Source organism: Nannobrachium achirus, assembly GCF_963921795.1.
Source record: "Nannobrachium achirus genome assembly, chromosome: 1".
In the NCBI taxonomy this organism is placed as follows: domain Eukaryota; kingdom Metazoa; phylum Chordata; class Actinopteri; order Myctophiformes; family Myctophidae; genus Nannobrachium; species Nannobrachium achirus.
This window is the reverse complement of record NC_137810.1, coordinates 15,072,344-15,202,343: the sequence shown is the minus strand read 5'-3', so window position 1 is coordinate 15,202,343 and position 130,000 is coordinate 15,072,344. Positions and strand designations below refer to the sequence as shown.

Below are 130,000 nucleotides of genomic sequence, written 5' to 3'. Positions count from 1 at the left end.
CTACAAGCTCACGTGATGCGACGCGTTGTGAGCTTGTAGATCGGCTATTTCCACTATCAAAGTAATTTTTTAAGTAGTACGTTGTCAAATATGTCAGTAATTTCTTTGTATATTTAGGTTATGTGTCATATCTACCATATACAACTTCAAAGCCTAAAAGCCAAACAGAAATGTAATTATCAACGACAAAAACACAATTAAATCGTTAATCGCCAATTATTTGAGTGACAATTAATCGTCATGCAAAATGTCATATCGTGACATCCCTAAGTGTAATAGATATTGTGTTTGCTTTGGTGTGTAGAACAGCAAAACAACAAATGTGGATTTCTTGAATCCGTCTGTATATTCAAATGATCAATCAATAAATGGATAGATATGTTTTTTAGTGTAGAGGTACAGTATGTACACTAGAACTGCACAATGGTGTGAGATGGGAGAGGTGTGACAGACAGGCCAGACTTGAGCTGGAGAAGTGCAATTTCTGGGTGAGAAATGTATGGTAGAGACACAAACATGCTGTATAACTATAAGGCGTTTGTAAAAGCGAAATGTATACTGGTCTCTATCAATGTTAAATGGATATCACCTAAACAAATCAAACTTCCAGTCAGTGGGTATGGGAATGGCATCTGATTGTTGACTGGAGAAATTGTAGACCTCAGAATGCCATCAAACTCTGTAATTACCAAACTAACTGTGATTGATGGCTTTATCTTCTCAAACTGTTTAATCACAATATAGACTGACAAATTATAAACGCTTTACATTTCTTTGGTATATACAGTATAAACATTTAAAGACACGTTTATCTCAGATGCTCAAATTGAGCAGCTTTACAGCAATTTACAATTTATTTATTTTATTCTACTGGTGATGGGATGACAGGGATTTTAAGAAGCACGTCACCTCTTTTATAATCCACAAAGAGATGTGAGACCATAATACAGTGCACACTAACAAACTAAGCAATTACAGGGGAGGATGAATTCACTGGAGCAGTTCAGACGGTTCAAAGCCTTTTTATTATTGGGTGCAAAGTACAAAGAAGACCAACGTTCTGATGTTCAGTATTGTACATCTTTATCAGAGTCCTGACTCCTGACTGATGAGACAAATGACTGCTGAAGATGTACTGCAAATCAAAACGTTTAATTTTCACCTAATGGAAAATGCATTGAACCGAACTGCATTCTCTCACCTGTTGCTGTGCCCTTCTCCTGTGATGCCCTGTACCAACCTACCTAACATACTGTACCAAGCTAATGTGTGGTGGAACTTATTTAGGATAATATATATTCCATTGACTTGTCACGTCAGTTCCAATTTAGCTTCCCTCAGTACGAGATGATGCATTTCATGAAATTGAAATCACTTCCGCATTTTGCGGAGAAATACAAATAAGACATACTTTAGGGTATTTTAGTTCCCCTTTTATAACCATTACCATCAGAGGCCTGTCTATCACTTTCACAATGATCCCTCACACAACTGAGTTCTTGGTACAAGCTTGCAGAATTTTATCTTTACAAAAACCATAGAAAAGTCCATCCGTCTCCAACTGCTTATCTGGAATCGGGTTGCGGGGGTAACAGCTCCAACAGAGATTTAGAGTCTTCCCTTTCCAGAGCACTGTTAACAACTTCCTCCAGGGGAATCCAGAGGCGTTCCCAGGCCAATGTAACCGTTTATCTGGAATCGGGTCGTGGGGGTAACATCTCCAACAGAGATTTAGAGTCTTCCCTTTCCAGAGCACTGTTAACAACTTCCTCCAGGGGAATCCAGAGGCGTTCCCAGGCCAATGTGGAGATATAAGCCCCCCATCTGGCCCTTGGTTCTGCCAGAAAAGTCTAGTTTCCAAATTCCCTCCTTAACCACTTAAGCCCTATACTATACAATTTAGGAAGATATTGAAATAAACAAACTAAAACTTATTTTACAGACTTGCTTTTTACATGATGCCTTTTATATAATTTAACTGACTGTTCCTACCTTTTATCCCCTGGCCTTGCTTTTACTAGTCTCATTAATTGCATTATCATGATGATTTCATAAAAAAAATAAAAACTTGTAAACCTTGTTAAAAGTATTTTATTTCACGTTCTAATTTGGTTTGGATTCAAATTGGATTTAATGTAACGGTTGTTGCTTTACACTCGTGTCCAGACTTGTTGCAGGAGGTTGTGATAGCAGACATGAGAGAGACATCGGAGCACATCAATCTTCTCAGAACAGCCTGCCTAAAAATAAACTATGACTTGTATTAATAACTGAGCCAACATCATTCTGGCCTGGTCTCACTGTCAGATCATGGCTATCGTTCTGTTCAAACTTGCACACACCAATCAAAGTCAGATGCATGAAGCTAAAATAAAAATGTTTTCACGCGCTGCGCAAACCTTTTGCTCTTGGGTAACCAGTGTAGCCTTGACAAATGCAATGTGTGTATGCCTGAAGAACATTACAAGACATGTACAAAATGCATTTGTCATAAATGTACGCCTGTTCTGGAGACAATTTCAAAATACGTGTGTACACAATGTACATATATGTCAGGAATGTGTGTATGCCTGTTCTGAGAAAATTACAAGATACTAGACGATGGTGGGAGTGCATGCCATATCTGGTTATGTAATGCCTGTTGTGTTTGTTGTCAGAGAATTAGTCGTGCCCGTTGTCAGATATCCAGTGAGGTACCATTATCCTAGTACTCAGAGGCTAGTTTATGATGCCAGCACAGGCATCATATGATCATAATTGGGTCATATAACCGCAATTGGAACAGCAGCAGACATTTGTGGATATTCGGTTCTGGACAATAATAATTAGACCTTCTTGCTCGCGGGGGGGAAATTACATTTTCAGCTTCACCCAGCTCACTCAGGGACACTTGGACACATTGCTGTTCTGGCCAGGAATCATACCTGGGACAACAAGGGTCTCTGGCTCCCCAGGCGGGCTCACTAACCATTCAGAGACTGAATTCCCACTAGGTACAACACATCTCCGGGTCATTGGCGACTCACACACCAAGTTATGCCGGGGGCAGATACACACAGACAGACAGACAGAGATTCTGTGAATGTATATGTAGATGTATCCGTGACGTGTTGCTGAAGACTACCACAGAATGGCTAGGGGAATTCCATATTGGATGCCTCGACGTGTGTCTGCGTGCACGTGTCTGTGTCCTTTTACTATATTTTACTATAGTACTATATGTGAGGACCAAACTTGTGTCCCCAGTCTCCCCACAAGAAGTATAGTATGAAGAATATATTGTGATGAGGCCATGTTTTTAGGGTTACAACTAGGAGATGATTCAGGTTGGGGTTAGAAATACGCATTTAGAGTTTTGGTTTAGACGTTGAGGTGAGTGTTACAGTATGCCTGATGTTTACTTAGTTGCACACCGGAGCAGCACAAAACCAAGTATAAATAAGACGAACCGTCCAACTGATTGACCTCAAACTTGGCATATGTACCCGATGACCGTGAGGGTGTGCAGTGTACATCAGGAATCCCTATAATTATCTCCAATGCATATATATCAATCGTCGTATGTTAGTGGGTACCAAAACAGGTACTCTGACAACAAGTACAATGGGTACCTCATAAACGGGTGGAGCATGCATTCCCAACAAGCATCATTCCCACCTTGCATTGTTCCCGAGTCGGGCGGGTACTGCACTGGGTACTTTGATAACGGGTACAACGAGTAGGGCATGCATTCCCAAATTGAATCGTTCCCTGTCCTCGAATAGTCTAGTAGTTCATAAAAATAAAATCAATGTTTTATGTCCTCACAATTATAGTTGCGACCGTAGGTCGCACTTACTATCAAAACCTGCACAAACTGTCAGTCTGTCTGTCCGTCTGTCTGTCACACCTCACACGTCACACTATTGCCCTGCTCATATCTCCGCAACCGTTGCCCCGAATTGCCCCCGAAAATTTTGCACACACGCTCCTTGGCTGCCAAACTACAACCTCCAAGGACCCCCGGAGCGGACCCCCAGATGTAAAAAATGACCAAATGTGCAAAAATGACCAAATGACCACCCCAACGGGGCTGCTCACGGGGAATTCCCGGGGACCATCGACTCCTGGTGCTCCAGAACGGATGCAAAAGTGGTGGCGCCCCCAGTGGAGGACCCCCTCCACTGCAGCTCACATAAAATGCCGTAACTCGGGCTAGGAGGGTCCGGGAGAGCCGGGGCCGGTACCTATTCGTCCGCCAAGGCAACGCAGACACCCCACCCCTCATTTCTCACATGGCCCTCTTCTAGCGCCACCATGAGGCCGATTTTTAAAACACATTTTTGGACACTGCTCCTACAGTTTTTGCCCTGAAATCACGCAAATCGCTACACAGTATGTCTACACTCATCCCATCACCATGAATCTGTCCCATATAGCGCCACCTTCAGGCCGATTTTTAAAAACACATTTTTGGACACTGCTCCTACAGATTTTGCCCTAAAATCACGAAAATCACTACACAGCATGTCTACACTCATGTCATCAACATGGATCAGGAAGATTTTGGAAAAACACATTTTTGCCCTATTTGTGGAGATAAGCGACCGTAGGTCGCTTATCTCCCGATTAGGGAGTCTTACTGGTAATACAAAGGTGTGTGTGTGTGTGTGTGTGTGTGTGTGTGTGTGTGTGTGTGTGTGTGTGTGTGTGTGTGTGTGTGTGTTAGGCCTGTGACGATTCACTTTTTCCCGATTCGATTCGATTTCGATTCATAGGGTGACGATTCGATTATATCACGATTATTGCGTTTTCCTGCGATTTGCGATTCGAATCACGATTATTGCGATTTTCTCCCAAAAATTACAGCTTTTTTAAATTGAAACATTTTAAAACAATTCTAAACAATATAAAACATTAAAAGTTGAATCATATACTTCAAATCAATGCAGCCAAATAAAGTCAGTCAATCTTTCTGACATTTATTTCAGCCAAAGTGCCAGTGGTACAACATTACAACATGTTCCTGGTCAAGATGCCAGAAAACACAGAACACAACAGTCATAAAAAATAAAAATAAAAATCGCTGTGCTGCAGGCCTACAGCACTGTGCTAGCTTTAGCCATAACATGACATCCTCATGACCTAAAACTGTTCCTTTAGGACCTGTACTTACTCTGACTGAAAGTGGTTAATTCACCTTTAGGTTAATTTCGCCTTTTTTTATTATATATAAATAAATAAAATCAGGAAAATCGATTCTGAACTTTGAAAATCGATTAATTGAATCGCCAGCACTAACATCACGATAATATAGTAAATAGATTTTTTTGCACAGGCCTAGTGTGTGTGTGTGTGTGTGTGTGTGTGTGTGTGTGTGTGTGTGTGTGTCAGGGAGATACTTTTAGAGTTAAGAGAGAGAGTTCTACCTTCATGCAAGACGTCCCGTAGCGTGACTCTCTCCCTGGAGATGGCGATGTCCTTCACCTTGGCTTTGGCTTCCATGAGGGTCACACTTCGCAGGTCGTTCTTCTCTATGCGCAAGGATGGATAGCCTGGGAGGGGACATGCATACAATCACTAACTCTGACATCATCTGTAAGGGAAGGCTGAGGTTGAGAAGGACTGGCCAACTCTGAATCTGAATTAGTGTGAAACCGCTTATTTAATCCTTTGGGTAATTTGTTGGTGGACAAAGTGAGGAAAGCTATTTGTTTTGGTGTAGCTTTTGTGACCTATACCCTTTCAACCCATTCTAAGACAGTAAACATGTTGAACAGACTTCAGATTTAAGTCTGTCTTTGACTTCACCGTCTCATAGAAGTTAGGAAATGCTACCAGGGCTGACACCAAATAATGCAGCCACTCTCTGTAATGGAACACCAGCTTCCACTCCTATTGCACGGACAAACGTGGCATCTTGTAATGTAGCTGATTATACAAACTCAACAAAGTTGCAAGACCCATGGCATGCTCAGGTGCCTGTCACACACCTGTGAGAGATATGCAGCAAAGACCTTTTGGGAATGGGACTCGAACCGGCGATGCGCTGTCAGGCTACGTTAGAGCCTAGGTGCCCAGACCGCTATGCCAGCGGTCCGGGCAGTTGAGGAGTTTATTCATTTGTTTAGTAGGGTTTCTTGAAAACACAGAGGGACATATTTTAAATTGAGAGAATTCTAATTTAAAAGGAAAGCAGTGGGTCAGACGTGGTGCACCGCAGGCATTGCATCAAAGCAGCTGTATTCCATGGTTACAGCAATGCATTTCATAAGCTCTGACAGACACTAGCTGTCATCGTTCTACAGTACAGTGTGGGCAGTTCTTCAAGGTCAAGCTCAAGATCAGTGCAAATGCGTAGTCAGAGGTTTTCCAGCACCCCAGCTACAGAAAATCAAAAGCCACTACCTTCTTAGTTTGTATCAATTTGAAATGTTTTACCGGTAGTTGCCATTGGCAATAATTGCACAATGCAAACAACGCAAGGAAATGCCTGGTACATATATGCAATAAAATATATAATGCAGTGCATGTGCTGATGCAGTCAAATGAAGGCACATACTGTATTACTGTACAAAGCAATAAAATGCATGTGTTCATGTAATGCATTGAAAGCATTTTCTTCTGTTTATTACAAATCTAAGCTCATTCCTGAACAACCCAAAACAACAATCTAATTTAAGCATATTCATTGATTCAAACACCTGTACCAGCCCTGTTCTTAAGGTGCATACCGAAACACCGTTAAGCTTGCTCCATACAGTGTCTTTCCACAGATAAGCGTACGACCTAAACATGACCGCCTTGTATGTAAACACATTTTGTGTGTACCCAACATTCTAACGATGAGCGATAGCACATTCTAACATCATGTCTCTCCCGAGGCCCACGGCTAATAATGTGACAGCACTAAGGTATGTGCAGCTGCTCACACATGGATAAGTGAGGTTCGCCACCGCTAGAGGGTATAGATAGCGTCACCCGAGCGAACCCAAACCAAAGCTGTGAGACACTCTCAGTATCATGACTGATTGTAAGCAGTGGCTGACACCTTGGCCCAGTTTGAGTCAGGCGCCGAAGCAGACAATGTGCCCCTGGGACATCCAGGAAAAAGTCTGACTTGCCTCGAACATTCGTGCCACATTCTTTGTCAGATTTACAGCGCACCGAGTTCTCACCTCCACATGAGTTTAAAGAAGTAGGGGTCGAAGTGAGGGCCTACGGGGAAACTGTCAAAGATTTTCAACCTTATCTCTCTGAAACTCAGCCAACGTTTTGCTGAAACGTTTACTCCAGTGATGTCACTGGGTTAAAATCTGAGTGAAGTGAAAACGACAACCATTACTTTTATTTGCCGCTACCCTCCGTGGCCGTGACATTGCAGTTGTTTGCAGTTTATGGTAAAACAGTGATCCTGACTTCCGAAAATATGAAACATGTTGATGCAACGGTGCATGGACGTACCAGGCCCAGTGCTTGCACAAAATGCATCATCGAACACCAACAATTTACTAAACGGGAGATACAAAGGGACGTCTTGGTCAATATGGGCTATGGGTAAATATTGTTTCTTTATAGACAATGACAATCATCAACAGTGTACTGAAATGCCATCAGCGTGTGTGTGTGTGTGTTTATATTCCATATTACGATAATGGTTTAGGAAAAGGGTTAGGTTGGTTGAATAGATGGTGTGGTGAGTGAGTACTGTGTTGGACAGCTTACTGCTGCCACCTAGCGGTCAAACTAAGCACATTATTCATAGGCAAGCATGTAAAAAAAAAAGAGAGTAGAGGATCAAACAATATAAAAGCATACATTAATTCTACAATATTTTAAGAATCTTAGTAAAAGTTCTTCTTTTTGTCTTATCTGTACCAACACTGTCAAACTGTTTGATGGGCATAACAAAGAAGTGAGTTAGCTATGAATAATACACAAGGCAATAAAGTACACACAATGAAGACAAATTATGAAATGGTTAATAACAGATGAAATGGATGGAATCGACTTTAGACCATCAGTCCAAGGCAGTCCTATTAAAAAGGCCCAATCCGGGATAGTTTTATATAAATTAGGATTATATTCACGTACAGTATATTTGTAGGTAAAAAAAGAAAATGCCATGCTTTCCTACCCCAGCATGAATCAAAATATCGGTGTGTTTTATTCCCTGGTTTAGAGTCATTACCAATGTAAACAGACCCGCTGCAGCCTCAAAATACAGAAAATACAGTTTAAAAAATTATTCATCAGAGTCTATCACTTATAGATCAGTGGTTCTAAAAGTGGATTCAGGGACTCTCTAGGTTCCTTTATTGGGGTCTAAATTGACCCTTACATTTGACAGATGTGTAAGTGTACAAATGGAACCAAATGGACCCGTTAGGGGGAGACCTTCAAATTTCAAAGTTTTAGAACCACTGACCTAGAGAATAAAACATGTTTCAACTACTATTGGTTTGTTTTTGGTGGAAAGGATGCCCATGGTTTACATTTGCATCACTGTTTGTGATTGGGCCATTCACTGAGGTTTTTTTACATCATGTAAAGTAACCAAACATACCATATGGGGCTGAAATACAGTAACAATAGGGCAGATAACAAGGTAAAGCATTTTTACTCGGGTTAGGGTTGCACACCCATCTGACCACTTACCTGTCAGAGCATGTTTATTTCAATGATCAATTGATTGTGTTCCGGCTTGGATCAATGGAACTGACATATCGTCACTGTCGGGCAGAAAACTCCCATCTCTAAGGTTCAAATGTGTATGTTTTTTTTTCGTAAAGTAAGCCCAGCTTCATCATACAAGACCGTCGCACAAAACTAGTGAAAATAGCCGATCTAGAAGCACACAACGCCTCGCGATGAGAGGCGTTGTGTGCTTGTAGATCGGCTGTTTTCACTTGTTTAAAACATTTTTAAAATGAAAAATACAAAACGAACGGTTTTGGACATACAAGGTTTCCACCCAACGGCGACGATATATTGCTATGTATTTTTTAATTTCCCATTTATTGGTATCACAATGAAAACTAGTTTTTCAAGGTTTCAATGAAAAAATAACCAGCTCATTTTTTGTCATCAATTAATTGATGATAATATTACCATTACAATCGTTTGAGTGTTTTGCCAGTTATTTGAGGGGCCACTTGCATTGACCTCCTTGTGGCAACACAGGTGGGGAATGAATGGCTGCTGTACTCTATGAATGGAACTTACTTTTGGTTTCGTGTGAGGGGGCACCGGGGTTTGGGAAGGAGGCGGCAGCAAGCTGGAGTATGGGTGCGGTACCCGGGTGATTGTCTGATGACAAGAAGAGGTAGAAGAAAGGGGAGGGTATGGAGAGGGTGGAGGGGAGAGAGAGACACACACACAGACACACAGACAGCAAGAGATGTGGTTTTAATGGAGAGCTCACTCAAACTGCAGCCTGACCTTATGTGATGGACGTGAGGTACACGGAACATTTCCCAGTGCCAATTCAAGGGTCCAATTTGACATCTTCAGAGTTAAATTAGCACTGGGGATTTTGTTGTAGGGCTGGGGCGATATGACGTCAAATAAATTATTATTAATGATGTATATGAGTATATATATATATTTTTTTTTAAAGAGTACTGCTTGTGAGCTTGCAGATGAGCTATTTTCACTATTTTTGTACTCTGCCGTTGTACTACAAAGTATATTACAGCGTTAAATGGTTAATTAAGACTAAATTAATTTAGTTGATTATAAAACAAAAACAAAACAAATGTTTTCATGTTGATTTGTTATACGAGAAATAAATCTCAATTAATCAATTACCCTACATGAGCAAGATTAAGCCGGTTATTTGTTCTAAATATTGGTTTTGATATTTTCTCTATTAATTGCCCAGCCCTATGTTCCTGTTTGTACAAGACACATCCATCATATAAGGCATTGATGCAAGTTGGGTAAACTTACCCATTGTGGGTTGGGTTGAAAAAACAAAACAAAGGTGAGGCAGGTGGATGGTTGTGCCAATCAAGACGTTCAGCAAAGCAAATGAGACAAAGAGGGATGTGTGGGTGGAACAAAATGCATGGAGTCTGAGGTGGAATGTAGCCACTAGGTGGCAGTGATGTCAAACACACAGAGACGGGACCAGGGGCGTCACAAGGGGTAGGAAAGTGGGACTGAGTTACGAGGGCCCAAGGTGGAGGGGCCCTTGTAACTTTAGCTATTGAAAAATGGCAGATATACAAGCTCACAGCGCGCGCTGCGAGCTTGTAGATCTGCTATTTTTGAAAAGTCGTGAAAAAATAGTTAACATTCATGGGGGGCCCGCAGTGAATCCTTGTACCCAGGGCCCAGAATTTGGTGTGACGCCCCTGGACGGGACACATACAACTCTGTGATAAGCGCTCGGTGTGTGCTATTCAATGTAAAGACAACAGCTAGGCCTCTATGGAATGCAATGAGAAAACACTGAAAGAATGAAGGTATAAGAGGTGCTTAACAAGTACGAGGCTGCTAGCCCGTGCCTACCAGCCTGTGAGCCAAACTGCCGTCGATGACGCACTTTCCCCCACAATGAGAAACAGGCTAAGCTGAGTGTCATGTTCTCTTTACGTTGCACTCCGCAGAATGTTTCGGTCACATACCATGCGGTGCAAAAATCGCCCATAATTAATGGTTGGCTGTGCCAACAGCAGGACGGGCTGCCTGGTACCCTCTATGGCTGTGCCAGCCTCCCAACAATAACAGCAAAGGACCTCTGCTGGAGGATATGCGCCATAGGCAGACTACCATTTACAGTTGGTGAATGAAGCTCTGGCACTGACGTCCTGATGTGGAAGAGACAGTCTTTGATTTCTGACATAACGAAAGGTGCAGTTAAGTGGCAGCCTGGAAGGACAAAGGCTCATTGTAGGAAGTGTTTTTTTTTTTGGGTACTTTACTTTCTTCTTGTGCTTTGGAACTTTATAAATACTGTATATAATATTTAGAAGTAGGACCCATGCACACAGGTACTTCAAAGCACATCAAAGGGTGCTATAATCATTGTAGGTGGTTAGCTAGTACTTTACCGTACTACATGTCATTCTTAAATCCTTTCCTTCTTTTTTTTATTGTTTTTAAGGAACCGAAACCAAATCATTTTACGCTTGTCTACTTGTATAGGAGATGTAATAAATAAATAAATACATCTGGAATAAAAAGCAACCTTCATCCTGTCCAAGTTTCCTCTCATTTTGAGACTTGCCATTATTTACTATTCTCATATAAACTGGGACATACCGTACCGTACTGTACTGTACTGTACTGTACTGTACTGTACTGTACTGTACTGAGACTGTTCAGCCTTCCCTCAACTTACAAACACACTAGCTTGCTGACGGTTCTACAGTTAAATACACATAACTGGACACACCGCCCCCGGTGGAAGCCAAGACGGTGATCGAGTACAGCGATTTAAGTGACAAGAGGAACTGTCTTGTTTATTACAACCTTATGATTCCAGTTAAACTAAGTGGATCATTCGCAGCCCATTATCTAATTTGATAAAGAATGCACATTCGGAGATGAGAGATTGGGGAGGAGCTCGCCATGATTCAAGCACTTCTGAAGCACTTGTCCAAGTCAATTCACATGAATTCTCACTCAGCATCAACAGTTTAGCCTGATTTATACTTTGTTGCGTGCTGTATGACGGGAGTATAAATTAAGTATTTACCTGATAGTGCTGAAAGTAAACTTTGTTTAATATCTTGCATTTACCACATTAGGGCAATAATATTCATCCTGCAATTTGGGCCAGAGAGAGTATTACAAATTCACATAAACAGCATAAAGTAGCCAAATTCAGTTTGCCACATTTAGTATGCAGCCGTTTCCTCAGGTGTTATAGGGACTGATTTGTCTTGTCTTCAAAGCAATATTTTTTAATTTCTACTAAAAGATCCCTGTTTTCTAAGCAGTCAGTAAAATCATGTTCCAACTTCCAACATCAGAGAACGGGACAGGGACAATACCATGAATTTAGGCTTGTGGTGAAAACCTGTTTAGAACAGCATAATCTATCTTTTCTTACGTCTCTGTAACTTTGTAAATAACTGTATACTGCTGTGCTTCTGCTGGACAACTGAATTTCCCCCTTGGGATAATAAAGGTATCTATCTATCTATCTATCTATCTATCTATCTATCTTTAAAACAAACGTATAATGGACTTCGTATAATAAGTCTTTCCCTACCTGTATGCAAATGATTAATGATAGTGCTTAATCATGGGCTGACAGGTTTCTGTCATCTGAAAGTGAGACATCTAAGCAGGTATTTAGACTGGTCCAGCACCAACCGTATGGCTGGTGTTAATGGCTGTAGTGCTGGAAGTCAACTGCTGGTGCTGTGCGAGTTGCTGTGAATGCTTCCCAGCAAATTGCCAAGTCTGGACCAAAATAAACGTTTCACCTACTTTATCTGACCCGCGTATATTTAGAATTTGAAGCAGCAGACTGCACAAATGCACTGAATGGGGCAGTTGATTCAAAGATTCCCCTCTTAAACTTTGTCGTGCCGCGTTACTGCACAAAACAAAAAATCAAACCTCGGTTTGAAGTGGAGCGGTGAATCTGAGCAGCTATACCCTGTGTGTGTGTGTGTGTGTGTGTGTGTGTGTGTGTGTGTGTGTGTGTGTGTGTGTGTGTGTGTGTGTGTGTGTGTGTGTGTGTGTGTGTGTGTGATGCGTGCATGTGTGAGTGAGTGGTAAGTGTGCCTGGCCTGCACAAAACAGCGCCCCTCCTTTAACTAGTGTGTTGTGTGTGGCCACTCAAGGTATTGCCAGGCTACGGACGGACGGACGGACACGGCCAGCCAGCCAGCCACCCACATACCCACGGACATACCTGTCTATTGGGAGCGCTTTCACCGCTCCAAAAAAACAAAAAAACAGGTCTATAAGCTCACAACAGATTGTGATCTTGTAGACCTGTCATTTTTGGAAATTGTTCTATCATTTTTGGCTATAAGGACAAGCCCAAAATAGGGACAACGGGTTTTAATGCACTGACCTCACAATTTGGGCATGTCATTATAGGCGAAGATCCCCAAGAATTGCCGGGGGCCTATATGCTTATAGCCGGGGACCCACAAGCCCAAAAGCTCAAGGAATAGGGTAGGACATGTGATTTTCTGCCGTACTTTTTATTTCTGTTTTATCCATTAGTTTGGTCATTAAGGTACACAGAATGAGAGGCCTGCTCTGCCAGAAACACTGTGAAAACACCATTTGTATTCACTGTCCCATTGACTCCACTAGAAATATTTTAAAAATAAAATAAATGTGGTTTAAGTAGCATGTGAGGGGTCAAACTAGGGGTTCTTCATGATTCTGAATCCATTTCAAGCTTTTGTTTTGCATGAAAAACATTCCTTGGGTTAACTTTCAGCTGCCCAAAACTGTGAAAAGTGGAAAAAAGGTAATGACGCATCACTCACAGGATCATGAAAACCCTCCAGTTTGACCCCTCACATGCTAATTAAAGCATACTTTTTTTCCCTTTTTAAATATTTCTAGTGGAGTCAATGGGACAGTGAATATAAAAATCGCCATAACTTTTTTTCGCGATGTTTCCAGCAGAGCAGGCCTCTCATTCTGTGGACCTTAATGACCAAACTAATAGATAAAACAGAAATAAAAAGTACGGCAGAAAATCACATGTCCCCTCCCATTTTGGTGACTGGGTCCCCGGCTATTAATTTATACACATCGAACGCTGGGAGAATAGCGGATGCACAACGCTCACAACGTGTCAATGCGATGCGTTGCGACCTTGTAGATCGGCCATTTTCGTCATGTGACGGTATTTGGCTTATGTGGTTAAAAACCACAGGACAGACTGCATACAGTACATGTTTTGTTAGCTTTGTCCAAAAAAAGAAAAGATGAAGGAGGTAGGGGAAAAAAAGGCCTATAAAGAATGGATATGCGACGCCGTCACATTACCATTGAGGTGCCTGGGGGACTCGGGGAACCAAGCCAGCATTGAACTGGGAGGCACTACTGACAGATATGCACATGAAAAACTAGGCCTGATCCGTCTACAGCTAAATCTCACTGTGAACTGATCTGACACCGTCACAAAAAGCAGAGACACGTCCACAAAGAACTTCCCACAGGGGGAAGCCAATGACATGTCAGAAATGTAAACCTAACCACCACATGACAGGGACAAGAAGACGTATCTCTACTTTAACAATAAATATACCCATAGTGCATTACAAAAAAAAAAAGCTTTTGGTAATGTAGGACAGGGGTTTTCAAAGTGGGTGACGGGGCACCCTGGGGTGCCGCGACAGCAGTCCAGGGGTGCCGCGAGATAATGTATTTATTTCGAAATGTATTTGGACATTTAAAAATATATTTAGTATCATTTTAAACTTGAAGTCAGTTCCAACCAAAATTGCTATTATCTCAACGTTTTCTTCGCAACATATTCACTAAAATAACGTCACTGTCGGGCAGAAACCTTGTATTTCCAAGTTACAAGACCGTCGCACAAAACTAGTGAAAACAGCCGATCTACAAGCACACAACGCCTCGCGGTGCGAGGCGTTGTGTGCTCGTAGATCTGCTGTTTTCACTAGTTTAGTACATATTTTAGATGATAAATACAAAACGAACGGTTTCCACCCGACAACCTGTCGATATGCAGGGGTGCCTCGGATTAAAACAAATATTCATGGGGTGCCCTGAGACAAAAAAGTTTGAAAACCCCTGATGTAGGACACTACTGGCACAGCTCCTTAGGGATTTCTAGTTAGGAGGGAGGGAGGCGACTGGAAGCTCTTACTGGTGACGGGGGCAGCGTTGTTGGGGGTGTCGGCCCTCAGGTACTGCGTGGTCTGGGTGGACGGCTGGGACAGTCCCTGGGAGCTTCCACTTTCACTCACACTGCAAGACACGAAGGGTGCAACACAGTTTGTTAACATGGTTAGTCTACTGGAGCCACCTGTTCTCCTAGTTAACTCATTTTGTCTTTAAGACCAGCCCTGACTTTCATTATTTCTGCTTTTTTGAGCGGTGGTAAACCGCTCCATAGAGTGGCTGTGCGTGTGTCTGTAGCCTTTTTCCTCAGCGTTTTGCCATAGCAAAACGTGTGTGTGTAGCATAGCCTGTACAATGTACATCCTAGACTCAAATCCTAGTCGGAAGATGTTATGCAACGTAAACCGCTCCATAGAGTGGCTGTGCGTGTGTCTGTAGCCTTTTTACTCAGCGTTTTGCCATAGCAAAACATGTGTGTGTAGCATCGCCTGTACATCCTAGACTCAAATCCTAGTCTGAAGACGTTATGCAAGCACGACCACCGCTCACTTCACATTGGGTGTGATTTTTTTTTTTGACAGGGTGAGTCCCATTGAGATGGTTATCTCAAAAAGGGAGCCCTGGCTTAGATGGCAAAACAAGCAGGTATTAAAAGATAAAATACAATAAAATGCAAAGCAAAAACGCAAATGACACAATGACGCAAGCCCACGCAAAACAGTTTAAAGTCTTTGGAGCTGATTCCAGGACGATGGAGCATAAAAAGGTTAAATGCTGGGGACGGATGAAGGACAGTAAAAAAGTGTTTGATTTCTGCGGTTATATTCATTTGATTTCAAATTAAAAAGACTATTTAAATAGCCAGAGAGTAACCCTATTATGGCTATATGAATTAAAGTGTGCCAAATGCCAATGAAGCCGTAGATCTACAGTGGGATAATGAAGGTCAGACAGGCCCTGTCATAGAGAAGACAGCGAGGTGAAGGGATTTGTCATTTAACACTCAAATACCTGGAACGCGCCCGAGTCGCGTTAGATTTTAACCACTTTAACCACTATTTTATGCCTTAACCATTGAAAAATAGCAGATATACAAGCTCACAGCGCGGCACCGAGTGCCGCGCTGCGAGCTTGTAGATCTGCTATTTTTGAAAAAACGTGAAAATGTGTGCAAGTCTTTGAATATCTTTGACCCGATCCTTGACCCGACTTCTAAATCCTTCCTCTAAATCAGTGGTTCTCAAACCGCTTCTTGTCAAGGACCCCCAAAATTGCAGGTATTTGGCCACGGACTCCCATGTCTAAGTATGTTGTTTCAGGGACCCCCAGAAGCAAATATTTGAGTTACAAATGTTCGCTTTTAAATAGATATATTCAAAGACTTGCAAAAAAAATCTTGATTTTTCAAAAATAGCAGATCTACAAGCTCGCTGCGAGCTTGTATATCTGCTATTTTTCAATAGTTAAAGCATTCAATAATTCTAGGTCTAAATGGGTTAAAATAAAACGTAAGGCAAGAGTGGACTTTGCTCTTAACATGGTTTCTGCAGGACTGGAGGAGAACATCCTGTTACCAGTCCTTGTTTAGTGTAACATGATGTTCTTGCCGAACACGTAGATCGGCCACTGAACTGCATCAGAGCTCGCAGACAATGTGATCAAATCAAGCCAATTCCGTGAAATATCATTAAAGCAACTCGATTTACCTCAAATATTACATTAGTGGCAGGACGAACAACCTTTTCACGCAAAGGAACACTGCTGTTGTCGTCTTTACATGAGGATTGGCCCCGATGAGGGCCTGAATAGACAATGATGGATGACCTGAAATCACCGCGGCATCGCTAAGAGCTTTCAAACAGGCGTCCCTATTTTACCCATTTAGGCCTGAGATTATTGAATGCTTTAACTATTGAAAAATAGCAGATCTACAAGCTCACAGCGCGGCACCGAGTGTCGCGCTGCGAGCTTGTAGATCTGCTATTCTTGAAAAAGTCGTGAAAATGTGTGCAAATCTTTGAATATATGTATTTTTAAATTGAATGTTTGGAACTCAAATTTTGCTCCTGGGGGTCTCTGGAACTAAATATTTTGAGATGGGGGTCCGTGGCCAAATCCATATAATTTTGGGGGTCCTTCACACAGGTTTTAGAAGCACTGACATAGTAGTCTCTCAAGAACAGACTAACTGAGCACCAGTTATCAGGTCAAAATCGTGTCAAAATTCAAATTTTCATGATTTCTCAAAAATAGCAGATCTACAAGCTCGCAGCGAGGCACCAGCTTGTATATCTGCTGTTTTTCATTAGTTAAAGCATAAAATAATACTCAATAATGTGTACCCGGTCTAAATGGGTAAGGCATTTCATATAATGGGATTTCTTTTTAAGAATTTTCCAAAATAGCATCTCTACAAGCTTACAACACAGGTAAAAAATACAAGCTTCAACTTAATTACCATTGTTGCATTACTTATGGTATTGGCCATACTCAGTCTTTTGCCCAGGGGCCGGTCAACAGGGGTCATCGTGACTCCACAACACTCAAAGACACCTGACTTAACACATCTGGTGCCAACCCCGAGTTTCCCGAGTTTGAAAAGGTACCACCCCTGTGCCAACCCTGAGTTTTTTTTTTAATTATTATACATTTTTTTTTTCAAAAAAAATTTTGGACCTCCAGAAATGTATTAGGCATGATCGCGATCGCGAAATTGCATGTTTAACCCCCATACCAACCCATTCTTTCAAACATGGCAGCCATGTTTGTTTACATCTGAAGAAAACATAATGGCTGATAAATCATGAATGCCTGAACGGATTTCCAAGCGGATTTTTTTGTTTGAAAGCTGTGAACAGTGTGCACACACGTGGTGCATCATCTAGGCATGGGTGTGCACGATCCGTGCTCTATAAATTACATGGAAGTCTATGGAGACCATGGCATCGCAGGATATTGAAGAGAAAGAATCACTGCAAGAGACAAAATAAGAGGAAATGTAAAAGGAGTAAAAAGTGTCGCACAAGATAAATACTCAGTGCCGCTTTACAAGTTCATCTGAGGGGAAACACTGATCAGCTGTTTTGGTACTCTCTCTCATACGACTACGTTTATAGGGCTAAGTGGTAAGGACGCGGATCATTCTGAAGATCTACCTCACACACCCGATGACCCTGCTAACACAGCTGTTCCACACAGCCACCTGCAAGGAAGAACATTTAGGGGTAATCTGAATTCACAGTCACAGGTTTCAACTCGTATTGAACCCTGGGGGAGGTGAGGTGATTTTCTGATGCTCTTTGGACATCAATAAGATGTGCATATTAACTGCATATATATATTCATAAATAACTTTCACGGCTGACAGATCGGAGGTTCGCTGGCTGTGTGTGCTGCAGATATTTTGTTTAGTCCCTTTGCCCTTTCCACCAAAACAGCCCTCACTTGGCTTGCTTAAACAGAATCACAGGCCCAAAATAGCCAATACTACCCCCATCCTCTGGGACAGATAAAATGTTATGGGTCTTATCTCATCGCAACTTATTCAATTCTTATTGTCTAAGGTCTTAAACCATATATAATTCACTGACTCCCCAGCGGACTATCCTTGACCAAATACCGTATTTTCCGGACTATAAGGCGCACCGGACTATAAGGCGCACTGTCAATGAATGGTCTATTTTCGAACTGTTTTCATTTATAAGGCGCACCGGACTATAAGGCGCACATAATAGACGCTACCGTTGCGTTATGCATCCAACAGATGGAGCTGTGCTAAAGGGAATGTCAATGAATGATCCATATATAAGGCGCACTGGACTATAAGGCGCACTGTAGTTTTTTGAGAAAATTAAAGACTTTTAAGTGCGCCTTATAGTCCGGAAAATGCGGTAATTGTTTTCCTACCTGTCTCTACACCATCTCTCTTCGCCCAAAGTAGCCAATCTACAAACTGACAACGCCTCGTGACTTGTTGTTTATAGCAATTTTTGCCAAATGTTTGCCCCTAGAATAGGGACGCAAGGGTTCATTTGGTTAAACACAATGACTTGGGTCTTTTTCCCTGATCATTACAACAGGGTTCCCACACATTTTTACCTATTAATTTCCAAAACTTTTCCAGAATATTTAACCTTATTTCCAGGACTATATAACAATAATTCAGCTCAATAACAGGTCGCTTACTCCTATGCGCAATGCCCAAAGACAGGCAGTGTATGCCATTGGTTCTCAACCTTTTCAGGCCGTGACCCCCGAAATAATCATGTTTTAACTGGGGACCCGGCACCCTGAGGAGCACTAAGAGTTAAGGAATTTTGTATAACACGGTTCTATTGTGAAAATAGCAGATCTACATGCTCACAACGCCTCGCGTTGCGAGCCGTTGTGAGCATGTAGATCGGCTATTTTCACAATTTCTGCCTCTAATATTTGACAATTTGTCATTTCAGAGGTATTAACAAAATCAATAACCACAGACAATGCATAGCTATTTTTCCAGGACCTTCCAGGACCCTTGATACATTCCAAAACTTTTCCAGTACTAGAAAAGTATTTTTCTAATTTCAAAATATTTCCAGGAATTTCATGACCGTGGGAACCCTGTTACAAGTTGTGAGCACCCATAGCAGAGACAGACAGACAAAGAGGCAGACCTGTCCTCCATCTCCACTCTCTTCATGCTGTGCAGGTGGAGAATGGCCAGAATGATGGCGACCACAAAGATGACGATGCAGCACACGCTCACGCTGATGTAGAAGACCCGGGTGGAGGTGGTGGGGGCCGCCACGCCGCCGTCAACTGGAGGCACGGCGGGGTCAGGGGTCATAGGCCAGGCAAGAGAAAAGAGAAGAGCATAGGAGACTTTGTCACAACAATGCCATTTCAGAAAGGTTCAATCTAAAAAACACCGTCCAAATCCTAAACTGAGGTTTTCTGGAGAAAAAATTATGTTCCTACATATACAGTACACTGTATACAGTATATACAGCAACACAGATGCTGTCCCGGATTGATGGTTGCAACAATTAATCAAACTCATCAGTTAGATGAATAGATTATAAAAAATAACTACCCTGTAATTTAATCAAATTGACAATTTAGACATTTAGGAGACGCCAAATCCAGATAACAGATTAATAATCAATCCCTAGTATTTTGGGCATGTCTTTATACACGAAAACGTTTAAAAACAATGACACAAAAAAAGTGGAAATAGCCTCACAACACAAATATAAAATATTTAAATATTTTGTAACCCATTTTTCACCCAGTGTCAATTATCAAATGTAATCCTGGCACTACACTCCCTCTGCCAACCTGGGGAGACAACGGACTGAGACCTCATTCTTCCTTCTACGCATGAGGAGTCCAAGTTGCTTCTTTTCACCTGACAGGGGGGAGTTTCCCCGGTTGGACGTAGCACGTGGAAGGAACACGTTATTCCAACCAGTTACTTTCCCCTCCATCAGGCGCCCCGGCTGGCCAGGGGGAGGCAGTATAGAGACAAAGATTACTGCATTTTCTTTTTGTGAGGGTACCTACCCTAGCAGACATGGGGAGAACATGCAAACTCCACACAGAAAGGCCCTTTTGCCAACCCCACTGATGATGCGGAGGAGAGAAACACGCCCCCAGCGCCGACAGCGTCCCACGCGGGAATCGAACCCAGGACCTTCTAGCTGTGGGGCGACACTGACAGCACTACCGACTACTACGCCGCCACCGTGCCCCTGCCACCCAAGATAAGACTAGCAGCCCCTATAGGCCATGCTGCATGAAGGTGCAGAGCAAATTCTATGGGAATCCAGCCTCTAGCTTTCAACATATCTTGGTTGGGACAAACATTTTCGATGGACCGACGGGCGTTGCTATCCTAGGAGCCCCATCGCTAGCGGGGCCAAACATTGTCCCATAAGGTTTAGAAGAGTTAAATTAACCCTGCCGTCTTGCCATTATGTCAGCGATGAGCTACTACAATGCAATGGTAAGGCAGAGTGGGAGAGGGACAGAGAGAAAAGCGTGCAAAGGTGATATGGTGAGTCACTCTAAAGTGCTCTGCTACGGGGTTAATGGAGACCTAAAATACCAGAGACTCTGCCCGGGATCCAGTGTCTGAGTGCTTTGCTCACCATGTTCTCTAAAAGCCTGCGAGGGGGCCAGGGTTCCTCGGGCCCACCCAAGCAGAAGGGAGGCAAGGCCACTAATGGAGCTTTGTTGCTGAGGCAGTGGGCTCACAATGGCTCCGAGCACAGAGCCCAGGCGGAAGAGACCAGTCAGCTCTGGAGGGGGCCGGCTTGACCAGAGCGTGTTCCAGCAGTGGGGAGGGGTCATTCTCCACGCCATTCATCGTTTCTCTACCCCCCCGTCTCTCCCTCTCTAGGCCCTGAATTGTACATCTTACTGCCTCTAAACAATGTGAGCTGCACTATGGAGAGGCTCTGCAGGCTGGCCCAGCCTCCATGTCGTCAGTGGCTGAGGGCATCTTGAATGCTGGTAGAGGAGCTAAGTGGGTGTAGACAGAGACGGTCCTTTAAGCCTGATTTATATACAAGCTGACCTAGTATATATCGTCGTTGTCGGGTGAAAACCTTGTATGTCCAAAACCGTTCGTTTTGCATTCATCATTTTAAAAATGATTTAAACTAGTGAAAACAGCCGACCTACAAGCACACAACGCCTCGCACCGCAAGGCGTTGTGTGCTTGTAGATCTGCGGTTTTCACTACTTTTGTGCGACGGTCTTGTGTGATGAAACAGGGCTTTACTTTGCAAAAGTACATACAAATTTGAAACTTGGAGATACAAGGTTTTCACTCGACAACGACGATATACAATTATACAAGCTGACGTGTTGCATCGTGACACATCGTGAGCTTGCAGATTGGCTATTTTCAGTGTGTTAACTCCCAGGCGTACATACAGTACACCAAGTATAACTCAATCTTTACAGTGCATGACAACAGCCGCTGTGTCCGTCCTGTCAAAGTGTACATGAGTCCGAGACGTGTGACACTCAACTTCTCTCACTCTGCTCAGTCATTGCAAATCACACTGGTTAAGTGTAAGGTGTGTGTGTGTGTGTGTGTGTGTGTGTGTGTGTGTGTGTGTGTGTGTGTGTGTGTGTGTGTGTGTGTGTGTGTTGGTGAGTCATACTTACATTCAGGCCTCAGAACGGTGCCGTTGTTGGACGGCGAGGGGATCTTGGGGTCAGAATCTATTCCTGTCACGGGACGGGACGGGAGGGAGAAGGGGAGGGAATTAGATCAGCGGCTGTATCAACAGCAGGTTTCAGTCAAATAACAGAGACGTCCACGTTAACACACTGTCAAGGCGAAGAGACGGCGACGAGCAACGCCTTCCACTCCCGAGATGGCGGCAGAGATGGCGAGATGGCTTAGCGTACGCCGCGTGACTTAGCGTAGCTGTAAATCACTACGCACGGAGGATGGGAGTTGGGGGACAAGTAGGGGGAAAAAACTGTTACTATGCGGAATCCATTGGTCTTGGCCTGGGTCACCAGACTGTATGACTTGGGTGCGATCCAAGAACTAGGCTATAGCTGTAGTGCTCCCCGACCGTATGCACTTTAGGTTTCATTGTGGCAGAGACACAAACGCCATTCTTCTACGGCTTCTAATTTGACTCATGCGCTCAAAATAAAGCGGAGTATACATTTGTATCCTTGGCCCATACGACAAGGAGCCTCTGGGCAGCGTGTAATTATCTAGTGGGTTTGAAAATAGTAACCGAGCTCAAGACAAATACTGGTACAGTTCACACTGTGGGATCTTCCAACAGCGCCATGCTGCCTAAGGAGGATGGCTCATGCCACGGGTCTGATAAAAACCATGCACATTCACAAAATGACCTGAATGGACAGATGGATTTATTTAACCCATTATGACGCAATATTTTATGCTTTAAATATAAAAAAAATAGCAGATATACAAGCTCACAGCGCGGCACCGAGTGCCGCGCTGCGAGCTTGTAGATCTGCTATTTTTGAAAAATCGTGAAAATTTGAATTTTGACCCGATTCTATAAGTGTCTTTTGAATCCTTCTAAGATTTTTGGAAAAAACCTATGTCAAAGAAAAGGTCCTTTTCACTTACAGGTAACTGGAGCTCAGTTAGTCTGTTCTTGAGAGACTACTATGTCTGTCAGTGGTTCTCAAACCTTTTCATGTGAAGGACCCCCAAAATGATATTTATTTGGCCACGTACCCCCATTTCAAAATATCTAGTTCCAGGGACCACCCACAAGCAAAATTTGAGTTACAACCGTTCGCTTTGAAAATACATATATTCAAAGATTTGCACACATTTTCACGACTTTTTCAAAAATAGCAGATCTACAAGCTCGCAGCGCGGCACTCGGTGCCACGCTGTGAGCTTGTATATCTGCTATTTTTCACTGGTTAAAGCATTCAATAATTCTAGGCCTAAATGGGTTAAAACACTGCAGCAGACAGTGCTGAAGAACATCTAATGGCTCCTTTAGGTTCACAAATGAAAAATATTGAAGATATATGTGAAAAACGTGCGGTATTCGTCCAAAGGAAGAAATTAATCATTTCTCATTTCCAGACCCCTGCCTCCAGCAGTAAGCTTACGTTTGTAGCACATTTTCCTCCTCTTGAAGTTGAGCACTGTGAAGTTGTTGGAGTGGATCGTCAGATTGAGTTGCACCGTCACGACTGCCTCTCCGTCCACCTTACCCGAACAGAACAGGTCCACTCTGAAGACTGCACACAAACGCACACACATTAGGGCTGTCACCATATGACATTTTACATGACGATTAATTGTCACTCAAATAATTGTGATTAATTTGCATGTTCTCCCCGTGTCTCCTAGGGTTGATACCCTCACAAAAACATGCACGTAATCCTGGTCTCAATAATGCCTCCCCCTGGCCAGCCGGGGCGCCTGATGGAGGGGAAAGGAACTGGTTGGAATAACGTGTTCCTTCCACGCGCTACGTCCAAACCAGGGAAATCTCCACTGTCAGGTGAAAAGAAGCAACTTGGACTCCTCATGCATAGAAGGAAGCATGAGGTCAGTCCGTTGCCTCCCCAGGTTGGCAGAGGGAGAGCAGAGCCCAGGATTACATAGGCAATTGGCACTGGGTGAAAAAATGGGTTACAAAATTGTGGGATAAAAATTATAAATAATTGCGATTAACGATTTAATTGTGTTTTTGTCGTTGATAATTACAATTCTGTTTGGCTTTTAGGCTTTGAAGTTGCACAAAGCAGATATGACACATAACCTTAATACACAAATAAATTACTGACATATTTGACAATTTGACACTTAAAAAATAACATTGAGAGTGGAAATAGCCGATCTACAAGCTCACAACGCGTCGCAATGCGACGCGTTGTGAGCTTGTAGATCGGCTATTTCCACTATTTCTGAAAATGTTTGAAAATGTATGAACATTTTTCAACATTCACGATTATGACGATTATGACGAAACAATTGCGATTAGACGATTATGTAATAATTGTGACAGGCCTAGCACAAATTGACCTTGATTAGAGAAAGCAATTAGCAGGCTTCATACACAAACAATATGACCCAGAGGCAAATTCAAACAGAATAGACTAGTTTGCAAATCCCGCCCCATTCTGCCCTGTTACTATGATGGGACATTTTCCCTGGGCAGATTGTTTTTATAGTGGCGGTGAATGGGATTTTTTTATGTTTTCATAGCCTCATTACAGCTATATAAAGTACCAAAGGAAAAACATCTAGGTGATATTAATAAAAAGGGAAGACAAAGGTACAGTAGTTACATTGCAAAACAGGGGGTTTCCCCGAAAATATATGTTTTAATGTGTTTAATCCCAGTGGGACAGAATCACTATTGCAGATTCTTTTATAGTGGAAGTGGATGGGATTTTTTTTTTGTTCATAGCCTCATTACAGCTATATAAAGTACCAAAAAAAACACATCTACGTGATATTAATAAAAAGGGAAGAAAAGGGTACAGTAATTACATAGCAAAACAGTAGCGAGATCGCCCCCTACTGCCGCGGCCGTACCAGGCGATTGCCGTGCTCCGCACTGCGGACAGTTTTTGAAAGGCTGAAGCAACATTCTCCACTGCACAAACTCCACCCCCGATAGCAAAAAGTGAATGTTTTTTCTGGTTGGCCAGTCAGGGAGTCTCAGGGACCAATCAGAAGGCTGACAAAAGGTCTATTGCCTCGATTACAGTTCTGTCCTGAGATATTGTTTCCTGAGAGGGGACATGCTCCTGACTACATGATGCGGCAGACGACAGCCTTCCAACTGTTTCCTGATCGCAAACCACAACAAAACGCCTGCAGTGCTTCTCACACCATTACTAAAACCTGATCCTAAGGTGACTGAAACCCAAACACTCTTGTCATCCCCGAGGCACCACTCTGACGCGTCTTCGTGAAAACACGACCCTTTTTTTTTTAAAGACACTACAGACTACTAGTTCGTACAAGCCCACAGAGGATGTGATCCCTGTTAAGATTTATTTTGGGGGGAGGGGGATATTTGACGAACCGGAGACATCGCGGGGCACCTCCCCCTCGCTGGAGATGTTGCTGGTGGGTGCGTTCATGGCAGCGGGGTTCTCCACCTGGAAGCCCAGCCGATAGTCCACCTGACAGAGAGAGAGAGAGAGAGAGAGATTGGTGTCACAACTGAGATGGTGGTTGGCCTAAGACATGCCGAGATACAGGGTCCAATATAGGGCTGTCACAATTATTACATAATCGTCTAATCGCAATTATTTGACATAATCGTGATTTTTTTTTCATAATCGTTTCCATGATGAAAAATGTTCATACATTAAAAAGAAGTCAAAAAGTAGTGGAAATAGCAGATCTACAAACTCACAACGCGTCGCGTTCTGAGTTTGTAGATCTGCTATTTCCACTATCAAGGTTCTTTTTCAAGTATAAAGTTGTCAAATATGTCAGTAATTTCTTTGTATAGTTAGGTTATGTGTCATATCTACCATGTGCAACTTCAAAGCCTACAAGCCAAACAGAAATGTAATTGTCAACGACAAAAACACAATTAAATCGTTAATCGCAATTATTTGAGTGACAATTAATCGTCATGTAAAATGTCATAATCGTGACAGCCCTAGTCCAATACACTATCAGAATCCCCTTGTCATTGTGTGCAAGCATTCAACAAAATCAGTAGTTGCACTCTGTTGGTGTTATTTAGACACAATAAAGCAAGCATAAGACACAACACGCAGTTAAAACAATAATGTAAAAGTGAGAGCATATGCAGACAAGTGATGATATGATGACATTAGCTACGTTTACATAAGCACCGTATTTGGAATACTCCCCCATATCACCCCAAAAAACATCTAATATCCCAGGCTTAATAGGTATGTATATGTTGTTTAAACCCACCTTTCAGCTTATATCCACACAATGGATAGTTGTGCCAACTATAAACATACTTTTTCCTGCCTGTCTTTGCACCTGTCAGCTAGCAATGGTAGTTATGATAACTGAATTCAAGTGGCAACTGACCTAATCGTATACTCCAATAGAGGGTATGCGCATGCATAAAGTGAATGGCAAATCGAGTGGCATATCGAGTGGCAAAGTGCGTGGCAAAGTGAGTTTAACGTTGTTTAATGTAATCAGATAGGACCTTTCTGTTTGGTGTGTGGTCTGTCAAGTGCAGAAAGTAATTTTTTTGCCACTCAGTAGGCGTTCCCGCATAACTTCCTGGTGTGATGATGATGTCACGCGCATACCCTCTATAGTTGGTGGATGTGTATTTATTATTTCTTATTACAATTTACGAACAATGTATCACTATGGATGACTGACAGTTTCTATGCTTAGTATTCGGAGTAATATTGCAATATTCCAGGAACCTTATACTGGGTTCTCGTCATTGGCATGACAGCTTATTCTGACAGGGTGTTTTACATGCAACAGCACATTAACTTAAAACATTCATTATCTTGAATATTAAAGGAGTAGTTCACCCCCAAAATGACTTTTTTTCTATTGATTACTCATGCCATGGAGAGTAGAGTTCAATAATATTTTTAGTTTTTTGTCACATTCCTAAGATAAATGTGATAACAATAAATTTACCCCCATTCATTTCGGATGGTGACCCGTTTCGAAACGGGTCACCATCCGGAATCAATGGGGGTAAATGTACTCAAATCAAATTTTTGTCTTAGGAATGTGACAAAAACCAAAAAATATTATTGAACTCTACTCTCCATGGCATGAGTATCAATAGAAAAAAAGTCATTTTGGGGGTGAACTACTCCTTTAAGGGCATATTGGTGTGCGTGTAAAAGCGGTAGCCTTTGACTACCTTGTTTGTGGAATGCCATGTGAAGTGCAAGCTGTTGGTTTCACTGGGCACGGGCAGGGTGAAGGACAGAGCATAGGTGTTGACCACGTCGTCACGCACGTAGTACAGCTCTGCATCTAGACCTGTGAGAGGACAGAGGGCGGAGAGAAACACATACAGTACACACAATTAACCAATGCATGGCAGAGAAGGTCTTTCCTACCGCAAAACAGCTCATAAATGGTAAATGGTAAATGGTGCATTTATATAGCGCTTTTATCCAAAGCGCTTTACAGAGATTGTGCATTACATTCACCCATTCACGCACACATTCATACACCGGTGGCAGAGGAAACCATGCAAGGCACCAACCTGCTCACCGGGAGCAATGTGGGGTTCAGAGTCTTGCCCAAGGACCCTTCGACATTAACTCAGGAGGAGCCCGGATTCGAACTGGGAACCCTTCGGGAACCCTTCGTGCTCTAATAATGGTTTCTCTACCCCTGAGCTATGCCGCCCCCTCATGAACTTCTAGAACCGTCTTACCTGGAGAGGGAGAACTAAAAGAAACAACCACAGAGAGAGAGAGAGAGAGAGAGAGAGGGGGGAAAATATTCACCAAAGTGCCAGCTTGGATTTGGGGGTTCCCCTGACAACCCCGGACATAGGCAGACTACATCTGTTAGCACTTGAGAGCTCTTAGTTGGTGCCCGACTGAAACACATCAAAACAATCATGCGAGACAACCCCTAAAATATGAGTACAATTTCCTATCTAAGGGAGAGAGAAAAATGTGGACTATGGATGATTTAGGAGGAAGGCAGCGGAATGCTTTCCATAAAAAAATGAACAAAAAAAAGAGATCAGATCCTTTTGGAATTAACATGGCAACACCCAGCAGTGATCCAAGGGATGGTCCGATCAGGTTTTTTGGAACCGATCACCGATCACAAAAGTTTGTTCACCCGATACCGATCAATCACCGATCCGATCAAGTTATTATTTATATATTATTTATATTTTCTAAATGTTAATGTTTTAACTTTAATTAATTAATTCACTCATGAATTCATTTATATATTTGCCTTATAGTTATTTACCAGCATTACTATGTATTTATTATCATAGCAGTAACTAATTATTCCTTCAGCACTGTGGAAATCAATACCCCAAAATGGCCTCAAGTGGGCATACTGAACGGCTGGTTGATCGGATGCACCGATCGGATCGGATCGGTGAATTTACGAATTTTACGAATTCATAGCATTGGAAATCACAACAACGCACACAACGAGAAAAGGCTCGTCGTCCCCGTGCGAAATTCATAGCATTGGAAACCGCTCTGCACATTGAAGTCGGCAGGCTGGTCAGGTCGGCATGCAGTGTGGTTTTCAGTTAACTACAGTGCTACAGTTAACATAACGGTTATACCAAAAAGTCTGACTTCAAGAAGTCATACATATAGTCTAATAAGACTGTTAATGCATGTTGTGTGAAATCCCCGACCCTGGCCTGGGGGCAGCACTATCAAGTCCTTGAAGCCCCCCCGCCGCCCCCCCGTCCCCCCGTCTGTCTGACTGGAGCCTGTCTATCAGTCTCGGAGGATCGAGTTAACCCATTCAGAACGGGTACACATTATAGTGTATTATTATTTTATGCTTTAACTATTGAAAAATAGTTCTGCTATTTTTGCTATTTTTGAAAAATCTTGACAATTTCAATTTTGACCCGATTCTATAAGTGTCTTTTGGAATCCTTCTAAGATTTTTTTGAAAAACCTATGTTTCTATGTCAGCAATCTGGCCAGCCATCGTCAAAGAAAAGGTCCTTTTCGCTTAACTGGAGCTCAGTTGGTTTGTTCTTGAGACACCACTATGTCAGTGGTTCTCAAACTTTTTCATGTGAAGGACCCCCAAAATGATATGTATTTGGCCACGGACACCCATCTCAAAATATGTAGTTCCAGGGACCACCCAGAAGCAAAATTTGAGTTACAATCGTTCGCTTTGACAATACATATATTCAAAGATTTGCACACATTTTTACAACTTTTTCAAAAATAGCAGATATACAAGCTCGCAGCGCGGCACTCGGTGCCGCGCTGTGAGCTTGTATATCTGCTATTTTTCAATAGTTAAAGCATCCACTAATTTTAGGCCTAAATGGGTTAAAAGAGACGGGGGAAGAAGAATGTGCCCGGACTCCCCCAGGTACCCCAGGGCACAGTCTCACAACTCCACACTCACGGGCCCCGTTTCTCACCTTGACTCAATTAGAAACATTCACAGCCTTTTGCCCACTTGGTGATATTCAAGGAGGGGAGGGGGGGGCTCGTGTCTCAGACGCGTGTTTCCTAAAACCACCAGGCTTGAGTTAAGACCCGCCTCGTGGAAACGCCCCTCTCAATAAGTATTAAGTATGAAAGTTAGACTTAGTGCTCTTAGTGCAAAGCATTACTGTACCTACTACCTACCTACCGATCCATTACAATAATACACGCTGACGCAGCATAATAATTCCAAAGCCATATCCAAACTATAACAACTTAACTGATAATCAGTACGAGTTTTTATTTTGAGCACAGTAGTGACAAATCAATAGCTTTCTCAGTATGTTTTTCTCTTTAGCAAAGTTACAAAGTTTTCCCTTTTTTAAGCACAGTACAAAGTTAGTTTCAAGTTTTTTTTTTTAGCACAGTTTATTTTAATAGCTGTGCATTGTGCAAATGCAGGCTTTTCTCAGTACAAGTTTTAAGTTTAAGATTGTCTTCATGCCTTTACTAGGTCTGACTTTATCCACCATCCATGTGTCCGGCACGGACTGGAAGTTCTCGCGTCTCCGCGAGGCGGGTCTTAACTCAAGCCTGGTGGGTTTAGGAAACACGCGTCTCTGACAGCCCCCGAAACCCACGCCTGCCCGATGCCTGTGCACTCGTACGCCTTGGGACGTTTGACCGTTGACACCTGATGAGGTAAGGGCTCTGAGGAGGAGGGGGGTTGAATTCCTCTAAAGCCCTGGAGCGGGGCTGAGTTGGCCGTGCGCTCTCACTGCGGACTAGGGATGGGACGATAAGTGATATTATCGTTTATCGTGATTAAAAAAAAAAACACTCACAATAATCGTATCGTGGAGATTTAATTTGTCGTGATATCGTCCCCCATCATGCACTGGGATCAATTCACCTTTTATTTGCCGAGGTGCTGATCCGGTCACATTTAAACCCTCTATTGGTAAAACATACTTATAATATACGTACTTGATGTACTTGATTTTCACTCTCTATCAAATGTCTTTGCCAAAAAATAGCTGATCTACAAGCTCAAAACGCGTCGTAGATCTTTTGGCAAATGTTCGCCCCACCCAGGATAATGGATTTTGATTATCGCGATAATATCGTAAATCGCGATTTCGTTTGGTCACAATCATGGTGATATGAAATGTTCGTATCGTCCCATCCCTACGGTGGACTGAACAACAGTGGAAGTTCACACCTCTGTGCACAGGCTCCTCGTGTGCAAAGCCCCCGAGGCAACGCACTGCCGGGCAGACACACACACATGCTGCCTTGGATTAGTGCCGCAATAATTGCCTTCCTCATGCTCAGCTCTGTGTGCCTCTCTGCAGAGCGGCCACGCGCTTTGACAGCAATTAAAAACCGTGCTGCCAGGGTAAGCGGCGTCGGGGGAGAGGGGCTGACAGACCCATTTCCAGGGTCCTTTAGGTCGAATGTTTAGTCCATTGCATTGTGACACGTTTTCTTTTTCACTTGAACGTCAACACAACATCACAATATGGAAGCTTGACTCATAATGCTTAGTGAAAACATCAACTGTGGTCTCAACCAGATAGCAGGTATAATAATGTGTTACCACAAAGAACAAAGACTGCAATGTCACACGTTTAAGACCTGTGTTGCACCTGTCTGTGTCACCCCTGTTCCGTTTCTCCAAATAAACCGTTCTCTAATAAAGCAAAAGAACAGGTGAAAGTTAAGCGCACTGACCCATGTGCGATGCTATTGTTAGATTATTTGCCAATTATTCGTTCAAATGACTAGTTATTTTGGGGGATCAAAATTAACTAAATCACTTCCTATAAAGAGATAGGTTCAAGAATGGTTTGAACTCCGTTGCATTGCGATAATAAATGTAAAATATTTCTATTTGTAATTTGACAGTGCTCCTGATTGCCTCCTCTGGGAGTCTTTTCCACCTTTTTGATGCCTACAGTACCGAATGAACAAATACTGTGGCTTGCCAGTTTAGACTGCACGGCCACAGGATTCCCTTCATCCCCCGCATCTGATATTAGAGCGATGCTCGACGCTGATGCGGGTGCGAAGGGGTCTGTTGGTTTTACCCATGTACCCCAAGCCACAGGGACATTTAACATGATACAGTACACCACAGTTGTGTAACAGGTGATCACACCACAGAACAGGTTTTACACTGTGGGGATGATGTGTGCAGGTCTTATATGTTGACGTAAAGCCACATTGGGCACAGCTACCACACCTGTAGTTCCCATCGGGAATGTCTTTTAAAAGGTATTTTTCTTCTTTTCAGCTGTGTGTGTATACTGTATTTATGATCTAACCAAGTGGAGAAACTGATTGGGAGGGAAATGAGTTTGCCTCTACAGCAGGGTTCCCCAATTAGTTTTCCCCAAGGGCCGAATTACAGTATGTCTAGGGTACCAAGCCGAGGGCCACAACATTGCAGGGGGCGACGGCGGCGTTCGCGTTACTCCAGTGACAGTTCAGATATCGTCGTTGTCGGGTGAAAATCTTGTATGTCCAAAACTGTTCGTTTTGCATTTATCATTTTAAAAATGATTTAAACTAGTGAAAACAGCAGATCTACTGTTTTCACTACTTTTGTGCGACGGCCTTGTATGATTTGGGAAAGAGCGTACAAATTTGGAGATACGAGATTTCCACCCGACAACGACGATATACTAGTGTTGTTGCTGCTCTTATACCACCATTATTACTGGGGTTGGTGTGGGCCAGATAGTAGCCCCCCGCGGGCCGCAAATGGCCCGCGGGCCGCCTATTGGGAAACCCTGCTCTACAGCAACACACGTCAAGTGTAGCAAAGGGTAGCGTACAGAAACAATAAATCACACAGCAACATGCATTTTTGTGTTCAGCTTACTCTTATCTACAAGCCACCACAATATCATAAATAATGCTTTGGGGTGAGCATTCGGCACAAGTGCCAATCAAAGTGACTGTACTGGCCAATTACAGGGCATCTTTTGCATAAAAGCATAACATCTTCTTAAGAGCGTGGTGACTTGTGTGGGACAACGATGACATGGATGTGTTTGTAATGACAAGACAACTAGTACCACATTCATGAAAAATAAAAACACTTTTGACCACAACAAATAGTGTAAAAGTGATAGGATTATTAATAGGCTCCACTATGGTATGAGAGCTGCTAGGTTCTCCTGGGGAAACTGGACAACAGGGGCATTTCTGCCTAACAGACCCCATTGACAGTCTTTTTGGATCAATGTAAGTAGGAAAATGAGCCTAGAAGTGATTTAGGGCGGAGCTGTCCTTTAACCACTAGGCTATCAGCGCCCCCGATGGACTATTCTTACACCGTTAACAAATAGCTGGTTACAAAACTCCTGTGGTCTAACCTCATGGCATAGCATTCATAAGACACTCTACTCTCTAAGTAGCTGCTGCTTGGTACTGGCTTGCTTTACTCCCAGACTATGTTGTGTACAACTGTGCGGGAAGAGAGAGGAGGAGGAGGCAGCACAGGGGGCGGGGGGGGGACTCCTTTTATACTTAATTACTTCATGGTTCAACTAACTGCTTCCACTTCTAAGCATGACAAAGACAGAAAACCATGCACACACTGGAAAGCATGGGAATTTCAGTGCTATAACTTTAGTAGAACTCGCATGATTCTAAACAGATCCTAAGCTCTGACTTTACTAGCTCCTCTAACTTACAGGCAAGTTTGTGCATAAACTGCCAAAATGACACATGTTGTACAACCGTGGCGCTTGACAGAAGAAGAAAAAAAAGATTCTCGATTTAAGAACATGACGGTTATTTTCGTTCACAAACATGTTCATACGACGAAGCATAATTTAAGCCCTACTTTAACCCTAATTTAGCTCTACTTGAAAGGAGACCCACTCAAGACCTAGTTACCTAGCACAGTAAGCACACCGAGTGCAGTCCATTACAGACGATAACTAGAGCATTAAAAAAAATGCCCCAAGCTGTGACTCTCTCTTTTATGCTGTGTGTTATGGCATAGCAAAGGCCAACTCTGGCCCAGTATGGACTGGAGTGGTGGAGAAATTAAAGAGTGAAGCGGAACTACTAAGGGCTAACAGTTAAACTGATGGTGTAAAAAACGAAAAGCTTTGCTTTTACAATTTTACAATGCGCAACTTGAAATGTGACCCAAAATGTAAGTGCGCAGCAGACTGCATTATGGGAAATCTGAGACATCTTTGCTCCTGATAAAAGACAACAGCAACATCTTGTGAGATCTCTGGATATCGCTGGAGAGTCTGCACTTCAATACTGACCAGATCATTTTTCAACTAAACGTGAAGCCCTGCCGTATCATTGATCGTGTACAAGATGTACGACGTGCATTACGATGTCTGTTCGTGTATGCCTGTCAACTGTAAATGGACACATGCGATGCATCTGGGATAATAAATCTAGCCCTCACCGTGGGCCTCAGCAGGTAGAACGTAAACACCGAGTGTTCTCTTGCAGTCCCGCGGATCACGTTGCAGGCAACGAGGCAGCAGAACAAAAGGTTGGCGGTGGCCAGGTGGCACGGCCAGCACAGGTAGAACAAAGACCCTCCTGTGCAACAGAGTCCCACCGTGCCTCCCCAAAGCCTCCATCTCTGAGCGCCCGGGAGATAAACACTCCCCCTGGCCAGTGGCCTCTCGCCGAAGGAGATACTGGCCACATTAATGGGGGGGAGGGGGCCTGTCTCGAAACCCTATCAACTGGAAACTCCAAACAAATCCTTGGGCAAGAGGCAGGGAGTGCGGCTAATGCAGCGGAGGATCCCATGGTCTTGGGTTTCACGGAGACGCCATCCACTGGTTTACACACGGTCGCGCGCCGGTGTCGTGCACTGAAAATAGCAGATCTACAACCTCCAGGGTTCCCACACATTTTTACCAATTCATTTCCAAAACTTTTCCAGAATATTTAACCCAATTTCCAGGACTATATAACAATAATTCAGCTCAAAAACAAGTCGCTTACTCCTATGTGCAATGCCCAAAGACAGGTAGTGTATGCCAGTGGTTCTCAACCTTTTCAGGCTGTGACCCCCGAAATAATCATATTTTAACTGGGGACCCCGGCACCCTGACGAGCACTAAGAGTTGAGGAATTTTGTATAACACGTTTCTATTGTGAAAATAGCAGATCTACATGCTTCACAATTTCTGCCTCTAATATTTGACAATTTGGCCAATGTTTAATTTGTCATTTCAGAGAGGTATCAACAAAATCAATAACCAAAGACAATGCATAGCAATTTTTTCCAGGACCTTCCGGGACCCTTGATCAATTCCAAAACCTTTCCAGTACTGCGTAACGCAGGAGCCTAACCAAATATGAATCACCACTGATTGACGAAGGTGAACGCCGAAGAGAGGCCTGCTTTTTGTCCACAGCTGAATTGCAGATGTGGCGTCTGATTGACCTTCCATGTTAACATGGACGTGGATGGGCTGGTAGTTTTCAAATGGCTCAGGTCACATCCCATGTCCAGTAAACATTTCAAGACAATGATAAGACTCAGAGGAGCGATTTTTCACCACAGCTCTGTAACGCTACAATAAGGTTAATCGTGGCCATCAGATTTTCCACTGGGGAAAGTGTGCTGTCAGCCAGCATGTACAGGAATATTTGAGAAAATATATACCTACAGTCTATAAAACCTACACAGCATCTCTCTCCGTCTCAAGCAAATACTGAAGGCAAAGCAATATATCGTCGTTGTCGGGCGGAAATCTCGTATCTCCGAGTTTCAAATGTGTACGTTCTTTTCGTAAATTAAAGCCCTGCTTCATCATACAAAAGTGTCACACAAAAGTAGTGAAAACAGCAGATCTGTCAAGCACACAGCTTGTAGATTGGCTGTTTTCACTACTTTAACTCGTTAAATAAAATATTCTGATCAATGTTTTTTCAATGAAAAGGGCTTTTGCTCACGTAAACAAAAACCAGCGCTTGTCCTTCTGATTCAGTTGATTTGTGCATGTAGTGTGTCCAGTGGTCGAGTAGTGGGCTAGTGGCCAACCTCTAATAAAACGCCCGTGAACGTGTCATATTTCAGCAAAATAGCTTAAACATCTTCTTTTTCTCCTTTCCAGCAGACATCTGGTTAGAAATGGTTTATCAGTGTGTCAAAGACACAACCGCTGCTTCTCCCACCATTAAAAGTAAAAACCTCAGCAAATGTTCCATCCCTCTGGAGCCAGCAGCGGGGAGACGAGTCATCGTTTGTGAAAAACAAAGGTTTTAACAGGGATGGGGGAAACTTGGGACATCATATCCATGCCAATGCCTTGAAATATAAAAACGACAGACCTGTAGGTCAGGGGTTTTCAAAGTGGGTGACTGACGGGGCACCCTGGGGTGCCGCGACGGCAGTCCAGGGGTGCCGCGAGATAATTTGATAATATTTAGAATTTATTTGGACACTTGAAAAAAAAATTTTTTCCTCGCAACATAATCACTAAAATATCGTCACTGTCGGGCAGAAACCTCGCATCTCCAAGTTTCAAATGTGTACGTTTTTTGGTAAAGCAAAGCCCTGCTTCATCATACAAGACTGTCGCACAAATCTAGTGAAAACAGCCGATCTACAAGCACACAACCGTTGTGTGCTTGTAGATCTGCTGTTTTCACTAGTTTAGTACATTTTGAAGATGATAAATACAAAACGAACGGTTTTGGACACACAAGGTTTCCACCCGACAACGACAATATGCTATAAATATAAGGTGCTGGGAGTGAAAATTATAATGTAGGGGTGCCTCAGATTAAAAAGATATTTATGGGGTGCCCTGAGACAAAAAAGTTTGGGAACCCCTGCTGTAGGTAAACCTGAGGGCCGCAGCACGCGTCAAAATGATAACCCAACGGTGTCATCTCAGCTGCATTCTAATGCCAGGCTGTCTCAATATGAAAGGGAGATGCGTTCTTGTTGTGTTAACAAATAGAGAAGTGAGCCACTAATGGATGTTTTACAGGTCTGTGAAAACATACCTTCGCCTTAGCCTAGATGTTCCACGCCTTAGTATAAGATGTTATTAAAGCTCCTTGCCCTTTATTTGTTGGCAAGATCTTCATATGTTGGATTTTGAGCTCTTGACTGGTAAAATAAAATAAAAAAGCGAAGGAAATTACAAGCCAACGGAAATCCTGATAGCTGGTCACACACACCAGCAATAGTGTATAACTTATCATCAAGTCATCAGCAAATAACACTGTTGCAGCTTTCAGCTGCCTTTGTGGAATGTTAAGTTCACAATTGGTTGAAATTATACAATGGTCGTAATGGTCCAGTGGTAGCCCAACTCTATCTGGGGCCAGATGTATGACATGCATAACAGTGATGCAAATGCTACTTGACATGTCGCCGTTTGGGAGTAATAAATAAACTTGATGTGCTGCTTACCTCCATGCAAACTAAACACGCACCACGACGCACGCTGGAAGTAATCAACATAATTGTGAGAAGAATAATATCAGTGGAAGGAAACTGATTGAGTGAGTAAATCATTCTTGATGACGTGATGCTGTACTAAACTCAATACTTGAAGACTTGTTTCTGCTGCTGTAATGATTTGCCATTAAACCTTTTTTTTGGGTTGTTTTGGAGCAGTAGTTCAGGTGGGAGTTTGTAATAGGGATGGGACGATATGAAGATTTCATATCACGATTATTATGAAGAAATCGCGATATACGATATTATCGCGATAATCAAAAGGCAGAACACTTGCCAAAAAATAGCAGATCTATAAGCTCACAACACATCGCGACGCGTTGTGAGCTTGTAGATCGGCTATTTTCTGGCAAAGACAAAAAAAAAGATTGTATCAAGTACGTATAAGTACCTTTACCAATATAGAAGGTTTAAATGGTACCATATATGCAGCTCGGCAAATAAAAGGAGAATTGATCCCAGTGCATGACGGAGGACGATATCGCGATAAATTAAATCTCCACGATACGATTATCGTGAGTGTTTTTTATCACGATAAACGATAATATCGCGTATCGTCCCATCCCTAGTTTGTAAGGAATGGGATTTATACTCAGTAGCATGTAAAGAATTCCACAGAGGGAACTCTACACTGGCAGCCACACTCCAATCTTTGCAGGTGGCGAGCAGGCGAGAAGCAAAAGAAAAAAGAAAAGATTAGCTCCAACCTGCTGTGGTTGATGTGGGTTGTGCGTATGTAGTAACAGAAAAACACTTTCAGATGTTACTTGACTTCCAGTTCCAGGTCAACATCACAGCACAGAAAAGGATGGGCATGAAGGCCTAGGTCAGCAGGGGTTAAAGGTCAATCATAATGCAGTCCACTCCACGGACAACCATGATGCAGAAAGTTCTCAGTAAAAAATAAAAGGGTTTTAACGGCAGCTTTGGTGCAAAAGACATCAACAATAAACAACAAAAAAAGAAGCAAAGCTTAATGCATTCCACATTGAGGGGAAAAACACCCCAGTAAGTCACCAACCATCTCAGAGCTTTTCCTTCACCAACTTCAAAGAAACCATACATCACAGCTCTCCTCTTTTATTCTGCCGAATGCCTGGAGGGCAGAGGAGGATGCAGGGAGAGAGAGAGATAATCTGAGTGCGACTGTCTGCCGCTGTCTTCCCATTATGAGCGCCTCATTGAGGGCTGCTCGCACCTTGGTTTACTCAACAAATAGCAAACGGTTTACTGAACAAACAGAAATATGATTAGCTGTTTGTGGCAGGATGAATTCACCTTGAGGCCGAATACAGGCGCGTCTAAGTGGCGTTTGGCGCTGCACCCCCTTCTTCTAGTCTAAATTTGGGCCCCGTGTTTTCATGTGGGCAGCTCGTGAATACAGCTATGTGAATATAGCAGCGGCTTGAATGCCTTGGCTCTGTATGAAGGAGGTCAAGGGTTTGTAAGGGATGGCAGAAACTAAAGCAAGATGGTGGCTCGTGACGGATAAAGGCACTTTATTTTGTTCTCCGTTTGGGACGTTTCTAACTGCACGTGCGTTAAAAATAACTTGCGTGCCGTTAATTCCCCTGCTACAGCTAATGTTTTTCATTTCCTCTTTATTATAGAATTAACTCACTTATCAAAAATAAAAAAAACATGGATGTTATTGCAATAAAGCACGTATTTGCTAAAACTGGAGTGTCCATTTAAATTAACATACCAGATTTAGCTGTGCTTGTATCGTGACTGCCCCTTTCTGTACAGTCTACCCTAGAGTGTGGAATGAAGCTTTTTTCCCCTTCTATTTATAAAAATGCCATACGATGCTGAAATAGCCAGCATTGTACCTCGCCACAGTGGGTCCCATGTTTCTTTAAGAGTATCCATCTTGCGGCCTTCCTATTTCGACAAAAGACCAGCAACTGAGGAGGACTTACGGAGAGAACAAAGACTACTGTACACCCCAAAATTGAAAATCACTGACTACAGATTTAATCGGAGAGGGCAACGCACTATAAATGGGTTCTTGTTTGACAGACTCTCCAAGCAGCTTGGACAACAGATTTGTGAGAACCAGGCTCCCCCAATTCAACCACAGAATCCTTGGTGAGTGGCATGAAGGGCATGAATACACCTGTCAATCACCCTGCCACCGCTCACAGGCTCTTTTCAGCTCTTTTTGAGGAAGGGAGGAAGGCTGGTTAGCTGAGAACGCGCCAGGCTCTTCTTGGTGCACCAGGGATTTTTAACATTACACTTTCTTTTCACATTGGGACCTAAGATTTTACATGATGGCAGAGTCAGGCAGACCTTAGAACAAACATTTAAACGGGATAACACGCCTAAAGTATTAGGGCTGTCACAATTATTACATAATCGTCTAATCGCAATTATTTGACATAATCGTGATTATTTTTCATAATCGTCATAATCGTTTCCATGTTGAAAAAATGTTCATATATTTTTTTTAAAAGTCCAAAATAGTGGAAATAGCAGATCTACAAGCTCACAACGCGCCATATCGTGACACATTGTGAGCTTGTAGATCAGCCATTTCCACTAACAATGTTCTTTTTTAAGTATAAAGTTGTCAAATATGTCAGTAATTTCTTTGTATATTTAGGTTATGTGTCATATCTACCATGTGCAACTTCAAAACCAAACAGAAATGTAATTGTAAACGACAAAAACACAATTAAATCGTTAATCGCAATTATTTGAGTGACAATTAATCGTCATATAAAATGTCAAAATCGTGACAGTCCTACTAAAGTAGTGCCATGCCTTCTGCATAAGGAGTCACAATGTTACGGAGAAAACGACCATGTTTACAGGGGAAAAGCCTCGCTAATTCTGCCAAAACAACAGTCAAAGCAATCATGTGCAGCAGCAAGGGCAGCCAGTCAGCATGACTGGAAAAGACATACAGCATGTTTGTGCTGAGCGGCAACACAAGCGACACTGGGTGAGTCGTGTCGTGCGGGGACCAGACCCAAACAGGCTTTTCTCAGTACTCGCTTTCCGCCAACACATTTCCTCGGAGCAAAGTTTGGGGATCTATTGCGCTGATGACTCTTCCGTGGAAAAGCATGCTGAAACAGGACATTATTATAGGCCAACACAGCAAACACACACACACAGCATATACAGAAAGCTTTTTCACGCTATTTTTACACCCACTCCTCATCTTCTCAAGATGTCAATGTGAAGAGGCAATTGAGAGAGTGAGCAAGCCCTTCACTATTTGTAAGACCATATGACACAGCTAAGCCATTGGGTCTTCTGAGCGATTACTGAGGCTCTCCTTAAACTTATGAGAGCAGAGGGGGATCCATGGTTCTGGCAAGCAGAATACATAAAAAGATAAAAAATACTATGTGAAATACTTACCAGGACACTGTCACCAGTCCAGGATAGTATCCTGGTGACAGTATCCTGGTCAGTATTTTAGTTTTTAGTTTTTTTATACTTTTTATCTATTTTCGCCCATCTCTGTAGAATGGTATTAATTTCAATATGATTTCTTCAGTCTCATCTATCTATTATTACATTCCTCCTATTGCCGCATCCCACTTCCAAGCCCGTTCACGCCCCCTTTACATCCACTCCAACTCATAGGTAGGGCGTAGGGAATAAATAAAACCGCCCATAACTATCATTGGCCCCACGTTGCCATGGTGACCGGTGATTGGCTCGTATTCCCAGCTATGGGACCGGCGGATCCAATTTCAACCGAGGGGGGCGTAGCCAGAACACACACACACACACACGCACACACAAATAGCTAATATAGCTAATAGTTAGCTCACAACTTTCCACTTTTCTCTTTCACCTCAATCGCAGTAACATTTACACCACGTCATCGCATCACCAATACGTTTTATTTTTTATTTTTTTCAAAACTTTTTTTTTTCCTAATTTTTTTTTTCTCAAACATTTTTTTTTCTCAAATTTTTTTTTTCTCAAAAATTTTTTTTTTCTCAAAAACTTTTTTTTCTCAAAAAATTTTTTTTTCTCAAAATTTTTTTCTTCTCAAAAACCTTTTTTTCTCAAAATTCTTTTTTTCTTAAACATTTTTTTTTCTCAAACTTTTTTTTCTCAAAAAAAAAATTTTTTCTCAAAAAAAACACCGATAGATGCAACGCGGCGACCTAGAGGGGAGGCCGGCATAGCCGGCCGACCTTCTAGTTTTTTTACACTTTGTTCAACAGAAACGAGACTACCTGCTGAGACGTGATTGATTCGGTCAGAATCAACATTCTTTCCAATAGCCTACCTACATCATACACTGTCTCTGTTCAATGACTATACTGTAATGGCCGACAATCTGTGACAAAATGACGCATGCTACCATTAATAAATTGTATCCACAAAATGTGTAGCCTCTCTTGAACTGTTACCACTGGGCCAAAGAACCATATGAAGAAGATTAAGATTCCTACTATTTGTCACATTACTCACATACATTGCTGTATGCAAGATTTGTTCTCCACATTTGACTCATCTCTTGGAGTGGTGGTGAGCCACAGCCGTGCCACGCTCGGGAAATCGGTAGTGGTGATCTTTTTTTTTATATATAATTTCTATCCCACGATTTTGTAACCCATTTTCACGCAGTGCCAATTGCCTACGTAATCCTGGGCTCTGCTCTCCCTCTGCCGCGATTGGGGAGACAACGGACTGACCTCATGCTTCCTTCTATGCATGAGGAGTCCAAGTTGCTTCTTTTCACCTGACAGTGGGGATTTCCCCAGTTTGGACGTAGGCTAGTGCATGGAAGGAAAGGAAGGAACACGTTATTCCAACCAGTTACTTTCCCCTCCATCAGGCGCCCCAGCTGGCCAGGGGGAGGCATTATAGAGACCAGGATTAATGCGTGTTTTTGTTAGGAGACACAGGGAGAACATGCAAACTCCACATAGAAAGGCCCTATTGCCAACCCCACCTAGGGTGTGGGCACTGATGACGCGGAGGAGGGAACACGCCCCCAGCGTCCCCCGGCAGGAATCGAACCCAGGACCTTCTAGCTGTGAGGCAACAGGTAGTGGTGATCTAACCCCCCAATCCAACACTTGATGCTCAGTGCCAAGCAGGGAGGCATTGGGTCCCATTTTTCTCAGTCTTTGGTATGACCCGACCGGGGATCGAACCCCGACCTCCCAGTCTCAGGGAGGACACTCCAACCACAAGGCCACTGAGCTGGCCTGGGTCTGAGAAGACCCCAGTATGGAACAGATAAACAGCTGCCTTTACTACCAGTACCATGCTACTAGTATACTATTTAATGTTGTCTAAATGTATATGAGACACAAGACAAATTTCCACATTGTGGACAATAAATGAAACTAACTAACTAACTAACTAAACCAGAGCATTCTACAACCTCTTATACATTTAACAAACTATTATATGGTTCCTTGAAAAGGATAACCTATGTAATGTGTAATGTGTAGTGCGATTGCTATACCTAATGATTACCCTTGTCTAGTGTGCAATTCTGGGAGACACAACTCACTCTCCAGAGATGAACTGAACTGAAACAAGAAGGATCAGAGCTGAGCTGATTATAAAACCATAGCACACTGACTGACGCAGAGTTAGAACATTAGCGTAGCTGCAGGACAATTTCAGATCTGGCACCGCACCGCAGACTTGGACCTCTAGTCGAGGAGGAGACGCAGGAGAACAGCGACTAGGGGGGGAAGGGGGACGCAGGTGGCGAGGAAGTAGGGAGGAAGGTTAAGAAAGCAACTCCTGACACAGCAGAAGATTTGTGGGACAGACAGATCACCAGCCATCAGTCCCATGTGCAAAAACAATCATGGATACCGCTTGTACTTCACCAGCCCAGAGACGAACAGACGGTACCAAAACCCCCCCGTCCACTTCAACACTTCATCCATGTCCCTTTCCTCTACCTTTTCCCCTGTTCTCCCACAGGAGCAACGCTGGTTGGTAAAGATATCAAAATGAATGGTGCGTGAGAGGAAAAAGCAGAACAGAAGTAGAGCAGTCCCTCTGCTCACTCTGAACTTCAACAGCCATAATACCCCACTGAGAAGAAAAGAATCAGACAGTGTGTCTCTATTACTAATCATATTCATAATAGAGGCCCACCTTTATATTCAACGCGCAGAGAACACTCACTCGGGACAGACTGTGTTTCTGCAACATCTACATGACATGACCATCTGCTGATTCTCAGCTGGCAATTTTGGCTCAACAACGTAATCTTTCCGCTATCCTCTGAGCACTTTCAGACCCTTTTTTTGCTTCCTACCGGAGCTAACATTGTCACACGTGTCACTCCCTCATATCAAGGCCAATGTCTGATACATTTGACGGATATCCTGAAAGCTTCATATACAGTGCACCATAGTGATTGCAGCTAGTACACTTGTTGAGCCTTGGACGTACTGTCTGTAATGCACACACCACATAGAAGGTACAAACCATTCTCTATGGCCCATGTGATTTAATACTTCTAATACTTTGCAGTGTAAAAGAAAATTATTATCTCATTTCTCACATATAGTATTGCCTAATGCCTATTCATTGAATGGCATACATTTCATATCTAGAAGCAACTTCAGATAGTAAAGTTTACCATAGGTGCTAATGCAAAAACATATAACTCTAATTAGGAACTGGACTTTTAACGTTGATTACTTACGCTTTTTTCCCCCTTCAGTCTGATCTATGAATGCAAAAATAATTCTATCCATTTCCTTCACTCCTGCAAAGAGAGCCTGAGTAATGCAAGCCTAAACTCCTCTGCTGTATGCTTTGGAAAACAATCTTATGAGATTACATTCCTTTTTTGTCAACAGGAGGCAGCATGTGTTGAAGTGTGTGTATGTACAGGACTAGTAGCAGGGCACCCTGCCAATGGCAAATCCACTGCTCTCTTCAAAGGCTCCAATTTGGGATTAACACTCAAAAGAACGACAGCCTTTTAGAGGCTCAAAGAAAAATGCAATTAATAAAAAAAAAAGACCTTCAACAATTTTGCTACACAGCCCATTTATGTTCAACACATCTGACGTTGTAAAGTCTAGTCACATATACAGAACAGACTACTGTTATTAAAAAGATAAGTCTGTAAATGTACCAGAGTAGCAATGCCTGAAGAACAGAAGCCCCCCCCTTGGCCAGGGGGAATTCAGCCCTTTGGCTGAATGATAAATGTTTGGCTTCCTATGGAGGAGACACGGGTTCGACGAACCCAGGTGGGAACATAAACATGGCGTCTATCCAAATACACCGGAGAGAGTCTGAATTAACTGCAATATCAAGAAGCATCTGACTGACACAAGCAAGTAAAAGTTTGAAAATAATGACATGGCAAATCAGATCCCTTCAGCTGGACCTCTGAAGAGACAAGTACCCTGTGAGACTAATTTAATATATTTTAAACATTTGACTTCCAATTGTCACCAAACGCAAAATCCAGAATGATACACTGCTCCGTCTAAGAGACAATAAATTACCCACCTCTCTAGTTGTCTGGGTGTTTCAGTGTATATGTTACTGTAACGTTGCAATTTGACCTGATTCCCTGACTACTAAAAGCTAATCTCTGCACTTGTGTTGGATGAAGGTAAGCAGAGCCACACAAGGCTGCTAAGACCCCTGCTGCTTTTAATATCACTGTTTGTTTTAGTGGCCGGCTGCAACAACTCATGTGAAGGTTGATCTAAGACAAAAGCCTGCCGATTAAAGCAGAAAGGTTGTAATTCCTCCAAGTCATAAGAAACTGCCACCCAAAACGTTCCATACCAGGGCCTATAGGCTATTGAATCAGATTTAAAGAGCTCGCAGGACAGGTGTTGCAGGATTTATATGGTAGGGAGCAGAATAATGCAGACTAGAGTTACTTTAATTTCTAACAGTCTATAATATGCATCTAAAAGACAGCATGAGATTAAAAGGATGGTATATTTCCCCACGTGTTCATTGGGTTCGTAATAATCATGAGCCAGCTTACAATATGTCTGAACTGAAGTTCTATTTTATGTCATTTAACTGATGTCAACGAGACAGGGACCCAACCTGAGCCTGGCAGAAGAGCCCATGCAGCCTTTACAGCAGTGGTTCCCAAACGTTTTAACCTGTGACCCAAAAGAGAATTTGTATGTTTGCCCAGGACCCAAACTAGTGAAAATAGCAGATCTACAAGCTCACAACAACACGTTGAGAGCTTGTAGATCTGGCTATTTTCACAACTTCTTAAAGCCATACTGTGTAAGATGCCCAACTAGTGGTCATTAGCCCTATAGCAAACCGCGGTCGCGTCCGCGTCTTTCGGACGTTTTTCGTACCTTCAGACCGCCGCGTCTGCCTCCACCTCGCTGAGATCTATCTTTTAAGGGGTCCCTTGTTCCTGTGCGTTCAGTAATTCCAGAGATACGGACTCCTTCACCCTGCCTGGTAGGCGAAATTACCTAGAGAAGGGATGGTACAAACGGGCGACAACAAATATGGCTGCCATAGCGACCCCACTTCAAGATGCGCTGTGATTGGCCGGCAGTTGTATAACCCTCGCTGTGATTGGCCGGTAGTGTAATGACGCAATTTTGGCGCGAGATCCGGTCCACGGCAAGGATCTCAGTTTACATACAGAGAAGGCTTTACAGGCTGAAATTCACGGCGCGGATCTTCTAAAACTTTTGTGATTTAATAGTTAGGAGAATTTTAAGATTTGTTTTATAAAAAAAGTTACATAGTACAACTTTAATTTTTATTATATTTTATTTATGGAATGTGTTTCTTTGTTTGGAAATGTTTACAATTCTATTTTTTTTCCTATATTTTTTCTAAAAATTAAAAAGACTATACTTTGGGGAGGGGAGAATTTGTGAAATGTATTTTATTTATTGTATGAAAAGAAAATTAAATTTTTTTCGCGACCCATAAATATTGGTCCGTGAGTTATGTGACCCACTGTTTGGGAAACAGTGCTTTACAGAGTAACAACAGCAGCACTACAGTAGGTCTCTATAGCAGAGACACTCCCCAGCTGCTGTTGGCATCTTGAAGATGAAGCTGGTCTTCCTACCCGTCAACTTGTAGGCGTTTTTCTTTTTTTTGCTGCCGCGCTGCCATTGAATTATAGCAGGGTTTCTGTGTGTGGCATGCATACTTTTATAGCCACTATGTAACAGTCAGTCGGGTACTACTAGGACATTTCTCTACACAGCCTGGGGGGCTCTGAGCAAAACCTCAAGAGAGGCCCTGGCCGCCATACACAGGAGAAGATCAAAAACCATCATCAAAGACCGCTATGGGAGAAGATGATAAAGTGCGTCTCTACTTTTAGGCCTAGAATTATTGAATGCTTTAACCAGTGAAAAATAGCAGCACTCGGTGGCGCGTTGTGAGCTTGTATATCTGCTATTTTTCAATAGTTAAAGCATAAAATAATAATACACAATACTGTGTACCCGTTCTGAATGGGTTAATAATTATTACATTACAGAGACATACAGGGGAAAGGCAGATAAATTTGTTTCTTTTTAATCACTAAACGAAACAAAACAATCTTTATGCTGTAGGTACAATATTACATATCTATTACCGTTTTGTACGATAAAATGTTTTACTTAGATCTTGGAAATCTGTTCACCATCGTTGTTTTCCAGAGGCAGCAACACAAACAAATATGTTTGTAAACAATTTTTGTAATTCATACTAGTAGCCCCCAAAAACAGTGGCCAAAGACAGAGGGCCACATAAAGAATGCATCATCCTGTCACATGCCAGATGATTCATTCTACAACTATGACTGCCCTTATAGGGCAAACCCTACCAGGAAGAGTTGAAGAAAACACTCAACTGTCTGCCACTGTGAATGAACATTTCTCAGTTTCTCGACTTAAGCGTCTTCTGAAAGCCAGTGTTAAATTTGCAAGGACCTTCCAATAGTTTGGACCTGGTAGAATACTTGAACGAGTTGGCAGTCGAGGCCGAGACCACATCTTGTCCGATTCGGCTCGAGACAATCTCAGCCCAAATACAAAATGAACATATAAAAATAAAAAATAAAAAGAACATATGCAAGGTAGTCGCTGTAGTCTGTAAAATTACTCAAACTGCTCCTGAAAAACAAGAAAACGTGGCTGCAGATTAAAATCTGTAAAAAGAATTTAGTGAGCCTTGGGGACCCCAGAGAGAGGAAGAGGAAATGTCTGAGAGGGATAGGATGAACGCATCAAGCCCACCTAAGCCAGGGTTTGATTTTGTTTGAATTAAATTGCTTATTTTTCATATCAAGATGCAACTGTATGCTGTGAGTAATACATGTGCAATGCCTTGGCTGTTACAGGAAGACACTGCTACCTAGGAATTCTTACAAAGCTGATTGAGAAGTGGGGAAAAAGATCTCTTCCAGGTGAAAGACAAGTATTTATCATATATTTACAACTGTACATATCTTCCTGTTTTGATTACAGGGCTTTTAGTCATGAGCCTCTGGCCAGCCACACACAACTCCATCTTCGACAGGCATGGAGTGGCACTCGAGACTGCGCTATCGTATTGCATATTGTCTCCGATGACCCTGTTTCAAAAAGCCCCAGTCCTTAAGACACAGAACAAATAGCTACTGACAAAGAAAGACTGGAACCAAAATGGCCCGCATCCACGTATTTTGTTATGGGGGGAACACATTAGATGCATATTCCAGAGACAGTTGAAGAAGAAAATACACAGCTCTATTAGAAAGTTGCATACAATACATAATATGAACCTCTTGATTGAGTTAGGACATCAAAGGCCTGGACAACAAACAAAACAGCCTTTCTATGCTCTGTTTGACAAGACAGTTGATATACCGTAGTATGGGGATGGGGAGCACAACTTCCTGTATAAACAGAAAAAGTACCTTAGTTGTCACACTGTATAACAACTGTCATACATCAAGGATTTTAAAGCCAGCTGCCGGCGAATGGCGATGTCAGACTGTCACTGTCCACCACTTTGGTCCCAAACAACAAAAACCAAGGGTGGGACTGGCATCACATTTGCTGTGCACCTTCATCTCATGCTCCCCGAAAGATGAACCCTAATGGTTTTGGTAACCCCATGGGCTCTTCTTTAGCACCACCCTTAGGCCAAACTTTCCGCTTGCGCCAAAGATATCTCAAAATCTAATGGGATTGCCATGAAACTTGCCGCGTGCCCTGATGCTCGTCAGAAACCTAACTATCCAAGTGACCCTGTGACCATTCCTTGACCATTAAGCCAATGTCAACTGTGCGCACAAGACATCTAAAGCTCTTAGGGTTCTAAGGATGCAATGTTGGTCACAGTCACACAATTCCTTTTTAATAATATATTAGATTTTTATCCTAAAAACGATTATTTGAATATTCTGACCCATCCCTGGTTTAAATAATTATATGATCGGATACACATTTAACAAACTAATTCTGTGCAAATTATCTTGATGCTTCGAAAGTCTTATAGCGAATTATTACCCCCTGGTCTGCGAGAAGCTGCTCATACTGGAGCTTCTTTTCTCGAGGAAGAAATTGCACGTTAGTGCTTCTTCTAACCGTTTATTAGGCTGTGCAGTGTGCACTGGCACTCACACTGTTAATGACTAGTTCCAAACTGCACCTCCCTCGGTCATGACGCTAAACCCTTTATTAACAACTCATGACCAATCACGGTGCTGCTCTGGCTGTGCCCCAGTAGGAAGGCTATTAGTCTGTTTACAATCACAACACAATCATTAATTCAACCGTTGTGAAAGCACACCTGAACTTACACTACTCCAATCATAACGGAAGTCTGTGCCTTTTGAAAATCTAGAGTGGCCATGCATGCAACGATTATTTTTATGTTCTCAAATTCAGCGTGGGGTTTGAAAATATAATGTACTTTAATCTCTCTTAACTATTTCCTTCTGTGGGCAAGCAGCTACAAACCCAAATTGTACAACAGCCTTGACCTCAATTACAGGCCTATTGCCTATTTGTTTTATACTGTCAGATTGACTATGAAAATAAAGGAAAACCCAGAGAATGTGTGCCGTTCACAGAACACTGAACCTCCAAGGGCTGACAAAACGTCTCAGATGCGATGCGGCTTGGCATAAAAGCATGAAGAAATCTGTTTTAGGGATGCAACACCATTTTCCCACAAGAGATTCCATCATTTAGTGTTTGGTTGATGGTGGAAAACACTGTCTCAGGCGCCACTCTGAATCTCCCATAAGTGTTCAATTAGCCTGAGATCTTGAGAGTTGAGAGCTAAATGAGACATAGTTTAAATCATTGTTATGCTCAAAAAAACCACCCAGAAACCACTCACTCTATTGATGCTAAGGGGAGAGGGGGATATTAGTTTAAAAATACTTTGACTGTTGTATTAGCTCGTGTTTACACAGTTTAGTGGGGGCGTTGGCGGGGGCAAGATAAAGTAGGTTGAGTCCATATTACAAAAAATAATAGCTTTGTTTTGGTAGCTACTACAATGATCTATGGCCACTTTGGCCAGTGAGTATTTCAACATCTGGTTGGCAGAACATTTGAATTCGATTGCCCATTGCCCACAGTAGGTGTGAAATCAACATGGGTCTCGGTCAAAAATATGAAGGCACCATAAAAGCAGTTTCCTTTCTATCAACTCAATACAATATATTCTCACTTCTCATGCTATAGTTATTGGTGCGGGGACAGACAGGCAGGTGTGTGTGAGCAGTGAGCTGTCAGAAATGTAATTCAAACAGAAACATAATGTCCAAGTCCAAGATCATCACAGTAATCCTTCCAATACATCACATTTAAGTAGTTGAGTTGCTCTGCAGCCACCATGACAAGGACCTTTTAATTTCTCCTGACATTTCTTGATTGTCTTGGACTTACTCTTTATGCAGCTCAGAAATTAAGCTGTTGCCAAAAGGATTCGGTTCCAATATGGCTTATTTAAAAGCCAAGTATTCAGAATTCCATCTTGACATGTAGTGGTCTTTCTCAACTTTCTCAAAGTGTCTGATGGTTCAATAATGGTGGTGGGACAATGGAGCATTTCCTGCCACATCAGGACCACAACATCTCTGGGTGATCACCATCATCCCAGGATGCATTTCATTCCTCAGGGCAGGGAAGAATGCACACATGACATGACTACCATGTTATGGGCACATAATTAGTTGCAGCCATATCCCAAGGCTGTCTACACATAACCAGATATATTCATCATATTATACGGTTCTAAAACAGCATCTCAAACAGTGTTTTCCACCTAGATCAGTGTTTCTCAAACTTTCAAATTTCAAGGTCTCCCCTTAACTCTGACAGTGTACAAATGGAATATTTGGTTCCATTTGTACACTGTCAGAGTTATAGACTTGTATCGGTCAATTTAGACTCCCCTAAAGGAACCCACAGTCCCTGGAATCCAATCCACTTGGAGAAACACTGACCTAGATGGATGATGAGCATGAGCCCATATTGCTCACTCAGTCTGCATCGTGATATCACAATGTCTATGTTATCAGTGATAGGAAGATTGAGGCCAGGGAACCAAAACTCCTCACTGCTTAGTGATTATAATTGGAGCTGAGGTCATTTACACTAATTCTTCCTTCATTTTGGCCATAGTCTGTGCTTTTCTGAATACCATGATGGGGTTATGTCGCTTGCTGGTCTGGAAATGTCATTAGGTATGACTTAATTAGATAGAATGTACAAACCTACAAGAGAAAGATTACAAGGCTGGCTCCCACCACAGTAGGCCATATTCTCTCTCTCACAAATGGTCGCAGTCTAAAAAAATCATATGCTTCTTATTACAGCAACAAGTTATGAAAAACCTGGTTTTTAAATGTTTTTCTTAAATCCCCGCAATTACATGATTTCCAAAGACTACAAGTTAATTTCACTGCTATCCGCGTTACCATGGCGACAGGCATCAACACACACCGAACACAAGGAAAACATTAATTGGATGACATGGATTAAGCTCAAGGCATGGAACACATGTAGTCCATATCCTATCAAGACTGGAACTTAAACCTGGCCTGACAATGGTCTACTTGTTTAGACCAGCTGTGGGTCAGGAGTCATGACTGATTGTATCATATCAAGATCCTTCTAATATAATTTTGCAATTGTCTGTGTGTGTGCTGTTCAATGCATTTCAGTGATTGTTTAGGAGTTATTTGAAGCCATTAAGACTTCTTGAATTGCAGATAAAAGGAAAATGCAGACCACAGCGATTGTTTTTTTTGAGGTACTATAGGACCATAGACCTGGCTAAATACATCCACCTCTTCCCCTCCTCCCTCCAACACAGACATGCTGCCTGGTCCACACTGTGACCCATGCGGGCTGACACACTGGGATAAGATAACGCCAACATGACATCACAGGCTTCCTCACTATCAGCGCTTAACAAAATACAAAAACCATTAGTAGAGTTTGGAGAAAGTAGAACCAGTGAGCACATTCTTACCATGGGGGTAAGAAGAACTGAGATAAAAAATAAGCTATTTGATGTTGAAGTAGTTGTGGTAAAAACAGTATAGTAGTGGACACTGCGGGACACGAGAAGAATACACACAGGCTTATGACGATATTTCTTTGCATAGTACAGAGTGTTTTGTCTGTCATTTTATGTATGAATTGAGTACAAAGGGACCAATTTAAACTTCAAATTCAAACTTTAAACAGCTTTATTGTGGCATTTATCCTTTTAGTTGAAGCTTGTATCAACTGGTAATGTCCTGTACCTTATCCTATGCAAACTTCTAATAAAGGTATTCAATCCAGAGCATTAAGGCTTGTCCTGTTGTCCGGCACAACTAATAAATGTTATGGACAAGTTCATTAAAAAAAATGTACTTGACAGTTGGACAAGTGACTATTGGTTTCACATTTTCTGTGACTCCTAGCAGCTTTGTGCTGTATATGCAGACTACGGACTATGGAGTGGAGGGGGCCAATGGGAGTCTTATTTATGTCAAATAAAAATTAAAAACAGAAAAAGAAATGACTGTGAAATGGCACATTTATATCCGGACAAGTGACTTTTGTGCCTGGACAAGTGAATGGGAAATGTAGCTTGTTCAGAGGACAAGTGCCTCGTCAAGCCCTGCAATCAATCAATCAATCAAAACGCTCCTTACCCAAAAGCTTCTTGACTTCCTCCACACTCATGAATATGTTGACCCCGGGGCGGTTGTTGTTGTTATTGTTATTGTTGTTGTTGCTGCTGCTGATCGTAGGGTTGTTGTTGCTGGGGGGGTTGTTGAGGCAGACCACGGCCCCCTGCTCCACGATCAGCAGCAGGAGGACCAGCCAGAGGCAGCACAAGAAGCCCCCCGGTGGTCCGCACAGCGCCACAGAGCGGCGGCCACAACCTGAACCTGGGACTGGGGAGCACCGCCGAACCAACCCCAACATAGCAGTTGTCGTCTGGGCTCCTCGCAGCTCGATGATCGCGGTCTCATCCGTATCTAAAGTCGACCCCCGAAGGCGACATTACTATGTATAGTCACACTTTGTTTTCCTTTGTTTTCTTTTTTTACTCCCGTTTTCAACTTGAAGTGTTTTCTCCTCTCTGTGCTTTTAGCTCGACAGCTAGCCGGGCAGGGCTAACTTTCAGTCGGGCTAATAGAAAGCGTCCACACCGCTCCCTCCCAAAACGTCCAAAACGCCGTGGTTGAACGTGAATGAGGTTGTTTTTAGACTCGATCGGGAGAAACGCGAGGCATCCGCGCGGCTTATCGTGACTCCCGCCGGCGAAAAAAGACGGAAAATGTCCTTAAAAAAATGTGTTCCAAAAGTAGTGCGCTAACACATCCAGCTTTCTCCCTCCATGGTCCTCCTTCCTCCGTGTCTTTCCTTCTTTACTATCCCACTTTTCATTGGAGGGAGGGGGCGGGGCCGGGCTCTGACGACAGCAAGTAGCGGAGCCGACGCTCGCTCGCTTTAAAAAACAGATCTACAAGCTTACAACTCGAAGTACTACTAGACAGTAGATTATGTTTTTGGGGCCCCCACCCCCTTGCGCCAAGAAGGTGTGCATTGGCACTACCCTCCGATTAAATTCGATTTCACCAATCACTAGGTTTCGATTCGATATTCATAGTCACACTTTTCTATATTAGCCTACTGCACAAATATGGCAACCCACCGAGCATTTTTAGGTCTATTAGACGTCTATTAGACGTCTATATGTCACCTAGACGACGCGTCTAGAAATGGTTTAAAAATGGTCTAGAAATGGAAATTTATTAGACGACTATATTTAGACTAGACGTCTAATAGACGTCTAATAGACGTCTAAGTTTATACCTGGGTCTAAATTTAGACGTCTAATAGACGTCTATATTTAGACCTTAACGGCCAGCAAAAGTAGTGAAAAACTGACCTTAACGGCCGTCAAAAGTAGTGAAAAACTGATTGTCTCACTACCTCGGGTGCTTTAGTTCTGTTCTGATGCTCTGCTCCATGGGTATTTGACCATATTAGATTGTGACATTATTATTGACATTGTGAGTGGGATTCGAACTTACTACCTCTGGTGCTTTAGTCCTGTACTCATCCTCTGCGCCACTGGAACCTGTTAGTTAACATGGATGTTTCGTCCTATTTGAATATGACATCATTGACAACATGAGTAGGATTTGAGAGGCCTTCGCTGCTCGACTCGAATCCGACTCCAGGGTCTCGGCCTCGGACCGCCGAGTCCGGGGACCCCCGCTCGGGGACCACCTCCAGGGACCCCCGGTCGGGGACCACCTCCAGGGACCCCTGGCGATATGACCGTGGACCTGGGGATATGGCTATGGAGAACCAGGCGGGCCGCCGCTCCGCTCCTGTCTGACTTTGGGGCCTCGGCCTGGGGCCGCAGAGTGGCTGGGGGCCCCCGGACCCCCCGGACCCCCGGGGACCCCCAGGGACCCCCTGGCGGCACCGCCAAAGAGCTAAAAAATGGCAAAACTCGGGCTAGGAGCGGCCGGGAGAGCCGGGGCCGGTACCCACACGTCCGCCTCGGCGCCCCTTAGCCGGCCGCGTGTAGAGCGCCGCCTATTGGCAGAACCCCACCACTGCAGCACGCATAAAATGGCATAACTCGGGCTAGGAGCAGCCGGGAGAGCCGGGGGTAGTACCCATGCGTTGGCCTCTGTGCCCCAGAGCATGCCGCTCATAGACTGCATGCCCGCCACTGCAGCCAGCTAAAAAGGCCGTAACTCGGCCCCCGTGTGACCGGGAGGAACGGGGCTGGCACCCAGGGGGTCCCCGGGGGCAGGGCCACCGCCGGGGCCCCCGGGGACCCCCGGAGTTCCGGGGACCCCCTGGAAAAAAATATGGAAAAATATCCAAAAGTAGCCGATCTACAAGCCAATGCTCCACTCCACGCGGCGTGGCCCGGCCGGGTAGGGGTCCGCTTCTCAGGGGGGGTTCTCTGGGGGTCCCTGGCAGCCCATGGAGCGCCGGTGCCCCGCCACGCCGTTCGCGGGCCCCAGGAGAAAATGTAAAGCATTCTAAACGTGGGAAAATGAGCCTAAGTGTAGCGGTTGAACACGCTCCGAGCTCCAGGCTTTCTCCGACCGCAGCTCCACTGCCGTGCGGATTCGAACCAGGCGCCCACACGTCCGGCTCGCCGCCCCGGACCCGGCCGGGGGATCCACGCACTCTGGCCGGCTGAAGGCGCACAACTAGGCCGCCGCTCCTCCAGGGGGGCCTTCCAGTGGTCCCTAGCCGACAACCGAGCGCCGGGGCCCGGCCAGGCATTCCAGGGACCCCCCGGGGGAACCAGGCTGGTCCCGAGTACCCACTTTAGCTGTATTGATGAATAGCTATTAAAATGATTTTATTTAATCAATATATATTGAATAGGCACACGAGGAGCACTTTATAGACAAGAGCTGTTTCCGGCTTCATTTATTTTTCTTAAAACAATGAATAAAAAGGTTATTTAAAATAATTCTAACGTGGTATAATTATAGATGTGGATTAAACGTCTAAATGAGGTCTAAAAATATACTGTAAACGGTAAATGGATCAATATTGATCCATAACGGGCCGTTGAAAATAGTGAAAATCAAGGTTGTCGGCAGGGTTCAAACTGGCGATCACTGGCTTACAAGTCCCAAGCACAGTCCACTGAGCCATCAATGCAGACATGTTAGTGTTGTCTTTCTGGCCCTATGTGACAAAGGTGACGTTGCCCACCTGTGCTCATGTTGATAGGCATAAGCCTATATCATTCTATCATTTTTTTTATTTTATTTTATTATTATTATTATTCCCAAAGATCTTTCTTCATATTCACATACAAAAAAGAAAGTAGAGTTCAAAATTAAAATATAAGGAAAGTTAAAAAAGTTAAAGTACCTTTTGTTTAATGAATGCATAGCCAGACCACCTGCTATACCTCTGCGGACCACTAGTGGTCCACGTACCACCGGTTGAAAACAAATGACTTATATAATGGTCTAAACATAGACGTTGAAAAGCAGTATAATAGACGTGTACATCTAGACGTATACCTTATATTGACGAATGACTGTTAAAATAATTTTAAAGCAATATTTGGAGATCATTCTGCAACGTGCAGTTATTTTTTTAATTATATATTTATTGAAATATGGATTAAGTTTAATCGTCTAAATTTGGTCTAGATATAGACGTTGATACGCGGTATTGATTTAGACGTCTAAATCACGGCTAAGTCTAAACTATACTTTAAATTGACCAGCGCATGTTATTATTATTATAGTCCAATACTAGGAGATCAGTTATGCAGCTTACTGTAGTTTTTTTGATAAATAGTTATTGAATTGTGGGGAAAAAAGGCAAAGTCTAATTTCGGTCTAAATATAGACATAAACTAGACGGTTGAAATTGCGTCTAGAAAAAAACTAGACGTCTAATATCCGTCTATTGCTCAGTGGGAACATTTTCATCAGTCAATACAAGCAGATATATACTGAACAACAACATATTTTATTTAGAATTATATCATATTATATAATACCAGTCGCGCACATGGGCGCGTGCAGACTCCTGGGTGATTTCATGGGATCAACTTTGACCAAAAAACAAACCTGGTTGGTTGTTTCTAAGTTGGACACAATGTGGCCAAAATGTGGCCACATTTTCCCAAATATATGGAGATGACTGGCGTCTGACATAGACAGAATTCATTTGCACTGACCCGTTCTGACATTCAGGGCTGCTGAATGGCCAATGAATGGCAAAGACAGAATTAATTTGCACTGACCTGTTCTGACATCATGACACCTCACCTCATCCCAGCATCATCAATATCATCCCAGCTCAGCAGAAGGATATACTGTAGCTATGGGATATAGCATCATATCATTGTGATGTCAGAACAGGTCAACTATATCCTTCTGCTGAGCTGAGATGATATTGATGATATCAGGGGTCTCCATATGGGGCTATATATTATATCCTTCTTCTGAGCTGGGATAATATTGATGACATCAGGGATCTCCACACATACACGCACGCACGCACGCACGCACGCACGCACACACACACACACACCCAGCCAGGACACGCATGCACACACACTGCAGATGAAAGGCAAGGTTTAACTCGAAACATCACAGTAACCTTTCCTGATGAGTCAATATTGTCATCTGGATCATCATCATCCATCCACCTAAGTAATCTTGCAATTAAAGTTTCTCCGACAGTGTGTGTGTGTGTGTGTGTGTGTGTGTGTGTGTGTGTGTGTCATACTATAGGAAGAAAGGACATTTGGAGACATTCCTAATTGATTAGGTCAGATGGGAGGTAGGCTATGGAGCGGTAGGACTGTAGGCCTTTATGTTCAGGGTGGTGAAGGTCACAATAAAAAGTCCTTTATAGTCCTACTCTTTTTCTTTTTTCACAGGCCAGGAAACCGCAGGCTACTTTTCCAAATTTAATTTACTTAAGTCTGCCATTATCATCATGGATGTGGCCATAATTATCCCCAACAACAGTGCCCAACCACTATTGTGCGTCATTACGCGTGAACAAGCCTAAAAAAGCAATGCCTCAAATGTTTGGGTGTACTGTAGTCTACTGTACTTCATTGCAGGAGCCTATAATTGCTTAATAGCTATAATAGTTGTGTTTCTTAATGGTTCAAGGAATGAAAGGTCTTAGAGGAAAGCATGAAATACGGCACTGTATGAAGGACTATCTTATCATACTGTATTCATTCGGGTAGGCTTAAACAGCGACAAAATAAGAATACAAATCCTAGTCCTATCTAACTGAGCTGCATTTAACTATAATCTAACACTTTAATTAAATTGTATTAGATCCATATGTCAACATGCTAGGCCTACAGTATGTGGAAACAAAGTGTTAATGCCCTTAGCCCTGTGTATTTGTCATAATAAAATTCAGTGTTATCGTAGTGTGATCAGTAGGATGATGAGGACCACAAAAGAGAATAGCTCCTCAGTAAAGTTAGTTGTTTTATAGCTGCAGGCTCTTGAGAACCCAAACAGTAGAGGTCAAATAATACGTTCTTATGAAATCAGGAAAAGTCATTAAGAATCAAGCTGATAAAACAATGTTTTTTGTTGTTTGTGTTAAAGAAGTTCTGGAGTTTCCAAGACCCCAAACTTAGACAAGGGCCTTTAATATCCAGGCATTAATCTTGGAACACAGTCGGTTAAAAACAGAATTTGCAGAGAGTGTGCAAAGGTAAAGACCTATTATATCCATCTTGCTGAAAGATGTAGATGTATTTCATTGTTACCTTTATTATCCAAAAGGATAATTTGGAGGACACAAGAAAAACAAAACAAAAAAGGTTTAATTAATTTTAACATTTTTATTATTAAAATATTCACCTACAAAACAGTCTATACACACTATTTACATGAGAGCTAGCGGTGATGTTTGCTTAGAGACAGAGTAATGGTATTTTACACTAAAATGCTGAGAAACTGCTGACTGTTTGCTTGACGTAACGGTTGAATTTGTTCTAAGTGGTGAATGTGTAGTTTCTAATTTTCCTCTGTGATGTAAAACAAGAAAAAACAAAAGAAGAAAAGATTAGAACAATCTTATACAATTTCCCTGAGGGACAAAGCTGCAATCAAATTATAAACAATACTTTCCTAATGTGTCAATATGGACATGAATTTGAGGTATATATTAGGTCTAGGCTGAAGCAATAGGTAAACTGCACTGGACTATTCATTTTGGTCAGAAAATCAGTTGAAAAATGACTTTAACCACTTAACCACGTAGGGATTCAAAAATATTTTGAAAATAGCTGATCTACAAGCTCATAACACGCCACGGTGCACTGGGCTGTGAGCTTGTAGATTGCTTGTTTTCTAAAAAAGTTCAAAAATCTTTTTTGGGAAATGTTTATACATTTTTAATTCTTATTTTGCCTTTAATTACATGCCCAACAATGAGCCTTCAGGGTTTCTTCAGGGTTTAAGTGGTTACATCTGTGGCATTCCATTGATGATTTGATTTCCATTGGTCCTCATGGAGCTTGAAGCTACAGTACAATAAGCTGACCTCAGGCCAGGGTAGAGTCTATATGGATATAGAGCTCGATGGAAAACTACAGTATCTCCAAACAGCCTTTTGGTAACTTTTTGGTCAATTACTTTCAAATGTTTTGCTAAATTATTTTCAGATTGGTGACAGTATATTTATGCAATTATTCATTATGTGCTGAACACGTGTCATCGACACTGGGGTAATGCAACCTGCTCATCTCATAAAATGACCATATCAACTTTTTGATTCAAGTAAATGAAAAACACCAAAAGTGAAGCTCCTAGATTTTCATGCGACAGCAACGATTGTCCTCGCATCTGAATCTGAGTGCTCTGGAGAAAGAGACGAAACATACATTTTAGGACAATTGGTAAAAACCACAACCCTTAAACAATACATTAGTATTACTATTATTATGATCATCTGTGTAACTGTCTTCAGAAAAGAAAAACAAAATGAGAAGAAATGGATCTTTCTGTTAATTTTCTGTTGAACTTCAGTTGCTTTCTGATTATTGTTCTTCTGAATGTTAAATTAACTGGTAAATTCATTAACAGTATACACTAAGATTTGCAACTTATGCCTTTGATTAACACTTTGTTCACAATTCCCACAGAGCTGGGGAAACTTACTGTGATTTTTCTTGGGAAGAAATGCTTCACAAATCTCCCGATAGCAAACATCCTGCTGTACTTTATACGTCCTTTTGTACCTGTGGAGTGTAAAAATATACTTAATGACTTTCAAGAGGTTATACAGTACATCTGTACCTACTCTTTAAATGACATTCAACCACTTAAGCCTTATATACTTCGTCCAACGTTGTGATGCAACGTGTTTACTATGCCACCTTTCATTAGAGGGAGGGGGCGTTGCTCTGATGACAGCAAGCCCAAAGTCTACTATATATATTACAGTGTTTTTGAGGTACCAGTGAGATTGGGACCAGAGCGCTCGTTATGTAGTTCACCTTATGGGCAGTCCCCGGAAGGAGCCGGTGCCATGATGGCATTCGTCCGACGTCTCATTGTTCCAACGTCCCATTAGTCCAACGCTGGTGAATGCTAACCTGGTGAATGCTAACCTGCAGAGAGCTGGTGAGTGCTAACCTGCCGACGTTGGTGAATGCTAACCTGGTGAATGCTAACCTGCCAACGCTGGTTAATGCTAAGCTGTCGACACTGGTGAATGCTAACCTGGTGAATGCCAACCTGCTGATGCTGGTGAATGCTAAACTGGTGAATGATAACCTGGTGAATGCTAACCTGCCGAGTGCAGACGCTGGTGAATGTTAACCTGGTGAATGATAACCATAACCTAAAACTATGCCTAAACCTAACCCTACCCTGTAGGACTAATGAGATGTCGGACTTATGGGCAGTCCCTGGAAGGAGGCACCGCTTGCTCCACCTCGAGCCCAAAAACGAGCACTCCTCGTCTCAATCGCACTGAATCTCAAAAACACTGACATATACAATCTGTGGTATGACTGTGTCACCACCACTCACTTTCCAAAAAAGAACAGATCTACACGCTAACAAATTTCACCTACAATGACAAGATAAAAATAGTAATGCCAGATTAAAATTGATAAAGCCTCAATTTATACTTTGAATGTCACCCAATTCTTACACCTGTAAACCTGTGATGGACAATAAAGCTCGTTCTGATTGTAGATCTATTATATTTGCGAAGTTTGAACATTTTGTGAACATTTTTGTAAAATGTTGCCTATAATGACATGCCCAAAATAGGTGAAAGTGGTCAACATTCGGGAAGCAACATTTAAACAGCACATTGTGTCCTGGAGAGTGTATAAGCAAGTCAAGAAGCAGGAGATCCCTGCCTTATGAAGACTTACAGGTAATGACACACTCCACCCTCCCAGACAGGCACGCTCTTTGTCTCAGAGTAGAGACGGGTGCAGGGGTGTGGTACTCGCTGGCACACTGCAAACAAACGGTCACGAGACAGCAGATAGAGAGAGAGAGATGACAGAAAAATCTCATTTAGTGTGAAGTATGAACACTTTTTTACATACTGCCCTGTCAAGAGAGAAGAATGTGTTGAGCTGTTTATCGGGGCGAGATAAAGTGGGGAGGAAACTTGGCTCTCCACTCCGGTTGATGGATGTTTTACGGAAAGGAATGTTTAAACAATCTGACTTAGGATGTTTAGGTGAGGAGAGGAGAGAGGCTCGGAGTTATGTGACCAGCGTCTTCCACAATGCACTTTCATCAACATTTAATTATAAGTGAAGTCATTTAGCAACAAGCAGGGGGCAGGACATATGAGTGTAGAGGGTGTGTGTCAGTGTGTGAGGGGGACTATGGAACATTGATCTTGTAGATCTGCTATGTTCGCAGAATATTCCCTATGCCTGCTGTATGTTTGCCCATTAAGACATAACCAGAATAGGGACGCTAGGGTTCAAGTGGTTCATTTGATTCCCATCTTGATAGGAGTGGTATTCCAGGTCGACGATGCCCACACCTGCAGGCTATGAGCGGCCAGTGGAGCGTTTGATGAGGGAACCACTCACCACTTTCCCAACTCAAATGAACGCTTGGCGGGAGCTTCTGGAAGTGGACCCGAGGAACAGTGTGGAGGAGGCACAATGTTCCTGGACGACACCGCTGCCGTCAGGATGGAATTACCACACCAACACCACCATTTTCCATACTTGAACTGTTTAACCACGGATTGCTCCCAAGCTGACGTCTCACCAAGTACCAACATGATAAGCAGAGATCGGCGCCACCATTAAGTAAGGGCTGCAAAAGCCAGACCTTGTAGATAGATATGCAACAACAGCCAACTTCCTTAAGGATTATACTTTCCCAGCAGGCTTCTCATCGCTGTTCAGATGCATTTCACTTGTGGTGACACAAGCACTTAGTGCTAATGAGACAACCAGCAAGGCTTTTGTCAACAAATCCACCCTCTCAGCACAGCAAAACACAAAATCCTCAGTGCTAATTTACACTTCAACTTTAAAACCTCTAGATTCAGTCTATCACTCGGCACTTAGATTTATCACAGGCAATAGATATGCATCTCACCACTGCTTGCTGTATGATGAGTTTAGTTTGCTTTCTTTTGAAGAGAAGCGTACCATACATTGGTATTTGTCCGTCTATAAGGCCCTTAAAGCAACAGGATGTGTGACATGTACACACTTATTACGTCAGTGAGGCAGAAGGAGGGGGAAGCCTTTGTTAATCCTGGGGGGGAAATTAAGTTTTAGCTTCACTTCACCCAGCTGATGGTAGCTCAGATGGCCATAATGAGTGCTTGGGGGGAACAGTTGACATGTAGACATGGGCGGGATGCGAACCGGTGACCTTTCTGATTACCAGACGGCTACGGCCGCCCCAAAGGCACAGGAAGGAGATGCAGATACAGATGTCCCATGACTATGTGTTCTTGGATGAGTACTTTAGGGTCCATCCCTAAAGTACTTGTGTTTATTGGCCTTGCAGGCATGCTAGTAAAGACGTCACTGAGCTGGTAGAGGTACTACTGCTGTACTACTAGGGTCCACGCAGGAACACCCCCCCCCATATGATTTGTGAGCAGACTGAAAGGGATGGCTTTTCACGAGGACAGCTGTACAAACGTTACGATGGGTTGGGACTCCTTTTCAACACTGCATTCACGTGCAGGGTAAATAACCCCCAAATTACAGAAATTAGTTCTATTATTCTGTTGTGATGATGATCGCATACTGTAGTATGATTTGCTCAAACATTACAGTCACACAGTGCAGTGTTTTTGCTGAAACAGCCGGGAGAGAATTAGTTGTTCTCTAGAAAGAATCTGCTTTTCCCCCCATTTTTGCACAGTAAAAGCCTCAGTGTTAATTTATCCATTTGCAACTCAGAGAAGTCTCTAAAGTTAAATTAACTATCAGGGCTTTACTGTATAGGCAAGCTGTGTGTGTGTGTGTGTGTGTGTGTGTGTGTGTGTGTGTGTGTGTGTGTGTGTGTGTGTGTGTGTGTGTGTGTGTGTGTGTGTGTGTGTGTGTGTGTGTGTGTGTGTGTGTGTGTGCAGGGGTGACGCATCAAATTCTGGGCCCTGGGTACAAGGATTCACTCACATTTTGTGCTTTAACTATTGAAAAATAGCAGATATACAAGCTCACAGCGCGGCACCGAGTGCCGTGCTGCAAGCTTGTAGATCCGCTATTTTTGAAAGATTGTGAACATTTGTGCAAGTCTTTGAATATTTGAAAAATGTTTCTATGTCAGTGGTGCTCAAACCCTCAAAATGATATGTATTTGGCCACGGACCCCCATCTCAAAATATTTAGTCCCAGGGACACCCCAGAAGCAAAATTTGAGATACAAATGTTCGCTTAAAAAAATACATACATTCAAAGATTTGCACACATTTTCACAACTTTTCAAAAATAGCAGATCTACAAGCTTGCAGCGCGGCACTCGGTGCCGCGCTGTGAGCTTGTATTATCTGCTATTTTTCAATAGCTAAAGTATAAAATAATTCCAGGCCCCTCCAACTTGGGCCCTAGTAACTCAGTCCCACTCCCCCCCCCCTTGTGACGCCCCTGTGTGTGTGTGTGTGTGTGTGTGTGTGTGTGTGTGTGTGTGTGTGTGTGTGTGTGTGTGTGTGTGTGTGTGTGTGTGTGCGAGGCATAAACTTACACAGTTCGCACTGTCGGCCCTTGAAGCCGTTCATGCAGTCACAGATGAAGGAGTCGCTCCCCTTCACACACGTGCCGCCGTTCTGGCAGGGCAGACTGCGGCAGTCGCGGGGCGACTCTGAAAGACAACAGCTGCTGTCAGGGCCAAGAGCAGACGACTACGACTATAACAGCATGGATCTCCAGTTTCACACGTCTCAAACACCACAGAAGGGGTCTTCGACGTTTTCAAGCCAAGGACCCCTTAGCTGAGAGAGAGATGAAGCAGACCTTACCTGCTCTTTTTTAACCTCCATACTTTTTCCCCTCTACACCAAACCTTTTCGCTGAAAATAGCCGATCTACAAGCTCACAACGCCTCGCAGCGCGAGGCGTTGTGAGCTTGTAGATCGGCTATTTTTGGCTAAAGTTCTCAGAATATGGACGTTAGGGTTCAAGTGGTTAATATAAAAAAAATTGATGGGGGCGCCCGCTGGCCTAGTGGTCAAGGCACATACCACATACTAGGCTACGATGCCTGCTGGCGTCGCCGGTTTGATTCCCGATCCGGACGACCTTTGCCACATGTCATTCCCCATCTCTCTCCCCATTTCCTGTCAGTCTACTATCCTATCAAAAAAATAAATAAAAAAAAGAATGTGGTGGAAAAAAAGTTTCTATCACATAAAGATTTGGAGGACCCCCTGTAGTAACTCTGAGGACCCCCTAGGGATCCCGGACCCCCTGTTGAAGACCCCTGCTCTACACTGTGTAAAGTCCAGAGTGTTGATGTAACTCTCAGAGTGAATAAATGGAACCAAATGGACCTGTTTTGACTTATTGGTTCCACAACTCTGGGAAATGGTCACTGATAGTGATAATGATAATTGCTGATGACTGGATGGTTTGTATCTGTCAGCTATGAAAAGGGAAAGTACTTTAGTTTCTGAATCTACTGTACAGTTCCAAGAAATATACAGATGATAATTAAGCACCAGCCAAATGTGTCGTTATGCTGGTTGTCATGTCTTCCCAACAAAGACGACAGAAAGCGAGATAACTGGATCCGAAAAGGAAGGAGATAAATGATTTGTGCCTTGTTACAAGGCGCCTGTTTATCCACTGATTTGGTTCTATTTGTTCACTCTCAGAGTTAGAAAAGTACAAATGAACACTGAGGACTTCATTCTCTCGCACACACGCACACGCACACACACACACACACACACACACACACACACACACACACACACACACACACACACACACACTCTCTCTCCCTCGACATCGCCTTACCTCCAATCTGTACATTCTCACGTCTCTCGCTTTCAGAGTGAACTATTTCTCTTAGACGTTTCGTATCGCAATGTTTCGCCAAACACATTAATGATAATCCATTATGTAGTTTCAACGCGAGGCAAAACCAGTGAGCATGGTGTTTCCATGAAGCGTCCCAAAAGGACACTGACCTCTACTTTCAAATGTGGAAAATCATATTTAGCCTCAAGTGCTGAGAAGTGTGAGAAACGTTTCACTTGCATCTGGGATCAATTACTATATGGGGTGGTTGTTGTCTGGAGGAGCCAAGTGACATTAGTCCACTACCAGACCTTCAAAGAGAGAACACCTACATTACAATACCAGACCTTCATAGAGCAGTGGTTCTCCAACGCATGTCAAGGACCCCCAAATTAATGTGTTTATTCCGCAATGTGAGGCCATATTAACCCATTTAGCTAGGGACAACCTGGCTGGAACCACCTCCCAAGGACCCCTGGGGGTCCCCTGACCCCATCTTGAGAACCGCTGACCCATCTTGAGAACCGCTGCCATAGAGAACACCAACTGTACTAGATGTCCATAGAGAACACCTACCAGGTCTTGTTCTTGAGCCTTCCTCCTGGATCTCCAGTGCCAGGCTGATTTTGTTGGTTGTTTCCTCCATCCTCTCTAACCTGATTGGAGGATCAGGCCCTGTAAGACACGTTATGAAGTGGTGTGTAAACAGGTCATTCATTTACAGTATCAGAGCTGGACCACCACTGAAAAATGTTACATGATACGTGATACAGTAGCTGACCATGTTTTGATCCAATAGAGGATGAGTGGGTGGGCGGTAGAAACTATTTACATACCCTATAGTGTATTTGTCTCTCTGCAAGTTATGAGTACTATAAATACTAGTAAGACGCCTCAGGGCGACAAGCCCTAAAGGGTAAGGTCGCGGCATGTCTTGACCATCTGGCCAGTGATGTATATCGGACCAGTTACCCAAATATGGAGACCCCTGGTACCCATATATGGAGATCCATGTACTGTATATATGAAAGTCCTATGACGTCTATGACATCTGACATCATACATAAAATCCCTTTTATGCCCATACATGGAGATCCCTGTCTGTAGAACCAGCCACACAGATATGGGATGTCTTGGCCATCTGTCTTATATGGATTATGTTAGTGTGGTATGTGGCCGATGTGGCCTCCATACAGTATATGGGCATTGCCCATTAGATATGGGCTTAATATTGATGACATCAGGGAACTCCATATATGGGCATAAAAGTGATTATGTTAGTGTGGTTCCCCTGACATCACAGTGATGTCAGAGCGTGATGTCAGAGCGGCAAACCTATAGACCGTAAAAAAGTGTACACGTCCAGACAGACGGACACATGATGTGTCTGTTTCACATACTAAACTGCGATCCAATTTGGAAAATAAATATTGTGTTTCTGGAGATAGTATTGTATTAGATATTAGATCAATCAGTCCACAACACTCTCTACATAGATAAAAAGATGTACTTATTGTGGAGGTAATAGAAAATATTAACGTTTAAGGAGTGTGTTTTGTTTTGTAATTCTACTGGTTATTGTGAACTATGAATATCCGAGTTCATAATAATGGAATTACAAGACTGGTGTCAGGGGCGTCAAACCAAATTCTGGGCTAGGATTCACTGCGGGCCCCCCATGAATGTTAACTATTGAAAAATAGCAGATATACAAGCTCACAGAGCGGCACCGAGTGCCGCGCTGCGAGCTTGTAGATCTGCTATTTTTGAAAAATCGTGAAAATGTGTGCAAGAAACCTATGTCAAGGACCCCCAAGGTGATATGTATTTGGCCACGGACCCCGATCTCAAAATATTTAGTTCCAGGGACACCCAGAAGCAAGATTTGAGTTAGAAATGTTCGCTTAAAAAAATACATATATTCAAAGATTTTCACACATTTTCACAACTTTTCAAAAATAGCAGATCTACAAGCTCGCAGCGCGGCACTCGGTGCCGCGCTGTGAGCTTGTATATCTGCTATTTTTCAATAGATAAAGTTATTAGGGCCCCTCCACCTTGGGCCCCAGTGGCAGTAACTCAGTCCCACTTTCCTACCCCTTGTGACGCCCCTGACTGGTGTAATGTGCCTTCGGTTACAAGGCCCTCAGTATGCCTGTATAGCGTAACAAACACAACACACCGGAAACAAAAGTGGGGCGAGAACACAAGACACTGCGAGGGACTGTGTTGATTTCTTTCCGTAAGGGACAGGGCTTCTATCATCATCGTTATTGCGCTGTGTTGCAATATAGGGGGAAAGCTGTTGCAGGAGCGAGGTGTTTGGGTAGGCTGAGACCTGTGTAGACCTCCCAGGTTGCTCAAGCTGGAAAACGTGTTGAGTGAGCTCAGAAATGATTTTCTTTGCCCTTTTACTGTGACGAAACTATAAAACATTGTCACTACTATGTTAACAGATATAAAAATCAGAGGTGTGATAAAATCGAAAGAAAAACGTGTTATGGCTGAACATCAAGACTTTTAGGAAGACATTAACGGCGTCCGGAATACGTGCTAACCATCTTTCCAGGCCACTGATTACTGCCTGCCTTCCCTTACAATGTTTTATTACCCGGTAGCGTTTTGGTTTTGTACTTACTGACACGATGCCGGATGCCAGGCTTTCTGGGTTGTAAGTTAGTGAACTGAGCTGTTATCTTTCCTCTTCTGTCAATAAGCTCTGTGTATCTGCAGCACAACACACAATTGTCACGTGGTTAATATAATACCACCCACTGGAAGTTGAATCCACTCCAGATGATACAAAAACACACAGATGACATACAGAATAATGGTCATTGTGAATAAACACCATATCGTCACTGTCGGGCAGAAACCTTGCATCTCCAAGTTTCAAATTTGTTAATTTCTTCGCAAAGTAAAGCCCTGCTTCATCATACAATGCCGTCGCACAAAAGTAGTGAAAACAGCTGATCTACAAGCACACAACGCCTCGCGTGCTTGAAGATCGGCTGTTTTCACTAGTTAAGTTAGTTTTTTAAATGATAAATACAAAACAAACGGTTTTGGACATACAAGGTTTCCACCCGACAACGACGATATACTAGACAGTGACAAAGTACATTTACTCAAGTACAATTTTTAGGTAGGCTATTTGTACTTTACTCCAATTCTCCAGACTTTTACTTCTACTCCACTACATCTCAGAGGAAAATATTTAAATTTTTACTTCAATACAATTATTTGAAAACTTTAGTTACTATAGCTACTTTGTAGATTTATTATTACAAAACTTACATTAACCACTTCAACCCTAAAACATTTTGGCCATTTGAAAATAGCGGATCTACAAGCTCACAATGCATCGCAACACATTGTGCCCTTGTAAATCGGCTATTTTCAAAACATGTCTTTTGAAAACTTGGCACATTCTACATAATGACTAAGTACTTTTACTTTCGGTACTTTACGTACATTTTGATGCAAATACCTTTACTCAAGTCAAATTGAATTCTGGGCTTTTACTTGACATATTATTTCTACATTACAGTATTGATACTTTTACTTAAAGGGGCACTCCACCACTTTTCAACCTATGTTCATATAATTTGTCCTCACTCAAAAATAGCTTTTTTTCCCCTTTTTTTCCTCTCAGAGGAGGGCTGTGGGCAGGTCAGAAACCCATCGTCTTGTGACATCATCGATTGCCAATCCAGCTTACCCCCCGGCTCCACCGGGCGCGTCGAGCGTCGCGTCAACGTCAACGTTGGGAACGCTCCCGTTTTAATCAATGAAGGGTGGCTCCACTGCCGACGTCAACGTCTGCGTCGGACGCTCAAATTCGCCCCGGTTCATTTTTTGACGGCGTCCGACGCCGGCACGACGCCGTCATTTTGGTGGAGCCCTAGCCTTATAGAAACTGCAGGCTTTCTATTCCTGAAAAGTTGCAATTTTAAAGTGGAAGCCATTGTTCTCGCGATAATAAAAATCTAAATATTTTTTTCAAAAATATTGATAATTTCTTTTTTTTTTGAAATGATGATGTCACAAGACGATGGATTCTGAACTTCCCACAGCTCTCCTAGGAGACTTGGACTGAGTAGAAAAAAATTATGATATTTTATCATGAACATTAGTGGGGACCTATTATATGAAGACAGGTTGAAAAGTGGTGAACTACTCCTTTAAGTAAGAAAATGCGGAAAGTACTTTTTCCACCACTGCACCTCCTCAAAATCCTAAGTGTCAATCAGGCAGGTGCACACACATAGCCATCAAAGGGGGCTCGAGCCCCTGCCCTTTTATCCGTCTGTAAAAGAAGTGCCCTCTCCAGACCATGAATGTACCTGGGCAGTTCCTCAGAGTTCTCTGTTTCCGCGGCTCCTCCCAGGTCCTGAGGTTGAGACGGGGGGTGTGTGCGACTGCCTTGGGTCCCCTGGCCCACCGCTGGCGGCCTCTCCCTCCGCCCCCAGCGGGCCTCCATGGGCACTGGGCCAAAGCAAATATGTGCAGAATTCTTCCTTAACAATCATTTAATGATAGGGATTCTTCAAAGTATCACCGGTGAAAGACGAAGACAAGATTCATTACGTGGTTAAAGCTGCAATCCAGCGTTAATAAAACATTCTTTTGAAGCCATTTTATGGTGTAGTATGTTTTGATTGCTTGATTGAATACTTTATTATTCAGAAATGTAAACAGCACGGACACGGACAGACTTTTAGGCTAAAAGGTTGACACCAAAAAGTCCTGGGGACTTGTTTCCAGAGGTGTGATGTGGATTTTTTAAGTAGAGGCACTCTATTTTCTGCTGCCGCTTACTGTATTCAACACGTGGTGGAAAACCTTTGTAATGAAGTCTGATAACGATTATATTTCTTATTTAGTTACATTGTTAATTTGTTGCTTTTACTTTCGTTTTAGTTTTATATAAAATACCTTTACATAGACTATCGCCCACACACTACACTAGCCCTGAAACATGACGGTCGTATGACAGAATACCGTATGACACGACCGCCATGCTTCCACCTCATCCTGGTTTGGAGCAGACTAGCCAATTTGCCACGGCATGCTAAACAAATGTTCAGATTTAAAAAACGAAGTGCTTACTGAAGGCTCACGCTTGCCAGAATACGTGCCGCTCAAGCAGAATTGCCCGTATCTTCTGTATTGTTTAATAAAAAAGCATTATAATCCGGTCGTTTTCTGTTTTTCCTTGTAGTTCCTGGTATTCCCCATGCGCATCAAGCCCCATGCCCCCATCTATCGGTTAAATGTGCTTAGATTTACCTTATTGTCCGAGGTCTTTTAATGCAGCTAAGCACGTTAGCCAGGCAGAGAATATGGGGCTAACGTCCTGCTGTGAGGATGTACGGTAGGTAAAGGCATGCCCGAGTATTATTATGCAAAACAGCCAGGTAGGGGGATTGAAGTGTTGTCTGCGGCGTCAACACATCTTGACGGCGTGCGTGCAGCCGTGCACGCGTGCGTGCAGCTTGTAAAGAAAGGGGACGTCATCCCTCTGCGCTCCTGCAGCATCTCACCCCAGCTTGTTTACATTGTGGTCCTATGTTAATACAATCACTACAGTAGTATATCTGCGGTGGTTGGAGGTTGTCTCCCTGCTACTCTTTCATTGAGAAAATGTAGAGCCTGCAGTCAGGTAGTAGGACACCTACTGGTCAAAGTACTGTACTGTTGGATGTTCATACAGTAAGAGCAATATCTCCCCAGGCCAAGCAGGGATTGCACCTTGGAGGATGAGCAGTGGTGCTTTGGGATTTTCTTTTCCGGGCGGACGGTCATTTATTGACGTCACGTGCACGCGCGTGCACGCGCCTCTAGAAGCTATTTAGATAGAAAGGATGTCAGCAGATCTAATGGTGGGAAAACAATAGTTTTCTAGTCTTAATTACATTTGCATTGTTACTTAAGATTTTATGTTCTATTTTCTTTTAATTCATTTAGAAAATACAGCGCTGCAGTAGGCTAGAGAAACAAAGTTTGCCTTGAACGAATTTCAAACACTAAATACCACAGTAATGGAGCCATGTATGAGGACACACACACATCGACACATGCACATGCAGTCACAGCTGGAAATAAAGTAGGCTATATATCCATATGAATAGAGGGGGCTTGAGGACACTCACAGATTCACCACTAGAAACCTGTTATGCAAAGTAGTAGCCACTGATTAAAGTATTGCTTGTAGTTATCGTGGATTCGCGGGGTGGGGGGTTGTCGCGTGCATATCCGCGGGTTGTCGCGGATATGCACGCGTTTACACGGTCGTGCACCGTTCGGTGCCGTCCGTGCGTCCGTGTGGGAATTTTCCGACCACACGGCGTCCGGTCGCGTCCGGCCTCCAAAGCGCTACAGAGGATGAGTGATAGAAATGTGGATTTGAATCCCAGGTATCTAACATAAAAGTTAGCCATTGCAACATTAATGTCAGAACGTGATCTCAGATTTTGTCCTGCGGGCTGCGGCCAACTTTAAAGTTCTGTATTGTCTTATGCATAATAAAACCGGTAGCGATAATGCAGGCGGTGACATTCTTGGATAACATTGAAGCCTGATTAATCATGAGTTGTTGGTGTCTACGCATTGGAAAATTGCGATCTACAAGCTCACAACACGTCAAACTGCTGGCATGTAGATATTTTCGGTGCGCGACATGGGCGCACAACCAAGGACGAATCAAGCACAACACTGCCAAGACCTTGGGTTCTGAGTCTGACCCACACTGGGAACACCCATCCTAAAAATGTGGCGTGTGTGTGTGTGTGTGTGTGTGTGTGTGTGCACATGCACGTGCATGTGTGTGTGTGTGTGTGCGTGCACTCACGGGTAGTGAAGGCTAAGTGTTGAGGTATGCTGTGGATCTGTTGGAGGCCCGTGTTCCTGACGGCCGTGAGAGCCAGATAGTAGTGCTGCCCCGGCGTCAGCTCGCGCAGCGTGTACGACCCCAGCTTCCCGTTGGGCAGGAAGCGGCTCCTGGTGTTCAGGCCACGGGTCACGTTGACCACGAAGCCGTCGGGGACGTTCCTGGGGTGGCGGTTCCACGTGATGACGGCCGTGCTGGACGTCACGTGCGACAGCGTCAGGTTCTGTGGAGGGAGCGGCCCTGCAGGTAACGCGCGTGAAATGTGGGGTCACAGGTTGTCGCTATAGGCCTGTCACAACTATTACATAATTGTCTAATCGCGATTATTTGACATGATTGCAATTATTTTGTCATAATTGTGTTCCATGTTGAAAACCTTTCATATATGTTCAAACATTTTCAAAAATAGTGGAAATAGCAGATCTACAAACTTGTAGGTCGGCTATTTCCACTATCAATGTTCTTTTTTAAGTATAAAGTTGTCAAATATGTCAGTCAATTCTTTGTATGTTTAGGTTATGTGTCATATCTGTCATGTGCAACTTCAAAGCCTAAAAGCCAAACAGAAATCTAATTGTCAACGACAAAAACATAATTAAATTGTTAATCGCAATTACTTGAGTGATAATTAATTGCCATGTAAAATGTCATAATCATAAAAGGATGTCAGCAGATCTAATGGTGGGAAAACAATAGTTTTCTAGTCTTAATTACATTTGCATTGTTACTTAAGATTTTATGTTCTATTTTCTTTTAATTCATTTAGAAAATACAGCGCTGCAGTAGGCTAGAGAAACAAAGTTTGCCTTGAACGAATTTCAAACACTAAATACCACAGTAATGGAGCCATGTATGAGGACACACACACATCGACACATGCACATGCAGTCACAGCTGGAAATAAAGTAGGCTATATATCCATATGAATAGAGGGGGCTTGAGGACACTCACAGATTCACCACTAGAAACATAATTGTGTTCCATGTTGAAAACCTTTCATATATGTTCAAACATTTTCAAAAATAGTGGAAATAGCAGATCTACAAACTTGTAGGTCGGCTATTTCCACTATCAATGTTCTTTTTTAAGTATAAAGTTGTCAAATATGTCAGTCAATTCTTTGTATGTTTAGGTTATGTGTCATATCTGTCATGTGCAACTTCAAAGCCTAAAAGCCAAACAGAAATCTAATTGTCAACGACAAAAACATAATTAAATTGTTAATCGCAATTACTTGAGTGATAATTAATTGCCATGTAAAATGTCATAATCGCGACAGCCCTAATTGTCACGACGATGAAGAGAGAAGCCCTGTCCCTTGCAGAAAGAAAACTTGATTGAGTTGAGTTGACAAATAGCCGAGGAGCTTGTTAATTGACCATACCACCGTCAATATATTATGTTATTGTCTCTTCACATCTTTGGCCTTATTCTACATAAACATAGATCAGCTTAATTGTTAGATTTTGTTTCCAGAATCACTAAGTCAAATAGTCAGTGTTGGCTAAACATCATTTTGTGGCTAAGTCATGTATGTTTTGTTTGAACATTAATCTTTTCTCTAGGGACAATATTTGGCTTGACTGTTGAAATAAATCTGGTCTTTAAAGCTATACTGTGTAAGTTGCTCAACTAGTGGTCAGTAGCGCTATAGCAAACCGCGGTCGCGTCTGCTTTTTTCGGCAGTTTTTCGCCGCGGACCAGGCCTTCAGACCCCCGCGTCCGCCTCGCCCGCCTCGCCAAGTCGCCACGCATCCGTAGTGTCCCTCTGCGGACCGGCGTTGGGGAGGTTTACAGGCTAGACTTCTAGACCAGTGTAAACAAAGCTGTTGAAGCAAGCTATTTCCTGAAGAGACCTCAAGATGCACTGTCATTGGCCGGTAGTGTATCATGTGTGTATGATCTGCAATGTGATTGGCCAACGTATACACAACGTATACGGATGATGCAAATGACGTCATTTTGCCGCGAAATCCCGCCCCTGTCACGGCTAAGTAGAAAACAAATAAAGAAAAGGCTTTTGGGGCTGAAATTAACGGAGTGGGGGTTCTAAAACTTTAGCGATTTAATAGTTAGGACAATTTTAAGATATGTTTTATAAAAAAAGTTACATAGTATAACTTTAAAATCCAAAGGCTTCCCCAGAAATCTGAGAAATCCATAGAATGTTTTGGAAAATAAAAGAAGTAATTAAAATGCTGAATCAAGCAAGCATCCAGTGTGATAGTTTTGCATTCCTCCCAATTATTTCTGCTTGTGGAGAGCAGAGAGGGGACAACAACATGTGACACGAGTCCCAGTCCAGACTCCATGACTGTAAGCTAACTGATCACCATGGTAGAGATTAATTATCATCCCCTCGCACTATGATTCTGTTATGTTTGTTTTTATAAGCGCTGTGTTAGCCTGCACTCTGAATTAAAAGACTGAACAGGAGAGCAAAGCAAATCATCTGTGTTTTGGTCCAAGCCGTTCACAAAGTTCTTCACTTCTTAAGGTCTTTACACACCGTGTAATGACCTGCTCATTCATTTATTCAGCCTATCAAGTCCTCTGCTAGATTATCTTTAAATTATTATGATGTTACCATGGCAGCCTACATTTTAATATTCTTCAGGTATTTAACTCCTATATAATTAGAGAGAGGGCGAGCTCATGGATAGTTAGTTGCTCTATACAAGGTCCCCTCCTTTTTCCCCTCTACAACGCATCGCGTTGTTGTGAGCTTGCAGATCTATTTTCGCCCACTGTTGGTCTTGAGGGCGCTAGTGTTCATGTAAAAGTACTCATTATGTAGAATGTCCCATTTCAGGGATTTCAAATGTATAAAAATCTTTTGAAAATAGCAGATCTACAAGCTTGCTTGTAGATCGTCTATTTTCAAATGGCTGAAATGTATATAGGGCTGAAGTACTGTATGTTTTATAATAACTAGAAAAAAGCCCCCTGCGGGGGCCTGGTCCCTTTCCTATGTGAAAGTCCCCTGTACCCGGAGATGTCTACAGTCCAGTGGGCAGCTAAGCAATACAAATTTAGGATAGCTCAATATTAAATATGCATTTTCTTTCCAAAATGCAAAATAGTGTGAAATGGGGGGCTTAAAATAAAAAATAAATACATTTCTGTAACTGTAGAGAACAAACAGCATATTTGGTGTAGGCAATTTTATTTCAGTTCTAAAAAGGTGTAATAGTTGTGAGTGACATGGACATGAACAGTGATATAAGTAGCATCAGTAATTAGGCACACACACACACACACACACACACACACACACACACACACACACACACACACACACACACACACACACACACACACACACACACACACACACACACACACACACACACACACACACACACACACTTTTCCTAATAAAATATATATAAAAACTCACCCACCAGGCGGGTGAATAATGTCTGTGTCATTAAAAGTGCAGTGCTATAGGGGCAAAAGTAGATGAATTGAGTTTGTCACATGGTTTATTGCAGCAGTAAGAACAACAGTACAACAAAAGAATGGGGCAAAAGTACACCTGAGGCTGGCTAAATAGTGCAACGTCAAGACATAATAAGGCATATGGTGTTATTGAAATTTTTTAGGTGTTTTGATTAGCAATAAATAATGTTCTGTTATTCCCTCTCCCCCTTAAATGCTTGCTTAAATGATCATGTAATTAAAGGAGTTCGGTATAAACAATGTTGTCAGTTGTTCCGTCGTCATCACTTCCAATGACAGGGTGTGGCTGTTTCCCGGCTGACTGGTCCGATCAGGGTTATCTGAGAATTATATAGCAGGATTTTAGAAAAGAAAGGTAAATTAGAATGTAGAAAAAGAAGTGTTTGGGAAAATATGTCATTTGATTTTCTCTTCCGACTTTCCATACAATGCACAACTGAAAGATTTGTATATTGTAAACAATATACTATATATGTAATATATAGAATTAAGTATTTGTGACAATATAGTTTGTGTATGCATAGTGTCAAGGACATTATGTGTAATATACATGATGTGTTGACACATTTTACTACATGACTAAAACGTGGATGCAAGCAGAGCAGGTCAGACATAATATTAGTGTTTGCATGTGATGGGAGGATGCAATGACTTGCGCTGTACTTGTGACTGTAACTGAACAATCACTGACACACACACTCACTGGGTACACACACACACACACACACACACACACACACACACACACACACACACACACACACATTTATTACAACCCTTTTTTTAATTAAATATAGAATGTAATATTCAGGCCTATTTTATACAGGCTATTTGAAAATAGGCGATATGGGACGTGTTGTGAGCTTTCAAACATTTTAGTACTTTTACTCCCCAAACGGGTTCTGGAGGTCCTCCCCCCAAAAACCTTTTGTAGATCTGTGTTCTGGTGAATGTTTTATTTTTATAATTGTATTATGCTTGCTTTACTCGCATTGGAAAAGGGTGGGTACAATATCAGCAATTAAAATGCAAAAAGTATAGGTGTACAGAATTTGATTTGATAAATTAGGAATATATCTGAATATATCTGTGAGATTCCATGCACTGCCCACACCCCTGCGCACATAGTAGATGTAATGTCCTGTGTTCTGGTGCATTTTTGGAGTTTGATACAAACACTGGGTGTACAGGAGTGTTGGCAAGCCTGTACACAATGCAGGGGCAAAGAGCTGTATTATTCACTTTTGTTCCCTTTTAAGTGTATTTTGATGGTAATACTTTTGTACTTTTACTCAAGTAACACATTCGAACACACACATTTTACTTGTAACAGAGTACTTTTTTACCTAAGTAGAAATATTTCAGTACTTTTCCACTCGCAGCATCAACGGACGTTGCTGTTCGTGTTATACACCGAAGCGTGACCTATAGAAAACGGTGACTGCGCTGTTTTGTTGTTTTAAATACACAGATGTTGTTTGTTTTAGGTAATTTCTACACACGTTGTTGTTCATAGCTTAGGAGGATAGGATCGAGTAGGCCATGGGAGGGAGAGTAGCCTACTTTTACCTAAGTAAAAACATACTTTTTCAACTCTGCATCCACGCATGTTGCTGTTATACTCCGAATCGTGACCTATAGAAAACGGTGCCCACAACGTTTTGTTGTTTCTCGCACACACGTGTGGTCGGCGCGCATGTGTGCGTGCACATACAAATGAGAGTGAATAAAGCAAAAAATAAACAGCACAATATGTCAGCAAGTGTTGAAAGAAAGTAAACAAAATTAAGTAAATAATCACCTGTTGTTGTTGCTGCTGCTTCTGCTGCTGCTGCTTTAACCACGCGTATAGTAGTTGCGTTTCTGACGGCCAAGGGATGTCTTTTTTTTTCGTCCCATGTTTTTACATGGGAGGTGTAAAAGGAAGATCTGTCCCAACGATGTCGTTTCTTGAATTTGACTTGGAAAGATTGCATCGCCGACTACTGAGCAAACATGTGTTTAATTTTAAATGGATTTACAGTCCTGTTTGCTGGTGTTGTGTCTGTGTGACAATAACTCTGCACCAGAGCAGTACGTGCAATGAGTACGTGACGCGAAGAGTACAACAGCTGTTGGCACATGCGCAGTTGGTAATGGGTGGTCCTAGCGGGCAAAATAGCTGGCTAAAAAGCGCCTGAATAATTTCGTTTTATATTAACTGTACGCTAATGTAAGTACATTGATGGTGGCAAATGTGCCTATAACGTTGGCAGAGTACTGATCAGTACATATGCAAAGCGTGGAACCTCTAGGATTAGGGGTTTGCTGGGAATAGGGAGCAAACGCCATTGCCACTCCATGGACGGACTCCATGGACCCCTTCTCCAATTAAAAGATGTAAGATGTAAGATGTAAGATGTAAGATAATCAAAATCTACAAAGTAACTAGTAACTAAAATAATTCAAATAATTGCAGTGGAGTGAAAGTACAATTATTTGCCTCTGGAATGGAATGGAATAGACAGACAGAAAATACCTCAAATGTGTACTTAAAGGAGTAGTTCACCCCCAAAATGACTTTCTTTCTATTGATTAGTCAAGCCATGGAGACTTGAGTTCAATAATATTTTTTTGTATTTATCGCATTCCAAAGACTAAAATTTTATTACAGTAAATTTACCCCCATTGATTCTGGATGGGGACCCCCATGCATGGGCCTGGATGGGGACCCAAATGCATTTGGGTCAGAATAAATGGTGGTAAATCTATGGTCAAGGGTCAAGTAAATTTTACCCCCGGTCATTGATTCTGACTCTGAGCTTGTGTCCCCATCCAGGGCCTTGTATTTGGTTCCCCATCCAGGGCCATACATTTGGGTCCCCATCCAGAATCAATGGGGGTAAATTTACTATAAATCAATTTTTTGTCTTAGGAATGCGACAAATAGAACAAAATATTATTGAACTCAAGTCTCCATGGCGTGAGTAATCAATAGAAAAAAAAGTCATTTTGGGTGTGAACTACCCGTAATTGCCGGACTATAAGCCGCTGCTTTTTTTCCCATGTTTTGAACCCTGCGGCTTATACAACGGTGCGGCTTATATAATGATTTTTTACAGCTAACGGCCAGTTAGTTCGTTTTACAATGGTCTTTAACAAAGATTTATATATAGATTTCTACAGCTAACGGCCACCAGGGGCACTCTAGCGGGAAGCAGGAGGGACACCTGCGGCTTATAGTCAGGTGCGGCTTATATATGTAAGCATTCGTTTTTTTATCCTAAATTTTGCTGGTGCGGCTTATATTCAGGTGCGGCTTATAGTCCCAGCAATTACGGTACTCCTTTAAGTACAGTAGGCTACTACAGTAAATGTACTTAGTTATTTTCCACCAGTGAACAAACGGTGTTGTGGTGAAAGCGCGCTGCGAGGGAAACCTACGGGTCCAGATGTGTAGCGGTCCTGCTGAGTGGCTGGTTGAGGGGAACTCGTCCGGTCTGATTCCACTCTGCGTCAACACGTCCACCGTGTACATCTGGCCAGGAAGCAGTGAACTGAGGAGGAGGCACAATGCAAAGGAAAGTAAATCAGCTTGTTGGACCACCAGATCCTTCATATCGTCGTTGTCGGGTGGAAACCTTGTATAATGTCCAAAACCGTTCGTTTTGCATTATCAGTTTAAAAATGATTTAAACTAGCGAAAACAGCCGATCTACAAGCTTGTAGATCTGCTGTTTTCACTACTTTTGTGCGACGGACTTGTATGATGAGGCAGGGCTTTGCTTTGTATGTGACGTACAAATTTGAAACTTGGAGATACGAGGTTTCCACCCGACAGCGACGATATACATCTTTCATAATTCATTTGTTTTTATGATGAAGACAAAGCTTCAGTGAGACTGTATTCTGGCCTCTAGTGGTTGATACAGGAACTGTAGCATATCATTGCTGTAGGGCAGAATCGTTCCAACATCATATTTCCACTTTTGGTCAATTAATAATACCCTACTTTAGTACTTTGTCATACAAGAGTGTCACGCAAAAGTAGCACAAATGTCAGATCTGAAAGTTCACAACAAGCTTGTAGATCTGCTATCTTCACTACTTTTGAAAAAGTTTGAATGTGAAAGTGGTTAAAGTGGAGTTTATAAACATTGAACCATGAAAAGTATTAACAATCCTAGTTAAATAATAACTACATGTCAGTGGTACACCAGGTTCTCTTTTACATTTCCTAAAAAGTAACGGTTTCGGACATAAAATCACAAGGTTTCCGCCTGACAGGGATGATCCAGCATATTGTATCAAAGCTGTTATGTATACAGCGATCCAACAGCACCATCTAGTGGACAGCGATTGAAACTGTCTGTAAGAAGAGGCAGTTCAGTGGTCTTTCCATGTGGAAAGCATGTAACCTTTCGTTTGCCAACAAGCTGCGTGTATCTATTCTGTATTTAGCTTAAGGCAAGACCCAAATTCAGAGTGAACATTTTTTAACAGAAATATTTGCTTCTGGGGGTCCCTGGAACGAAATATTTTGAGATGGTGGTCCACCACCAAATACATATCAATCTGGGGTGGGGATAGGCTGAGGGGTTGGGGGGGTGCCCTGGGGTTTCCTTTGAGCGTTTTCTGTTTTTGAGTTTTTTTTTTGATAACATGTTACATTGCCCTGACATCATGCCCTATATTTAAATTCAAATCTAATACAAATATTTGAAACATTTTGGGTGCCCTTGACCACTGATATACTGTAGGCCGATTCTACAAAGTCTTCTAAATCCTAACAGTGTTCTGAAGAAAACGTATGTTGCTATGTCAGTGGTTCTCAAACTTTGTCATGTCGAGGACCCCCAAAATGATATGTATTTGGCCGCGGACCCCCCGTCTCAAAATATTGTGTTCCAGGGACCCCCAGAAGTAAAGATTTGAAAATGTTCACCCTAAATTTGGGTCTATTCTGCATCTAGCTTAAAGTTATACCATGTAACTTTTTTTATAAAACAAATCTTAAAATTGTCCTAACTGTTAAATCGCTAAAGTTTTAGAACCCCCACTCCGTTATTTTCAGCTTCTAAAGCCTTCTGTAAATATGTTTTCTATGATCCTGACCGGGGTCCGGTTTTCGCGAAAAAATAGCGTCATCTGCATCATCTGTATACGTTGGCCAATCACATCGCGGATCATACACACATGATACACTACCGGCCAATCACAGCTTATCTGCCATGGTCTTCAGGAAGTAGCCTCGCTCAGCTACAGTGTTTACCATGGGGAAGGATTCTTAACCTCTTAATCCCCAAATCCTGGCCAGAAAATTACGTTCTACCATGCGTTCTACCCCTCCACGGATTTGTATCAGTCGCGGTGGTTTGCGGCGCCGCTCCGGTGGTCCGCGGCGGTGGTCCGCGACGACTCCGGGCGAAAAAACGGCCGGAAAAAGCAATACTGCTACTGACCACTAGTTTAGCAACTTACACAGTATAGCTTTAAGGCTCAAGACCAGTTGGGAAGCCCACACACAGGCAGAAAGCCCAGACCCTGACCTGAAGGAGTACTCCGTGGTGCTGGTGTTGAGCAGGGCAGTGCGAGTCCCGCTGCCGTCCGAGGGCAGCAGAGACACGCGCACCTGGCTGACGGCCGCATGGCGGGCAGCCTGCACCAGCCAGCGGAGCCACACCTGAGACGACGACACGTTCACCACCCTCAAGCTGCTCCACCTGCCGTGGTCCTGTCACACACACACACACACACACGCACGCACGCGCGCGCGCATGCACGCACGCACGCACGCACGCACGCACGCACACACACACACACACACACACACACACACACACACACAGTCACAGACACATATACAGACACACACACAGACACAGACACATATACAGACACACACACAGACACAGACACATATACAGACACAGACACATATACATATACAGACACAGACACATATACAGACACAGACACAGACACAGACACATATACATATAGAGACACAGACACAGACACATATACATATACAGACACAGACACATATACAGACACAGACACAGACACATATACATATAGAGACACAGACACAGACACATATACATATACAGACACAGACACATATACAGACACAGACACAGACACATATACATATAGAGACACAGACACAGACACAGACACATATACATATACAGACACAGACACATATACAGACACAGACACAGTCAGACACACACACACACACACACACACACACACACACACACACACACACACACACATCATCATCATCAGTAACAGCATTTATTTATTTATTTAAAACCTCTGAGAACACATCGAGGCGAGGGTAGTGAACCCTCATTTTCAATGGTGCTGAGGTAAAATACATGCAGTGCAGACAGAAAAATCACATGAATGAATGAATGAATGAATGAATAGTTTATTTTGGTGCCTTATCATTACGTGGAAAACTGCATGCATTTTGTTTGCACTCATATTACAGAAAAAGGCTGAAGCTGAGGCTTATTGTGCCTACCCTTTTTGAAGAATATTACAAAATATAAATAGATTGCTGTATAAAATTAAAACAAGTAAAATATAGCAGCACTAATAAAATGGCCAAGCTTATGATATTTCCACTATTTCTGTGGGACAATGTCGTACAACAAAGTACAAAAAAGTCACACGATCATCACCATCATTAGTGGTGACCATCACTTATTTGATTGAATAAAACATAATTTTAACCAATCTGTATGTCAATACAATATAATAAGCAAGTGGTGCAATCAAACTAATTCATAACATGGTGCAATTACCTCTCTCCGTCAGGAGAGGGAGACAAAGGACATAACATGACCAGATCGTTTAACACACATTCATTTCTACTATTGAATGCATGCACAGAGACCCCTTTAGCAGAGTGTCTGTCACTACTCACTGGTGCGTATGAGCGCCACGGCGGGCTGGCTGATGTCGTTGCTGTTGGTGTTGCGCTTGACGCAGAAGGTGGAGATGTTGTAGAGCAGCCCTGGCACCAGCTCCGTCAGGAGGTGGCTGGACTGCTTCCTGTCCAGGAAGTCCGTCTTGCGGTTCCCGCGGCCCAGCGGGGCGTAGGTGACGGCGAAGCCGTTCACCAGGCTGTGGGCGGGGTCCGGCTCGTCCCAGCGGAGCTCCACCTCGTTCTCCTCCACCCGCAGCACGTGGAGGCCGGACGGAGGCAGCAGGTCTGGAGACGGTGTAGTGAACACATTATAGCAGTGGTTCTCAACCTCTTCAGGCCGAGACACCCACAATAATCATATTTTAACCGGGGACCCCCCCCCCCCCCCCCCCCCCCCCCCCCCGACAAGCACAAGATTTGAGGCATTACATTTTGTATAACACGGTTCTATTTTGAATATTGCCGATCTACATGCTCACAACGCCTCGCGTTGCGAGGACCCATTTATGGTTCGTGGAGATGCGGACACATTTTTATGGGTCACCGGTAAATGTAAAAACATGAAAAAAAAAGTAAATGTAACATTTTTCATGAACAAAAAAAGAATCAATGATTTTTCAAAAGAAAGTCATGAAAAAAAGCCGGTCTACAAGCTCACAACGCTTCGCAAAGTGTCGTGTTTTGAGCTTGTAGATCTGCTATTTTCAAGTGTTTGGGTCCTGGGCAAACGTCTAAGATGTTTGGGAACCACTGCATCATAGTTATCGGAAGACATTTTTAACCACTTAAACTTCATATACGGTACTTAATAATTATCTGGGATCCCCCAGAGCTCTATACTTGGTCCGCTCCTTTTTTGCCTCTACAAAAAAGGAGCCCCAGAAGGGCACACTGAAAATAGTAGATGTACAAGTGCCGCTATTTTCGGTGCACAACAGAGCACACAAGCAAGAATATATCAGGCATTAAACATAATCTACTGAAAGTCCAATTCATTTGGGTGTCAAATCATCAACTCACTCAAAAGAGTGGTTCTTTTGGAAGGATTTGTTTGCAAACGTCACCAAAACTCCTCTCTCTAAATGTCTTCATCCCATACGTTGAAAATGAATGAATGTGTCTTCATGGAGCTGCCGTGTATCAAGATGTCAAAGTGACGATGATAAATGATAAAGGATGAATCCTGAGAGATGTGTTCATTCTGAAAGTCTAACACTTTACAAGTCTGAACCAGGGACGTGCAGAGAATGTTAGAGAGGCAGGTGCTGAAAATTCTAAAAGGGCATTTTGGTGAAAATATCGAAAATAGCAGACCTCCAAGCTCACAACGCGTCACGCGGCGACGCGTTGTGAGCTTTGAGGTCGGCTATTTTCAGTGCTTGATTTCTACACAGAGAGGGCAATTCTTTCAAGATTAGGCGTTGCATTCAAGTTCAGGAGAGTTTGCACAAGGCAATTCTCTTTTATGCTGCCTTCAGGTATGGCATGGAAAGAGGGCATTTGCATTTCTTTCACCATAGTAAAAACTGCATTTAAGATCTGAAAAGGGCACTATTTACAGACAGATAAAAGGGCAGAGGCTCAAGCCCCCTTTGATGTCTATGTGTGCACGTGCCTGGTCTGAACACAATGCTGAGGTAAGTGTGTCCTGAGGGTGCTCAGGGGTAATAACATCTCCCAGAGACTGCTTGTGTCCTTTTATCGGTGCTCCATAGAGAGCATCTTAACATACTGTATATGTGTGTGGTACACCAGCTGCACAGCAGCTCAGAGGTTAAAAGGGTCATAAATACAGCACAGAGAATCGTTGGCTGCCCTCTCCCCTCACTGGAAGAACTACACAGGTCCCGCTGTCACAAAAAAATAGAGAACATTTTAAAGGACACTTCCCACCCCGGTCACTCCCTGTTTGATCTGATGCCATCAGGCAGAAGGTACAGATCGATAAAGTCAGGTACAGCCAGGTTTAGTAACAGCTTCTATCCCGCAGCGGTAGTTACACTGAACGCTGCTAAGAAACGTTGATCTGATTAACATACATGTTTGATGGTGCTGTTTGGGTTTAAGTGCAATATGAGTTTGTGCAATAACAGCGGCTTTTAAGTACATGTTTGTCTATGCTGCGCATGCTAAGTGCAATAGGGGTTGTGCAATGACGGAAAGTATGGTTCTGTGTATGTTTTGTTTTGTTTTTTCTTGTTTTAGATATTTTATTTTTGGTGATGCACTGATCGTTTGGCACTTTTACATTTTGTTGTACTTGTGACAATGACAATAAAGATCTATTCTATTCCTGACCTTTCTCACAGTCCCTTGCCCGTGTGGCCGACCTTGCAGGCACAGTTGTAGTTCCCTCTCCTGTCACTCCTGCAGAGGCCACGGTTTCCACAAGGTTGTAATACACAAGGGTTCTCCACTAGGGGGCGACAAAGACCAACACTTACTATGGTGTACAACAATAACAGAGCAGTCAATAAATATGTCAATGTGTCTTTAAAACCATTTAGGCCTGGAATTGTTTTATACTTTAGTTATTGAAAAATATCTTTGAATTTTTTTAAGCGAACATTTGTAACTCAAATGTTGCTTCTGGAAGTCCCTGGAACTAAATATTTTGAGATGGGGGTCTGTGGCCAAATACATATAATTTTGAGGGTCCTTGACATGAAAAAGTTGGGCACCACTGACATAGAAACATAGGTTTAAGGTTGTTTTTTTTAAAACCTTAGAAGGATTTAAAAGACACTTATAGAATCAGGTCAAAATATTCAAAGACTTGCACAAATCTTCGTGACTTTTCAAAAATAGCAGATCTACAGGCTTGCAGCGTGGCACTTGGTGCCACGCAGTGAGCTTGTATATCTGCTATCTTTTAACAGTTAAAGCATACCATAATGCGTAATAAGGCATTCCCAGTCTAAATGGGTTTTAAAACCACTGCAAGAAGGCCCGGACCCCTGGCCTAGCGGTCTGGGAACCTAGGCTCAAACGTAGCCTGACAGCGCATTGCAGGTTTGAGTCCCAAACCCGACGATCTTTGCTGTCTCTCCCCATCTCTCTCTCCCTGTTTCCTGTCTGTCTCTACTGTAAAAATACAGTATAAATAAAGCCCAAAAAGCCCCCAAAAATATCTAAAAAAAAACAAAAAAAAAACACTGCAAGACATTCATTTGGAAGGCAATGAAAATGCACTTACACATCTGGCATTGGTCCCCGAAGAATCCGTCCTTGCACACGCAGAAGTGATTTCCTCTGAAAGCGCGACACACACCTCCGTTTAGACAGGGGTTGGACTCGCAGCCATCCTGTTCTGAGTTGACAAAAGATATTCAGAGACACAAAACGGCAACATTTGGTTGATAAATGTATAATAAAATAAAAAATGTCATTGTAGACTACCGCTCTCCTTTAGCGTTCTTTAGCTCGTTTATTTTCCTTGCAGTGCTCTCTTGCATGGATTTGTTTCTGATCTCAGACTCCATTGGGGTGTTCTATTGCTTTTAAACCCTAGATACTTTATTGACAGAAGTCTATACTTTTACACAATTCCTTTTTTCCTTCTACACTAAAATAACGTTGCCAAAAATAAATATCCCATTTACAAGCTCACAACGTGTTGCGACACATTGTGAGAATACCTCATTGAACGTTCGCCCCCATTAGAATAGGGGGGCGAGGGTTCATTCGTGTGCTTAAAGGTGATACACCATGAAATTTCACTTTTTTATTTTAAAACCTTTTTTTGGGGTCCCACTAGCACCTTCTATCCTCATAAAGTCCCATTTCTGACCGTTGTGTCTTTCTCTGGTTTTGAGAAGGCGAAGGTTAAAAGTATCCCACAGGTTCTCAAAACAGGCTATCCAGATTTGCTGCCGATGATGACGTCATCATCGGCCGTTTTTGAAGAAAAAAATATATATTTTTTCATTTTTTTTTTCAAAAAGATTTTGAAGGGGGGGGTGGCGCAGTTCAGGCCAAAGTTGGTACTGCAGCTGAAAATGCTCTGAGAGCCATTCAAAAATGAGAGAGGCTCTCTATTCAGGAGTGGTAATTTAGCCTCAAACCTTTTGAAAAACGTTTTTGGGACATAAACAATATGACATAAATACTTTTTAAATGCATGGTGTATCACCTTTAAGGTCCTCATTAGTGGTTGCTTGTGCTGTTTGCGGTCTAGGAACTGTGGCTCACACTGCTGTTTGTTACACAGTTTGTAGTTGTTCACTAGTCACCAGTTGCTCTGGATAAGTGCAGCAGTAATGGCTATCCTACAATGCACCCAGTATATCAACAGTGGCTTTTTCATTAGTCATTTAGTTCCATGACATAGAATACAAGCTATAATGGAACATAACAGACAAGGCTTTATTGTTTGAAGGACTCCTGGCAGTGACATACAGCAGTGGTTCTCAACCTGTGGGTCGGGACCCCCAGAGGGGTCCCCAAATAATTTTGGGGGGTCCTCAGATGTTTAAATGTTAACATAGTTTTCTCACTCAACAGACCAACATACAGTACAAGTGTGTATACACAGGGTGACAATTTAAGGACTTTAAAGACCCTTTTAGTACACCTGGTCAAACATTGGTAAAATTGTCAAATATTAGAAGCAGAAATTGTGAAAATAGCAGATCTACATGCTCACAATGCCTCGCAACGCCACTCAAGCATGGTCCCCAGTACAAATATGATTCTTTTGGGGGTCGCGACCTGAAAAGGTTGAGAACCACTGACATACAGTACAGGCAGTATGACAGGCATGTGTCTGTCTTAAGGACAGTGCACACTATTCCTTTATTAACCTGTTAAACCTGTCATAATACAACCATGAATGTAACACTGCAGTGCCTGTTCGGTGCGTGGTCGTTCAGTGCCCGTTCAGTTCGGAATGCGTGCCCGTTCGGATATTAGCGGTAGGTGGACTCATTATTTCCGCAGAATCTACTTCAGGTTCATACCTGTACATAGAAATGTATCAAACATGTTGTAGATTTCAAGTTTTGATACCATTTCTAAAATATCAAAACACTCATCCTGCATCTATTTATATGTACGTATAGGTAGGGGTGGGCGATATGGTGATAATTATCGTTGAGACGATACAATGTCTACACGATATGCCTTTTCAGAGATATCGTATATATCGTGATACAATTGAGGGATCCTTGCAAAAAATCCTGTTGAATTGTTTAATACAGAGATTCATTACAGAATTCAATTTAAACCTGCATTTTGGTCTAAATCAGTGGTTCTCAAACTTTAAAATGTCAAGGTCTCCCCTTAACTCTGACAGTATATACTGTCAGAGTTACATACTTCTAAAGTTCAATTTAGACCTCCCAAAAGGAACCCAGAGTCTAGTTTTTGTCAAGTAAGTTGAAAAATAACCACAAAAACCAACGTGAAAAAGAATCGTGATAAAATCGTATATTGTGATACAGCTTGGGAAAATATTGTGATATTGTATTTTTCCCTATCGCCCACCCCTACGTATAGGTATAGGTATAGGTATGCATGCAATGTACTGTAAGATCAATTGTGTTACAGATACAGAAACGTTCTTCTTCATGTCATGACTCAAGAGAATGGTTCATTCATCAAGTGATCTCATTCACTGTATTCTACAAGAGTCCACTAGATGTCATACTATTTCTACCTGTGCTGCCACAAATGTATATCTTCAATACATTGCCCTCACAATTCTTGTTGCACACATACACATGTATTTACATTTATATGATATGCATGCATTTACATACAGCTAAAAGTTCATTGGCAGTTAATGAAGGAACAACGTTGTTGTTTATAGCTAGTAAAATCAACATAGCTTTTTAAACAACGTTAAACATTAACGTTTCAGTTTGTTTGGCCCAGTGAGTCGAACTCCGACTCGAGTCGTTCTTTTATCCAGATAGTAGAAGAGCTCGTATTTTGATAATCGAGTTCGGTGTAGCCAAACAGTCAATCAATTAAATGGGACCTCGCTCAAGAAATGGTTGTCCAACTTGCCGTTCCATGGGCGGTGCTCGTTCAGAGCTCGTGGCCGAGCAGGCCAATAGGCTCTGTGCATGACTTGTAGTTCCCTTCTCCAGAAAGTGATTGGCTCAGCAGCATATCGTCGTTGTCGGGTGAAAACCTTGTATCTCCAAAACCGTTCATTTTGTATTTATCATTTGAAAAATGATCTAAACTAGTGAAAATAGCAGATCTACAAGCACACAACGCCTCGCGATGCGAGGCGTTGTGTGCTTGTACATCTGCTATTTTCACTAGTTTTGTGCGACAGTCTTCTATGATGAAGCAGGGCTTTACTTTACGAAATAAATTACACAATTTGAAACTTGGAGATACGAGGTTTCTGCCCGTCGGTGATGATATTTGAACTGGAAACACACATGAAGGTGTCGTGTGTTCCCAGTTTAGTTCGGGCTAATCACATTAAAGACGATACAACGTTGATAGCGTGATAATGACACCTGATAACGTCTGATCGGGCGCAGGAGGCTCGTTCTACCTGTCTGACATCGGTTTCCAGTGAAGCCTTCGTCACATTCACACAGGTAGGACGCTATCCGGTCTCGACACGTACCCCCGTTGAGGCAGGGCTGTGGCAAGCATTCGTTGATCTCTGGAAGGATTCCAAACAGAGAAACAATCTCAATATGTTTTTGATTGATTGATTGAAGAATTTATTAGTAGTTTGCAATAGAAAAAAGTACAGTTTCATGACAGTACAGATAGATCACTGGTACAAGGTCAACTAAAAGGAGATCCTAGAAAGCCAAGGCTTATTTCCACAGGAACCACACTTTAAGTATCTAATATAACATTGAAAGACAGACGGATAGAACATAGTACTTTATCTAGGATAATATCAGTTTCAAAAGCATAACATCAAATACAAAGGCAGAGAAAAAAGAAAAAGGGGGGGGGGGGGGGGGGGGGGGAGCATGGGGGCCTAGTCTATTTACAAGTCACGGGTAGCAGCTGTCTGAAGGTGATTTTTCATACCAATTTTGAAGGAGGCTAGGGATTTGCTCTCCTTTAAGGCTTGTGGAAGGGCGTTCCACATGTTGATGGTATAGCAAGAGAACGAGTTAGAGCCTTGTTTAGTGTTAAATCTACGTTGATGATGATTAGTGGAGCTACCTCTGGTGTTGTGATCGTGAACATCCTTGACCTTTAAGAAGTAGTTTGCCAGGTACATGGGTATCTTGGAGGTGTAGTGAATCTTGTACACCAGGCCCATTGCAAGATGCTGTACTCTGTCAGCTACTTTGAGCCACCCCACGCTTTCGTGGTGATGATCGGTAAGGTGGGTCTGAGGTTGAAGACCAAGCACAACCCTAATTAGTTTGTTCTGGGCTGTTTTACCCCACATCATGTGGGTTTTCCCCACAATAACCCTAGTGATGATGATAACATTACCAGTCACCAGTTGGCAGGTGGCACCACACTAAAATGTAATTCAGAGCTTGGCCACACTAATGTCCAGTTTTATGTTGACAAAAACCCGGTGGAAGAAATAACTTTTAAAAGACCCGAGACTAAAACAAAATTGAAAATTTCTGCCAAAATTATCACCAGTACCAAACGCCGGTCTCTAATAGTCAGGATATTTCAGAGAGGATAAATGACCCTAATTACTGTAATTATGAAGCCATTTTAGTTTTCCAATGTAACATTCAGCCCATTATTATGACCCTCAGGGGATCCACCAAAAAAGTCACTGTTTCTCGTTTGAAACTCTGTTTCTTGTTTCAAACTCTTGCGCTGTATTTTAATTTTTTTGTTTTATGATAGCACTTTGTGTGGTGTGGTGGTGGTGTGGTGGTGTGTGTGTGTGTGTGTGTGTGTGTGTGTGTCTGTGTGTGTGTGTGTGTGTGTGTGTGTGTGTGTGTGTGTGCATGTGTGTGTGTGTGTGTGTGTGTGTGTGTGTGTGTGTGCAGGGGCGTCACACCAAATTCTGGGCCCTGGGTACAAGGATTCACTGCGGGCCCCCCATGAATGTTAACTATTGAAAAATAGCAGATATACAAGCTCACAGCGCGGCACCGAGTGCCGCGCTGCGAGCTTGTAGATCTGCTATTTTTGAAAATAAAATGAAAATGTGTGCAAGAAACCCATGTTTCCATGTCAGTGATGCTCAAATTTACTTTTTCATGTGAAGGACCCCCAAAATGATATGAATTTGGCCACGGACCCCCATCTCAAAATATTTAGTTCCAGGGACCCCCCCCGGAAGCAAAATTTGAGTTACAAATGTTCGCTTAAAAAATACATATTCAAAGATTTGCACACATTTTCAGACTTTTCAAAAATAGCAGATCTACAAGCTCGCAGCGCGGCACTCGGTGCCGCGCTGTGAGCTTGTATATCTGCTATTTTTCAACAGTTAAAGTTACTAGGGCCCCTCCACCTTGGGCCCTGGTAACTCAGTCCCACTTTCCTACCCCTTGTGACGCCCCTGCATGTGTGTGCGTGTGTGTGTGCGTGCGTGCGTGTATTACAGACCCTCACAGATGGGCGGCTGGCTCCAGGCTCCCTGGCTGCTGCAGATGCTCTGGGTGGCTCTGGGCGCGGGCATGTAGCCTGGGTGGCAGTGGTACGCTGCCACGGAGCCTGGCGCCGTGGAGGAGTACTGGACCTCCGCGTGCTTCACCTGGGGCGGTGCTCCGCAGCCCAGCTCTGGAACACAGTGCACACATAGGGGCGTCACAAGGGGTAGGAAAGTGGGACTGAGTTACTGGGGCCCAAGGTGGAGGGGCCCTAATAACTTTATCTATTGAAAAATAGCAGATATACAAGCTCACAGCGTGGCACCGAGTGCCGCGCTGTGAGCTTGTAGATCTGCTATTTTTGAAAAGTTGTGAAAATGTGTGAAAATCTTTGAATATATGTATTTTTTAAGCGAACATTTCTAACTCAAATTTTGCTACTGGGGGTCCCTGGAACTAAATATTTTGAGGTCGAGGTCCGTGGCCAAATACATATCATCTTGGGGGTCCTTGACATAGGTTTCTTGCACACATTTTCAAGATTTTTCAAAAATAGCAGATATACAAGCTCGCAGCGCGGCACTCGGTGCCGCGCTGTGAGCTTGCATATCTGCAATTTTTCAATAGTTAACATTCATGGGGGGCCCGCAGTGAATCCTTGTACCCAGGGCCCAGAATTTGGTGTGACGCCCCTGTGCACACATAGACATGAAAGGGGGCTCGAGCCCCTGCCCTTTTAACCGTCTGTAAAAAAGGTGCCCTCTCCAGACCATGAATGCAGTTTTTACTACGGTGAAAGAAATGCAAATGCCCTCTTTCCATGCCATACCTGAAGGCAGCGTTCAAGAGAATTGCCTTGTCCAAACTCTCCTGAACATGAATGCAGCATCTTATGTTGAAAGAATTGCCCTCACTTGTGTAGAAATCCATGCCGTACGCCACATCTCCAGTATTGCCTTTTTTATGCTTAGTTTAGTGTGTTATCAAGTATTGAAAATAGCCGACCTCCAAGCTCACAACGCGTTGGAGGTCTGCTATTTTCAATAGTTTCACCAAAAGCCCCTGCCTCTCTAACATTCTCTGCACGTCCCTGCAGTGCAGTACTGACCATTTAACCACTTCTTCACCCAGTGTGAAGAAACACTTTCCCTGCCAGGGCACACTTTTCCTTGCCAGAAGATCCCATGGCATACCTAGATATATGGTGTGTGTGGCTATTTTCAAAATGTCTTCCTCTTTCTTATATGTTTTACAATTTGACCAATGTTTTACCAGTTTTTAGATAGTTTGCTGATTACTTTTGATGCACTAATGGTATTTTTTCTTTTCCTTCTTGGGTTTTTAAAAGTCCTTAAATTTCTGACTTCACTGTCAAATTTCAAAGGGCATACCAAAGCATCTCAAAGGCACACTGGTTGAGAAACACTGTCATATCTTTCTTTTGTTAACTCTTTTTGCGCCGATCCCGAACTAGTTCGGCTTTATTTCGGCCTTTTTATCGTCCGGGGTGCGGATCCCGAACTAGTTCGGCTTTTTATATAAAATTATTTAAACACCCAGAGGCCTTACCGAAGCACCGGGCAAAATTTTCGAGCCGGCCGCCGGCCGCTATTTGTTTACATCGGCCCACGAGAGCGTTGCGCCGCCGATATTTGCTGTCCACTCCAATGCAATCCAGGATCTTTGGAGCTAATTATGCCTTTCTATGAGGGGCGGAAATTGGGCTTCTAAAATGAGTGGTAGCCAATAGCTAACTTCAAGCTAACTTCATCCTGTTCCTGTTCATGACACAAAGGAAAGTGAATTATATTGTCCGATTCCGGATCAATGTATTTTGTATATTTTTTACTAAAGAACTGGTTGGAGAGAGCCCTGTTACTGAACAAACACTCCTAGAACAGGGACGCCAGGCTGAAAGTGACATACAGCTTAAATTGTAACTCAGACATACAGCTTAAATTGTAACTCAGACATACAGCTTAAATTGTAACTCAGACATACAGCTTAAATTGTAACTCAGCAACATCATCACATGTTGATCATGTCACTGCACGCCAGCCTGGCAACATAAGTGTGACACCACGTCACAAAATAGGCCTATGACCCGGAATAGACCCTATGGCACAATGCACAGACGCTATGGCAACAGGCGTGTTCCCAGTCCAGATTTTGAACCGTTGTCTTCCTAAAATTAGAGCTTAGCCCTGCTCGCTCCTCAAGAGCGGGCAGACATGCGCCGGCATGTTTTATCGCGTCTTAGTTTACACGGTCGGCGTGGCGGTTCTATATCTGTAAATGATGTAGCGCTCTATTAGAGCAACACGCCCACGTCGAGGATTATCGCCTCCCTCTAGTACTCTAGGAAACCCAGTATCTGCACACTTGGCAGCTCAAGATATCCCCTTTGCCTCAGCGAGTCTATTAAAGCCATTCGGCGTGTTATCATAATGCTAGTAACTTTATCGCCCGAGTGCGGTTGGCGCATTACTGCGCAGTGACAGAGGGTCTGCTCACCTGCCGAGGAATGCGACGCGCTCCTGCTTATCTCGCAGTGTCTGCCACTGAAGGCCTCCGTGCACTCACACTTGTACTTCCCGATGTAGTGGAAACAGGTCCCTCCATTCATGCACGGGCTGGAGGCGCAGGGGTCCGGCTTCCCTGCAAAACAAACCCCAGGGAACAATGAACATTGGACAGCGAGGCTCACATTTCTCATCTGTGTTGTGTGAGAAAGTCGGCGTGTTTGTTCAAACGGTTGCCCAATCCAATAAAGCCCCAAAAAGATGATATCAAGAGAAAATTATTGTGAATCGAGCCAGAGTGCTTTTCCCTCTTTTTTCTTTTATAGAAGGTTACAGTAAAAGCGAAGTTGCTCTCGGCACTCTTGTGCAAGCGGCAGTTGCACAACACTGTTATGGGACCAAGCTCGAAAAAGATGAAAAGCCTTATTGCTTTTGAAACTATGAAGCTATTTTCAGCAGAAGATTGAACCATAATATGATAGTGTGTGTTGGCAGAGAGAGAGAGAGAGAGAGAGAGAGAGAGAGAGAGAGAGAGAGAGAGAGAGAGAGAGAGAGAGCAAAGGCAGTGCGAAAGAAAGTGAGCCAGTGGGAGAGATGGAGGGAGGGAGAGAGAAGATGAGGGAGAGACAGAGAGAGAGAGAGATAGAGAGAAAGAAAGAGAAACAGCAGTGTGAAGGCTCATTCATACTCCAGTTACTCACCGCGGTGTCTTAAGTTTTCTAAAGTCAGAAAACTACAACGTTACGTCACTCGCCGCGACGAGTAGCAACTCACCTCTCACCCTGACACATCTCTCTGCTTTTACTGTCCAACAAAAGGTGAGTAGCTACTACTCACCTCACCTTGGAGCTATTTCTACGCGTCATTATTTCGACTAAGGGTTAGGGATAGGTTCTAGCGTTAGGTTTAGGCACTGTTTTACAACAACAAACGGAACGTCGAACAAATGTTATGTCGAAATATCGACACGCTCCCGTATGAATTAGTCGGGGGATATCTTTAGAAATAGTGTCAAATCCTGGAATAAATTCCTTACCAAAAAGATTCTTCACCAATGTGTTTGTAAAGGTGTCTAGTAACACATCTCACAAAGACTGAAATTCAGTTTCCCTAGGAAAATCTTTGACAGCTAGGGTAATTCTGGGTCTCATTCACTCACTATACAATAGTACTATAGGGGAAAAAATCACAAAAATATGCTTTAAGTGGGATGTGAGGGGTCTAACTAGGTGTTTTTAATTATTCTGAATCCATTGCAAGCATTTGTTTTGCACCAAAAACATTCCTTGGGTTAGAAATGGACCCCCATACCACTGTGAAAAGTGATGACTCATCACTAAACCATCATTTTATGGGCTGTTTTTTAGCCCAATGAATGCTTTTTTGTGCAAAACAAATGCTTGCAATGGATTCAGAATGATTAAAAACACCTAGTTAGACCCCTCACATCCCACTTAAAGCATATTTTTTGGGAGGGATTTTTCCCCCTATAGTATAGTGTATAGTCAGTGAGTGAATGAGACCCAGAATTACCCTAGCTGTCAAAGATTTTCCAAGGGAAACTGAATTTCAGTCTTTGTGAGATGTGTTACTACTAGACACCTTTACAAACACATTGGTGAAGAAATGTTTTGGTAAGGAATTTATTCCAGGACTTTTTAAGATATCCCCAGACTAAATGAGCCTTGGGACAGCAGTGGACACTCACCCACTTCACAGTGCTTTCCTGTGAACCTGTAGGGACACACGCAGCGGTAGCTCCCGGCCTCCTCCTTACAGGAGCCTCCGTTGCGGCAGGGACCAGAGGCACAGGTGTTGAGTCTGACTGGAGAGAGGGAGACGGAGGGAGTCTTTCACATCATAGCTCAATGGTTCTCAACCTGTGGGTCCCCAAATTATTTTGGGGTGTCCCCAGATGATTAACTTAATGTGCAACATTGTTTTCCTTCTCAACGGTAAACAAACCAACACAAAGTTTAAGTGTATAGAGGGTATCTGCACATTTCTAAAGTGACGATTTGAGGACTTTTTAATACCTCTAAAATGACAAATTAAACATTAGCCAAATTGTCAAATATTAGAGACAAAATTGTGAAAATAGCCGATCTACATGCTCACAACGCCTCGCGCTACGAGGCGTTGTGAGCATGTAGATCTGCTATTTTTACAATAGAACCGTGCCATACAAAATGTAATTCCTCAACTCTTAGTGCTCGTCAGGGTGGGGGGTCCCCAGTTCAAATATGATTCTTTTGGGGCTCGCGGCCTGAAAAGGCTGAGAACCACTGAGATAAACACACGTACTGTAAGTAGAGTATGTCTCCGCCGCTGTACATTGGAGCGAAATGCGTCAGCGCGGCTGCCATATTGGTCTACAGGCAAGCTGTGGCTCCAATTTCATGAATGTTTACCGAAGCAGGAGATCTCTCCACAAGTTTAGTGTTAGAACTCACTGAATTTACACTTGATTTTCAAGAGGTATGGTTTGTTGCCAGGCGTGTAGTTAGTTACGTTATGAAAACATAACCCCACATCAAAATGTGGGATTTCACACCAAAATTACAATAGGTAAACCGGTCCGATATACATCACTGGCCAGATAGCCAAGAATTGGCGCGAGGTCGCATATCGCCCTGAGGCGTCTTACTATAGTTACCGGTATATAACTAGAATTATTTTTCAATATCACCTTGCAAGCCGCGGCAGAACCCTCTGAACAGAGGTAGCGCCGAAGAAATAAGCTATTTATTTACAAACATGTTTTAAAAAAACAAAGCCCACATGATAACAACACGTAATGGAGTGCTCGGTACAGCGTGTATATTCATGCTGCAGAGGTCGGCGATCTTACTTTGGCGACGCGGAGGGGAGATCTCTTCCATTCGTTTACGTGCGGCGAAGCAGGGAAAGGAGCGATAGAGAAGCGGCGCCCGAACGTGATTGAGACCGCGATCCACGAACAGAGACAAAGACGCGTGTAATCCAGCCATGTTGTTTGAGCTTCTTGTCGAGTTTCAACAACGTGGAGGGTAGGAGTGGCTCTTGAGCCAACCATCCATCCAGAATGTAAGTCAACGGCGCGGCCTGCTGGATGCTACGAGTATCACACCCACTCCCAGAAAATGATTGAGAGAGGATCTTAACCGTTTCAGATGGCTCCAAAAAGACACAGAGAAGAATGGCCGATCGTTTTTTTTTTTATTATTATCATTTATATCAAAAGTACGGGAATGTACGGGAAAAGACGACCGGCTGATTGGACCAATTAGGAAGTCCGAGCAAGTACGGCCAGGCTGAGAAGGTGTTAAGTCATAAAACAGAAAAAGGTTTTAGTGTCCAGGTACTTATATACCGGTACATGTACGACTCCAGCATATTCCTTGCAGATGAGTTATGGCAAGTTGCCCAGACCAATATGGCAGTGACGTTGACATAATGATCCCAACGTGTGTCATGTCTATGGTTGAAATATAACATATAACATTGCCTCGGCACCATCTTAATTCAATGAGAGATTAATGAGCATGTTCAAAGGGTGTCCAGAGGACGACGTGTACTTCCTGTACCTTTCTCACAGTGTTTGCCCCAGTATCCGTGCTTGCACTCGCAGGTGTATCCGCCGTCCCGCTCGTAGCAGTAGCCCCCATTCAGACACGGAGAGGAGTCGCAGACCGATCGGTGCTGTACTGAAAAACACACACCGAGACTTGACTATGTTCCACTGTGCTGGGGAAAGGGTAAACCGCAGACATGTTTGGGTGTCTTTTGGACTTGAGCACGTGGTACATGGTATCCAGCCTTTTTTTAAATATACAGTATATCGTCGTTGTCGGGTGGAAACCTTGTATGTCCAAAACCGTTCGTTTTGTATTTATCATTTTAAAATGATTCCAACTTTACTTTGCAAAAGAACGCACACATTTGAAACTTGGAGATACGAGGTTTCCACCCGACAACGACGATATATAATTATTTATCCCCGATTTTTGTAACCCAGTGTCACTTATCTAATGTAATCCTGGGCACTACACTTCCTCTGCCAACCTGAGGAGAGCAATGGACTGATCTCACGCTTTCTTCTATGCATGAGGAGTCCAAGCCACTTCTTTTCACCTGACAGGGGGGGGGGGGGGGGGGTTCCCGGCTGGACGTAGCACGTGGAAGGAACACGTTATTCCAACCAGTTCCTTTCCCCTCCCATCAGGCGCCCCGGCTGGCCAGGGGGAGGCAGTATACGGACCAGGATTACTGCATGTTTTTGTGAAGGTACCTACCCTGGGAGACACGGGGAGAACATGCAAACTCCACACAGAAAGGCCTTTTTTAGTGTATGGGCACTGAGGACACGGAGGAGAGCTACCGACTGCGCCACCGTGCCCCTGGGATAAAGCATTTTAAAGGACAACTTTGTTTTTTTAAAACAAGGGTTCATATTTTAGATAGTAATTAAAGAATATAAAAGATGAGAGTTAAAATGTTTTCATTTACTTCTTTCAATTGTTTTAGCGATTTTAATGACTTTGATTTCAGTGGGTGGGGGCATGCGTACAAGTGGCTAAATATGTCTTTTTACAAGCCCATTCCCAAGATGCACCACAATCCTTCATGGGCAGATGTGACTTCTGGGGTTACTGTAAATAGCAATAAAGAAATTACAGGCTTATTGTGTCTAAAAAGACATATTTAGCCACTTGTACACATGCCCCCATGTGTACACATGCCCCCACATTTTAGCACGCTAAACGTGCTAAAACGATAGAACGAAGTAAATGAAAACATTTTAACTCTCACTTTTTCTTTTCTCTAATAACAATCTAAAATATGAACCCTAGTTGTAAAAAAAAACAAAGTTGTCCTTTAACTGCTTAACTCATTCCCCGCCTCCCCCGATAGTCCCGAGAAATTTTAAATGTCGTTCCCCGCCAGGCCCGATAGTCCCGAGAATTTGCTTTTATATAATGTAATGTTTAATTACACTTTTCTCCAGCCCGTGACAAAATTTGAGCCTTCTGTCTCACACATATCACACATCAAAGTAAGTGTGTTTGAAAAAAAGACTGTAATAATGTATAAATTGCAATACAAATGTATAAATCTCCCCAACCACAGTTAATTGGCAAAAGACGCATTTGAGCTCAAAAGGCTGGCTGCCGGAAAAAAAAAGAGAAGAAAAAAAAGTGTGAGAACAGCTGTGTGTGTGTGTGTGTGTGTGTGTGTGTGTGTGTGTGTGTGTGTGTGTGTGTGCTTCCCTCCACTGTATCTCTGTTTCAGTGGTCCCTGTTGGACCCCCTGATGGTGTTCAGTCCCATAAAAAACAGTGCTATAGTGAGATCTGCCTCTGCCTCTCTCTCTCTCTCTCTCTCAAGACACAAAACACACAATTATCGCCAATTTGCCATATAAATGCTTCTAAAACGTACCTGATAATGATGATGGTTGATTTGAATCCACACCCATATATCCAGGCTATAATATTAGTTTTATAATGGTATTTAGTCCACAAACTTCAGTCCACAAACAAGCCATGATCGCCTTTGCAAAGGTGGGGGTCCCTGGTCGCCTTTCTAACAACCAATAAGGGGTCCGCGGGTCCAACGCTTCGCCGACCTCCGCAGAGCAGTGCAGAGTTACATAACATTGTAAAATCAATCAATAAGCCGATCATTTGTTACATAAAGTTCATATGATCCAGTTGCAGGGACAAGTGGTCCCTGTCGATGGGGTCTCACAAAGGGGTCCCTGGTCTCCAGCCAACACTTAGGGAACCAGGTGGGGGACTGGGGGTCCCTGGCCCACGCTCCACCAAAACAAGCGATCAACTACAGCCAACAAGCGATCGATCAACGTCAACAGCCTCGCCTCGTTAGCAAAATGCGTCTGCCCTGCTCTTGCAGGGCAGTGCAGAGGATTTTTTTGGGGCAGGGGGAGACATTTTTCTAACATGTCCCAGAATGTGAAAATAGCAGATCTACAAGCTCTACAAGCTCTCAATGTGTCACAGAGCGATGTGTTGAGCTTGTAGAGCTTGTAGATCTGCTATTTTCACATTCTAGCACATGTTAGAAAAAAGACTCATGCCCCCTTTGATGTCTATTTGTGTGTGTGCACCTGTACAGACCCAAAAACAGCTGAGACCAAAGCAGACATACAGAGACAGAGAGAACGCGCCCCCAAGTGGGGGCTCACACAAATACTCACACAAATACTGCAAAACAGTATGTGAAATTGCTGAGTTTTATGGTCAGACATAGCCAATAAAAATATTTTTCTCTGCATTTTTCTAAACAGAAAATTCTAAAAAAAAATCCTATTACATAATTACATTAGTACACTTATCTGATAATGCCTGAAGCCATAAAGACAAATATCAAGTGAGTTATTCGCTTGAAAATAGATTTTTCACAAAAAGGTCAATAACTCCAGTTTTTTCAATTATAGCTGGATTTTGGTCAAAAATGGCTATTTTGAGATGGCTGCAACTATAGAAAAAAAAGCTTTTTATTTAATTTTTTTATTTTTTGGTGAGACTAGAGGTGGTCTTGTTTCATTTCAGGTACTGTATGACACAAAATACAGAATACAGAATTTAGGAAAAATGTCAATATAAAAAAAATATATAAATTTTTTCATTAAACAAAATGGCAGGGGAGCCAAACAGTCAATGTTAAAATGGCGGCCAATGTGTTAAAGGGGAAGACCACCCATTTTCAATATTGAACTATGTCATTAATATAACTTAGAGAAGTGGTGTGGAAATAGAAAAAAGTTCCCCCCCTTCTGTGTTGCCTAGAACTGGAAGATTGATTTTGGGGTTTGTATTGTAAAGTACAACGGTGTGATGTCATCAAGTTGTGCTTTACAATACAAACCCCAAAATCAATCCTCCAGTTCTAGGCAACACTGAAGAGGGAGAACTTTTTTTCTATTTCCAAACAACTCCTCTAAGGTTTATTAATGACACAGTTCAATATTGAAAATGGGTGGTCTTCCCCTTTAAGCTGCTATATGCGCAGCTTAATTTCTTTTTTGGGGTCTTCAATAGGTTGGCGCCTCATGCTCTTACCATAGGGATAGAAGTCCTTATGGTCCAGCTCGCCTGCTCCGGTCTGGCAGGTGCAGAGGTAGGTGCCTCCGTACTCCAGACAGGGACCTCCGTCGGGACAGGGCCTGTTGTTGCTGCATGGAGTCTGCGTCACCTCTGGGAGAGGGACAGATTGTGGAAACCCCTTCACCTTATCCACCACAAGCCTTATTCATAGCTGCATGTCATTCATTCATTCAGAGACCTTTAACACATTGGATGCCCACGACCAGGGGCGTCACAAGGGGGGGGGGGGGGAGTGGGACTGAGTTACTGGCCCCAAGGTGGAGGTGCCTTAATTATTTTATACTTTAGCTCTTGAAAAATAGCAGATATACAAGCTCACAGCGCGGCACTCTGTGCCGCGTTGCGAGCTTGTAGATCTGCTATTTTTGAAAAGTCATGAAAATGCGTGCAAATCTTTCAATATATGTATTCTTTAAGCGAACATTTGTAACTAAAATTTTTCTCCTACACATGAAAACGTTTGAGCACCACTGACATAGAACCTTAAGAACTTAACGTAGAAGGATTTAGAAGACGCTGTGAGCTTGTATATCTGCTATTTTTCAATGGTTGAAGCACAAAATAATGCATAATATTGCGTTCCCATTCATGGGGGGCCCGCAGTGAATCCTTGTACCCAGGGCCCAGTATTTGGTGCGACACCCCAGCCCACGACGCGCCCCCACACGTCAAACTCTTTGATGTCTCCCGGTGCCGACGACGCGTCTGACGCGTCGGTTATTGTTTTATATCAAACTGTAGCTTACTGTATGAGGCAGCCGCAGCTGAAGAGAAACACTCCAATTCCCAAAATGCAACGGGAGATCACGTGACCAGGAAGCCCGGTTTCTCCATAGAGAGCCAGTGTTATGAGATTCACAAAAGTGGATTTATATGTCAGATAATCTAACTCCAGTTCACGTTCATGTTTAAAACCAGCCCTTCTCTACCGGCTGTTACAAAAGCACTGAATGGCCGCGATTGTCATTTTTCTCTTCTGAGTGAAAGAAAATACTATCGCAAAAAAGAAAAAAAAAAAAAAACAGGAAATACTTGCATTAGATTTACTCAGATTACTTTTACCCCGAACCTCCGAAATAAGGAAAAATCTATAAAATAGCATGGCACTCTGCGATTAAATCATTGTTTAATCAAGGGCACTCAGTGTGATTTATTTAATTAAGTCTTAATTTAATATATATATTTGTATATATTTTTCTTATAATGTATCTTGGTTTGGATCACTTAAACCCAAGTTATACTTCATACGACAATGTCACGAGCGCTACAAGCTCACAGCGCATTGCATTTGTGACGCGTTGTGATCTTGTAGATTGGCTCTTGCCGGCTCTTAACTCATATAGAGGTCATACTCACCAAACTGACAGTATAGTCCTGTGTAACCTGTGGGGCATTCACAAGTCCCGTTGATGTCCACACACACACCACCATTCTGACAGAGACACTCCTCTGCAGACAGAGAAAGAAAGAAGAAATGAGACACATTCGAAGATAGAAGGGTTGCTCACATAACATGATGTTTGACAATCTGCAAGTATCGCCAGAGAAGGAATAAATGTCCACTGCGTTCTCAGAGGAGCCTTCTGTCTAAGACTCTATGCTACGTATGCGTTTTCGAAAATAGCATATCGTCGTTGTCGGATGGAAACCTCGTATCTCCAAGTTTCAAATGTGTACGTTCTTTCGCAAAGTAAAGCCCTGCTTCATCATACAAGGCCATCCCACAAAAGTAGTGAAAACAGCAGATCTACAAGCACACAACGCCTCGCACCGCGAGGCGTTGTGTGCTTGTAGATCGGCTGTTTTCACTAGTTTAAATCATTTTTAAAATGATAAATACAAAACGAACGGTTCTGGACATACAAGGTTTCCACCCGACAACGAAGATATCTACAAGCTCACAATTTGAAGCATACATACATACATTCACTGTAATTTATCTTTCCCCTCAACTTTTCCCACAAAGTTCACAGGACGGAGGGCGGGGTTTGGGCGATCGTGGGGAGGATTACGAGCTAAGCATGTTATTGTGGTTCTCCTCCTTGGCACAAAATGGAAGAATGTTTTTATTTTTCCTCCTCCTTTCCTAATTGCAGCGGTGGATCAAAGGGACGCTCACTGTATCACTGCTAAACTGCTCCCCTTTGAAGTTCCCCGGGAACTCGTGGAGGGTATTACTTTTTTCCCCCCGATGATACAGGGCATGTTTTGTGATCAAATGCATGGCCTGGGGGGCAATTAATGTTTTGTTAATTTGCTGGAGCTACTTTCATTGGCCACCTGCGCGGCAAGGCCCTTTGATCTGAGAGTCTGATTAGGCACCCCTGTGTAACCAACAACTTTCTCTTCCTTGGAGGATTGTGCTCCTTTTTCCACTGTGCCTTCCAAGTGAGCCAGGCAGGAAAGTATTTGGGAGATTTAAGAGAGCCTATATACGCGCTGATAGATATTTCAGCTCAGGGGGTGAGAAGTAGCATGCATTTGTAATAGTTCAAATACTGTTAAAGAGCTTTTTTTTTGGGGGTTTTCGGGGAGGGGGGGAATACTTGTAGCAGCTAGCCTCTGTGGGTGAAAGCGATCTCCCATGGGAGCTTAACCCCAGGTTTTCAAAACACACGCCCATTATTTCCTAAAACACACATAATATGATACAGTCACAGACATAAATTATGACTTAAAATGGCTATCATGTGTGCCTCCCAAAGGAGGATATGAAACATTAGGCAGGGGATAATAGCATTGTACATATTTTGTGAACAAATTGCCCTGTGGTTATGCAAGCAGCAGCTGCTCTTCTAAAGCAGTGCCGTAGCGTGGTGCGATGGCCAACTTCCAGAGGAGCAAGTGGCGGTGTCGGAGCGTGCATATTCCAACAGCTCGGCCTGAAGAGATGACCTGAATACCAAGGAGCGGGTTTTAACCCATAAAAAAGAAGAGAGGCCCCTTGTACGTCTAGACAAAGCACTTCCTCTTGTTGGTAAACTAATAAAACGGTGCCATGAAGCCATTATTCACAACATCAAGCGACGGTTTCCCGCAGTAAACAGGGCGAGGCCGCGTCAGTTTAGATAATTACGTTCATCCATCATCGTGGCAGCCTCGTCCAGGGCAGCGCGCCAAATTCCTGTGGGATCGCACATCCGTGCCGCGCGGTCGGCACTCTACTCTACCTGTGCAAATCCAAATTGCCTGCAGGGAGACTTGAAACGCGGTCGCACTTCTTTTTTTTCTCCCGGGCGAACGTACGCCATCTGTGACGTACGACACAGCCGTTCGATTAAGTAATGATGATACATGAATACGTTGTTGGTTGTTGTCGGGGTATTTGCCAAGTACATTTGTACCAGGAACGTGTCCTCTGCATTTAACCCATCCTATCTATTAGGAGCAGTGGGAATCAGCAAGTCTCCTGCTCAAGGACATCTTCGACACTAAGAAAGAAGGAGTCTGGGAACAAAGCGGGAGCCTTCCGGTTCCCAAGAGGCCACTCTCTGCCGCTCCTGAGCCACGGCAGTGAGGGGGAAAAACGTGAGCCGTATCCAGATGGAGAAGAAGAAATCGGCCATGTACTGTACTATACCACAGTTGTAAAACAAAGGATTGCCGGCCCAGACCTCCGCTCTGGCAAACCATTCAGCCAACCCACCGCCCTTGTTCATTCTGAGCATGGGAGATGCTGCTGAACATGGTACTGTAGACCAGTGGTTCTCAACCTTTTCAGGCCGCGACCCCCAAAAAATCATGTTTTAATCGGGGACACCCTGACAAGCACTAAGAGTTGAGGCGTTACATTTTGTATAACACAGTTCTATTGTGAAAATAGCAGATCTACATGCTCACAACGCCTCGCGTTGCGAGGCGTTGTGAGCATGTAGATCTGCTATTTTCACAATTTCTGCCTCTACTATTTGACAATTTGGCTAATGTTTAATTTGTCATTTTAGAGGTATTAAAAAAGTCCTCAAATTGTCAGTCTAGAAACGTGCAGATACCCTCCAGTCCATACACTCAAACTTTATGTTGGTTTGTTTACTGTTGAGTGAGAAAACAATGTTCTACATTAAGTTAATCATCTGGGGACCCCCCAAAATAATTTGGGGACCCCTCTGGTTGAGAACCACTGCTGTAGATGACGTTGGAGTTTGATCCATAGATGGGTCATTGCTGATCAGCCAGGTACATTACCTTCACACTTGTCGCCGTGGTAACCCGGAGCGCAAGTGCAGTTGTACAGTCCTGCGCTGGTGTATTCACAGATCTGCTGCCTTTCACAGTCCTCCCCTTCACAGGATACTGAAGTCAGAAAAGCACAAGTGGCTGTACTGTAAGTATGGGCACAGATACAATCATATTTGGCATTAAGACAGCTGAAATAAAGCAGCATACACGACAGGGCCTCAACTCAATTCAGCTCGCAGGACTACTTGCGTTTACCTGTTTGATTTTCCGCTCGGCTGGAATTCACCTGAAGCACCACCAGCTCTGAGAGAGAGAGAGAGAGAGAGGAAAAACGGTCTCATGTGAGCCTCATTGGGACGCCCGGAGAGGAGGGAACCTGCATGTACTAAATACTAATACCACAGTCGTAAAACAAAGGAAAAGCCGCCCTCTTTATATGTTTTCTATGATCCTGACCGGGGTCCGGTTTTCGCGCAAAAATTACGTCATCATACACTACCGGCCAATCACAGCGAGGGTTATACACTGCCGGCCAATCACAGCGCATCTTGAAGTGGGGTCGCTAGCTATCACAATAGGGCGGCCATATTTGTAGGCGCCCGTGTGTGTCTATCTATACTCGGGTGAAACACTCAGTTTCTCCGGAATGCCTGAACGCACAGGAACCAGGGACCCCTCTAAAGATAGATCTCGGCGAGGTGGAGGCAGACGCGGGGGTGACGCGGGGGTGTGAGGCCCGGTCCGCGGCGAAAAACGGCCGAAAGACGCGGACGCTACTGACCACTAGTTGAGCAACTTACACAGTATAGCTTTAAACTTGACCTTTCACTCTGTACTTAGTCTGCTCTTTTTCCCCTCTACACCAAAGCTCTTTGCCAAAAATAGCCGATCTACAAGCTCACGATGCCTCGCAGTGCGAGGTGTTGTGAGCTTGTTGTGAGCTAAAGTTCTCGTGGGGTTCAAGGGGTTCAAGTGGTTAATATAAAAAAGGAGAAAGAATTTCTGCTATCACTCAAAGATTTGGAGGTACCCGTTGTAGTAACTCTGAGGACCCCCTGGGGGTCCCGGACCCCCTGTTGAAGACCCCTGTTTTAAGCCTTTTCCAGCTGAAAAAATACATATATCACAGTGGGTTCTGTATACATTTTCTATCAAAAACTCGTTTTTCCTCCCATAACACGAGGAGCAATCAAAAGTAAAAAGGGAGAACCGGTGCCCTTTGGGCGGGAATTTGACCAAAGCTGCTGAGGTCACCTGTCTCACAGTGGGTTCCGGTGAAGGCGTCCGCAGGACAAACACAGGTGTAGTTGGACACCAGATCCACACATTCTCCTCCGTTCAGACAGGGCTGTGATTCACATTCGTCTATGTCTGGAGGATTCACATGCAAAAAAAAGTACACACACACGCACGCACGCACGCACGCACACACGTCAAGTCAAATGGATGCATCAAGATGTTCCTCGCAACATAATCACAAAAATATCGTCACTGTTGGGCAGAAACCTCGTATCTCCAAGTTTCTTTTGGCAAAGCAAAGCCCTGCTTCATCATACAAGACAGTCGCACTAAACTAGTGAAAACAGCCGATCTACAAGCACACAACGCCTCTCGATGCGAGGCGGTGTGTGCTTACAGATCTGCTGTTTTCACTAGTTTAGTACATTTTATAGATGATAAATACAAAACGAATGGTTTTGGACATACAAGGTTTCCACCCGACAGCGATGATGCAAAAAAAGTACACACACACGCACATGCACACACACACACACACACACACACACACACACACACACACACACACACACACACACACACACACACACACACACACACGTCAAGTCAAATGGATGCATCAATGGGGATGTCCTGATAAAAATACATCCACAGTAGATCTGGTTTCACATAGAGGGCTTCCCATCCATCTTCGCAGGGGAACGGGGAGGAGGTGTTGTGGTCTATGGATTGATATCATGAAAGGAGGACACTGAGCAAGGATTAGAGCTTCCAACTTCCCTCGTGCAGGCGTCAGGTTTCAGTGACCAGGTGTCTGGTATTAAGCGTAATCCGGTCTCATGTCGAGACAAGGATTCAGTTAACCGCGCAGGGGCCTAATAATCTAATTCCCTGGCGGGATCGAGTTTCGTCGGCAGCCAATCGTGTGGGCGCTACGAACGTTACATTAGGAAAAGTCTTTTTTCTTTGGGAGGACCGACCGACCGACCGACCTGGCTTCAGTGAACTTTCCCCGCGGTGCGGCCCATCTCTAAACTTTGTGACCCGAGAAAAAAAAAAAAGCTGTTTGCAAATCAATTCGACCGTAACCCCCATTTGGAGCCATTCCTCCAGGTCGACTGGGGAAACTCTCTGCATGCGGACGAAGACATCTGCCGAAAAGACAGAGTTTAATGCGGAAAGCAGCAGGAAAGGTTTCCTTTCGGAGAGAGAGATGCCCACTCAGTCCTCGCCACCGCGGCACCGTGGGAGAACGAACGGCCCATGCACTCACCTGTTTCACACAGGGCACCGGTGTAACCTGGCTCGCACACGCAGGCGAACGTGCCAACACCTTGCACACACGCCGCGTTGTTGACGCAGGGGCTGCCTCTGCACTCGTCAATGTCTGTAACAACACGCAAACACACGGAGAGACAGACACCGTCGTGGAATATTTACTCAGCTGATTAATATATCCTCCGCCACACTACTGCTCCCCTCACTCTGCAAATATGCGCTGCTGGCTGTGAAAGGTATTAGAGAAGGTTTGATACATCTTTCTCCACAGGCTGGACTGTGGGAACAGCTAGGCCAAGGCAGCGGTGGAAGAAGTACTCTGATTTTTACTTATAGTGTGTTGGCTTAACCCATTTAGGCCTAGGATTATTGACTGCTTTAACTGTTGAAAAATAGCAGATACATCATGATTTTTCTTTGCAAGTCTTTGAATATATCTATTTAAAAGCGATTATTTGTAACTCAAATATTTGCTTCTGGGGGGTCCCTGGAACAACATATTTTGAGATGGAGGTCCGTGGCTAAATGCCTGTAATTTTGGGGGTCCTTGACATGAAAAAGTTTGAGAACCACTGATTTAGAGGAAGGATTTAGAAGTCGGGTCAAAGATCGGGTCAAAGATATTCAAAGACTTCCACACATTTTCCAGTTTTTTTCAAAAATAGCAGATCTACAAGTTCGCAGCGCGGCACTCGGTGCCGCGCTGTGAGCTTGTATATCTGCTGTTTTTCTAAGGTTAAAGCATACAATAATGGTTAAAGTGGTTAAAATCTAACGCGACTCGGGCGCGTTCCAGGTATTTGAGAGTTAACCCTGGTTTTTGACATTATCAAAACGAAGCGGATAAAAGTGTCAAACTTTTTTTGAGGCTTCTTTAGGACCTAACGATGGATTTTAGCCTTGGGTACCAAACTTTATTTTGATGTTGTTTACCCATAGAATTATCCATATCAAGTTGGGCTCCCATCGACTTTCTATACAGGAGGAAAATACCCAGAAAAAAAATCTGCTTTAAGTATGATGTGAGGGGTTTAACTAGGGGTTTCTCATGATGCTGAATCCATTGCAAGCATTTGTTTTGCACAAAACACTTTCCTTGGGCTAGAAATGCCCCCCAAAAACACACAAAAAAGTGAAAAGTGATGACTCATCACATTTTTTCTGGGTATTTTCCTCCTGTATAGAAAGTCGATGGGAGCCCAACTTGATATGGATAATTCTATGGGTAAACATCAAAATAAAGTTTGGTACCCAAGGCTAAAATCCATCATTAGGTCCTAAAGAAGCCTCAAAAAAGGTTTGGCGCTTTTATCCGCTTTGTTTCGATAATTTTGTTAAACCAACCCACTATTAAAGGTAGCAATCACACAAAATAAAAATACTCTGTTACGTCTACAATTATTTTTTTACTTGAGAAAATGTACAAAAAACAAGCAGCGATTACCAAAGTTAACTTTTCAAAATAAGAGATCTACACATGTTGCTTGGCGACACGTTATGAGTTTGTAGATCGTCTATTTTCAGATTGTTGATCAGCTGTTTCCGAATAACTGAAGTATAAGGGCTTAGTTTTCAAATAATTGTAGTGGACTATTTAAAAAGAAAAAAACTTGAGTAAAAGTACTTAATTACGTTCCACCACTGGGCCCAGGTTGCAGGCACAGCAGTTCCAGACCAAGACCTTCTCAAGATGCTTATTGTGGCCAAAACACTGGATATTCATCTTTCCCTCCACAAACAGGACACAGTTAACACCTTCTAAGCCAAGGGGAGCCCCTTAATGTTAAAACCGTACTATATCGCACATCCCCCCAGGGACTCTCAGCCACGTCGCACATTCCCGGACTTTGTCTTTAAAACCGGAATAAAAGCTTTTGATCCGAAAATCGGCGATCGTCTAACCTTCCCTAGTCACCACTCGTGCACTGATGGCTCATGCAGACCGTGCATGAAGCAGAGGTGACGTCAGCGCCTCTCCTTCTCCAAGGCACCTTCCACCCATCCGTTTACTGTCTACACACTCGAGCTCCTCCTGCAGCCATGCTTGGGGCTATGCTAGCGAAACTTTTCAGGTCTGTTCTTCAGTCACACATGGACTATTTGCGGGGACATTTACGTGAAAGGATCGCGCACGCGAAACGCACGGGGACATCGACGATCGGCCAAAACCCCCATTCTATCCCAACGGAGATCGAGAAAATCATGGTGAGTTACTGGCCTGGGGGGAAAAAAAAAAGAAAAAACAGCGGCGCTGTTCAAGATGGAGGGGCTGCGGGGTCATGTTTATAAACATAATATTATGTCTCAGATCACAATACAATAATAGAAATTTCACGGCTAATCTACCAACCCCCATTCTATTTCGGACTGCAACGTGTTAATATCAGAAGTTGTTAAAAAAAGACAAGAAAATGGATATAGATTATTTTTTATGATAAATAAAAAGAAAATATCTAAAGGAAAAAGAAAACAATTGCAAAACCGTTACATATGTGGACCAATAAGATATAATGTAATTGAGAACAATCTGAACCCACTTAAATGATCAACTTGAATGTTTTTCTGTATAAATACATATTTTCCCTCCCATATCTTGTAACAGAATCAGGCTATGTTCTTTTTTTTACTTCCCATTTAGACTTTGGGTCACCGAGGATAAATTAACAGATGCTTTTGCTTAGTCTTGGAATTTGATGGGTTTTATAAATAGTTTTTGACTTTGTTACAAATCAAGTGCGGGTTTATGACTAGATGGGGTTGGTTTATTTTCATACTTTGTCCCTTCCCACATGTCGGTCATCATGAGGTTACGGACGTCGTTTTGGACCTTGCATCGTTCATTCAATATAATCTCTGTTGGTTTTCTCCACACTTTAACTATCGCTAATGTCCTGTCAAGCATCTGCAGGGGAGGAACATTGCCAACACCGTTTTATTCCCATTTGTTGAGCAATTTCCACATTGAGAATTTCACAGACAACTACAACTTCTCGACAGTTCAAAAAGGGCACCGCCCTAGTGGTAACAAGAGCAATAACAATAATACAATTTGTGGACAGATGGAGCGACAGACAGACAGACAAAGCAATTATTATAGCAGGGGTTCCCAAACTTTTTTGTCTCAGGGCACCCCATGAATATTTTTTTAATCCGAGGCACCCCTACATTATAATTTTCACTCCCATCACCTTATATTTATAGCATATCGTCGGTGTTCGGGTGGAAACCTTGTATGTCCAAAACCGTTCGTTTTGTATTTATCATCTATAAAATGTACTAAACTAGTGAAAACAGCCGATCTACAAGCACACAACGCCTCGCGATGCGAGGCGTTGTGTGCTTGTAGATCGGCTGTTTTCACTAGTTTTGTGCGACAGTCTTGTATGATGAAGCAGGGCTTTGCTTTACCAAAAGACGTACACATTTGAAATTTGTAGATACGAGGTTTCTGCCCGACAGTGACAATATTTTAGTGATTATGTTGTGAGGAAAACGTTGAGATAATAGCCATTTTGGTTAGAACTGACATGAAAATAACTTTGTACTTCAAGTTTAAAATGATACAAAATATTTAAGTGTCCAAATAAATTCCAACTATTATCAAATGATCTCGCGGCACCCCTGGACTGCCGTCACGTACGGCACCCCAGGGTGCCCCGTCGTCACCCACTTTGAAAACCCCTGCTCTAATTGAACTGGGGATATTGTGTGGTACCTGTTTCACACAGAGGTCCGGTGTATCCAGGTGGACACTGACAAACAAAGTCATTGATCAGGTCTTTACAGGTCCCTCCATTTTGGCACGGATGCGAGGCACACTCGTTTACATCTACAGAGAGGGAGAGACACAAAGGAAGTAGTAATGGCTGCTCTTAGGCAGAAACAACACCATAATGAATTGTCCAAGGAGACCGCCGCCACACATTGGCGGGGACCTGATACGTGGATTACAAGCAGATGTGACTAAAGGAAATATCCTATCAGGATGTCCCTCCCTTGGCAAGCCAGGTGAAATTCAGCTTTTACAAGCTGACATCCCTTTTTCCTGGCTGATCGGGGCAGTGCAGGGCTGTGTGCGTGCGTGTGTGTGTGTGTGTGTGTGTGTGTGTGTGTGTGTGTGTGTGTGTTCGTGCGTGCGTGCGTGCGTGTGTGTGTGTGTGTGTGTGTGTGTGCGCGCTGGGTCATCCAGGGTATACAGGGCAGAGATTGCGTTAGACCGGGAATTGCCGGATTTGACCGATTTTTAATGACAAAGACCGGAAAATATAAACCTCATCGGACATAAGGACCGATTGAAAATGACACGGCAGTTCATTAATGTCACCGCAAATCCCTCTCTCTCTCTCTCTCTCTCTCTCTCTCTCTTTCTCAATGTCTCTCTCTCTCTCTCTCTCTCTCTCCCTCATCACTCTCTCACATGCACGTTAGTTTGGTTGCACAAAAACACACGGGTTAAGCTACACTTTTTCCTGTTAATAATAACCTAATGTGAAATAAGCTGCATTGGGAGTTAAGCGGTAGACACTTTATTGTGAAGGTAAGACAGGAAATGATAGTTGTTGCTGGGTTGGCCCTAGTTGTCGGTTTGTTATGATGTCGCTAAAGTCTGTGAGCTGCATTTGGAATACCCCGCGCAGTTTAAGTTATGAATGGACAGTCAAAAAAAGTTGTATTATCAGAACTGTTTAGCCTATACATTAATTTGCGAACGGGGGCTGGGGGGAGAGAGAAGACAGCAGTCCATTTCAGCGTCATCTTGCAATGCGCACTGTGAACCCATGGGAATTATAAGGCACCCAGGACAACTAACAACCCATATAAAACAAACATTGTACACTCGATTAAGTTCTTTATGAGGAGATGTTATGGAAACTGTACAAGATCACCACCAAAGCCTTTACAACCTTCCCAAAGTTGCATAACAGCGATGCATGGACGCACTCGTGACTCGACCATAGCAGTGAGTAGACTACTATAATTGATTAATTTCTGGACAGATGAATCTATCAACCTATGAAACATTTGGGCAGACCCCACTTTCAGAATATTTCTCATTATTCTGTACATGTGTTAGCCTCGATGCAACAGAAACAACTTGTTATGAAACCATGCAGTATTCGTGCAAACACACAGCCTGAGCCTGCGCGAGAATAGTCCAATATAAATTAATTCCCTTATGCAAGATGAAGCTGTATGTTTTTTGTACAGCCTACTACTCCTTTACATTCAATTCGTTCAGTCCCAACTATACAACAGGATTTAAACTGTTGTTTTTGGCTATGTTTTTGCACCTGCTTGTCACCCATGCATTACAATTATTATGTCCGGTATTTTTATCAGATGTCCGATAAATTTGAATCATGCCGGTCACGGTGACCGGCTGTTAAAAATCCTAGCGCGACCTCTGATACAGGGGTGTCAAGTAAACAGCAGAGAGCATGATGGCGGGGTCATTCGTAATAGCTGACCACAGGGTTTGATTTGTAAAAACAAACCAGAGGGAGGGAGATTTTTCTTAACCACTTTAAGACCTATGCACTTCTTCGTACGACAAATCGCAGAACTAGACGATCTACAAGCGGGGACCTGTTACGTACGTGGATTACAAGCTTGCAATTAGCTTGTAGATTTGACGCTACGGTATATTGACAAAATATACCAAAATATGAATGCCTGGGTTACACATCAAGATCAAGCATATCAGACTACATTTCCCAAAAGAAAATGCATGTATTTAATTGAGTCTGACCAGAAGCAGAGATAAAACATATCCCCACTGGCAGTAAAAATGAATGACCAGGGGGGTGATGGATTCCCCCCCATCCCGCTAGGAAACCCAACTCTATAACTCCATGATCCTGAAATGCTTTCATCATTTTCACTCGCATCTGAAAACTTTTTTTTTTTTTTTTTTTTGCCAGGGACTCCAATATAAGATTTGTGTTCTTTTCCGCATTTTTCACATTCTTTCAAGAAACTTTTGGAAATAGACGCTATATTAATGAATAGTAGGGACCCCTGGAACACTCTAAAGCAGGGTTCCCCAATTAGTTTTCCCCAAGGGCCGAATTATGTATAGGGTACCAAGCCGAGGTTTTCCAACCGACAATGACGATATTGTGTTGTTGCTGCTCTTATACCACCATTATTACTGGGGTTGGTGGGAGCCAGACAGTAGCCCCCCGTGGGCCGCAAATGGCCCGCGGGCCGCCTATTGGGGAACCCTGGGGGTCCCCGGAACCCCACTTTGAGAAGCAGTGCAGTTAACTGACCTATCTGGCATGTTCGTCCAGTGAAGCCAGCCAAGCAGGAGCAGGTGAAGGAAGGGTTGCCGGTGATGCAGTCATCGATGCACTGACCCCCGTTCAGACACGGTCGCAGGTGAGGACACACGGATGCTGTAAACAGAGGATAACAGTCTAATAAACAGCAGACCTGTCACAGTTATTACATACAGTAATAATCACCTGACAGAAGTTATTAGAGCTGATCGCAATTATTTTGCATTATTATGAAAATGGTTTCCATTAGGTGCATTAACGACTTGTGATTTTTGCAAGTCGACTCGACTCAGTAAAAAGTTGAGTTGAAGTCGACTTTATCGTTTGATGATGTCATCACATCACACACGACCCCCCAATTATTTTGAGGGGTCCCCAGATGATTAACTTAATGTGAAACATTGTTTTCTCACTCAACTGTAAACAAACCAACATAAAGTTTAGGTGTATAGAGGGTATCTTCACATTTCTAAAGTGCCAATTTAAGGACTTTTTAATACCTCTAAAATTACAAATTAAACATTGTCCAAATTGTCAAATATTTAGAGGCAGAAATTTTGAAAATAGCCGGTCTACATGCTCACAACGCCTCGCGTTGCGAGGCGTTGTGAGCATGTAGATCTGCTATTTTCACAATAGAAAGTATTTTCGACTTTCGACTTTCTCTGGTGGGAGTCGACTTGTGTAATGACTGTCGACTTTTTCATTAATGCCCTTTTCTCTCTGAAAGCCTGGTGGGCCAGGTTATTAATGCCCTAGTTTCCATTCAATTGTATACAAGTAGCTGGATGAAACCGATTTCCATGTCATTTTCCACGCTGACACGTCATCTTGTTGCGCCCAGATATTAAGGTCAACACGTTAGTGTTGCTTGCCTGGAATAATCTAACCCCGCCAGTGCATGACAGCCACATCCATTACTTTGATTACTGGTACCTGTCATTGTCAGTTGCTTCTTTGTATATGCTGTTAAGCCATAGGGCAGTAATGTATGAAAAAACATGACCAGTGACAATTTAGATAGACATAATACTGTTTGCTTGACCACAAGTGGTAAGAATGTTATTTAGATAGTTGTTTAGACAGATGCTATAGGTATACTTGGTATCCTAGTTACTTTAGTGTAGCGTTACGCACTAAATAGTTTTCTTTGCACTGACTCCACTTATATGACTATTTACCCTGTCCTTTGTTAGCTAGGGTTCATTCTAGGGGCAATCAGGTGGTGCAGGGGCTCTGGTCTAGTCTAGGAGTTTGAATCCTCTGCAGTGCCTCTGGCTTGGCTGTTTAACTCTTTTACTGCTTCGGACGTTCCTGTTCGCCCCAATTTTGAACCAAGCCCGCTGCCAATACGGCTCGTTCTTTTTACCTTGTCTGATGACTGTAAGCTGATGAGGGGTCGCGCCGCCGTGTACAGTACAAACATCTCCCGTAACGCTGCTCTCAAAAATCCACCGCACGTTAGCAATAATGGAGTCCCAAATCACTTCCTGGCTGTTTTCTGTGGATCTGATCTAGAAAATGCATTTCTATGCTCTGAATGTATGCCAAGCGGAGCGGCCCCATTCACATTAAGTCTTGCATAAGGCTGCCCTCTGCCGCCAGCTGGGCTAAAGTACACATATGAGCGTCCATTGTAAAATTAATTAGTTTGTGAAAGAATCAATAGATAATTTTCTATAACATCGCAAAGGTAAGCTGCTTTTTGCTGGCACCAGCCCCAATAAATAAATAATAACATCTGGCAGTAGGACAGTTAAAAAATAAGGAAGCACTGTTTACTGTTTGTTTTGAAAATGCTTGACAATTTTGAAAGTGCTTGACAATAAAAAAATATTTTGAAAGAAAATAATCATCTTTAATGCAGGTCTCACCCGAAACGTTGCAGCTGCCCACTTCCACGTGGGCGTGGTCGATCCTGAAGACCCATCTGCCCGGGTAGCCCACGTTGGTGGTGCCCTCCACGTCCACCACGTCGTCGGTGCGAGAGCCGGGAATGTTGAAGTAGCGCTTCCCGTCGCCGGCATTGAAACCTGCCTGGGAGGAGAGGAGAAGCGAGGCAGGACATCACACAAACCATCACTGGAGTTGGCTGTTTGAAGACATGGTCACAAACTGTGCTTAAATGTTTCTTGTGCGCTCAGTGGTTTAAGGAACTGTCTTTGTGCCTTCCATTAGAAAGAATCACATACACTCTCAAAAACAAACAAGAGCTATTTGAGAAAATATGGGGGAACTTTATCCAGTATGTCAAGGGCAATGATCTCTCTTATTTAATGGAGGAACCAGGTGTGGGGTAGCTGCATTTCCTCTGCAGTCATTTGTCCGGCCTTATGGCATAGGACTCTGGGTGTAAATAGTGTAAATAGTGTAAATGGTATATGTGCTCTTTGTATCATATTTATTTAATACTCTTATGTGTCGTGTTAGTGTCAGGTTTTTTGGTTGTTCTTTTTGTATGTTGTTATTGTCCTGTATATGTTGTTTTTTATGTCTGTAAAAAAAAAAAGAATAAGAATAAACATATTGTTTAAAAAGAAAATGTTTCTCGTGCTTCGTGACGGGATCTAAACCCGCGTCAGGATCTACTGTAATCCCTCGTCAGAATCTAAATCTCCTCAAGGTGTATTTCTCAACAACAGGCACGTGCACACATAGACATCAAAGGGGGGCTCGAGCCCCTGTCCTTTTATCCATCTGTAAAAAGTGCCCTCTCCAGACCATGAATGCAGTTTTTACTAAGAAAGAAAGAAATGCAAATCCACTCTTTCCATGCCATACCTGAAGGCAGCATTCAAGAGAATTGCCTTGTCCAAACGCTCCTGAACTTGAATGCAGCATCTTATGTTGAAATCAAGAAATGTGTAGAAATCAAGCATCGAAAATAGCCGACCTCCAAGCTCACAACGCGTCGCGCTGCGACGCGTTGTGAGCTTGGAGGTCTGCTATTTTCGATGTTTTCACCAAAAGGCCCTTTTAGTATTTTCAGCCCCTGCCTCTCTAACATTCTCTGCACGTCCCAGCTCAACAATGACCGGCTTGCCGTCAATTATCCCCTGCTTATTAAACAGCTTGGTGGAATTCTTCATTCTGACTGGTCAATCGCTGAATTCAGTGCTGTGTTATTTATGAATAATGGCCGCTGAGCTCAAGAACAGACCGCCGTCTAATTAAAGGCTCAGAGCACGGGACCGTACCTATGTTCCCCAGGTTCTATGTTCCCCAGGTTCTATGTTCCCCAGGTTCTATGTTCCCCAGGTTCTATGTTCCCCAGGTTCTATGTTCCCCATTTACCCCCCAAAAAAAGGTTCTATGTTCCCCGCTCAACTTACAATAGGTTCTATGTTCCCCACTTATCCAAAAATGCAGGAAACATTCCTTTATAATTATTAATAACTCATAATAACTCAAAACACCCAATAATGGGGAGAGATTACGAATACTAGTGGGACAGGGGGCACTGGGGACATCTGGACACCATACTTTTGTTATCTCTGGGCATCTGGACGAGTAGGCACCTGGACATCTGGGCAATAGGGACATGTGGGCATTTGGACGAGTGGGCACATAGACGAGTGGGCACTTAGGGGTGGAGACATCTGGGCACCTGGGCAAGATGTCCCACCATTTCCTGCATTTGAGTGGGGAACATACATTTTTTTGTGGGGAACATACAGTAGATCCTGTTTTTGGTTGAGAGGGGAATATAGAACCTTTTTGTGGGGAGGGTGTGTGGGGAACATAGAACCTGGGGGACATATAACCTTTTTGGGGGGTAAGTGGGGACCCCAGAGCACCGGCTGCGCTGCTTGGTTTTGTGCCAAATGCAACATGGCCGCCATGTAAACAAACACAATGACATTTACAGCTAAACATGGCTCTCAAGAATATTTTTTAAAACATTTGAAACGAGAAATAGACAATGCTGTTTCGTCTGGACTATTTGCTGCATGCCACTCCCTAGTCTCTCGTAGCCAGACAACTATTCCACAATCTCCGAATGCTATATAGTCTGGAACGGCAGCTCCCGAATGGTGAGTATCGGAAATAGTCACTGCTGCACAGAACTGTAGTCCCACTGGAAACATAACAGAGGCACACTAGCAAAGACAGAGTCATCAAGCGGCATATTCTTGTTATGTGTGTATAGTTTAAGAAAACATTCGAAAACATCACGGACGTAACACCAACAACACCAGAGAAAGACGAAATAACGCCCCCCAAAAATATTGAAAGGAGACATAGCGCTTCCAGTAAAACTTTTTATCGCTACCAGGGGCGTCACAAGGGGTAGGAAAGTGGGACTGAGTTACTAGGGCCCAAGGTGGAGGGGCCCTAGTAACTTTAGCTATTGAAAAATAGCAGATATACAAGCTCACAGCGCGGCACCGAGTGCCGCACTGCGAGCTTGTAGATCTGCTATTTTTGAAAAGTCGTGAAAATGTGTGAAAGTCTTTGAATATATGTATTTTTTAAGCGAACATTTCTAACTCAAAATTAGCTTCTGGGGGTCCCTGGAACTAAATATTTTGAGATCGGGGTCCGTGGCCAAATACATATCATCTTGGGGGTCCTTGACATAGGTTTCTTGCACACATTTTCACGATTTTACAAAAATAGCAGATCTACAAGCTCACAGCGCGGCACTCGGTGCCGCGCTGTGAGCTTGTATATCTGCTATTTTTCAATAGTTAACATTCATGGGGGGCCCGCAGTGAATCCTTGTACCCAGGGCCCAGAATTTGGTGTGACGCCCCTGATCGCTACTGCACCAATAAGGGAGCGGGTGCGTCACATCTGCTTTATCCCATACTCATCATAAGACTTCCCCTACTCTCCTTTTGTGTTTCCTCTCTCTCTCTACTATAACTATCAAGTAAAGGCAAAAAGAAAGATCAGAATTCCTTCTTGAAATAAAAATAAATAGAATTTTGCGAAAAGATTTGTCTCCCAGCAAGCACGGTCAGGACCTGGACCAATCAGTGACGTCTCGATTGGTGCCAGATCAAGTCAAACCATGACTAGTCAGATCTGGCCTAGAATATCACCTGATTTCAACCAACATAATTCCTGCCCATGAAAACGGATTTCCTGGATTAATCAGAGAGGGTCCGATTGAGGCCAGATAAATATCATAACTAGTTAGATATGTCCCAGAATATAACCTTACATGCAAATATTTCAACTACAAACAATAACAATAATCCTGTCAAACAAAAAAGTCCATATGACGTCCTGGTAATGACATCAAGAGCATCCCCATATGGGCTGTGATCTGGCCTAGTTCTGAACGGCACTGGAGTCACCGGAGGACGTTATCATAACGTCATCATGACGTCATTTGGCTTGCAGGAGCTATAATGACATGCAGTACCCCACACAGAGGGTTAACCCATTCAGAACGGGTACACATTATTGTGTATTATTATTTTATGCTTTAACTATTGAAAAATAGCAGATATACAAGCTCACAGCGCGTGCCGCTGCGAGCTTGTAGATGAAAAATCGTGAAAATTAGAATTTTGACCCGATTCTATAAGTGTCTTTTGAATCCTTTCATCATTTTTTGAATAACCTATGTTTCTATGTCAGCAATCTGGCCAGCCATCGTCAAAGAAAAGGTCCTTTTCACTTAACTGGAGCTCAGTTAGTCTGTTCTTGAGAGACTACTATGTCAGTGGTTCTCAAACCTTTTCAGGTGTAGGACCCCCAAAATGATATGTATTTGGCCACGGACCCGCATCTCAAATATTTAGTTCCAGGGACCACCCAGAAGCAAAATTTGAGTTACAATCGTTCGCTTTGAAAATACACATATTCAAAGATTTGCACACATTTTCACGACTTTTTCAAAAATAGCAGATCTACAAGCTCGCAGCGCGGCAGTGAGCTTGTGTATCTGCTATTTTTCACTGGTTAAAGCATTCAATAATTCTAGGCCTAAATGTTAATGTGATTAAATCTCTTTGATTATTTATTTTCTCTTTTCTTATTTATAGTAAGCTTGGCGCCACAGTAAATGAGAATCTTGACCTTCTCTGAACCCTGATGTTGCTCAGGCTTAAATAGGGCGTAATGGCTGTCACACGGAGGTTTAGAGTATCGAAGGGAACGGCCAGTGCAGGTGATGTTACCTGTGCTGCGATCCCGCCCAGCCCCGCTGGGTCTCCTCCGCTGCTGGCATGCATGCCCGTGGTCCACGTGACGTTGTGATACTGGAAGATGGTGAAGGAAACATCTCCATTTGTGATGAGCACCGCCTGGAAAGTATTCACCTAAATGCAAAGGAACAGGCATCATTTAAATGTATTATGTGATACAATGGTATTATGTTGATATTGAAGCTATGTTGAACTAGAACGTTGGGTTTTATATCTACCTGGCCATGATATAAGATAATACGATATTGTTTATCGTCTTTTGAAGCGGTGAAAGCCGCTTCCAATGAGTGGCTTTGTGTGTCCCACGCCCATATATGGTCATTTCAGTCCAGAATGAACAGGTTTTTTCAAAAACAAAATGTGTGTTTCATGTCCATATATGGTCATTCCAGTCCAGAATGAACAGGTTTTATCAAAAACAAAATGTCTGTCACCTCATGTCCATATATGGTCATTCCAGTCGAGAATGAACAGGTTTTATCTGTCCCGTACGTCCAGAATATCAGTCCAGAATGAATAGGGTTTTTCAAAAACAAAATGTGTGTCCCATGTCCATGTATGGTCATATCAGTCCAGAATGAACAGGTTTTATCTGTCCTGTCCCGTCCGTCCGTCCGTCCGTCCGTCCGTACGTACGTACGTACGTACGTACGTACCGGTACGTACGTACGTCCATCCGTCCGTACGTATGTGTGTAGTGTCCGTCCCGGTCTGATGATTGGATACTTTGAGGATTGGTCAAGCTTCACATGACAATTCGGCCCTCCAGATAAAATCATTAATTCATTCAGAATATAAAGAATGTATAGATCACAGAGTTCATAACTCTGGAACACATAGAATAAAAGTTCACCGCTTCACTTCGAACCAAGGTTTGATTTTTTCTGTTCCTTCTGTGCTCTGTGAGCGAGGAACCAGGAGCGATGATTCTCTTCACTCTCATTGCAAGGTAAAACAGGTCTCAAAAATCACACCCAGTCTGAAGTGAGTGGTGTCTTTATATACATGCTCAAAACGTCCTGCGAAACTTGGCCAATGCCAGGCGGTGCGGGACTGACATACAGACAGACAGACAGACAGACAAAGCCAGATGTAGGAGCGGTTAGCACCGCTCAAAGATCACACCTTTAGCTCATAAAGGAACACAAACAGAGCACATTCTGCCAAGTATTAAAAAAATCACACCCAATGTGAAGTGAGCGGTGGAACGTTTTGCTATGGCAAAATGCTGAGGAAAAAGGCTACAGACTTACGACATATGCCATCACTAGACAAACATGATGCTACGTACACACATTTTACTATGGCAAAACGCTGAGGAAAAAGGCTACGGACACACGCACAGCCACTAGGAGCGGTTTGCACCGCTCAAAAATATTACTCATACTTAAGTTTGGGAAAGGGGATTGGCTGTATTCATAATATAGCCACCCCACACACTTACTCAGAAAAGCACTATATAAATATACATTCCAGATATTATTATTATTATATTACATTTCTTTAGTGTAACAGAAATCAAGTCAGCATTATCAGTTTAACACAAATGCAGATGACACCGCTGAAATAAGTGAAAAGTACATTTTGTATCAGGTTTTTGAGTGAATGGAATGGTCACAGAACACAGAAACACCAGACAAAGATGAACAATATTTGGCAAAATGTCACGGCCTGGTAGCTAGACAATGCAAGTCCATTGTTCTGCCAACGTTCATCATGGCTTTACAGTGTGCTGTTAATGTGCAGTGGTTTTCAGCACTGGACCTGGGAATGAACTGTTTAGAGCTGGATCATTCATTCATAACCACACAAAGGCAATTAATCTAATTAAGTTAGCGACACCCACAGCCACAACACCAGAGGGAGCGCACACAATGATCTGGTAACACAAGCCCATAAGACAAATATGGGTAAATTCTCCTTCTACAACGCTGCCTGCCACCCAAGCGTGGAATTCCTATACTACCCTTAAAACATGTAGCTCGCTCATGCTGGCTTCATTCAAGACTGCCCTGAAAACTCCACCCCCCCCCCCCCCTCCCCCCCCCCGGTTTACCTTAGCTCCACCCCCCTTGTCTCCCCTACCCTGTACATACAGTATACTGTTTTTATAACTGTGATATATTTTTTGCTATTTGTTATATTCATGAGTTGAATACCAAGGACTTCCGACGTAAAAAAGACCATAAAAGGACTTATTTGGGATTCTCCTTTTAGGCAGGGTATTTAACTGTAATGCATTATTTTATTGTATTGATTATACTGGTTGTTCTCCACTTTTGTATAATGAAATACTCATTTACTCAATCAAAAAAAAAAAGTTAATTCAAGTTAACTAATAACTCAAATAATAGTCGTAAGATTAACCGATTAGCGATTAGATTAACCGATTAGCTCCTCCTCCTCCTAATTATCGTGCAATAGCCAAGTCTGTTCTTTATCAATGATGAATGACTATTTACTATTTAGTGGACTGATGCCATTCATAGGCTTACAAGAAATAACTCCTACAAAGTGCATTTTTTACATTTCAGTAAAATCAACTAATCAACATGAAAAATCAACTAACAACTAACTAACAGCCAATGTCTTTAGTCAACAAATTGATAATTAGAGGTCAGTGCTACACTGTAGTCATTTATGTATTGTGTGGGTCAATGGCTATTAGGGTAGAAGTCAATATGAATTTGAATTTTGAAAGTAACTTCTTCTGCTAGTTCTGAGCATAGCTGGTAGCAAGATGTCAATAACTGACACATTTTCTTATTTAAGTCTTGTGTATCTCAAAGCCCAGGACACTTGTGGTTATCGCAGCCCTAACCCATTAATCTATTTTAAAGCTTCAGATCTTTGTCGTGGAAGTTGCAGAGCAATTAGCACATTGCAGCTCTTTCACAGCTGTCATAACAGTAATATTGTAACAGGAGAAACCGTCATATGAAGTGTCAAAGTATAGCTACCGGTGTGACAGAGTTGCCGCCAAAGAAAGTAACTCGGTGCCACGTAGCGACGAGTGTCCATGTGGCTGTGAAAGTGGGGAAGTCTGAGAAGTAGGTCCTGATGTCATCTGTGGCCCTCTTCAGGATGAGGGGATCTGCACTCTCTCTGTAGTACACTTTCCCTGCGCGGCGGTTATCCACGTCAGCCCAGAACGGTGCCACCACCCTCCGGTCTCCGGCGATCGGGAAAGCGACAGGCGTGAACTGAGACACTTCCCTCAGGAAAGACACCAGCCCATTGTTGTTTACCTGAGAGGGAGATGGCAGAGAGTCAGATGGTACAGTCTGTTAGTTAGTCAGTCTGTGACCAACATATCGTCGTTGTCGGGTGGAAACCTTGTATGTCCAAGACCGTTCGTTTGGTATTCATCATTTTAAAAATGAACTAAACTAGTGAAAACAGCAGATCTACAAGCACACAATGCCTCGCGCCGCGAGGCGTTGTGTGCTTGTAGATCGGCTGTTTTTACTACATTTGTGCGACTGCCTTGTATGATGAAGCAGGGCTTTGCTTGGTGAAAAAATAACACATTTTAAACTTGGAGATACAAGGTTTCTGCCCGACAGTGACGATATTATCTCTAAAAGTAATGACCGGATTGCTGTTAAATATTCTCTGCACATTTCATGCACCCACTCAAAGTAACCAGTAAGACGCCCTAAGGGTGAGAAGCGACCTCGCCCTGAAGGGTGAGGATGCGCTCATGGGCGCCTGCATGGGCGTGTGCACGCATCCGCCTGGGTGACAAACTTTTACCAATAAAATGCACAGACCTGGTTGGTTGTTTAAGTTGGCCAAAATGTGGCCATATTTTCCCAAATATGGAGATGACTGACGTCTGACATCATAGATGTTTGACGTCATAGACCACATGAAACTGACACAATGTGTTCATATATGGGCATTCACAGATATGGGTTTCATATTGATGACATCAGGGATCTTCATATATGGGCATAAAAGGGATTGTAATAGTGTGGTTGCCCTAACAGGGCATCATCTGGGAATGCCCATATATTATGGACTTAATATTGACCTTTTTCGGGCCGGGTAGAGCGCAAAATGTCTGCCAATTATTAAAGCCAGATGGGGCCTCGGGCCTGCCCAGTCAGGGCCCATTTGATGAAAGAATGAATTAATTCTGTCTTGGCCATTCATTTGCAACATCATTGTGATGTCAGAAGAGCATGAGGTGTGACAGACAGACGGACGGACGGACAGACAGACATGAGCTGGAGGTTGTCATACTAAATAGCGACCTACGGTCACAATTAACTTTATCCATTACCTTTCGGCTTTCTTCTAGCACCACCTTGGTTGGAAGTCTGCACTGCACTGTATTGCATTCTTGTTATTGCGACCGTCAGGTCGCAGTTACTGTCAAAACCTCGACCAGCTGTCCGTCTGTCAGTCTGTCAGTCTGTCAGTCTGTCAGTCACACGTCACACTTTTGCCCTGCTCATATCTCCGCAACCGTTGCCCCGATCCATGCCAAATTTTGCACACACACTCCTTGCCTGCCAAACCACAACCTCTACCCATAGATTCTTACATGCCCCTCTTCTAGCGCCACCAAGAGGCCGATTCTTGCAAAATACATTTTTGGACACTGCTCCTACAAATTTTGGCCTAAAATCACGCAAGTCGGTACACACTTGCTCTACACTCTTGTCATCAACATGGATCTGTCCCATTTAGCGCCACCTTCAGGCTGATTTTTTAAAACTCGTTTTTGGACACTACCCCTACATATTTTGCCCTAAAATCACACAAATCGGTATACAGTATGTCTACACTCATCTCATCAACATGGATCTGTCCCATATAGCGCCACCATCAGGCCGATTTTTTCAAACACATTTTTGGACACTGCTCCTACACATTTTGGCCAAAAATCACGCTGCGACCTGACGGTCGCTTATCTCCCGATTAGGGAGTCTTACTGGTACTGGTCTGTAGCCTATGATGTTTTTGTTTTTGCAAGCATGCCACATTAAAGTGAAACATACATCACAGACAATTCAGGGCAGCTTGGTGGCCCCACCAGGGAGTGCTCTGACTGCATAATTGCAAAGTAATTTATTCAAATCTGACGAGGGCCTGTGTTGCACATGTAACCTTTTGACCCTTTCCAAACTGCGGGAAAGGGACATTTCTTTGTGTTTTTTTTAAGTAATAAATAAAGATACATTTCTAATCATGAAATGGCAGAAGTGAAAGCTCTGTCATCTGCGATGCTGAGGAGGTGGAGGCGAACAGGAGCGTCAAAAGGGGGGGAAAGTGGGACTGAGTTACTAGGACCCAAGGTGGAGGGACCTTCATTATTTTATATTTTAGCTATTGAAAATAGCAGATATACAAGCTCACAGCGCGGCACCGAGTGCCGCGCTGCGAGCTTGTAGATCTGCTATTTTTGAAAAGTCGTGAAAATTAGTGCAAATCTTTGAATATTTGTATTTTTTAAGCGAACATTTGTAACTCAAATTTTGCTTCTGGGGGGGGTCCCCCTGGAACTAAATATTTTGAGATGGGGGTCCGTGGTCAAATACATATCATTTTGGGGGTCCTTCACATGAAAAGGTTTGGGCACCACTGACAAAGAAACATAGGTTTTTCATATCAGAAAAAACCTTCAATGACTTTTTTCACGATTTTTCAAAAATAGCAGATCTACAAGCTCGCAGCGTGGCACTAGGTGCCGAGCTGTGAGCTTGTAGATCTGCTATTTTTCAATAGTTAAAGCACAAAAAAACGCAGTGAATCCTTGCACCTTTTAAGTTCTTTGAGTTTGCAATATGCTTAGAAAAGTCCCTTAAAATTGCAATCCTTTGCAGAAACGTTAGTACTACTTTTTTGTTGTTGTGTTCTGTCTCGACACTTTATGTACATTTATATATATATTTTTTTACTTAATTGCTCTGTATGGTTGATTCTCCTGTATTGTTGATTCTTCTTTCTTGTTTGTTTTTGTCGCTCGGCTGTACACAACAGTCCTTTTCTTTTTTTCTTACTGTCCTGTAACCTTAACTGCAGTACCTTCTGGCTGAATTTCCCCCTTGGGACAATAAAGGTATCTATCTATCTATCTACAGTATCTATCTATCCATCTATCTATCTATCACCCAGGGCCCAGAATTTGGTGCGGCACCCCTGGAGGCTAAGCCAGGCAGGCAGCGTTCCTCTGACCTTGAGGAGCAAACATCAGCGCAGGGCAGCTTTGGGCGCTCCCATAACGGATGTTTGCACTTCCCATGTAGCGAACAGATGCGAGCTTTATTCTGTCAGATGACAGCAGCTGCGAAAACCCAGCTCCTTCCACTCACACACCTGCACGGTCGTCACACCAGGACGGACGTTCAACTGTCTTTAAAAATCCTCAGACACATGCCAACACTAAAGTAACCAAAAGGCTGAACCCGGTCCACTCCTGTCCACATATCTCCGCAGTGAGAAATGCGTAGTCAGCCCTGCGGTTACTGCACGTGTTGAAAATCAAGAAGTGTCAACTTCCTGTTAGAATTTAAACATTTATTTGACGCTCTTATATCCGCACAGCATTTCACAATGAACGTGACTGTAGGTTAAAGTTGAATTTTGAAGATTTCTCACATTACACGCGTCTAGCAGTAAATTATGATTGCAAAAGTGAAGGCCACAGCACCCTGACTGTACTACAAATATCCCTTTGTATGCTGCTAGAGTGTCCAATGTGTCAGTGTATAACTGAAGTAAAGAAATATCAGAAAAGGTAGGTTTTAAACAAGAACAGAGCAAAGCCATTGGGTTTGGAAACAGGAGACAGGGCACATCAAATAAGTTCAATCAGGGACGTGCTGGCCATTGGGAAAAGCGGGCCAACTCCCGAACGGCCGGTTCATTCACCGGCTGGCCCGGGCCGGCTATTAGGAGAAAAAATTAAATAAAATGTCGGCCTTTGTTCCATTTTGGGGGCTAGGCGGCCAACAAAGTAAATCGTCACTATCGGACAGAAACCTCGTATCTCCAAGTTTCAAATGTGTAAATCTTTTCGCAAAGCAAAGCCCTGCTTCATACAAGGCCGTCACACAAAAGTAGTGAAAACAGCAGATCTACAAGCACACAACGCCTCGCTTGTAGATCGGCTGTTTTCACTAGTTTAAATCATTTTTTAAATGATACAAATAATAAAACAAACTGTTTTGGACAGAGAGAGATCTCTCTCTATAGTGCGCAATGAGGGCCTCTCCAACTCTTTTTCCCGGGCTGAATCAGGGGCCCAGCATGTCCCTGAGTTCAGTTCACACAGGGAATAACCCTGGGTTTAACCACATGGACAATAGAGTCTCTAATCTGGGCATGTCAAGAAAGCCGGATGTTCTGCACAAATAGGTGAATATTATTTGGCAAGAATAAGCGAACATTTGCCAAAAATGTATCATGGTGAAATGTGATGGGTAATGAACTATTTTCAGAAAATATATTTGGTGTATAGAGGGAAAACAGAGGGGCCTTATTTCTGATTATGGCAAAAAACAAAAAGGTACGCATTATATTTCACGTTTTCAACTTTTCATTCAATGTTCTTTTCACCACATTTCCTTACACGATCAAAAAGATAATCTACATATTTTAAATCATGTATAACTAGAAGCAGTGCTCTTCCGAGCACAGGTCTCCACCAGGCCACACAAATCGGCCTGTTATAGCGCCACCATGAGGCTGATTTAAAAAATGTGGGGCAGAGGTTCTGAATTAGCATCCAGGGAGTGTGTGTGCTCAGTTTGGCAGCGATCGGGCCAACGGCGCCGGAGATTAGCTGGTAACAACCAGGCCACACAAATCGGCCTGTTATAGCGCCACCATGAGGCTGATTTGAAAAATGTGGGGCAGAGGTTCTAGATTGGCATCCAGGGAGTGTGTGTGCTCAGTTTGGCAGCGATCGGGCCAACGGCGACTGAGATTAGCTGCACACAAACTGCGAGGACACACGGACACACGGACGGACGCACGGACGGACGGAGGGGAAAACATACTCTCCCTCAGCCTTCGGCTGGTGGAGACAACTAGAAGCAGTGCTCTTTCAAGCACAGGTCTCCACCAGGTCAGATGTGTTATTGTGGCCTCCTGGTGGCGCTAAAATAGGCCAATGTGAAACGGGTGCCATGTCTTCTTGGGCTTTAACGGCATTGTGGCGCTGCATGCATGATTTGAGGCATTTTGTTCCAAAAATTAGTTTGGCAAAAGCCAACCTGCTGGTGGCGCTATAACAGGCCAATATGAAAAGAGTGGCATTTGTTCCTTGACCTAATGGGAATGTGCATGCAGAATTTCTCTGTAATCTCAAGCTGCGTTCATGATATAAGTAATTTTGTTCAAAAGGGACCAATCCTGCAAACAGGAAGCCAATTTTTACCAATTACGATGGAATATGAAATATCGGACAGATCCGTCTTGATCACATGACATGGTTTTTGAAAGTTTTACACAAATCGGCCTGTTATTTTAATTGGCATTTCATCCTCTGCCTATTGGGAATGTGCATGCACAACTCTGCCAAAATCGCAAACTGCGTTCATGATTTGAGGCATTTTATTCAAAACTAACCAATCCTGCAAACTTTGGAAGCCAATATTAGCCAATGAGGATGGAATATGGAAAATCGGACTGATCCATGTTGCTCACATCACTGTAGAGAAACTATCTACGGATCTGCGTGATTTTTGGACAAAATCTGTAGGAGTACTGGCCAAAAGCTAGTTTAGCAAAAATCGGCCTCCTGGTGGCACTAGAACAGGCTCATGCGAAAAATGTGGGGCAGAGATTCTGAATTGGCATCCAGGGAGTGTGTGTGAGTGTGTGTGTGTGTGTGTGTGTGTGTGTGTGTGTGTGTGTGTGTGTGTGTGTGTGTGTGTGTGTGTGTGTGTGTGCGTGTGCGTGTGCGTGTGCGTGTGTGTGTGCACACAGTTTGGCAGCGACCGGGCCAACGGCGCCGGAGATTAGCTGGTAACGGACGGACGGACGGACAGACAGGCGTATGGATGGATGGATGGACAGACAGACATGGGAGAAAACATAATCTCCTCATGCCTTCGGCCTGGTGGAGACAACACATTCCTATAGAACCCATGATGTTAAAACAAGATTCTCTATTCATAAACAGGGTCAATAACATACTGTAACTTGGCCTAATGGAGCTGCGTTTGTATTACAATGTTTTAACAATTCACCAATAAAGCTTATGAGTGTGACAACCATCCCCAGTGGGGGAGTTATGCCGGGGGTCATGCTATTAACTTTCTGCTAGCCAAGGGAACAAACAAAACATTTACTGTTGTTGCTCAAGACAGCCCTAAAGTTCAGCAAATTCAGCTGCAACGTTTAATTTAAAGTACATCGACAAACTACGAAAACAAACGATATCTTACAGTGCATTTTACTTTGAGTAAAGAAAAACACAATCTCTCTTACCACACATCTTTTACATCAGTGGTTCTCAACCTGTGGGTAGGGACCTCCCATGATTAACTTGGTTTAACATGGTTTTCTCACTCAACAGTAAACAAACCAACATAAAGTTTAAAGGCCCACTTCACCTCTGGGACAACCCTATCTTATTTTATTGTTGTTTGGGACACGATCAACACAATCCTGAGTTATTTTTTGTGTTCAATCTGTGTTTTTAGATATTTTGGTATTTCAGCATGTACTAGTGATGCATTTTGCATCATCAGTGATGCGTTTTGCATCATATGATGCAAAATGCATCACTAGTACATGCTGAAATACTAAAATATCTAAAAACACAGATTGAACACAAAAAATAACTCAGGATTGTGTTGATCGTGTCCCAAACAACAATAAAATACGATAGGGTTGTCCCAGAGGTGAAGTGGTCCTTTAAGTGTAGGGTATATGCACATATTATGCACAAGTGAAACTTTAAGGACTTTTTACCTCTAAAATGGCCAAATTGTCAAATATTAGAGGCAGAAATTGTGAGAATATCTAAGTCTAAGTTTTCACAATAGAACTGTGTTATACAAAATGTAAGGCCTCAACTCGTAGTGCTCATCAGGATGTGGAGGTCCTCAGTTAAAATATGATTGTTTTGGGGGTCGTGGCCTGAAAAGGTTGAGAAGCACTGTTTTACATTAGTGATGTTAAACTCTGACGTCATGACCTACAACCCCAGTGTACAACGAGGGATGCATTATAGGACTTCTGAACAAACAGGTTCGGGTCTCAGTTCTGCGTATAATGTGTAATGTGACATATGCCTTTTCTATTTCATCTCTGAAAGAGAGGTGTTGTGTGATCATTCTATGTATTGTGTATTTGTTTATGTACAGTATTGTGATTTTTTGTGTTCTGATGGCTGCTTGGCGCTAAAGGAATTTCGGCCAGGACAGGAAGGAAATAAAGCATCTAAACTCAGTGGTTCTCACAGTGGATTTCAGGGACTATCGAGGTTCCTTTATGGTGGTCTAAATTGACCCTTACAAGTCTGTAACTTTGACAGTGTACTAATGGAACCAAATGGACCTGTTAGGGTCCATTTGGTTCCATTCGTACACTGTCAAAGTTAAGGGGAGACCTTTGAATTTCAAAGTTTGAGAACCACTGATCTAACTAACCCACACGTTGCAATTGCAACTGCTCTGGTCGTTTCATCGATCGTGTGGTATTTTAGATAACATGGTAATCTATATTACAGAGAGGTCAGTAAGAAGACAGAGCAGCCTGCCTCGGTGAACCAGAGAGGAAAGGCCACGTGTTGGGCCAACGTGAAAGGCTTTCATTCATGGAGTCATTCCTGCTTATCATCAGCAGGTGCAGACGCTGCATGCCCACCGTGCCACCTTATCCCGTTTCTGCTAATCGCCGGCGTGAACCCTTAGCCTGTCCTTGCAGTGCTCAGCGGTAAAGGGGGGCACTGGTTGATGGGTGACGGCGACAAAGCAACCGTCAGAGTGGCCAGGCGTTGCTTCCCCTCACGCGTATGGAAACCATAATTTCTAGGACTTCGCTGTGAAAACAGCAGAGGAAGTTTTGTTTGGCCCTGCACCGGGGGCTCAGTTAATTTGCCCGACCGCAGCCTTCCCCTTCTGCATCAGCGCTATGCGGTGAGAACGTGGCCTATGTGGAGAGAGAGAGAGGTAGAGAGAGAGAGAGGACGGGCATCAGCGCTATGCGG

General features: G+C 43.1%; 2 protein-coding genes across 3 annotated transcripts in view; both read right to left on the bottom strand.

Annotated features, from left to right (window-relative positions):
- Nucleotides 1-52,661, bottom strand: part of ryk (receptor like tyrosine kinase) — a 69,220-nt gene extending 16,559 nt beyond the window's left edge. Inside the window, exons 1-9 of one of the 2 annotated variants that reach the window (XM_080725344.1) lie at nt 51,969-52,661; nt 27,129-27,250; nt 25,323-25,422; nt 23,389-23,520; nt 21,934-21,996; nt 19,431-19,575; nt 14,801-14,901; nt 9,205-9,288; nt 5,409-5,534 (exon numbers count right to left, since the gene is read on the bottom strand). In XM_080725344.1, coding sequence (XP_080581470.1) covers nt 5,409-5,534; nt 9,205-9,288; nt 14,801-14,901; nt 19,431-19,575; nt 21,934-21,996; nt 23,389-23,520; nt 25,323-25,422; nt 27,129-27,250; nt 51,969-52,245 — 1,150 coding nt within the window. In that variant the 5' untranslated portion in view covers nt 52,246-52,661. The remainder of the gene's footprint in view (nt 1-5,408; nt 5,535-9,204; nt 9,289-14,800; nt 14,902-19,430; nt 19,576-21,933; nt 21,997-23,388; nt 23,521-25,322; nt 25,423-27,128; nt 27,251-51,968) is intronic. The other variant, XM_080725345.1, reaches the window with a different exon arrangement.
- Nucleotides 52,662-58,533: 5,872 nt separating this feature from the next.
- On the bottom strand, nt 58,534-122,544 carry sned1 (sushi, nidogen and EGF-like domains 1; the record flags this gene model as incomplete). The annotated part of the gene is given in 32 exon segments (XM_080727300.1): nt 58,534-58,673; nt 58,974-59,053; nt 60,203-60,290; nt 63,006-63,122; nt 64,859-64,957; nt 66,921-67,009; nt 68,629-68,770; nt 71,136-71,414; nt 78,060-78,172; nt 80,165-80,322; nt 80,324-80,349; nt 81,559-81,846; nt 83,860-83,872; nt 83,874-83,977; nt 84,758-84,871; nt 88,076-88,189; nt 90,076-90,249; nt 92,574-92,717; nt 94,290-94,406; nt 96,148-96,267; nt 99,645-99,779; nt 101,046-101,138; nt 103,875-103,982; nt 104,124-104,171; nt 105,123-105,239; nt 106,381-106,494; nt 110,101-110,214; nt 112,658-112,783; nt 114,541-114,703; nt 118,801-118,941; nt 121,788-122,075; nt 122,509-122,544. Coding segments are annotated over 32 exon segments (3,906 nt in total). The 3' UTR covers nt 58,534-58,629.
- Between the last annotated feature and the right edge of the window lie 7,456 nt (nt 122,545-130,000).